This window comes from Mobula hypostoma, chromosome 10 (genome assembly GCF_963921235.1).
Source record: "Mobula hypostoma chromosome 10, sMobHyp1.1, whole genome shotgun sequence".
NCBI classification, from domain to species: domain Eukaryota; kingdom Metazoa; phylum Chordata; class Chondrichthyes; order Myliobatiformes; family Myliobatidae; genus Mobula; species Mobula hypostoma.
In genome coordinates, this window is record NC_086106.1 from 19,074,017 (window position 1) to 19,218,195 (window position 144,179).

The following is a 144,179-nucleotide window of genomic DNA, read 5'->3' on the forward strand; positions in this document are numbered from 1 at the left end:
GGAAATGTTGGTCTTGTCACAGACAAACTCATCCATTTGGGAATTTTGAAATAATAATTGTGACGTTTCTCCCAGTTGACTGTTCAGATACCCCCCTCTCAGTCACTTTAAGCAAACCTCCCTTCGAAGAGATCTGGACAAAGAGGACAGCGACCATTCTGTGTGAGGTGGTTCACAGTGATTTTCAGGGATTCAGTGTAACCTGGCAGGTGGACGGAAGGAAGAGGGAAGATGGGGTGAGGACTCTGGGTCCAGACAGCAATGGAGGTGAAGACGTGATCACCAGCAGACTGACAGTCCCTGCTGCAGAGTGGAACAGTGGGGCTGAGTACTCGTGTGTGATAGAGGACAAGAGTTTGCCAACACCAGTGAAGAAATCCATCAGGAAGGACACAGGTACGTGTGGACAGAATTCAGTGTGAGTCTGATCTTAGCAATTTGACAGATTAATCACCATCCAGCACTGCTCAACCATTCAATCTGGTCTCAGCTGATCATCCAAATTCAATTCCCGTTCCTGTTTTCTCCAGATATCCTTTGACACTTTCACCCGAAGAAGTATATTCAACCCATTCTTGAATATGTTAGATGATAATTCTTCAAGTGCATTCTGTGGGAGAGAGATCCACAGGTTCTCACTCCCTCTCACACGTACACAGCTTAGACTGCCACCCCTGCTCCAGGGGAGATGGAACAAACAGCACAGGATGATGCAAGTCCAGGGGCTGAGTTCCACTTTCTGTCGAGTTGCTGTGTTCAGCGACTCCCATTGATTAACCTGAATAGACCAACCTCACTGGAAGCTGTAAAATGCAGCAGGTCCAAGATTTCCACTCCACAAATCCCAACGATGAGCAGAAAGGGAAAAGCCTTCAGTTTCAAATCAAGTGAAGCCTCTCAGATTTAGAAATTGTTCATGTTGATGCAAGACCAGAATGTGTCGGGTAGGTAGGGAATTATTGGAAGATTCATTCTAACTGAGATTCTCTCTGTTCCAGATGCTGTTGTGACTCGTCCTCATGTCTACCTCCTCCCTCCTTCATCGGATGAGATAGACACCGATCAGACTGTGACCTTGATGTGTCTGATCACCAAGTTCTTTCCCGCAGACATCTATGTGGCCTGGATGGCCAATGACACCCTTCTGAACACAGGGTTTGTGAACCAGCCGGTGACCAAGGACCCCAGAAAAGGCTGGAACACAATGACCAGTCAGCTGAAGGTTTCTCCTGAGGAGTGGAATAGCGGCACCACTTTCTCCTGTGTGGTGGGTCATGAGTCGCTCACAACCAACCTGTTCCGAAGCATCAATAAATCTCACAGCAAACCCACCCTGGTCAATGTCTCACTCGTTCTGACTGATAGTTTTAAATCTTGTGTGTAATACTGTGTGATTCAATCCATGAAACCCCAGTTTTGTTAGTTTTATGACTATTAATTATCACAGAGGATTATTTAGCTGATTAAAACATGATTAAAATCTGGACCTTTTAACATAATTAAGAATGAAATTAAGATCAAGAACCAAATTAAACTACAAACATGATTCACCACAAATCTCTGAGTTTGTGTGTACATTCTTAGACCTTCTTCTGCCACGTTTGAATGGATTTCAACCCTGTGTGGGACTGCACAATGTATTAAATCCTTGTATGTGTCAATGTACCGATCCAAGTTCAATAAATATCACAAGAAAATGTCTTAATTGTGATTTTTGGTGATGGGAAAAAAGGAACTTTCAACATGAGCCATGGCACGTGACACACAGTCAAGGAGAAATAGTAATCTTTGTTTCTCTGGTGTCTGAACCCTTCCTGCATCGGGTATCCCACAGATCAGCTGTCAACTGATGGTCAGAGAGATTAGAATGTACGGCAATCTGACAAAGAGTTGAGAGTTGAAACCAGTGACCGCACGTCATATCGATGTCAAAGATGTCGGATCACTGTTTGAGGGCTCCTTGTCCCCACTAACATTGCTGCTCCTCATCTGGTGCCTGTGTGTCACTAACTAAATGAAACGCATCATTGTTGGGAACTGTTCTGTTGCAATGGTGCAGTTAAACATCTGTCTGTCAGGGCTGATGGTTTGCATCTGGACTGAAGGGGGACTAATATCCCAGTGAGAAGGTTTGCTTGTGCTGCATGGTGGGGGTGGCGGGGGATGCTGGTTTAACTAGAGTTGCAGGGGATGGGAACCAGAGTGTCAGAACAGATTGTGGAGAGGTTGTGGAGACAGAGGTTGTTTAGACATTAGGCAAAGTCAGGAATCAAGATGTTGAGCATGGTGTGAGTAATGTTCTGAGCTGCGTATATCTCAAAGCAAGTATTATTGTAAAGAAAGGCAGATGAACTCAGGGCAGAGATCAATACATGGAATTATGATATGGTGACCATTAGTGAGACTTGGTTGCAGGAGAGGCAGGACTGGTAGCTCAGTGTTCTGTGGTTCCATTTTTTAGATGCACAGAATGGGAGGGATTAAAGTGCAAATGTCACAGCAGTGTTCAGTCAGGAGAGACTGGAGAACTCCTCTCCTGAGACTTTACAGGTGGAAATGGGGAATAAGAAAAGTATGGCTATGTTAATGGGGCTATATTGTAGATCGCCCTGCAGGACCGAGAGGCACAAATTGTCGAGACATCACAGGCTATTGCAAGAAACACAAGGTTGCGATAGGAGGTGATTTCAACTTTCCACAAATTGACTTGGACACCCAGACTACAAAAGGGATGGAGTTTGTCAAATGTATTCAAGAAAGTTTCCTTAATCAGTACATAGAAATCCCAAGAGAGTGTGTGCAATACTTGATATCTTATTCAGGAATGAGACAGGGCAGGCGACAGAAGATTGTGTACGGAAACACTTTGCATCTACTGATCATAATGTCATTAGTTTCAAAATAAATTTGGAAAAAAATAGATCTCGTTCCCAGGTTCAGAATCTAAATTGGAGAAAGGCCAGTTTTGATGATATCAGAAAGGATCTGGTAAGTGCGAATTGGGACAGGCTGTTTTCTGGCAAAGGTGTACTTGGTAAGTGAGAAGCCTTCAAAAGTGAAACTTTGAGAGCACATTGCTTGTATGTGCATGTCAGAAGAAAAGGCAAGGATGATATTTGATATTGAGGCCCTGGTTAAGAAGTACAAGGAAGTGAACAGCAGGTATAGGCAGGTAGGGACAAATGAGGTACTTATGGAGTGTAAGAAATATGAAGAAAACACCTAAGAAAGAAATAAGAAGGGCTAAAAGAATGAACGAATGTAAACAACAGGAATTCTGCAGATGCTGTAAATTTAAGCAACACAGATCAAAGTTGCTGGTGAACACAGCAGGCCAGGCAGCATCTCTAGGAAGAGGTGCAGTCGACGCTTCAGGCCGAGACCCTTCGTCAGGACTAACTGAAGGAAGAGTGATGCTGGACAGCAAGTGTTGTGGACAGCAAGAAAGACTATCAGAGCTTGTAGTGGGATCTGGACCAGTTGGTAAAATAGTCTGAAAAATGGTTGATGGAATTTAATGCAGACAAGTGCAAGGTGTTGCACTTAGGTAGGACCAGCTGAGGTAGGTCTTACACAGTGAACGATGGGACACTGAGGAGTGCAGTAGAACAAAGAGATGTGGGAACACAGGTTCATAATTAATTGAAAATGGAGGCACAGGTAGATAGGATCATAATGAAATCTTTTGGCACACTGGCCTTCATAAATCAAAGTACTGAGTACAGGAGATGGGGTGTTATGTTAAAGTTGTATAAGACATTCTTGAGGCCTAATTTGAATTGAATTGAATTGAATTGACTTTATTACCTACATCCTTCATATACATGAGGAGGAAAAATCTTTACCTGTTCAGCTTTGGTCACTTACCTGCAGGAAAGGTGTAAATAAGCTTGAAAGAGTACAGGGAAAGTTTAAAAGGATGCAGCCAGGACTGAGAAACTGAGTTATAAGGAAAGATTACATAGGTTAGGACTTTATTCCTTGCAACGTAGAAGGTTGAGGGGAGATTTGATGGCGGTATAGAAAATTATCAGGGGTATAGATAGGGTAAATGCAAGCAGGCTTTTTCCACTGAGGTTGGCTGGAACTACAACTAGAGATCATGGGTTAAGGGTGAAAGGTGAAATATTTAAGGGAAACCTGAGGGGAAACTTCTTCACTCAGAGTTTTGTGAGAGTGTGGAATGAACTGCCAGAGCAAGTGGTGCTTGCAAGCTCGATTTCAATGTTTAAGACAAGTTTGGATGGTTACATGGATGGGAGGGGTATGAAGGGCAATGGTTTGGGTGCAAGTCAATGGGACTTGGCAGCTCAAATGGCTCGGCACAGAACAGATGGGCCAAAGGGCCTGTTTCTGTGCTGTACTTTTCTGTGACTCTGTGACTGTCAGACAATGACCAAGACCAGACAGTCTGTGTCTGCATTGCTTGCAGTTGAGAAGAATCCAGATTTCTGGACAAACATATCAGATGTAAAAGGGGCACGAGAGGGTAGATGTTGAGAGAATTTCACCTGTCATAGAGCAACGAACAAGGGGACAGAGTTACAAAGTAAGGAGCAGGACATTTGAAACTGTGGTGCAGAGAAATTTCTTCCCTCAGATGGAATGAATTCCCAGAAATCTCAGCCCAGAGGATGGAATCTGGTGGTCTGCACTTCCTCCTGTTTTCTTCTTGTGAGTTCAGTGGAGACAGAGACAGAGAGGATTAGAAGAAGAGACAAAGGATGAGATCAGAACTAGGCAAATAAAGAAATAGGTGTGTTGGACCCAGGATTGATCTTCAAAGATTTTGACACCCAGGAACTTGAAACTGCTCAACCTTTCCACTGCTGATCCCTCAATGAAGACTGATGTGTGTTCCCATGACTCCCCCTTCCTGAAGTCTGCAATCAATTGCTTCGTCTTACCGACGTTGAAAGTAAGGTTGTTGTTGAAACACCATGAACCCAACTGATCTATCCTGCTCTTGTATGCCTCCTCATCACCCTGAAACTCAGCCTACAATTGCTCAACAGTAAATTTATAAATGCCACTTGAGTTCTACCTAGCCGCACAGTCGTGGGTGCAGAGAGAGTAGAGCAGTGGGTTAAGCACACATCCTTGAGGTGCTCCAGTGCTGATTGTCAGTGAGGAGGAGATGCTCATTCAGATTCACACTGACTGTGATCTCCCGGTGAGGATGTCAAGGATCCAGTTGTGGAGGGAGGTCTGGAGGCCCAGGTTTTGGAGTTTGTTGATTTGAACTGAGGTTATGATTGTGTTGAACACTGAGCTGTAATCAGTAAACAACATCCTGACGTTCAGCAGGTATTGTTATTGTCCAGGTGATCCAAGGCCGAGTGGAGAGCCAGTCAGATTCCATCTGCTGTAGACCTATTGTGGCAACAGGCAAATTGCAGGAGTCCAGGTCCTTGCTTAAGCAGGAGTTGATTCTGGCCGTGACCAACCTCTCAAAGCATTTCCTCACAGTAGATGTGGGTGCAACTGAGCGATAGTCATTGAGGCAGCTCACCCTGCTCTTCTTGGGCGCTGGTATGATTCTCACTCTTTTGAAACGGATGGGAACCTCTGACTGCAGCAGTGAGATATTGAAGATGTTCCTGAACACTCCCACCAGTTGGTTGGCACAGGTTTTCAATTCCATACCAGGCACAGCATCAGGGCCTGATTCAGTGTGAGGATTCACCCTCTTGAAAGCTGCTCTGACGTTGGCATCCGAGACAGAGATGACAGGGTCACCAGACACTGCAGGGATTTACCCACATGTAGTTTCATTCTCCCTTTCAAAGTGTGCTTAAATGGCGTTGAGCTCATCTGGGAATGAAGCATCACTGCCATTCATGTTGTTTGGTTTCACCTTGTAGGAAGTAATGGCCTGAAAAGTCTGCCAGAGCTGAAGGGGATCTGATTCCTTCTCTAAGTTCAATTGGAATTGTTCAAAGGTTCATTTATTATCAAAGCCTGTATCCACATACAACTTGAAATTTGTGTTCTCCAGATAGCCACGAAAACAAGAATATGAAAGTCGTTCAGAGAGAAACATCAAACCCATCCCTTCACCACCACCCCCACCGACAAAAACAGCATCCCGATCATCAATTGCCCCCAATAACCCCCTCTCCCTTCAGAAAACGGAGCAGGAACATTGACCCCCCCAAAAAACAAACCCTCCCCCACACAAAAAACTAACAGAACATCAAACCCCGAACACCCTCCCCTTGCACAACAAAACGGAAAAGGAACGGGCAATAAAAAACACAGAATATAAAAACGATAGGTCTGAAAATGTCCACAATCCATAAACACAACTGTCCAATCCATAAACACAGAAACACAACACCATCTCCAATATCACCAACATTCATCGAAAGAGAGGAGAGGGACACCACACGAGGCAGAGAGGCCGACCCGCCTGTCACAGCGAGACACACAGCAATAGGCCGCTCACAGAATCCATCTCCAGCAGTGATCAAAACACAGGCATCGGCACTGAAACTCTCTCTCACTTAATGGATGCTTCAAATGGAGAAATGGAGTCAATCATCGGCTCACACGCTGTCTTGAAGTTTCATTGCAACAAAGCCGTCTGAGAATGAACTCGGAATCTTTTTGGAGACAGCAAAGCGCTGGATCACTGAAACAATCTCCAATCTAAATCACAGTCTCGAACTGTAACAGTCTGAGAAACATATTTAAGGAGAAAAACAGACGCTAAGGATCAAAAAAGGATATTTTTGTGAGCCATCTGGAAGACGTTGTCTGAGGGAGCATTGCACTCTGGCATCATCTTAACCAATAGCCTACCGCAGTTCATATCTGGGCTTCTTGTCTCATGTTGGGTCACCAGCCTAGACTGCCATAAATGGAGCCCTCAGCAGAGTACAAATCTCCAGGTCCATCCACAGCTTTTGATTTGGTATATCCGGGATGTTCTCGAAGGGACACACTCATCCACACAGGTCTTGATGAAGTTGGTGACAACTGTGGCATATTCATTCAGATTTGAAGAAAGGTCTCTGAATATTGTCCAGTTCACCAGCTCAAATTCCTGTAAGCGCACTTGTGACTTCCTTGACCATATCTTCTTGGTCCTCACTACCAGCACTGTGGTCTTTAGTCTCTGCCTATATGCCGGGAGTTGAAGTACAGCCAGGTGATCGGCCTTACCAAAGTGTGGCCATGTGCTGGCACGGTAACCGTTGTTGCTGGTGGTATCACAGTGGTCAAGTGTTGGCTCCTCTGGTTCCACAGGAGATATGTTAGTGGTCATTGTTCAGAGACTTCCTCAAGATGTCCTGGTTCAAATCCGGGTGTGCTATTTCGTGTTTACTGATCATGGTGCTCGGCCCTTCCAGTGACTGTCCGATGTTGGCCTGAGGTGGCTGTCCCCACACCATGCCTGGATCTGCTGTGGACTAATGGACTGAAATTGCTTGCAATCATTCATCAACAACTCCATTATCACTGTGTCATGTGACAGGGGACTGAACCCAGCAGGATTTAATCGTGAGCAGTGTCCTGCAATGATCTTTGTCGGCCCTGCAACTATTCACTGATATTACTAATGATGTGGATGATGGGACATAAAGCCATGTCTATGAGTGTCCAGCAAATGAAAAGCAGACTCCACAGGAAATAGAACGGCAGGGAGGTTTAAAGTGTGGAGATGGAAATAGATGAAGTGAACAGGACAACTGAAACAAAGCGAGATCATTGACTGGGGCAGGCAAGTTGCAGAGATGAAAAGAGAGATTTTTCATGGGAGATTCGAAAGTCAGCATCAGAATTTTCAATCTGGAGGAATCCCAGGATCAGTCTGAACAGATATGAGGCAGTCATTGATTCAGCTCAATGTCACAAATGGATCTACAGACTCTCATGTGCACCGAGACAAGAAGATTGCAGGAAATGCTGTCTTTGATGAGAAACTGCACCTCTCATTGCAATTCACAGCTCCGATAGTGCATTCTATTGGCATTCCAACAGCTAAATGTCACGTAGCTGGGCAACTGTCCTGCAGTCCCTGCTGTGAGCCAAATGGGTCCTGAGGAAATAAGCTCCTTGATGTTTGATTTTATTTTCTCAGTCAGAGGTTGTAAGCAGAGATGAGCAACCCACTCTGTAAACAAACCTGATTTCATTCCGTTGTACAATTCTGCACAGGATAAGTCTGAGCTGAAGTTGTCAAGCCAGCTGACAGCAGATATTGTCCAGTTTGTAAATTTTCTATTTCTAATCTACAGACTTGTTTGTCTTTATCCAAAATCCCTCCATTGAAGAGATGTGGATCAACCAGACCGCTACTCTGGTGTGTATGATTATGGGTGCTGATCTGAGCCAGGTCCAAATCCACTGGAAGGTGAACGAGAGGGAGAAAATCAAAGCAAATGTGACCAAAAAACCGAGAGAGGAAGAAACCCAAGACACAGTGATCAGCCAACTCCAGACCAGTGTGGAGGAGTGGACCAGTGGGGTGGAGTACACTTGCTCTGCCCAACAACCTTCTGCAACCTCACCAGTATCAGCACGGACAAAATGTACCAAAGGTGGGCAAGAGGTCAGCGATTAAAATGGACAACGTTGGTTACCTCAGTGAAAATGTTTGACATTTCCATTGTTTGCCCATCAGTTCCACTGGAGACAAAAGGTCCCAAAGTCAGACTGCTGCCACCGCCAGAGGGAGAGACCAAGAGTGGGAACACGGTCACCCTCGAGTGTGTTGCCTCTGGATTCTACCCGGACCAAATAACCGTCACCTGGGAGAAAGGGGACTCTCTGATCTCTTCCAACACCAGTGTGAGACAAACTGCTCTGGAACAGGCAGGGACTTTCATTGCCAGCTACGTCCTGACCGTGAGCACAGAGGAGTGGAAGGAAGGCTCAGTTTTCAGATGCACAGTGTCTCATCCCCCCTCCAACACCAGTGTCAGGCAGGATGTGAAAAACATTCAAGGTATGATTCTGAGATTCACTCCACCATTGACATCCTCTGCCACAGTCACAACCCAGGGACAAGCAAGGTCAATAGGTAACGGCAAGTCTGGCATTGTTGTAGTTGTGTGAGTGGATTAATAATGCAGAGGCAGAGAGGGGGAAAGAAGCAGAGTTTATCCGATGCTTTCAAAACTTAACTCTCTTCTAAACTACCAACACAAGGTCTGTCTGTCCATCAGTAAATATCCATCTGCGCCCCTCTGTCACATTTCAGACAGATGTGCTGCGAGAGTGCAGCACTCCCTCAGTACTAGTACCAGGATCATTGACCTACAGTCTGTTCCCAAGCCTCAGGACAATGGCTTAAACACATGACCAGAGATGACTGTGAAAAATTGTAGCTTTAGATTACAAACTATTTCACTGATGTTCTTTGGTGAAGGACACTGGCCTTCCTACCCTGTTTACCCGTATCCATCAGTCCCACATCATACTCTTCATTTCTCTCTGACGGACCTGCTGGAGCAGAGCAAGGAATGCCGGCCTTGTCAGTGAGGGAATGATGAAATAATGACTGCAGGGTCAATGTTTACATACCAACGTCTCAGAGACATGAAGCAAGTCTATCTGTCAGCGGAACTGGAGGAACTCAGTTCCACTGGAGCAGGCATTGTGGAATGTAACTGGACATCAGACAGTTGTTGAGTTCCAGTAAACCAGAGAGATGCACAGTACTCAGCCAGGCACAGAACTAGTGCTGAAGCAATGGTACAGAGTACACTTGTGATGCTATCTCAATGTTATCCCTTTCTCTGTTCACAAGTATTCTCTAATCCACTGAACACTTTCCACAATTTATCTTTCATTTCCAAAAGTAAAAACTTTTACATTTTAGATGTGGAGAGATCACTAGTGGTGTAAACATTGGCCTCGATGGTGTAAGAACAGAATATTCCAGGAAAACATCATGCAAATGAAAAAGCCCATTCCCAATAGAAACCCTCTAAAGTTACCCTTCCCCACCAGATGAGATGGAAAGAAGTTGGGTCACTGGGTTCTCTGCAGCAGAGATTCCCATGGACAGAGTGGCCAACAACTCCAATTGTCAACCTTCAACTGATGGTTGATCCTCCAACAGTGTGGTTTACGTCACTGAAACAAGCAAGGCTACCTGCAAGTCCTTTCTCATTGGCTCAAAGTGGAAATATATATTCCATGACTAAGTACATCAAAATAAATTACCAACATTTCTGAGATCCTGCAGATTTTGTTAAAACTTCCTTGTGTCAGGTCTGATCCTGTTGGAAACTTGTGTAGACTACTTGACAGGTTAAAAGTCAGCCTGTGTTTGTGTAATCTAAGTTCAATAACGAAGGTATGGAAAGCATTCGGCTGCCAGTGTTCCGTGCCGGTATGTTTTGGGTTACAATTGTGTGACTTAAACATGAGGGGCTGGAAGTGTTGGCTGGTTGGTTCTGTCCTTCATTGTATAGACAGACAGACAGACATTCAAGTAGATTTTGGTAAATGTGTACTATAGTTTCCACTGTGCAAATGATAGAAAATTTTGGATTGGTCCACAATTTCAAAGTTTAATAGACAGGGAAAGGTATTTCATCAACTGTGTGAAGACAATTGGTGAACTCATTCAGAAAGTGGAGAGTTACAGAAAGAAGGGACAATATGTAGACAGTGATGTCCTCTGACCTGCAGCAATGTGTTCAGTGATGACACTATTCACTAGATTTATTCATGGTTTAGATATTGGGTAGAAACACAGATGACTAATTTTTGCCACTCACACAAGGCTGGCAGATCTGTCAGCATCTGGAAAGCTTTAACTACAGAGATAATAATCGATGAAATGAATAGGCAGGAACCAACTCCAGGTCTTTGGACAAACTGTCTTGGAGGGACTGCTGAACATACATGCACTCCCCAGAGTAAATTACAAGTTGGGATGATGGTTAATGAACACTAAGTGAAGATCTGGTCAATATTTTTAGCGGAGTGAACATAGTTGATTCAGAGAAACTAGTTCATTTAGTTCTGTCCAGGGACTCACAGGTTACAAATGACATGCTGTGAAGAAACAAGTCATCAAGTTTACTCAACTTTATTGCCATGTTGATCTTCAAGAAACAATGACAAGAAACTAACCTTCTCACTTTCTCAATTGTTTCAGAAACCTGCACAGACATGACAGGAGAGGAGGGGAAGGAAGAACAGGGACACGTGGATGGAGATGACAATGTGCTTACAGTTGTTGCCTTTGTCATTCTGTTCATCATCAGTTTCCTCTACAGCACCTTAGTCACCGTTGTCAAGGTAACTAATTGACTAACAGAGACATCCCATGAAACACAAACTTTCAACTTCCTTATCTCACATTGCATTCTCTGACACTGCAATCCCAACGACAGCACAATCAACGGACAATACAGTCTAAGGCCTTCACAACCCCTGGGACTTTACACCTTTCCTCTTTACTCCGAGCCTCTGGGCCTTGATAAGCAGAAGTTATGACCTGTACAAAAGGGATAGGTTACACCTGAATCCACAGGGGACAAATATCCTTGCAGACAGGTTTGCTGGAGCTGTTCAGAAGAGATTAAACAAATCTGGCAGGGGGATGGGAAATGAAGTGATAGGGATAAGGATCAAATCATTATGTTTACAAACAGGGGCAGTGTGTAGTGAGACTGCTACTAAGAAGAAGCTGATGACCAGGTAAAATTACAGTTAATGGGATGAGTTGCAATGTAAAACAGGACACAAATTTAAAATGTGATGAATACAGGACTGAAGGTGTTATATTTGAATGCACGCAGGGTATGGAATACACTCAATGAACTTGAAGCCCAGCTACATATTGGCATGTATGACTTTCTGGGCATCACTGAATTGTGGCTGAAAGATTATAGCTGTGAGCTTAATTTCAAAGGATATACATTGTATCGAAAGGACAGGGAGATAGGCAGAAGGCGTGGTGTGGCTGTGTTGGTAAAAAATTAAATTAAATCATTAGAAAGAGGTGACATAGGATCGGAAGGTGTAGAATCGTTCTGGGAAGAGCTCAGAATCTGGAAGAGTGAAAGATCCTGATGGGAGTTATATACAGACCTGCAAACAGTATAGCAAAGATGTGGTCTACAAATTACAACCGAGGACAGAAAGTGCATGTCAAAAGTGCAATGTTAAGATAGTCATTGTGAATTTCAATATGCACGTTGATTGAACTGGAGTGGAACCAATATCCTGGCTTTGCTGATGCTACTTGGGAGAGTTTAAGCTCGTTTTGTGGGGGCTGAGAGCCAGAGCCCCAGGTCAGTAGGGGAAGGCCCTGACCAGAAGTTAGATGTCAGGAAAGGTATTGAAAGGCTACTTCCTTCAGAACCCGAGGGTACATTCCATCAGGTCCAGGAGATTTATCCAACCTCAGACCATTCAGCTTCCTGAGCACCTTCTCAGTCGTAATTTTCACTGCACCTACTTGTCCAATATACTGCATATGTCTTTTCTTTCTCCTGCTGTAATTTTTAATCCACATCCTGGCTGCTGTTTGGAGGCCTGTATACAACTGCCATTGAGTTCCTTTTACCCTTGCCATTCCTTAACTCAACCCGTAGAGACTCTACACCTTCCGATTCTATGTCACCCCTTTCTAATGACTTAATATTATTTCTTATGAACAGGGCCACACCATCCCTTCTGCCTACTAACCTATCTTTCCGATACACCATATATCCTTGGACATTCAGCTCCCAATGGCAGCCATCCTTTAGCCAAATTAGAGCATGGATCAGTTTGTGGAAATACAATCTTATAGACATTTCAGAAACCTGGTCAAGAGAGGGGCAGGAATGGGTGATTAATGTACCAGGTTCTTTAAGGAGGGTGCAATCACACTAATGGGATTGTACTACAGACCCCTTAAAAGCCACCAGGACATTGAGGAATGGATATGTAATTAGGTTCACCAGAAGTATAAAAATAATATTTTTGTTGTCGTCATGGAGGGTTTCAACTTCCCTAATATCAACTGGGACTATCTTAGTGTATGTGCATCCAGGAAGGTTTCTTAAATCAGTATGTGCACAGTCCAATGAAAGGAGGGGGCCATTCTGTGACAGGTGTTGGGGAATGAGCCTGGCCAGGTGACTGACCTTTCAGTGGGTGAACAGTAAGGGAACAAGGGCATTCAGCAGGAACTAAGAAGAGTTAATTGGAAACACCTTTTCTCTGGCAAGTCCACATCAGACATGTGGAGTGTGTTTAAAGAGCAATTGCGCAGAATGCAGGAAAGGTATGTTCCTGTCAGAAGGAAGGATGGGCATGGAAAGATAAGGGAACCCTGCATGTCCAGAGAAGTGATGAATTTAGTCAAGGAAAAAAGATAGAAGTTTGTAAGGCTTCAGAAGGTTGAATCAAACAAAGCACATGAGGGGTATAAAGAAGCCAGAAAGGAACTAAAGGGAATTAGGGAATTAGGAAAGCCAGGAGAGGCCATGAAAAGTCCTTGATAAGTTGGATTAAGGAGAATCCCAAGGCGTTTTATACATACATCAAGACCAAGAGGATAACTCGGGTGATGGTGGGACAACTCAATGATAAAGGGGGGAACATTTGCTTGGATGCAGAGAATGTGAGTGAGGAACTTAATAAGTTCTTAGCTTCAGTATTTACAAAGGAAAAAGATGTGGAGGACCAGAAGAACAGTGCTGAGTGTACAAATAAATTAGGGAATTTAGAGGTAAAGGCAGAGGAAGTGTTGGGCTTCCAAAAAAGGATTAAGATGGATAAGTCCTCAGGACTAATGTTACATAGAAACTTAGAAAACTTACAGCACAATACAGGCCCTGTGGCCACAATGCTGTGCCGAACATGTTCTTACTTTAGAAATTACGTAGGTTACCCAGAGCCCTCTATTTTTCTAAGCTCCATGGACCTATCCAGCAGCTTCTTAAAAGACCCTATTGTATCCGCCTTCACCTCCATCACCAGCAGCCTATTCCACACACTCACCACTCTCTGTGTAAAAACTTACCCCTGACATCTCCTTTGACCTTAAAACTGTGCCCTCTCTTGTTAACCATTTCAGTTCTGGGGAAAAGCCTCTGACTATCCACACAATTAATGCCTCTCATCATCTTGTACACCTCTCATCCTTCGTCACTCCAAGGAGAAAAGGCTAAATTTGCTCAACCTATTCTCGTAAGGCATGCTCCCCAATCCAGGCAACATCCTTGTAAATTACCTCTGCACCCTTTCTATATTTTCCACATCCTTCCTCTAGTGAGGTGACCAGAACTGAGCACAGTACTCTGTGGGGTCTGAGCACGGTCCTATACAGCTGCAACATTATCTCTCAGCTCTTGAACTCAATCCCACAGTTGATGAAGGCCAATGTACCATATGCCTTCTTAACCACACTGTCAACCTGTGTCACAGCTTTGAGTGTCCTATGGACATGGAGCCCAAGATCCCTCTGATCCTCCACACTGCCAAGAGTCTTACTATTAATACTATATTCTGCCATGATACTTGACCTACCAAAATAAACCAGCTCACACTTACCGGGGTTTAACTCCAACTGCCACTTCTCAGCCCAGTTTTACATCCTATTGATGTCCTGCTGTAAACTCTGACAGCCCTCCACACTATCCACAACACCCCCAACCTTTGTGTCATCATCAAATTTACTAACCCATCCCTCATCCAAGTCATTTATAAAAATCACAAAGAGATGGGGTCCCAGATGAGGCACACCACTGGTCACCAACCTCCATACAGAATATGACCTGTCTAAACAACTCTCTGCCATCTGTGGGCAAGCCAGTTCTAGATCCACAAAGCAAGGTCCTCTTGGATCCCATGCCACCTTACCTTCTCAATAAGCTTTGCGTGGGGTACTTTATCAAATGCCTCGCTGAAATCCATAGAGTCTAATGTTGTACCTCTACTTAAGAAGGGAACAAGGCAAAATCCTGTGAACTATAGACTGGTGAGTCTCACGTAAGTTGAAGGGAAATTGCTAAAGAAAAATCTTGGAGATAGATTATCTGAGTATTTGGAAACCCAAGGCCTAAGAAGGGAGAGCTAGCACGACTTTCTGTGGCACAAATTGTGCCTTACCAACTTGATTGGGTTTTTTGACAAGGTGCCAATACAGACTGATGAAGGCAAGACAGTGGATACTGTCCACATGGATTTTAGCAAGGCATTTGATGAAGTCCCCCATGGGAGGCTAATCCAGAAGATTAAGATGCATGGGATACGTGGCAAATTATAAAAATAAAAGAGAGGAAGTATAACATAGCAAGGATGAGTGGGAAGCCAGAGGATTGGGAGACTTTTAAGGAGCAACAGAAGATAACTAAAAAGGCAATACGGGGGGAAAAGATGAGATACCAAGGTAAACTGGCCAAAAATATAAAGGAGGATAGTCATAGCTTCTTCAGGTACGTGAAGAGGAAAAAAATAGTTAAGACCAAAATTGAGCCCTTGAAGGCAGAAACGGGGAAATTATTATGGGGAACAAGGAAATGGCAGACGAGCTGAACAGGTGGTTTGGATCTGTCTTCACTAGGGAAGATACAAACAATCTCCCAGATGTAATAGTGGCCAGAGGACCTAGGGTAACAGAGGAACCGAAGGAAATTCATATCAGGCACAAAATGGTGTTGAGTAAACTGATCGGACTGAAGGTTGATAAATCCCCAGGGTCTGATGGTCTGCATCCCAGGGTACTTAAGGAGGTGGCTCTCGAAATCGTGGACGCATTGGTAATTATTTTCCAATGTTCTATAGATTCAGGATCAGTTCTTACAGATTGGAGGGTAGCTAATGTTATCCCACTTTTTAAAAAAGGAGAGAGAGCGAAAACAAGCAATTGTAGACCAGTTAGTCTGACATCAGTGGTGGGGAAGATACTGGAATCAATTATAAAAGATGTAATAGTGACATATTTGGATAGCAGTGGCAGGATGGGTCCGAGTCAGCATAGATTTATGAAGAGGAAATCATGCTTGAGAACGTGACTATGAAAATGGACATGGGAAAGCCAGTGGATGTAGTGTACCTGGACTTTCAGAAAGCCTTTGATAAGGTCCCACATAGGAGGTTAGTGTGCAAAATTAGAGCAAATGGTATTGGGGGTAGGGTACTGACATGGATAGAAAATTGGTTAGCAGACAGGAAACAAAGAGCAGGGATTAATAGGTCCTTTTCAGAATGTCAGGCAGTGACAAGTGGGGTACCGCAAGGCTCGGTGCTGGGACCGCAGCTATTTACAATATACATTAATGATTTAGATGAAGGGATTAAAAGTAACATTAGCAAATTTGCAGATGACACAAAGCTGGCTAGCAGTGTGAAATGTGCGGAGGGTGTTATGAGAATGTAGGGTAACTTGGACAGCTTGGGTGAGTGGGCAGATGCATGGCAGGTGCAGTTTAATGTGGATAAATGTGAGGTTATCCACTTTGGTGGCAAGAACAGGAAGGCAGCTTACTATCTGAATGGTGTCAAGTTAGGAAAAGGGGAAGCACAACGAGATCTAGGTGTCCTTGTTCATCAGTCACTGAAAGTAAGCGTGCAGGCACAGCAGGCAGTGAAGAAAGCTAATGGCATGCTGGCCTTCATAACAAGGGGAATTGAGTATAGGAGCAAGGAGATCCTTCTGCAGTTGTGCAGGGCCCTGGCGAGATCACACCTGGAGTACTGTGTGCAGTTTTCCTCTCCAAATTTGAGGAAGGACATTCTAGCTATTGAGGGGGTGCAGCGTAGGTTCACGAGGTTAATTCCTGGGATGGCGGTACTGTCATATGTTGAAAGACTGGAGCGACTGGGGTTGTATACACTGGAATTTAGAAGGATGAGGGGGGATCTGATTGAAACATGTAAGATTATTAAGGGATTGGACATGCTAGAGGCGGGAAACATGTTCCTCATGTTGGGGGAGTCCAGAACCAGAGGCCACAGTTTAAGAATAAGGGGTAGACAATTTAGAATGGAGTTGAGGAAAAACTTCTTCACACAGGGTTGTGGTTCTGTGGAATGCTCTGCCTCAGAAGACAATGGAGGCCAATTCTCTGGATTCTTTCAAAAAAGAGTTATATAGAGCTCTTAAAGATAGTGGAGTGAAGGGATATGGGGAGAAGGCAGGAAAAGGGTACTGATTGTGGATGATCAGCCATGATCACAGTGAATGGTGATGCTGGCTCGAAGGACTGAATGGCCTACTCCTGCACTTGTTGTCTGTTGTCTATTGTCTAATTATCTTTTTGGATTCAGAACTGGCTTACACATAAAAGAGAGTGGCTAGTGGTTGAAGGGACATGTTCAACCTGGAGGTCTGTGATTAGTGGAGTTCCACACGTGTCTGTACTGGGACAATCGTTGTTTGTAATGTATATAAATGATCTGGATGAAAGTGTAGATGGGTTGGTTGGTAAATTTGTGCATGATTCTAAGACTGGTGGAGTTGTGGATAGGGCAGAAGACACTGAGAGGAGCAGGCCAAAATTGACTGGAAGGGGACACTAGCAGGGATGATGGCAGGGCTGCAATGGCTGGTGATTCTGAGTGCAATTCAGAAGGCGCAAGATAGATGCATCCCAAAGAAGAAATATTCTAAAGGTGGGATGATGCCAGGCGGTAACTATGGAAAAGTGTAAATAAACAATGTTTTGGGCCAAGAGCCTTCATCAGACTGAAACATTGATGATTGACTCTTTTACAGAGATGCTGCCAGGCCTGCAGAGCTCCTTCAGCATTTTATGTGTGTTGCCTTAGAACCCATGGTATTCCAGGAAAGATACTGGCATGGATGGAACACTGGCCGATTGGCAGGAGGCAAAGAGTAGGCAAAGAAAAGAGGCCTTTTCTGGTTGGCTGCCAGTGAATAGTGGTGTTCCACAAGGGTCTGTGTTGCAACTGCTTCTTTTAATGTCAATTGTCAATAATTTGGATAATGGCATTGATGGCTTTTATGTCCAAGTCTGCAGATGATACAAAGAGAGGTGGAGGGGAAGGCAGAGTTGAGGAAGCAGAGAGGGTACAGAAATACTAAGAAATATCAGAAGAATGGTCGAAGAAGTGGCAGATATGAGGAGGTGATAGACAGGGGCTACAGGGAGGAGATTACCACAAGGCTGCAGGAGACAGGTGTCTGGGTGACTGTCAGGAGACGGAGGGTAAATGTACAAGAAGTGCAGAGAACACCTGCGGCTGTTCCCCTCAATAATAAATCTATAACTTTAGATACTATTGAAGGGGAGCCAGAGTGACCGGGTCTCTGGCACTGAGTCTGGTGATGTGGCTCAGAAGAGGAGAGAGGCGAAGAGGAATGCAGTGATGATAGGAGATTCCTCAGACAGAGGAACAGGACGAGGTTCTATGGGCGCGATAGAGACACACAGATGGTATGTTGCATCCCTGCTGTCAGGATCAGGGATATCACAGATTGTGTCCATGGTATTCCCAATGGCGAGCATGAACAGCCAGAATTCTTTGTTATGAGACACTCCCAACTGCACCAGATTCCGGGAGTACGGATAGCTGGCACGGCCCCTTGAAGGGATCAGGACGGTCCTGCTAATTGATAATCATGTTTGTGTGCCAAGAATTGAGTATTGAAGGAACAACTGAACAGAAGTTCAGCGCTCAATCGTAAGCTGCTTTGTGCTATCATCCAGCATTAGTATTGTGCTCAGCTCTAATTTGATACCGTGACTAGAACCTTGCTTCATTTACCCCGGCAATTAGGTCCAAACCATCCTCATCAAGGACTCTTGTCTCAGTATGATTGAGCCAACATGGACCCAGTGGGATATCAAAATCTTTCCTCCACTGTGGTGAGCCACAGTGAAAGGATTTCCAGACAAGGCCTGGAGATTAACCACCTCCTGGTATCCGTTCATCAACTTTCTCAGGGAGGAATCCAAGCTCACTCGGGAGAGCCAGTTGGTGCTTCTGTGGAGCCAGCACGTCTTCCAACCCCGAAGAGATTCGACGGTGACTCGGGTTCTTACCATGGCTTCCTCAGCCAATGCTCACTCGTGTTTGAACTACAGCTGTCCCAGTTCCTTTCAGAGCAAGGAAAGGTGGCCTTCATTTTCTCTCCTGGACTGGAAAAGTCCTGGCCTCGGCCACTGCGCATTGGGAACATCGGTCTGAGATCTGCTCGGATTCAGAGGAATTCATGGCTGCCATGAGGAAGGTGTTTAATCACCTCACTGGAGCCAGCTGAGACTCAGACCGGCTGATGAAGATTCGACAGGGGGGATGGTCCACGGCCGACAACGCAATCGAATTTTAGACCTTGTCCCAGAAGAGTGGTTGGAATGGAGAGGCCATGGCCATGTTCTACCACCACAGAAGAACTAAAGGATGCCTCATCTTGGGAGAGCCAGCTGAGATCTTCGAGGCTTTGAGTGACCAGTCCATCCGTCTCAACAATCGTCTGGCAGAGCAAAAGTGGGACCACCTCAGGAAATCAAAGTGAGCCAGTTTGAGCCCAGTCCCCATGCAACACAGTTCCACCCCACAACCTCGGACCATAATCAGCCCTTTGACTGCTCAAGATCCAGTCGAACTCATGCAGATCGGTTGTGCTGGGCTCTCCACTGATGAAAGGTCCCGGCGTCAGAGTCGCTGCTTTTACTGTGGGGAAGTATGTCACTGGTGAGCCGAGTATCCCAGGCTCCAACCGTCGAGACTGCTAAGATTATCCAGTATCAGGAGGACTGTGACGGTAGCAGTCACTACTCCCAATACCACTGACTCTGGGTTCATGCTGAAGGCGGAGTTCACCCGGGGTAAAAACTTAAGGCAGGTGAGAGCTGCCTGGACTCTGGGACAGCGGGTTATTTTCTGGATTTAAGAACCACCCATCGGTTCGACATACCGCTGTGAGTGTTGAGCCAACACATGCCTGCAACTGTCTTGGACTGTTGCCCACTAGATTCTGGGAAGATACAGCAACAGACTGTGGATTTGCAGATGAGGATAGAGGTCATGTGGAAGACACTAGCTTCCACATTATTGACTCTTCACTCATATCACTGATCGTCAGCTACCCTGGGCTGTCCCAGTATAACCCATCCGTGGACTGGAGGTAGGGCAGAATTATTGCTTGGTCCATTCATCGTAAGAGGTTTTATTTGCACCATGGTATTCCGAGACACAAACACTCCTGTGACCAAGAACTAATTAGAGGGCAGCCTTCAGTGTGAGGTAACCTGAGACCTCCTAGAGACCAAGTCCTGCCCTCAAGGACAAACAAGCCATTTCCAGTCAATAGGACTCTGTGAGTCCAAACACTATCGAGTCATGTCCGCTCGATCAGGACAGGACCAAGCAAATACCTGAACAGTCTGGGGAACTCGCAGCCAAGCTTATGGAATCCAGCTGCCAGTTCCAAAGGAAGGGATAAGACTCCTTTACGCTGACCCTTGAAGTCTTTTTCCAAGAGGGAAATAACCCTCTGTAATGCCTTATTGCTGTTGCCTGAGGATTCAGACGGGGATTTGAAGAGGAAGAAGTGTTCAAAAGGCAAGATGACACAATTATGGTATCAAGGGAACTCAAAGGCAACATAACAGCCAAAGTGAGGGCATATAATTGAGCTGGAATTGGTGGGAATTTAGAGGATTGGTAAGCATTTAAAATCAACAGAAGGCAACTAAAAAAGTCAATAAGGAGAATCAGATGGAATGCTAAAGTAAGCCACTCAATAATATTAAAGAAACACCAAAAGTTGCTTCAGACATATGAAGTGTAGAAGAGAGGCAAGAGTGGAAATCAATGCTGGAAAAGTAGTAATAGGGGACAAGGAAATGCAGGAGGAACTGAATATATATTTTGCATCAGTCTTCGCTGAGGAAGACATGAGCAGTCTGGTAGAACATCCGGGCATCGAGGTCATGACGTGTCTGAAGCTACCATTACTACGGAGAAGACTTTTGAGAAATAGAAAGGTCTGAAGGTAGATAAATCACCTGGACCTGATGGTGTACACACAAGGGTTCAGAAGGAGGTAGCTTAAGAGATTATAGAGGCATTAACTGTGATTTTTCAAGAATCCCTAGATTCTGGAATAGTTCCGGAATTCTGGAAAATTACAGATGCCATTCTGCTCTTCAAGAAGGGAGAGGGACAGAAGAATGGAAAGTATAGGCCAGTTAGTCTGACTTAAGTGGTTGAGAAGATGTTGGAATTGACTGTTAAGGTGTGGTTTCGGGGTACTTGAAGGCACATGGTAAGATAGGCAGAAGTCAGCATGGTTTCCTCAAAGGAAAATCTTTCATGACAAATCTGTTGGAATTCATTGTAGAAATAAAAAGCAAGATAGACAAAGGAGAATCAGTTGATGTTGTGTGCTTGGATTTTCAGAAAGCCTTCAACAAGCTGCCACACATGAGGCTACTTAACAAGCTACGAGCCCATGGTACGACAGGAAAATTTCCAGGATGTTTAAAGCAGTGACTGATTGGTTGGAGGCAAAGAGTGGGAATAAAAGGAGACTTTTATGGTTGGCTGCAGGTGACTAGTGGTGTTCCACAGGGGTCTTTGTTCGGAATGATTCTTTTTACATTATATGTCAACGATTTGGATGTTGGACTTGATGGCTTTGTTGCAAAGTTTGCAGACGATATGAAGACAGGTCGAGAGGCAGGTCATTTTGAGGAAGTAGAGAGGCTACAGAAGGATAGGCAGATTAGAAGAATGGGCAAAGAAGAGGCAGATGAAATACAATGTCGGGAAGTGTATGGTCATGCTCTTTGGCAGAAGAAATGAAAGGGTTGACTATTTTCAAAATAGACAGAGAATATGAAACACTGAGACGCAAAGTGTTTTGCAAGTCCTGTGCAGGATACCCGAAAGGTTAATTTGCAGTTGGTGGTGAGGAAGGCAAATGTGATGTAGAGGACTAGAATATAAAATCAAGGATGTAATGTTGATAATTTAAATGGCAACGAACAGTAAACATCGCCGTTCAGTGCAGGCGTAAAGCTGCTGCGCTTTTGTTCCCAAAGTTTTCTGTGTTCAATCACAAGTCTTGTCCTTTTCACAATTTTACAGCTTTGCTGAAACATCCACTTTAATTTTATGAACCAAATGGACCTTTCTGAAAAATTTTCTTGCCATTCAACCCCTGCCACGATTTAAAAAAAAATGTCACCAATGGTGAGGCAAGCTGTATGTCGGATCTGCAGGCAAACCGATGGAGATAAAAAGCGAGGGTGGAAACATGCAGACCTCCAACCAATAGAGACAGGCGGTCTGCATGTTTCTCTAATCAGATAAAAGACAGGTGGGAGGACCAACAGACCTTTTGATCAATGGCGGCAGGGATAGAAACAGGCAGGTGGGAGGTCTGGTTCACTGTGTCTACCTGACATTTTCTCTGACATTTCCCTTCTCTGTCTTCCCTCCGCAAACAGCCTCTAGTGGGAACGGTTTGTGTATACTTACATCCCGACACTCTCGCAGACATCCTCTCTGCATCAACCCCATCTGGGCCTTTCAATGGTCAATAGGTTTCTGAGTTTTTTATGGCGGTTGGCCATACTGTTCCTGGTTTTGGGGAATGACCCTGGCCAGGTGATTGACCTTTCAGTGGGTTAACAGTTCGGGAATCATGACCACAACTTGTTAACTTTCAGGATAGTTATCGACAAGAATAGGTATGGTCCTTGTGGAAGAGATTTAAATTGACACAGGGCAATTTACAAGGGCATTAGGCAGGAACGAAGAAGCGTTAATTGGGAACACCTTTTTTCTGGCAAGTCCACATCAGACAAAAGACCGTGAGACAGGAGCAGTATTAGGCCATTCAGCCCATCAAGGCTGCCCTGCCATTCCATCATGGCTCATCCTGGATTCCACTCAACCCCATACAGCTGCCTTCTCACCATATCCTCAGATGCCCTGACTGATCAGGAAAATATCAACTTGTGCCTTAAATATGCCCACAGAATTGGCCTCCACTGCAGTCTGTGGCAGACCATTCCACAGGTTCACTTTAGGCATCTGTAGTCTCGTGAAACCATGGATTTATGCCTTGGAAGTTTTCCAGGGCGCAGGCCTGGGCAAGGTTGTATCGAAGACCGGCAGTTGCCCCTGCTGCAAGTCTCCCCTCTCCACGCCACTGATGTTGTCCAAAGGAAGGGACTCGGGCCAATACAGATTGGCACCAGTGTCGTCGTAGAGCAATGTGTGGTTAAGTGCCTTGCTCAAGGACACAACACACTGCCTTAGCTGAGGCTCAAACCAGTGATCTTCAGATCACTAGACAGATGCCTTCACCATTTGGCCACACGCCAACACACAAATTCACTACTCTCAGGCTAAAAAAAAATCCTCCTTACCTCTGTTCTGAAAGATCCCCCTCAATTTTGAGACTGTGCACTCTTGTTCTGCATATTCCCACCATAGGAATCATCCTCTCTACATCCACCCTATCTCGTCCTTTCAACATTCGCTAGGTTTCCATGAGATCTGCCTGCATTCTTCTAAATTCCAGTGAGAACAGGCCCAACACTGCCAAACTCTCCTCATATGTTAACCCCTTCATTTCTGGAATTATCCTCGTGACTCTCTCCAATGAAAACACATCCTTTCTGAGATAAGGGGCCCAAAACTGTTGACAATACTCCAAGTGCGGCCTGATTAGTGTCTTTTAAAGCCTCAGCATTATCTCCTTGCCTTTATATTTTATTCCCATGAAATAAATGCTAATATTGCATTTGCCTTCTTCACCACAGACTCAACCTGTAAATTAAACTTCTGAGAGTCTTACACGAGGACTCCTAAGTCCCCTTGCACCTTTGTTGTTTGAACCTTCTCCCCATTTAGATTGTAGTCTGCACTATAGTTTCATTTACCAAAATGCATTATCTTGTATTTCCCAAGATTGTAATCCATCTGCCACTTTTTGCCCATTCTTCCAATTTATCTAAGTCCTACTGCAATTGCATTGCTTCCTCAGAACTACCTACCCCTCCACCTATCTTCATATCATCCACAAACTTTGCTACAGAGCCATTAATTCCATTATCTGAATCATAACCAAACAATGTGAAAAGTAGCGGTCTCAATACTGACCCCTGAGGAACATCACTAGTCAATGGCAAACAACCAGAAAAGGACCTTTTTATATCCACTTGTTGCCTCCTACCTGTCAGCCATTCCTCTATCCATGCCAATATCTTTCCTGTAATGCCATTCAATTTTATCTTGTGAAAAACAGCCTCATGTGTTGTTCCTTATCAAATGACTTTTGAAAATCCAAGTAAATACCATTCACTGCCTCTCCTTTGTCCACCCTGCTTGTTATTTCCTCGAAGAACTCTAACAGATTTGTCAGGTAAGATTTCCCTATTGCAGAAACTACGCTGACTTTGACTTATGTTATCATTAGTCTCCAAATACACCAAAACTTCATCCTAAAGGAAGAGACTCCAACACTTTCTGAACAATTGAGTTTTGACTAACTTGCCTATAATTTCCTTTATTTGGCCTTCTTCCCTTCTTAAAGAGTGGAGGGTGTTTAAAGAGCAGTTGCACGGATTATGGGAAAGGTATGTACCTGTTAGAAGGCAAGATGGGGATGGAAATATAAGAGAACCTTGGATATCCAGAGAGGTGATGAATTTAGTCAAGAAGAAAAAGAAAAAGTATGTAAAATTTCAGATGTTCAGATCAAAGGAAGCACATGAGGAGTGTAAAGAAACGAGAAAGGAACTAAAGGGAATGAGGAAAGCCAGCGGGGGCCATGAAAAGTCCTTGGCAAGTGGGATTAAGGTGAATCTCAAGGCATTTTATACAGACACCGAGAGGAAGATGATAACTTCGAAGAGGGTGGGACCACTCAAGAATGGGGAGAGGGGACATTTTCTTGAATGCAGAGCATGTGAGTGAGGTGCCAAGTGAGTACTTTGGTTCAGTACTTACCAAGGAAAAGGATATGGAGGACCAGGAGATCAGTGCTGAGTATATAAATACATTCGGGCATTTAGAGGTCAAGGAGAAAGAAGTGTTGGGCCTCCTGATCAGGATTAAGATGGATAAGTCATCAGGGCCAGATGTAATTTACTCCAGGTTATTGAAGGATGCAAGAGGTGAGCTTGTTGCGCCCTTGACCAGCATCTTTGTGTCCTCTCTCGCCACAGGTGAGGTCCCTGAAGACTGGCGAGTGGCTAATGTTGTACCTCGATTTAAGAAGGGAAAAAGGGAGAATTGTGGGAACTATGGACCAGTAAATCTCACTTCAACTGAAGGGAAATTGTCCAATAAAAATCATAAGGATAGGATATCTGAGCATTTGGAAACCCATGGCCTAATTAGGGCGAGTCAGCATGGCTTTAAGCGTGGTAGGTTGTACCTTACCAACTTGATTGAGTGTTTTGACAAGGTGACAAGACAGATTGATAAGGGTAAGGCAGTGGTTGTTGTCTGCATGGATTTTAGGAGGGCATTTGACAAAGTCCCCCATGGGAGGATAATCCAGAAGATTAACATACATGGGATCCATAGCAAATTTGCTGTTTGGGTTCAGAACTGGCTTGTGAATAGAAGACAGAGGGTAATGGTTTAGGGGACTTGTTCAAGCTGGAGGTCTGTAATTAGTGGAGTTCCGTAGGTATCTGTGCTGGGACTTCTGCTGTCTGTAATGTATATAAATGATCCAGATGAAAAAGCGGATGGGTGGGTTAGTAAATTTGTGAATGATACCAAGAATGGTGGAGTTGTTGGCAGTGTAGAAGACTGGCAAAGAATACAGCACAACATTGAGCAGCTGCAGATGTGGACTGAGAAATGGCAGAATGGAGTCTAATCCAGATAAATGTGGGGTGTTACACCTCAGGAGGGCAAATGAAATGAGACAGTACACTTTTAAGAGCAAGGTCTTTTACAGAGAAATCTTGGGGTCCAAGTTCATACTCCTTGAAAGTGGCTACAGAGGTCAATAAGATGGTTAACAAGGTTTAAGGAATGCTTGCTTTTAATATTCGAGGCATTGAGTTCGAAAGTCAGGAGGTTATGTTGCAACTTTTATAAAAATCAGGTTAGACCACACTGAAGTACTGCATACAGTTCTGGTTGCCCCACCGTTGGAAGGAAGTTGAGGCTTTGGAGAGGGTGTAGGAGAGGTTTGCCAGGATGCTGCCTGGTTTCGAGGGAACATTCAAGCAGGAGAGGCCACATAAACTTGGGTTGTTTTCTCTGGAGCGTTGGCGGCTGAGGGGGGGCGGAATCTGATAGAGGTTAGCAAGATTATGAGAGACAACGATAAAGTGGACAGAGAGTTTGGATCTACTGATGTCTACTATAAGCCCACGTCTCTCACAGCTACCTGGACTATTCCTCTTCCCACACTGTTACTTGTAAAAGTGTCATCCCCTTCTCTCAATTTCTCCGTCTCCACCGCATCTGCTCTCAGAATGAGGCTTTCCATTCCAGGACGAAGGAGATGTCTTCCTTTTTAAAAGAAAGGGGCTTCCCTTTCTCCACCACCGACTCGACCCTCAAATGCATCTCGCTCATTTCATGCACACCTGCTCTCACCCCATCCTCCCGCCATCCCACTAGGGATAGGGTTCCTCTTGTCCTCATCTACCACCCCACCAGCCTCCGTGTCCAACATATAATTCTCCATAACTTCCGCCATCTACAATGGGACCCCAGCATCAAGCACATTTTTCCCTATCCCGCCACTTTCTGCTTTCCACAGGGATCGCTCCCTACATGACTCCTTTGTCCATTCATCACCCTTATCCCTTCCCACTGATCTCCCTCCTGGCACTTATCTTGGCAAGCGGAACAAGTTCTACACCTGCCCTTACACTTCCTCCCTCACCACCATTCAGGGCCCCAGACAGTCCTTCCAGGTGAGGTGACTCTTCATCTGTGAGTCTGCTGGTGTGTTATACTGTATTCGGTGCTCCCAGTGTGGCCTTCTATATATTGGTGAGACCCGACGCAGATTGGGAGACTGCTTCGGCGAACACCTACACTCTGTCCGCCAGAGGAAGCAGGATCTCCCTGTGGCCACACATTTTAATCCTACGTCCCATTCCCATTCCGATATGTCAATCTATGGCCTCTTCTACTCTCGAGATGAAGCCACACTTAGGTTGGAGGAACAACACATTATATTCCGTCTGGGTAGCCTCCAACCTGATGGCATGAACATTGATTTCTCTAACTTCTGTTAACACCCCTCCTCCCCTTCTTACTCCATCCCTTATTATTTATTATCATTATTATAATTTTTTTCTCTCTTTCCCTCTCACAACAACTCCTTCCCTGTTCTCCATCTTGCTCTGGTGCTCCCCTCCCCTCTTCTTTCTTCCAAGGCCTTCTGTCTCATGATACTCCCCCTTCCCCAGCCTTGTATCCCTTTTTCCAATCAACTTCCCAGCTCTTGACTTCATCCCTCCCCCTCCTGTCCTGACGAAGAGTCTTGACCTGAAATGTTGACTGTACTTCTTCCTTTAGATGCTGCCTGGCCTGCTGCGTTCCACCAGCATTTTGTGTGTGTTGTGTGGACAGAGAGTATCTCTTTCCCTGAGTTGAAACATGTAATACCAGAGGGAATGAATTTTAAGTAAAGGGGTGTAGGTCGAAGGAGATATGAGGGGTGAATTTTATACGCAGAGAGTGGAGGATGGCTGGAATGCGCTGCCTAGTGTGGTGGTAGATGCAAGTACATTAGAGATGTTTGGATAGGCAAGTGGATGTAGGGAAGAAGGCGGGATATGGACATGGTGTAGGTGGTAGGGATTGGTGCTTGGGTGTTTTTGATTTACTTTGTAGCTGGTTCGGCTCACCAGTGCAGCCAAAATGGCCCAAGGTGTAGTAAATTATTTTGGTGCCGCATCCCAAGGGAAAGAATTTGTCAAATGCCTACGAGTTTTTTTTTTAGATTAGGTGGTGAATGAGCCCACTTGGCAATTATTCTGGATTGGGCGTTCTGCAATGAACCAGAATAGAGTGGGCAGTTTTAGGTAAGGGAACGCTTGGGAGCCAGTGATCATAATATGATGTAATTGACCCTGCAATTAATTTGAAAAGGAGAATCTAAAGTCAGTATTACAGTGGAGTGAAGGGAATTACAGAGGTATGAGGGAGCAGTGGGCCAAAATTGATTGGAAGGGGACACTAGAAGGGATGACGGCAGAGCAGAAATGGCTGGAGAATCTGGGAGCAATTTGAAAGGCACAATACAGATGGACCCCAAAGAAGAAATATTCTAAAGGCAGGATCATGCCAGGCAACATCTATGGAAAAGAGTTAACAAACAATGATTCAGGCCAAGACCCTTCATCAGTCTGAAACTTTGATGGTTTACTCTTTATTGTAGGTGCTACCAGGCCTGCTGAACTCTTCCAGCATAGTGTGTGTGTTGCCAAATGACCCATGGTTCTACAGGAGAGATACGAACCTGGTAGAACATTCTCTGATTGGTAGGAGGCAAAGAGTAGGAATAAAGGGAGCCTTTTCTGGTTAGCTGCTGGTGACTGGTGGTGTTCCACAAGGGTCTGTGTTGGGACTGCATCTTTTCATGTAAAATGTCAGTGAATTGGATTACAAAATTGATGGCTTTTATGGCCAAGTTTGTGGATGATACTGAGAGAGGTGGAAAGGCAGATAGTGTTGAGAAAGCAGAGAGGCTACAGAAATACTTAGACAGATTTTAAGAATGGGCAAAGAAGTGGCAGATATGATAAAGTGTAGACTACTTTCTAAGCAAGAAGGCTGCGAGTGGAACGGCTGAGGATTTCTGGAGCGAAGGCGTTTTACTACTCAGGGTAGAGAGAGGCAAGACTGCGCAGGCGCGTGATGTCTGCCAGTAGAGCAGGAAATGTTTAAAGACTGCCATATCCAGCGGGCAGCGGAGTGAGAGGGCTTAAGCTCAACGGGCTTAGGCAGTAACGGGACGAGGTGAGGTAGGTTTACCTGTGTTAATTGTAGAAAGGAGGTATGTGTGTGAGGCCGGTGTCCTGGGCTCGGTGTCAGATGTGGGAGGTCCTGGAGTCTGCCAGCCTCCCGGACGGCCGTATCTGCACCCAGTGTATCAAGCTGCAGCTCCTAAGGGACCGCGTTAGGGAACTGGAGTTGCAGCTTGATGACCTTCGTCTGGTCAGGGAGAGCGAGGAGGTGATAGAAAGGAGTTATAGGCAGGTGATCACACCGAGGCCACAGGAGCCAGACAAGTGGGTCACAGTCAGGAGAGGGAAGGGGAAGAGTCAGGTACTCGAGAGTACCCCTGTGGCTGTCCCCCTGAACAATAAGTACTCCTGTTTGATTACTGTTGGGGGGGGGACAGCCTACCTGGGGGAAGCAACAGTGACCGTGCCTCTGGCACAGAGTCTGGCCCTGTGGCTCAGAAGGGTAGGGAAAGGAAGAGAAAGGCAGTAGTGATAGGGGACTCTATAATTAGGGGTTCAGACAGGGGATTCTGTGGATGCAGGGAAGAAACCGAGATGGTAGTTTGCCTCCTAGGTGCCAAGGTCCGGGATGTTTCAGATCACGTCCACGATATCCTGCAGTGGGAGGGAGAACAGCCAGAGGTCGTGGTACATATTGGTACCAATGACATAGGTAGGAACAGGGAAGAGGTCCTGAAAGCAAATTCCAGGGAGTTAGGAAGGAAGTTGAGAAGCAGGACCGTAAAGTTAGAGGTGGTACACTTTGGAAGGACAAACTCTAAGGCAGAGTACAAAGTAAATGGCAGGATACTTGGTAGTGTGGAGGAGCAGAGGGATCTGGGGGTACATGTCCACAGATCCCTGAAAGTTGCCTCACAGGTAGAGAGGGTAATTAAGAAAGCTTATGGGTGTTCGCTTTCATAAGTCAAGGGATAGAGTTTAAGAGTCGCGATGTAATGATGCAGCTCTATAAAACTCTGGTTAGGCCACACGTGGAGTACTGTGTCCAGTTCTGGTCGCCTCACTATAGGAAGGATGTGGAAGCACTGGAAAGGGTACAGAGGAGATTTACCAGGATGCTGCCTGGTTTAGAAAGTATGGATTATGATCAGAGATTAAGGGAGCTAGGGCTTTACTCTTTGGAGAGAAGGAGGATGAGAGGAGACATGATAGAGGTGTACAAGATATTAAGAGGAATAGATAGAGTGGATAGCCAGCACCCCTTCCCCAGGGCACCACTGCTCAATACAAGAGGGCATGGCATTAAGGTAAGGGGTGGGAAGTTCAAGGGGGATATTAGAGGAAGGTTTTTTACTCACAGAGTGGTTGGTGTGTGGAATGCACTGCCTGAGTCAGTGGTGGAGGCAGGTATACTCGTGAAGTTTAAGAGACTACTGGACAGGTATATGGAGGAATTTAAGGTAGGGGATTATATGGGAGGCAGGGTTTGAAGGTCGGCACAACATTGTGGGCCGAAGGGCCTGTAATGTGCTGTACTACTCTATGTTCTATGTAATCTCAGGATTACTGCCTGTGCCATGTGACAGTGAGTATAGGAATAGAATGAGGTGGAGGAAAAATGCGTGGCTGAGGGATTGGAGCAGGGGCAGGAATTCAGATTTCTGGATCATTGGGACCTCTTTTGGGGCAGGTGTGACCTGTACAAAAACGACGGGTTGCACTTGAATCCCAGGGGACTAATACCCTGGCGGGGAGGTTTGCTAAGGCTACTGGGGAGAGTTTAAACTAGAATTGTTAGGGGGTGGGAACCGAACTGAAGAGACTGGGGAAGAGGCGATTGGCTCACAAATAGAGAAAGCTTGGAGACAGTGTGTGAGGGAGGATAGGCAGGTGATAGAGAAGGGACGCGCTCAGACCGACAGTTTGAGATGTGTCTATTTTAACGAAAGAAGTACTGTGAACAAAGCGGATGAGCTTAGAGCATGGATCAGTACTTCGAGCTATGATGTGTTGGCCATTACAAAGACTTGGATGGTTCAGGGACAGGAATGGTTACTTCAAGTGCCGAGTTTTAGATGTTTCAGAAAGGACAGGGAGGGAGGCAAAAGAGGTGGGGGCGTGGCACTGTTGATCAGAGATAGTGTCACGGTTGCAAAAAAGGTGGATGTCATGGAGGGATTGTCTACGGAGTCTCTGTGGGTGGAAGTTAGGAACAGGAAGGGGTCAATAACTCTATTGGGTGTTTTTTTCGGTCACCCAATAGTAACAGGGATATCGACGAGCAGGTAGGGAAACAGATCCTGGAAAGGTGTAATCGTAACATAGTTGTCGTGGTGGTTGATTTTAATTTCCCAAATATCGATCGGCATCTCCCCAGAGCAAAGGGTTTAAATGGGGTGTAGTTTGTTAGGTGTGTTCAGGAGGGTTTCTAGACACAATATGTAGATGAGCCTACAAGATGAGAGACTACTTGATTTGGTATTGGGAAATGAACCTGGTCGGGTGTCAGATCTCTCAGTGGGAGAGCATTTTGGAGATAGTGATCATTATTCTATCTCCTTTACAATAGCATTGGCGAGAAAAAGGAACAAGTTAGAAAAGTGTTTAATTGGAGTAAGGAGAATTATGAGGTTATCAGGCAGGAACTTGGAAGCTTAAATTGGGAACAGATGTTCTCGGGAAAGGTATGGAAGAAATGTGGCAAATGTTCAGGGGATATTTGTGTAGAGTTCTGCATAGGTACGTTCCAATGGGACAGGGAAGTTATGGTAGGGTACAGGAACCGCGGTGTACAAAGGCTGCAGTAAATCTAGTCAAGAAGAAAAGAAAAGCTTATGAAAGGTTCCGAGAGCTAGGTAATGTTAGAGATCTAGAAGATTAGAAGGCTAACAGGAAAGAGCTTAAGAAGGAAATTAGGAGAGCCAGAAGGGTCTATGAGAAGGCCTTGGCAGACAGGATTAAGGAAAACCCCAAGGCATTCTACAAGTATGTGAAGAGCAAGAGGATAAGATGTGAATGAATAGGACCTATCAAGTGTGACAGTGGGAAAGTGTGTATGGAACCGGAGGAAATAGCACAGGTACTTAATGAATACTTAGTTTCAGTATTCACTATGGAAAAGAATCTTGGTGATTATAGGCGCAGACAACAGGAATTCTGCAGATGCTGGAAATTCAAGCAACACACACCAAAGTTGCTGGTGAACGCAGCAGGCCAGGCAGCATCTCTAGGAAGAGGTGCAGTCGAAGTTTCAGGCCGAGACCCTTCGTCAGGACTAACTGAAGGAAGAGTGAGTAAGAGATTTGAAAGTTGGAGGGGGAGGGGGAGATCCAAAATGATAGGAGAAGACAGGAGGGGGAGGGATGGAGCCAAGAGCTGGACAGGTGATTGGCAAAAGGGATACGAGAGGATCATGGGACAGGAGGTCCGGGAAGAAAGACAGTGAGGGGGGAACCCAGAGCATGGGCAAGGGGTATATTCAGAGGGACAGAGGGAGAAAAAGGAGAGTGAGAGAAAGAATGTGTGTATAAAAATAAGTAACAGGTGGGGTACGAGGGGGTGGTGGGGCATTAGCGGAAGTTAGAGAAGTCGATGTTCATGCCATCAGGTTGGAGGCTACCCAGACGGAATATAAGGTGTTGTTCCTCCAACCTGAGTGTGACTTCATCTTTACAGTAGAGGAGGCCGTGGATAGACATGTCAGAATGGGAATGGGATGTGGAATTAAAATGTATGGCCACTGGGAGATCCTGCTTTCTCTGGCGGACAGAGCGTAGATGTTCAGCAAAGCGGTCTCCCAGTCTGCGTCGGGTCTCGCCAATATATAAAAGGCCACATCGGGAGCACTGGACGCAGTATATCACCCCAGCCGACTCACAGGTGAAGTGTCGCCTCATCTGGAAGGACTGTTTGGGGCCCTGAATGGTGGTAAGGGAGGAAGTGTAAGGGCATGTGTAGCACTTGTTCCGCTTACACGGATAAGTGCCAGGAGGGAGATCAGTGGGGAGGGATTGGGGGGACGAATGGACAAGGGAGTCACATAGGGAGCGAACCCTGCGGAAAGCAGGGGGGCGGGGAGGGAAAGATGTGCTTAGTGGTGGGATCCCGTTGGAGGTGGCGGAAGTTACGGAGAATAATATGTTGGACCCGGAGGCTGGTGGGGTGGTAGGTGAGGACCAGGGGAACCCTATTCCTAGTGGGGTGGCGGGAGGGTGGAGTGAGAGCAGATGTACGTGAAATGGGGGAGATGCGTTTAAGAGCAGAGTTGATAGTGGAGGAAGGGAAGCCCCTTTGTTTAAAAACGGACATCTCCCTCATCCTAGAATGAAAAGCCTCATCCTGAGAGCAGATGATTATAGGGATGACTTGCAGTGGACTGAAAAGCTTGAGAATGTAGATATTAAGAAAGAGGATGTGCTGGAGCTTTTGGAAAGCATCAAGTTGGATAAGTCGCTGGGACCGGATGAGATGTACCCCAGACTACTGTGGGAGGCGAGGCAGGAGATTGCTGAGCCTCTGCAATGACCTGTACATCATCAATGGGGATGAGAGAGGTTCAGAGGACTGGAGGGTGGTGGATGTTGTTCCCTTATTCAAGAAAGGGAGTAGGGATAGCCCAGGAAATTATAGACCAGTGAGTCTTACTTCAGTCATTGGTAAGTTGATGGAGAAGATCCTGAGAGACAGGATTTATGAACATTTGGATAGGTATAATATGATTAGGAATAGTCAGCATGGCTTTGTCAAGGGCACATCGTGCCTTACAAGCCTGATTGAATTTTTTGAGGATGTGACTAAACACATTGATGAAGGAAGAGCGGTAGATGTAGTGTATATGGATTTCAGCAAGGCATTTGATAAGGTACCCCATGTAAGGCTTATTGAGAAAGTAAGGAGGCATGGAATCCAAGGGGACATTGCCTTGTGGATCCAGAACTGGCTTGCCCACAGAAGGCAAAGAGTGGTTAGAGACAGGTCATATTCTGCATGGAGGTCGGTGACCAGTGGTATGCCTCAGGGATCTGTTCTGGGACCCCTACTCTTTGTGATTTTTATAAATGACCTGGATGAGGAATGGAGGGATGGGTTACTAAGTTTGCTGATGACACAAAGTTTGGGGGTGTTCTGGCTAGAGTCGAGGACTGTCAGAGGTTACAGCGTGTCATCAATAAGATGCAAAACTGGGCTGAGAAGTGGCAGATGGAGTTCAATCCAGATAAGAGTGAGGTGGTTCATTTTGGTAGGTCAAATATGATGGCAGAATATCGTATTAATTGTAAGACTCTTGGCAGTGTGGAGGATCAGAAGGCTCTTGGGGTCCGAGTCCATCAGACGCTCAAAGCAGCTGCGCAGGTTGAGTCTGTGGTTTAGAAGGCATACATTGTATTGGCCTTCATCAATTGTGAAATTGAATTTCAGAGCCAAGAGGTAATGTTGCTGCTATATACGACCCTGGTCAGACCCCACTTAGAGTACTGTGCTCAGTTCTGTTCACTTCACTACAGGAAGGATGTGGAAACCATAGAAAGGGGGCAGAGGATATTTACAAGGAAATTGCCTGGATTGGGGAGCATGCCTTATGAAAACAGGTTGAGTGAACTTGTCCTTTTCTCCTTGGAGCAACGGAGGATGATAGGTGACCTGATAGAGGTACATAAAATGATGAGAAGCATTGGTCGTGTGGATAGTCAGAGGCTTTTTCCCAGGGCTGAAATGGCTGCCGCAAGAGGGCACAGGTTTAAGGTGCTTGGGAGTAGGTACAGAGGAGATGTCAGTTTTATACGCAGAGAGTGGTGAGTGCGTGGAATGGGCTGTCAGCAACGGTGGTGGAGGCGGACACGATAGGGTCTTTTAAGAGACTTTTGGATAGGTAAATAGAGCTTAGAAAAATAGAGGGCTATGGTAAACCCAGTAATTTCTAAGGTAGGGACATGTTTGGCACAACTTTGTGGGCCGAAAGGCCAGTATTGCGCTGTAGGTTTTCTATGTTACTATGCTTCTATATTGAGAAAATTCAGAAATATGAGGTGCAAAGGGCCTTGGGGGTCCTTGTGCAGGATTCCATTCAGGTTAATTTGCAAGTTGAGTCTGTAGTGCGGAAGGCAAATGTGATGTTTGAATTCATTTTGAAAGGACTAAAAAATGAAAGCAAGGATGTAATGTTGAGTATTTATGAGAAACTGGTGAGGTCCCAATTGTAGTACGGTGAACAGTTTGGGCACCTTATCTAAGAAAAGACGTGCTGACATTGATGAGTGTTCAAAGGAGTTTAACAAAATGGTTCTGGGATTGATAGGCTTATCATATGAGAAATGTTTGATGACTCAGGTCTGTATTCACTGGATTTCACAAGAATGAGGGGGGTATCTCACTGAAACCTATTGAATGTTGAAATGCCTCAACAGGGTGGATGTGGAGAGAATGTTTCCTCTGGTGGGAGAGTCCAGGACCAGAGGACACAGCCTCAGACTAGAGGGTCATCCATTTAGAACGGAGATGAGGAGAAATTTCTTTTGCCAGAGAGTGGTGAATCTGTGTAATTTGTTGCCACGGGCAACTGTGGTGCCCAAGTCATTGGATATATTTAACCCTGACATACTGTTCGGGTCAATTTTGACCCTTTTTGACAGCGGTGAAAACTCCCTAAACACCCTTTTTTTTCAGCCGAAATTTTATGACTTTTCCTAAAGTGACCCAAAATGCGCAAAAATGAAAAGATTTTTAAAAATTAAACTTTTGTACAGGTGCTACAATTTTTGCAACACTGAAGCTGTTCCGGGTCAAATTTTACCCGTACTGATTCAAGCCAGGGAAATATGGGATAAAGATATGGGCAGCCTGTGATGCGTGTTCCAGTTATGCTTGGAATATGCAAGTGTATACTGGGAAGGCAGCTGTGGGAAGCCCGGAGAGAAAGCAAGGCATGTGTGTCGTGTTGGACATGACAGAAGGGCTGAAGGGACACAACGTGACCTGTGACAACTTCTTCACGTCTCATGAACTTGGTCAGGCGCTCCTGAAGCAGAAAATCAGAATGGTGGGTACTGTGAGGCGGAACAAGCCAGAGCTGCCACCTGCCCTGACTGAAAGAAGGGGGAGAGACGTCTTGTCTTCTAAGTTTGTGTTCACCCATGACACCACAGCTGTCTCGTGTACGGCAAAGAAGAACAAGAATGTGATCCTCATGAGCACTTTACACAAGGCTGCAGAGGGAAGCGATCAGGGGGACAGAAAACCAGCCATCATCCTGGACTACAATGCTAACAAAGCGGGGGGTTGATCACCTTGACGAAGTCACAAACACACACAGCTGCAAGAGAACAGCCCGCTGGCCTCTCGCGATATTTCATAACAACATTGACATTTCCACACACAATGCCTTTGTCATCTGGAGTGACCTGAGCCCTGCCTGGAGGGCAAGCAAGAGGAACTGGAGGAGGTTCTTTTTCGAGGAGCTTGGAAAGGCCTTTGTGACTCCCTCTATGCAAAGGCGAGAACACCTTCCCCACGCAGCATTCTCAGCGGCAGTGGGAAGGGCAGTGCAGCAATCTGAACCTGGCCCTGCTCAACAAGTCCCACAAGAGGCCAAAACAGGGGAACAAAAGAGAAGGAGATGCAACTTCTGCCCGGCAAAACAGGACGGCAAAACATCGACGACTTGCAGCAAATGTGGTAGACTCGTATGCAAGGGCCACACACGCAGGGTTTCCCACTACTGCTTTGAATGCAAAGACTAGTTTGCAAATAGCAACTACTTCTTTGTTTAGTTTGTTGGTTAAATGGTATTTAATGTTGAATTAATAGTTAATAGTTATAATTAGATAGCAGTTAGTAGGATTTTTTTTAAATGATATAGCAGTAAGGACAGTGCTTGCTGATTGTAATGGATACAAATGGTTATATAATAAACCGCATAGTTCCGGAATGTTCTTGCCATTTTCAGTTTCAATAAAATATATTTAATTCTTTATGGCTGTTAGGTTTTCATGTCTCAGGTAAAATAGGATATTATATTGTGTGACAGTGTATGTTTTTTCTCCAACAACGAGTGGTGTAAAACCTAAAAAATACACTGTCCCTCATCTCTGATACATTAATTAAGGATTAATCATACTTTTATTAATGTCAGATCAGCTATTTTGATATTGTAAATAGATCAGTGGCTCAACATTTGGTATAGACACTTATTAGGGATTCTTGGGCCAGGGTCAAAATTGACCCTGAACATACTGGGAAGGTACAAAATCTGAACAGTATGTAAGGGTTATGGAAGGGTTGGTAAATTCTGGATTAGTCAGGATATGAAGGGATACTGGGAAAAGGCAGGTGATTGAGGCTGAGAGGGAAATTGAGTCAGTCATGATGAAATGCTGGAGCAGACTCAATGGGCGAAATGGCATAATTCTACTCCAATCTCTTATCTTATGGTTTTACTCAGGAACTAAAACATTTGCCCAACTGTGGATCACCCTGACGTTCTGAACTGGTATTCAGATTCTTGATTCAGGTTGATCTTGGAGATACTGACAGACACCTCTTCACAGGGTTCCATCTCCTGGAATGAGGACACACCGTCTGTTATTTAGTTCACCTGTCCTCACAGGTTAATGTCTGTGCTGCACCTTGTCACACAATATCATACTCTCCTGTCTATATTTCAGGTTCAGCAGTGACCAGCAGATACACACCCCACATTCAATCAGGAGATCCCCATGTGGCTGCGATGTTTGGAAATGGAGTCTCCATCTCACTCACTCGGCAATCCGAGGCTACTGCACTGCAACTGCTCATTTCAGGAAATAAACCTCTAAATGTACCGGGAATGCCAGATGGGAAATGGGGGCACAGAGCCGGTTCAGTGGGTGGAGGGACAGCGGTGGATGATACATTGGGAAAATGGCAGGATATGTGACACTGGAGGGGGTATACAGGAGGGGAGAGGAAGGCAGAGTTAAGGCTTGGGAATGGGAGCAGGGGAATGGGGGTGTGTTTAGTGATGGAGAAGAGGGAGTTGAGGAAGTGGTTATTATTGTTATGGAGCAAGAAGTTGACATGGGGAGGGGGAGTGTGGTGGAGGATGTTCTGTCAAATTTTGTAAATCAAATTTTGTGGAAATCATTGCCTGTAGCTTTTCTTCCAGTTTTCCACTGGAGTTTATGTCATGATTTGAAATTTTATTCATTAAAAATAAAGAAAAAGAGAAAATGAAGTGACTGGAGTTGATAAAACTGAGGGAAGCCATTCAGCCCATCTTAGTTCCCTCATCACTGCAGAGATTCCATCTGCCTCCACGTACGAGTGGGTAATGCATCCCGGGACAAATATCGGAGAGATTCCCAGCCAGTGATATATGAGTGTAGCCCCACACGTACTGCTCATGTTCATAATGGATTTCCCACAATGGGAACACTGGGGTGCTGCACCCCGAGAAAGATATTCAGGAAAACACAGAGGCTCATTGGAAGGGTTTCTCAGATCCCCATTACACATCCCAGAGCCAGATATTGATGGAATGTTTCATAATGAGTGTCTCAATCCATATTTCAACACAGTATCCGAATTCTCCCCACTCCATATCGTAGAAAAATGTGGGTACAGGAGCTTCTCCATTACACCCACAATCTCCCTTCAATGTCTCAGCTGAAAGGCAGCAGCTCTGTCCCTCTGTACGACAGTGAACAGCCAAGTCAGCCTGAATTTCTGTTCTCACATCACTGAAAAGTGACTCAACAGCATCAGTGCCCTGGAACAGAACTCACTGTGGGGACCAAAGCCTTTGGCCTGCTCAGTGTTTATCTGAAGGAAACTTTGTGCATCCTGCAGCATCCCCCATCAGAGAGTGTGGAGCTGTTGGTACAAGTACATGTGACACAGAACTGGAGATCGACCATGTACATATTTTAATGTGATGTCAGCAGGAGAGAGCTTTTTGAAAAAATATGTCAGTGCAGGAAAATACAACAGATACTGGGGTAAACACATTCGGAGCAGAAAACATAAACGGTTACTAATTAATGCAAACCAAGAATAGAAGAGAATACAACAGCTGTCTGAGTGATGAACACCAATATTTATTTGAGCAGAGTAAGTCCAAGGGACAGACATTGGAGGAAGGCACAAAGGACCAGATATTGAAGGAATGTACTCCAGGAATAGACAATGGGCAGGTATTCAGATTTCTGGATCATTGGGACCTCTTCTGGGGCAGGTGTGATCTGTACAAAAAGCAAGGGTTACACTTGAATCCAAGGGGGTCCAATATTCTGGCGGGAAGATTTGCTGAGGGTATTGGGGAGAATTTAAACCAGAATTGCTGGGGGGTGGGAACCGAACTGAAGTGACAGAGGAAAGAGAGGTTGGGTCACAAATAGAGAAAGTTTGGAGACAGTGAGAAAGAGAGAATAGGCAGGTGATAGAGAAGGGATGCACTCACTCTGATGGTTTGAGATGTGTCTATTTTAATGAGAGGAGTATTATGAATAAAGTGGAAGAGCTTAAAGCACGGATCAGCACTTGAAGCTAAGATGTTGTGGCCATTACAGAGACTTGGATGACGCAGGGGCAGGAATGGCTACTTCAAGTGCCAGGCTTTAGATGTTTCAGAAAGGATAGGCAGGGTGGCAAAAGAGGTGGGGGTGTGGCACTGTTGATCAGAGATAGAGTCATGGCTGCAGAAAAGGAGGAAGTCATGGAGGCTTTGTCTACGGAGTCTCTGTGGGTGGAAATTAGGAATAGGAAGGGGTCAATAACTCAACTGGGTGTTTTTACAGACCACCCAATAGCAACAGCGACATCAAGGAACAGATAGGGAGACAGATTCTGGGAAGGAGTAATAATAACAGGATTGTTGTGGCGGGAGATTATAATTTCCCAAATATTGATTGGCATCTCCCTCGAGTGAGGGGTTTAGACGGGGTGGAGTTTGTTAGGTGTGTTCAAGAAGGTTTCTTGACACAATATGTAGACAACACTACAAGAGGAGAGGCTGTACTTGATCTGGTATTGGAAAATGAACCTGGTCAGGTGTCAGGTCTCTCAGTGGGTGTCACAGTTGGTAATGGACCCAAATGCAAGACACAGACAAGGAACAGGACTTGACTAGATTAGGGATGTGACAGGGTACAGACAAGGAGCAGGGATAAGAACATAGACCTGGGCTTGGGCCCCGAGCTAGAGACTGGACAAGGACCCAGAACCTGGGTCTTGCCTCGGGCTCGGGCTCCAGAACCAGGCAAGAACATGACATGGCTACGGACAGGACGTGGCTGGGATCTAGAGGCTTGGGACTACAGGCTGGGGTCTTGGTCTTCAAGCATGGAGGCTGGGGTCGACAGGCGTGGGTTCTAAGAGCTTGGCTTGGGATCTTCGAGGCTTGGGTTCACTATTCAGTATTCACTACGGAAAAGGATCTTGGTGATTGTAGGGATGACTTGCAGTGGATTGAAAAGCTTGAGAATGTAGATATTAAGAAAGAGGATGTGCTGGAGCTTTTGGAAAGCATCAAGTTGGATAAGTCGCTGGGACCAGATGAGATGTACCCCAGACTACTTTGGGAGGCGAGGAAGGAGATTGCTGAGCCTCTGCGATGATCTTTGCATCATCAATGAGGACGAGAGAGGTTCCAGAGGACTGGAGGGTGGCAGTTGTTGTTCCCTTGTTCAAGAAAGGGAGTAGAGATAGCCCAGGAAATTATAGACCAGTGAGTCTTACTTCAGTGGTTGGTAAGTTGATGAAGATCCTGAGAGGCAGGATTTATGAACATTTGGAGAGGTAGAATATGATTAGGAATAGTCAGCATGGCTTTGTCAAGGGCAGGTCGTGCCTTACAAGCCTAATTGAATTTTTTGAGGATGTGACTAAACACATTGATGTAGGAAGAGCAGTAGATGTAGTGCATATGGATTTCAGCAAGGCATTTGATAAGGTACTCCATACAAGGCTTATTGAGAAAGTAAGGAGGCATGGGATCCAAGGGGACATTGCTTTGTGGATCCAGAACTGGCTTGCCCACAGAAGGCAAAGAGTGGTTAGAGACAGGTCACATTCTGCATGGAGGTCGATGACCAGTGGTTTGCTTCAGGGATCTGATCTGGGACCCTTACTCCGTGATTTTTAAAAATGACCTGGATGAGGAATGGAGGGATGGGTTACGAAGTTTGCTGATGACACAAAGTTTGGGGGTGTTCTGGATAGTGTGGAGGTCTGTCAGAGTTTACAACGGGACATTGATAGGATGCAAAACTGGGCTGAGAAGTAGCAGATGGAGTTCAACCCAGATAAGTGTGAGGTGGTTCATTTTGGTAAGTCAAATATCATGGCAGAATATAGTATTAATTGTAAGACTCTTGGCAGTGTGGAGGATCAGAGGGCTCTTGGGGTCCGAGTCCAGAGGACACTCAAAGCTTACGCAGGTTGACTCTGTGGATAAGAAGGCATACAGTGCATTGGCCTTTATCAATCGTGGGACTGAGTTTAAGAGCCGACAGGTAATGTTGCAGCTATATACGACCCTGGTCAGACCCCACTTGGAGAACTTTGCTCAATTCTGGTCGCCTCACTACAGGAAGGACGTGGAAACCATAGAAAGGGCGCAGAGGAAATTTACAAGGATGTTGCCTGGATCAGGGTGCATGCCTTATGAGAATAGCTTGAGTGAACTCGGCCTTTTCTCCTTGGAATGATGGTGGATGAGAAGTGACTTGATAGAGGTGTACAAGATACTGAGAGGCATTGATTGTGTGGATGGTCAGAGGCTTTTCCCCAGGGCTGAAATGGCAAGCATGAGAGGGGACAGTTGTAAGGTGCTTGGAAACAGGTATAGAGAGATGTTAGGGGTAAGTTTTTTACGCAGAGAGTGGTGAGTGTGTGGAATGGGCTGCCAGCGGCAGTGGTGGAGGCGGAAACGATAGGGTCTTTTAAGAGACTCTTGGATGGCTAAATGGAGCTTATAAAAATAGAGGACTATGGGTAAGCCTAGGTAGTTCTTAGGTGGGGACATGTTCAGTAGAGCTTTGTGGGCCGAAGGGCCTGTATTGTGCTGCATGTTTCGATGTTGCTGTAAAACTATGAACAAGAAGACATTGGGGAAAATACCCCTCCACAGAACCAGAAATTGTGCTTAATTCTCAACTTCGTTCATGAGGGAATACGACAGAGATTGGGAATGCACGATTGATCTTAGGGAAGGTTGTGATTCCCACGTGTGAGAAATAATTTAAAATCAATTATGTGGAAGAATCCGAGAATCAGATTCCAAACCCCACATCTCAGGGATGCACCATGTTCAGTCATATGGGAAAATATATACGGAGCAGATTTTAGAAACTGCACCCAAAATCACAGATTGTAGGAGTTTCCCTGTGCCCATAACCTGGAGTGCAGAGCAGGTCATGAGGGTGCATGGCACTGAATCAGATACTGGGGACATTATTGCAGGAAAAGGAGATGACTTGGGACCAGCTCCAAATTTAATTAAAAATTAATTAAGAATTAAGTCACAGTTACATGTTTAATCAACTGACTTTAAAGATCCCCGCGGCCGTGATGTGACCTGAACTCAGCTGTCTACGTCACAAACTCAGCTTCTTGATTCCATACGTTTTGCTCAGCAACCAGTCTCCCTCCCAGTCTCACACTCCAGCCAACTAGAAAGCCAGGATGTGCAACAACTGAGGACCTTACCTTGTCACTGGCCTCTGCTCCCCTCTGGGAATATCAGCTCCCGACACTGACCTGCCCACTCCTTCTTTCCCTCCCTGATTTCGTGCTGCCAGTCCTCCAGCATATCTTACACCCTTCACTGCTCACAGTAACAGCATTGCCTTCTGCTTCCTGTTTGTGTCTCTGCCTCTCTCTCTCTCTCAGCTAATGGCTCTGACAGTCTGTTTGTACAAAGTGCAGGCAGCTTGTCAGAGCCAGCATCTGACCCTGTGCTCTGTGGGGTGGGAGGGAGAAATGAGGCAGCAGATTGGAGGTTTGAAAAGTTTCAAATGAGCTGAGGGAAGGTGGAAGGAGGGAGAGAGAAGCAGGAAGGACAAGGAGAGAGAGGTCCCAGGGTTAGAGGGAGAGACTCTCCAAGGCCTGGATACCAAACTAATATCCAAATCTGTGCCATGTTCCTCACTTCCTGCTCTGCACCCTGTGTTCCAGACACTGGGAATCTCCCCGACTTTGTGAATGTGTGGCTCTCCAAAATCTGATCCAAGTATATTTTAGCACAATACTGCATTTGGGGGGATTCCCACAGAGACGGACTGAGAATTATTCCTTTCAATCTCATCCAAATGACTGCTGTTACCTGGATGAAGGAAGCCTCTCACTGATGGGAATCAATCCCATATTCCTGAGTATTAGATGACAGGTGACACTAAGATAGATGGTATTGTGGGGAGAGAAGAAGGTTAGCAACAATTACAGTGGGATCTTGATCAGCTGGGTAGGTGAGATGAGGAATTACAAATAGAGTATTATTCAGATGAGGATGTCTCAGAGCGATTGCAGAACATTCTCAGTGAGGAGGGTGAGTAAACAGAAGTGGTTACACACATTGGCTCAAATGACAATTGGAAGCAAAAATGGATGTACTGCTGTGCAGTGAATATAGGGAGAAAGAAAAGATGTTAAAATGTAAGACCCCAACAGTGGTCATCTCTAGATTATTCCCAATGCCATGTGCAGGTGAAGTTGAAAATTGAACATATCATAGATTAATACATTGCTGAAACCTTGCACAGGGAGCAGGAATTCAGTTCAGTTCAGCAATTCAAGAAGGGTTACAATTAAAAATAAAATGTTGGGAACTATAGATGAGCAAAGCCAATATTTATGGTCAGAAGTTGATATAATAGAGCAAAAGTTGGTGAGAAATTAGAATGGGAAGATTTTAAAAACATTAGAAGACAATTTACAAAAACAAAGAGGCAGAACATCGAATACAAAAGTAAGTTAGCCAATAATATTGAAGAGGATACCAAAAGATTCTACAGATACATAACGTGTAAAAGAGAGGCGAGAATGGATATCAGACCACAGGAAAACGATGATGGAGAGGTAGTCATAGGGGACAAGGAAATGATGGACAAACTGAACAAGTATTTTCCATCAGTCTTCACTGTGGAAGGCACGAGCTGTATGGTGGAACTTCGAGAGTGTCGGGGGCAGGAGTGGGTAATGCGCCCATTACTAGGCTGAAGAGACTGTGGAGGCATTAGTAATGATCTTTCATGTGTTACGTACCCCGTAACTGGGTTGCCAAACCAGCAGAAATGGATCACTCAGTTGGAGTCTGGAGTACTAGAACTAAGAAAGTTTTATTAAAGAAACAAGCAACACAGTAATCGAAAGGATAATAAATGCAACAATTCAACAATGATAACCACACATGTGCACAGAATTAAGATAACAGCATCAATCAAGCTCTATCGTTGTCTAGGGGTAAATGACCAATTTCAAAATGACTCAAAGTTCAGTCCAGTTTGTAGTTCAGTTCGCAGTAATCGTTGCCATGGCGGTGGACAACGTGGGGGAAGAGAGACATAGAATAGGAACAGCTGATCATTCAGAACGGCTTCACTCACAGACCAGCGGGATGGCTCACAAACAGCATTTGGGCGGGTCCTTGGTGATGTCACCTGAGGTCACCGACTGTGACCCCTCCTCCAGATGCGGTCGATCCTCTGCAGTGAACCCGGCACCCAGGCAAGGGCGGACACACACCGGGTTCCCGCTGATCGTACCTTTCCACCCTTGTCGTTGTCTGGTACTTCTCACCCACTCGTGAGAAGCGCACCGCTTCCAGGGTCTCGTTACCTCGGGTGGCGTGTGTCTGTCTTAGCGAACCTGTCCCTTTTTATCCCCCTGCTGGGGTATCGCCTGTCCATCACTTCAAACAGTTCAGGGTTCAAAGGGGGGAGCCGCTCCAGACAGCTCTCTCTCCCACATCCCTTCATTACACATCTCCAGACGCTGCTCCATTGTTCCTTATCTCTCCTTCCCCTGAGGGCAGGTGGCAGAACAACTGCTGATGCCACTGATGCTAGCCCAGGCCAGCAAACATCTTAATTTTATGTGTATTCTCGTAACACTTCCCCCCTTTAAGGATTTTTACCGGGAGGTAAAAATTACAAACATGACTACATTATCGGATACACACACAAATATGCATCTTTATCAGTTATTTGGCTAATACAAAGAATTTGAAGCTGTCAACACCTTGACAGACAGTCATCACATTTTCTGTTCCTTTTACACGTGTTATTAATAATCCCTTACACCAGGCTCCAACTCAGCAAACTTTATAGTGGCCAAAAACACTGATGAATTGCGACCAATGTAACCTCTCATTTGGTTTTGTCCCGGACCACAATAACAAGGGTCGTCCCATTCCGACTCAATTTTCTCTCGCAAGGGCTTAGTAGGAGGGGGACGGGTATTGACCGCAGAGTTATTGCAAAACTTCCTGCAGTACCCCACCATCTCCAAGAGCCTTCTGAGGGCCCTCTTGTCTGTCGGGGTTGGGAGGTCAGCGATAGCCTGCACTGTAGCTTGCATCACTGCCAGCTGCCCCTGTGTCACCACAATTCCCAGGTAAGTGCCCTTCGTGTGGCCGAATTCATTTTTTTCAAGGTTCACTATCAAGCTGGCTTCAGACAGCCGTGTTAAATTGCCAATACACACCTCTGTGTTCATCAGCCCTTTAGTCACTGAATTACTCAAAAAATATGGGTGTTGTTTACTTGGCTGCCCTATTGTAACCACATTCACCCAACGTCCCAGTTCTTTGCATTTCCTCGGGACAATCAAACACATGGGTGCGAGTCGTTTAATTACTCCTTCGGGGATTAAGGGAGAGACCTTATCAGTAGACCTGGCCAAAACAATAGCCTTCTCCCATCTGACCGATCCCATCCTAATCTTTTCAAAATGGTTTTTTCCTCTTAGCAGGGGGCCCCTAGCTTCATTGAGTTCCACGCTAACACCGACCAGGTTTGTTAGCATATCAAAAACCGGTGACCGTCTCAGTTCGCGTCGGTCATGATCAATAACATTTTTCCCCCTGGGCAGCCGGTAAATCTCTTTCATGATTCCACCAACTGTTTCCTCCAGCACCGCAAAATGTCCACCGGGGGGTACCTCGTGGGCCATGTTAAAAACCTCATCCCCATAACTCTTTTGCACCACCCCCCACTCCTCATCTGCGGATGCTGTACTTGATTTCCCTTTCTTCCTTAGCACCTCCTTATCCGCACAATAGCTTGTCAAGGCTGTGTCAGAGAGAGCGGTCTCGGCAAAAACCATCAGCCCCTCGTCTCGCTCCTGCGTCTGCACAAATTCTTTCCTGGCTACTGCTACGTCCGTCCCAGCTCCCTCACTACCTCTTATCTCACTACACCCTGTCTCATACAAGGTTGGCAGAAACGTTTCAGCCAAATTTACCACCACAGCTAAATTCACTACCGCAGCCCTATGATAAACCTGTGAGTCCATGGGCGGGGCCTCAATGCTGGCAGGCTGACCTGTCAATCTCACTGCTGGGAACACGATTCCCCCGGCGATGTCATTACCGAGCAAGACTTCCACGTCTTTCATCGGTAATTCGGACCTCACCCCGATCGTGACTAGTCCAGAGACCAGGTTGCTCTGTAAATGTATCTGGTGCAAAGGGACTGACTCTGTCCCTTCCCCAACACCTTTGACCTCTACCTCCCCAGTCTGGGTCTCTGAGCTAAACTCTAATACACTCTTCAGTATTAGTGACTGACACGCTCCCGTGTCTCTCCAGATCCGCACTGGAACTGGTTTTAACCTCTTTTTCACTGACACCAGTCCGGCCGAGATAAACCTCTCGCGCCCTTCCTGGACTTTTTCAGACCTGTCCTTCCCTAGCGGTTCGCTTAACAGCTCAATACAGCCATTCAAAATTTCCGCTTTTCCTTTCCCCGTCTCCTTTCTTGGGGCAAAGCACCTGGACGCAAAGTGTCCGACTTTCCCACAATTATAACAGACGACCCCAGGAGACTTCCTACCAGGCTGCTCCCGGTCTACCTTATCCTTTTCACTAGTCCCCGGCTTACTTTCTGACTTTTCCGGCGGACTCTCCCCGCCGTCCTGACTACCCTTCTGGTAGCCTTTACTCGGGGCAAACTTCATTTTATGCGTCAACGCATACTCATCCGCTAACTTAGCAGTTGCGGCTAACGTGGCTGCCTCTTTCTCATCGAGGTAGGGTCTCATACCCTCAGGGACACAACCTTTAAACTGCTCAATCAAAATCAGCTGCAGCAGTCTGTCATAATCCCCCTCTACCCCTTTCGAGGCGCACCAACGCTCACAATATGTTTGCATCTCGCGAGCAAACTCCAAATACGTGCGGTCCCACCGCTTCCTCGCATTCCGGAACCTCTGCCGGTATGCCTCCGGGACCAACTCATAAATCCTGAGGATGGCCTCCTTCACCACCTCATACTTCTGGGCATCTTCCGCGGATAAAGCGGAGTAAGCTTGTTGGGCTTTCCCTTTCAGTACACTCTGAAGTAAAACAACCCACTTATCCCTTGGCCAGTCCTGACTTATAGCTACTTTTTCGAAGTGGAGAAAGTACCGATCCACATCGGTATCGTCAAATGGGGGAACCAGCCTAACCTCCTGGGTCGCCCGGAACCCTCCACCTTGGTTCGGCACGAGCCCCTGCTCGTCCCTTATCTTTAACTTCTCCAGCTCAAATTCCCTTTCCCTCTGTTTCTCCTCTCTCTCCAACTGTCTTTCTCTCTCTTGCCTTTCTACCTCTTTCTCTCTCTCTTGCCTTTCTAACTCTTTCTCTCTCTCCCGCCTTTCTAACTCTCTCTCTTTCTCCTGCCTTTCTAACTCTCTCTCCTGCCTTTGTAACTGCTTCTCTTCGTGTTCTAACTGCCGTACCCGGAACTCGTGCTCGAGTCTCAGTTTTTCAAGCTGTACCTGTACTGCGTCTCCAGCAGGTTTTTCAACAGACACCTCCCCCAGCTCACCTTGGGGAAACACACCTTTAGATACATAGTGCTCTGTGTATCTCCTCTCTCCTCATTGTCGACTTCACCTTAGCAAGATTCACCCGTTTGGCCACAGCTATCAATTCCGATTTCCTGGCATCCTCTAATGCCTCCAAGGTCGGCGCCTTTATAAATTCCTCAACCTCCATTTCTGCTGTTTGTCTTTTCTTTCTTTCGGGAATTTTAACCCAATCAATTTACTCCGTCCCAAATTTAGCGTTCAAAATCGCGGACGAGAACCCCACTTATGTTACGTACCCCGTAACTGGGTTGCCAAACCAGCAGAAATGGATCACTCAGTTGGAGTCTGGAGTACTAGAACTAAGAAAGTTTTATTAAAGAAACAAGCAACACAGTAATCGAAAGGATAATAAATGCAACAGTTCAGTGATGATAAACACACATGTGCACAGAAGTAAGATAACAGCATCAATCAAGCTCTATCGTTGTCTAGGGGTAAATGACCAATTTCAAAATGACTCAAAGTTCAGTCCAGTTTGTAGTTCAGTTCGCAGTAATCGTTGCCATGGCGGTGGACAACGTGGGGGAAGAGAGACATAGAATAGGAACAACTGATCATTCAGAACGGCTTCACTCACAGACCAGCGGGATGGCTCACAAACAGCATTTGGGCGGGTCCTTGGTGATGTCACCTGAGGTCACCGACTGTGACCCCTCCTCCAGATGCGGTCGATCCTCTGCAGTGAACCCGGCACCCAGGCAAGGGCGGACACACACCGGGTTCCCGCTGATCGTACCTTTCCACCCTTGTCGTTGTCTGGTACTTCTCACCCACTCGTGAGAAGCGCACCGCTTCCAGGGTCTCGTTACCTCGGGTGGCGTGTGTCTGTCTTAGCGAACCTGTCCCTTTTTATCCCCCTGCTGGGGTATCGCCTGTCCATCACTTCAAACAGTTCAGGGTTCAAAGGGGGGAGCCGCTCCAGACAGCTCTCTCTCCCACATCCCTTCATTACACATCTCCAGACGCTGCTCCATTGTTCCTTATCTCTCCTTCCCCTGAGGACAGGTGGCAGAACAACTGCTGATGCCACTGATGCTAGCCCAGGCCAGCAAACATCTTAATTTTATGTGTATTCTCGTAACACATGAAACACTAGATTCTGGAATGGTTCTGGAAGACTGGAAAATTCCAAATGTCACGCCGCTTTTCAAGAAGGAAAGAGGCAGAAGAAAGGAAATTGTAGGCCAGTTATTCTGACCTCAGGGGTTGGGAAGAAGTTGTAGTCGATTGCTAAGGTTGTGGTTTCCGGATACTTGGAGGCACATGATAAAATAGGCTGTAGTCAGCATGGTTTTCTCAAGGAACACCTTGCCATAGAAATCTGTTGGAATTCTTTGAAGAAATATCAAGTAGAATAGACAAAGAAGAATTGGTGGATATTGTGTACTTGGATTTTCAGAAGGGCTTTGACAAGTTGCTGCACACGAGGCTGCTTAACAAGTTAAGCGATCAAGATATTACAGCAAAGACACTAGCATGGATAAAGTGGCTGATTGACATGAGGCAAAGAATGGGAATAAAGGGAGCCTTTTCTGTTTGGCTGCCGATGACCAGTGGTGGGACTGCTCCCTTTAACATAAAACGTCAAAGTCTTGGATGACAGGATTGATGGCTTTGTTGCAATGTTTGCACATGATACAAGATGGGTGGAGGGGCAGGTAGTTTTGAGGAAGTAGAGAGGCTACAGAAGGACGAAGCCAGATTGGTAGAATGGGCAATGAACTGGCAGATGGAATACAATGTTCGGAATTGTACGGTCATGCACTTTGGTAGAAGAACTAAAAGGGCAGACAATTTTCTAAATGGGCAGAAAATTCAAAAATCTGAGGTGCAAATGAACTTGGGAGTCATTGTGTGGGCTTCACGAAAGGTTAATTTGCAGGTTGAGTGGGTGGTGAGGAAGGCAAAAGTGATGTCAGCATTCATTTGAAGAGGACTACAAGATAAAAGCAAGGATGTAATGTTGAGGCTTTACAAAGCACTGGTGAGGCCTAATGGAGTACTGTGAGCAATTTTGGGCCCTTTATCTGAGAAAAAATGTGCTGACATAGTGGGGAGTGCAAAGGAGATTCTCAAAAATGATTCTGGGATTGAAAGGCTTATCACATGGAGAGCATTTCACATGCTCACTGGAATTCAGAAGAATGAAGGGTGACCTTATTGAAACTGATCAAATGTTGAAAAGCCATGTTAAGAGTGGATGTGGAGAGAATGTTTCCCATGACTGGAGAGTCTAAGACCAGATGGCACAGCCTCAGAATAGAGGGGTTTAATTTAGAAGATGAATTCACTGCCACAGGTGGCTGTGGAGGCCAAGTCTCGGCATATTCAAGTTAGAGGTTGATAGATTCTTGATTAATCAGGGTATGAAGCAATATGCGTAGTAGACAGACAATTGGGGCTGAGAGGGAAAATGGATCAGCCATGATAAAATCGTGGAACAGACTCGATGGGCCAAATGGCCTTGGGGTAGATTAGGATTAGTGAGCAAGGCTATGTGTGTGAGAGATTATGTCTCATGGATTTCCTCTGTTTAGTCCTGCTCCACCTTCCATAAGACCATAAGGTTTCTCTCTTTCTGTTCCCATTAGTTCATTCCTCATCTATTAGGGCATAGTAGCTTAGTAGGAATGGCTCCAGGGGCAGTGTTTTGCACTCTGTGTGGGATGTGGGAAGTCTGGGAGACTCCAGTCTCCCAGGTGAACACATCTGCTCCAGGTGCACCGAGTTGCAGCAACTGAGAGAATGTATTCAGGAACTGGAATGCAGTGATGATAGGAGATTCCTCAGACAGCGGGACAGAGACAAGGTTTGTGGGCACGATTGAATGTCCCAGGCTGTAACTATCAGGACTACTAAGACCGTCCAGTATCGGGAGGACTGTGACGGTAGCAGTCACTACTCCCAATCCCATTGATTCATCGGTCAGTTCAACATCCAGAATCAGAAATAGAATCAGGTTTATTATCATCGGCATGTGTCGTGAAATTTGTTGACTTAGCAGCAGCAGTTCAATGCAATACATAATATAAAAGAAAAAATAATTACTTTATACTTTATTGTCACCAAATAATTGATACTAGAACACACAAGCATCACAGCGATATTTGATTCTGCACTTCCCGCTCCCTGGAGTACAAATTGATAGTAAATATTAAAATTGAAATTGTAAATCATGAATAGAAAATAGAAATGGAAAGTAAGGTAGTGGAAAAAAACCGAGAGGCAGGACCGGATATTTGGAGGGTACGGCCCAGATCCGGGTCGTAATAAATAAATAAATTTCAGTATGTGTATATTGAATACATTAAAAATCATGCATGAACAGAAATAATATATATTAACCAAGTGAGGGAGTGCTCGAGGGTTCAATGTCCATTTAGGAATCGGATGGCAGAGGGGAAGAAGCTGTTCCTGAATCGCTGAGTGTGAGCCTTCAGGCTTCTGTACGTCCCACTGATGGTAAAAGTGAGAAAAGGGAATGGTCTGGGTGCTGGGTGTCCTTAATAATGGACGCTGTCTCTCTGAGACACCGCTCATTGAAGATGTCCTGGGTACTTTGTAGGCTCGTACCCAGGTTGGAGCCGACTAAATTTATGACCCTTCTTTCGGTCCGGTGCAGTAGTCCCCCCAATACCAGACAGTGATACAGTCAGTCAGACTGCTCTCCACAGTACATCAATAGAAGTTTCTGAGTGTTTTTGTTGACAGACCAAATCTCTTCGAACTCTTCAAGTAAATCTCTTCAGACAAAATCTCTTCAAGTATATTCACTGTCTTGCCTTCATTGTAACTGAACCGATATGATGGGACCAGGTTAGATCCTCAGAGATCTTGACACCCAGGAACTTGAAACTGCTCGTTCTCTCCACTTCTGATCCCTCTATGAGGATTGGTATGTGTTCCTACGTCTTACCCTTCCTGAAGTCCACAATCAGCTTTTTCATCTTACTGATGTTGAGTGCAAGGTTGTTGCTGTGACACCACTCCCCTGGTTGGTGTATCTCGCTCCTGTACGCCCCCTCACCTCCATCTGAGATTCCACCAACAATACAATGGTTGTATCATCAGCAAATTTATGGATGGTATTTGAGCAATGCTGAGCCACGGTCATGGGTATAGAGAGGGTAGAACAGTGAGCTAAGCACACACCCGTGAGGTGCCCCAGTGTTGATCATCAGCGAGGAGGAGACATTATTGTCAATCTGCACATATTGGTCTTCCAGTTAAGAAGTTGAGCATCTAATTGCAGAGGGAGGTACACAGGCCCAGGTTCTGGAACTTATCTCTCGCTGCAAAAGTTGAGCCAACCCATACCTGCAACTGTCTTGTACGGTTGCCCACTCAGTTCCGGGTGGATCCAGCAACAGACTGTGGATTTACAGATGAGGATATGGGATCATGTGTAAAAGAGGACCAAAGAGATTCCTGCATATTCTGGGGAACTTGCAGCCAAGCTTAAGAACACAGCTACCAGGTCTCACGTAATGGAACAGACTCCATTATGCCGAGCTTTGAAGCCTATTGGCTGGAGGGAACGTACCCCCTGTAAAGTCTTGCTGCCGTTGCCTGAGGATTCCGATTGGGATTTGGACTCTGATTTGGCTTGTTTCCACAAATGAGCTTCGTGAGCCTTGGGAGCCGACTCTGAGGTTGGGTGAAGCACCCTGTCACCTAAAAAAACAAAGGGGTCATCCTCGAAAGAAGGTCCCAAGGGGTTAGCACACCCAAACCCGTTGAAAGTGCTTCCATCTACAAGGACATGGAGGAGGTCTTCAGCAAGGGAAAGGCATCAACTCTTCCACCACACCAACCCCACAACTGTGCGATAGACCTGCAGCCCGGAACCTGTCCCCCAAGGGGTTGATTGTCTGTGCTCTTGGGCCCAGAGAGAAGTGTAATGGAAGATTATATCAAGGAGGCTCTTGCCACAGGCTTCATTCAGCCCTCCACCACACCTGCTGGCACAGGCTTCTTCCTTGCACAAAAGAAGGATGGGAGCCTGCAATGATGCATTAATTATAGGGAATTCAACTGCAAGATGGCCAAAAATCACTATCCCCTACCACTCATGAATATAGACCATTGATGTGGGTTGTTACAACACCTTACAGCATTCAGCGCATGGGTTATCACTGTTAAAGTGAGTTTGGTTATCCTCTGCCTCTCTTTACATACAAGGAGGCAGAGGTTGGGGTCCCTGAGGCCGAAGATTTCATCCAACGCTGCAAGCAGAAATGGATTAGGACAAGAGAAACTTTGCAGCTCCCCAAAACTCCAAAGATCAATCCCACCTTCCACATCTCTAAGGAAAAAGTATTCGAAAGGCAAGATGACTCAGCCATGCCGAAGAAGGAAAGTCAAGGCCAACATAAAACCAAAGAGAGGGCATATAACTGAGCAGAAATTATTGAGAAGTTAGTGTTATAAACTGGGCATGGATGGCGGACCCAAAAGCAAGACAGAGACGAGGTTTATCGAGATAGGAAGGTGAGTAAGGAAGAAACAATGCTGGACATTGATACGGGCCCTGGATGAGACTAGGATTCAGGGCCTAGGCTAGGACTTGGACTAGAAACACAGGACCCGGACAGGGAACTAGGAACGAGCAGCCTGGACTAGGAACATGGAACTCTGGAACGAGAACCTGGACAAGGACCCGGAACCTGGGTCTTGGTTTGGACTCGGACTCAGAACCGGAACCCGGGTCTGGGCTAGGACTCGGGACTAAGATCTTGGCAAGGACAGGACATGGCTACAGGACAGGACGAGGAAGCCCTGGGCTAGCCGAGGAACCGGAACTAGATGAGGACACGAAGCTCAGATTTGGACCAGGCTTGGTCTTGGAACACAGAGCCTTGGACTTGAGATACTCCAGGGCAGGACGTGGCTCTTGGACTAGGTCTGGCTCAGCTCATGGACTCGGCTTTGTTAGGCTCTGGGACGCGGGGCCGGGACCCTTTCTGGGACGCGGGGCCGGGACCCTTTCTGGGACGCGGGGTCGGGACCCTTTCTGCTGAGGACACTTGCTGAGGGAACTGCCGAGGTAAACTGCCAAGGGACTCCTGGACTGGATGAGAACACAAAGCCTTGACTTGGACAGGACTGGAACACAGCGCCTGGAACACAGAACACAGAACACAGAGCCAGGGATCCTCCTTGAGAACAGGACTTAGGGCCGGGACTTTACACAGAGTCAGGACCCCTCCTTGGGAACAATACCTAGGGCCGGGACTCTTCTTTGACACAGACACTAAACACGGGGACACAAAGAGATAGTTCCAAACTCAACAATAAATAGTTCCTTATCTTGGCATGGCAAGGCTCCGGTCTCACTCTGGCAGTTGAACTTGACAGGGATGCAGGCAGGGCTTCAGAAGGAAGGGGAAGGGAACAGTCCAGCAGGGAATTCTTGGTTTGACAGGTATTTATGTGCCAGCCCAAAATGAGAATCAGGTGCCTCAATTAAGGCACCCAATAGAACCTGGGAAAACAGGGAAAACCCGGAATATGGATCGAAGGACCGGACAATGAACCGGAATGCAGACTTCACGGACAAGACCATGACAGTTGGAGGACTGGGAAGCTTTTGAGAACCAGCATAAGTTAACTGAAAAAGTCTGTAAGAAGGTAAAGGTGGAATACGAAAGTAAGCTAGCCAATAATATTAATGAGGATACCAACAGTCTCTTCAGATATATGAAGTGTAAAAGAGAGGTGAGAGGTCATATTGGCCCACTGGAAAACGATGCTGGGAGGGTGGTAATGAGGGACAAGGAAATGGCCGAAGAACTGAATAAATACATTTCATCAGTCTTCACTGTGGAAGACACAAGCAGTATGGTAGAAGTTCCAGATGTCAGGGGTCATGAAGTGTGCTACCATTACCATGGAGAAGATTCTTGAGAAACTGAGGTAGATGAGTCACCTGGAGCAGATGGTGTACACCACAACATTCAGAAAGAGGTGGCTGAAGACAATATAGAGGCATTAGTAATGATCTTTCAAGAAGCACTGGATTCTGGAATGGAGGACTGGAAAATTGCAAATGTCACTCCACTCTTCAAGAAGGGAGAGAGAGAGAAGAAAGGAAATTATTGGCCAGTTTGTCATAGGGGAGGGGCAGGTAGTTTTTAGGGAGGCTACAGAAAGACTTAAGCAGATTAGCAGACTGGGCAAAGAAGTGACAGATGGAATACAATGTCAGCAATTGCATGCTCATGCTCTTTGGTAGAAGAAATTAAAGCTTTAACTTTTGACCAGGTGGACAGAAAATACAAAATTCTGAGGCACAAAGGAATTTGAGAGCCCTTGAGCGGGATTCTCTGAAGGTTAATTTGCAGGTTGAGTCTGTGGTGAGGAAGGCAAATGAGATGTTAGCATTCATTTCCAGAGGACTGGAATATGAAAACAAGGATATAATGTTGAGACTTTATAAAACACTGTTGAGGCTTCACTTCATCTTCCATCAGATTTTATTATCTTCAGCCTTTTGTCACTCCCACCCATCACCTACCAAGGGGAACAGTTTTCAGGACATCGGAGTCTCTCTTCCCGCCAATACAGATATTTACACCACATGCTGCATCCGTAAAGCAAACAGCATTATGAAGGACCACATGCACCCCTCATACAAACTCTTCTCCCTTCTGTAATCTGGCAAAAGGCACCGAAGCGATCAGGCTCTCACGACCAGACTATGTAACAGTTTCTTCCCCCAAGCCATCAGACTCCTCAATACCCAGAGCCTGGACTGGCACCAACCTACTGCCCTCTACTGTGCCTATTGTCTTGTTTATTAGTTATTGTAATGCCTGCACTGTTTTGTGCACTTTATGCAGTCCTGGGTAGATCTGTAGTCTAGTGTAGTTTTTGTGTTGTTTTACGTAGTTCAGTGTCGTTTTTGTATTGTTTCATGTAGCACCATGGTCCTGAAAAACGTTGTCTTGTTTTTACTGTGTAGTGTACCAGCAGTTATGGTCGAAATGACAATAAAAAGTGACGACTTGACTTGCTTGAAAGTTAACCTTTATATTTTGGTAGGACTAATCAAAATAGGGCATACATGGTAAATGGTACGGCATTGAAGAATGCAGTAGAACAGAGTGATCCAGGAATAATGGTGCATAGTTCCCTGAAGGTAGAATCTCATGTGGATAGGGTGGTGAAGAAAGCTTTTGGTATGCTGACCTTCATAAATCAGAGCACTGAGTAGAGTACAGAGAAGATTTACTAGAATGTTACCTGGGTTTCAGCACCTGATTTACAAAGAAAGGTTGAACAAGTTAGGTCTTTATTCTTTGGAGCGTAGAAGGTTGAGGGGGGACTTGATAGAGGTATTTAAAATTATGAGTGGGACAGATAGAGTTAACATGGATAAGCTTTTTCCATTGAGAGTAGGGGAGATTCAAACAAGAGGACATGAGTTGAGAGTTAGGGGGCAAAAGTTTAGGGGTAACACGAAGGGGAACTTCTTTACTCAGAGAGTGGTGGCTGTGTGGAATGAGCTTCCAGTAGAAGTGGTAAAGGCAGGTTCGATATTGTCATTTAAAGCAAAATTGGATAGGTATATGGACAGGAAAGGAATGGAGGGTTATGGGCTGAGTGCAGGTCGGTGGGACTAGGTGAGAGTAAGCGTTTGGCACGGACTAGAAGGACCGAGATGGCCTGTTTCCGTGCTGTAATTGTTATATGGTTATAGGGTGTTCTGCAAAAGGCCTTTCAAGTCCCTTTTATCTCAGATTTTTGGATTTTCTCCATTTAGAAAATACTCCACACATTTATTTCTACTACCAAAGTACATGATCATTCATTTTCCAGTATTATATTTCATTTGCCATTTTCTCGCCCATTCTCCAAATCCATCTGTCCTTCTGCATCATACCCGTTTCCTCAACACTACCTGTTCCTCCACCAGTATTTGTGTCCTCTGAAAACTTGGCAAAATAGCCATCTGTTTCATTATCTAAATCATTTATATACAGCATAAAAAAATGTGGGCCCAACACTGACCCCTGCGGAACACCACTAGTCACTGGCAGCCAACCAGCCCAGGCCACTTTTATTCCCAGTCGCTGACTTCTTCCAATCAGCTAATGCTCGAACCATCCTAGTAACGTTCCTGAAATACCATGGGCTCTTAACTTGCTAAGCAGCCTCATGTGTGGCACCTTGTAAAAGGCCTTCTGAAAGTCCACATATACGAAATCCAATACATCCCGTTTATCCATCCTACTTGTAATCTCCTCAAAGAATTCCAACAGGTTTGTCAGGCAGGGTTTTCCCTGATGGAAACCGCGCTGACTTTGTCCTATCTTGTCCTGGGTCACCGAGTACTCCGTCACCTCGTCCTTAACAATTGACTCGAACATCTTCCCAACCATTGAGGTCAGGCTAACTTGTCTATAATTTCCTTTCTGCTGCCTTCCTCCTTTCTTAAAGAGTGGAATGACATTTGCAATTTTCCAGTCCTCTGGCACCATGCCAGAGTCCAATGATTTTCAAAGGATCATTTCCACTGTCACCACAATCTCTAATGCTCCCTCTTTCAGAACGCTAGGGTGCAGTTTCTCTGGTCTGGGTGACTTATGATCTTTTAGGTCTTCAGCCTTCTCCCTTGTAATAGTAACAGCACCCACTTCTCTTCCTTCCCACACTACAACATCAGGCATGCTGCTAGTGTCTTCCACAGTGAAGACTGATGCAAAATTTTCATTTAATTCACCTGCCATCTCCTTGCTCCCCATTATTATTTCTCCTGCCTCATTTTGTAGCGGTCCTATATCCACTCTCATTTCTCTTTTAATTTCTACATACTAGAAAAAGCTTTTGCTATCCACTTTGATATTACTGCTAGCTTGCTTTTATATTTCATCTTTTCCCTTCTAATGACTCTTTTCATTATTCTCTGTAGGTTTTTAAAAACTTCTCAATCCTCTGTCTTCCCAATAATTTCACTTTGTTGTATGCCCTCTCTTTTGTTTTTACATCAGCTTTGAATTCCCTCGTCAGCCACAGTTGTACTATTTTACCATTTGAGTATTTCTTCATATTTGGAATATACATGTCCTGCACCTTCCTCATTTTTCCCAGAAACACATGGCATTGCTGCTCTGCTGACATCCCTGCTCACAGATCCTTCCAATTTACTTTGGTGAACTCCTCATACCACTGTAATTTCCCTTACTCCACTGAAATATTGCTATGTCAAACTTTACTTTCTCCCTATCCAATTTCAAGTTGATCTCAATCACATTGTTATCACTAGTTCCTAAGGGTTCTTTACCTTAAACTCCCTGATCACCTCCGGTTCAGAATCAGAATCAGAATCGGGTTTGTTATCACCAGCATGTGACGTGAAACTTGTTATCTTCACAGCAGCAGTTCAATGCAATACATAATCTAGCAGAGAGAGAGAAAAATATAATAATAAATAAAATAAAACATAATAAACAAACAAGTAAATCAATTACGTATATTGAATAGATTATTAAAATATGCTCAAAAACAGAAATACTGTATATGAAAAAGTGAGGTAGCATCCAAAGCTTCAGTGTCCATTTAGGAATCGGATGGCAGAGTGGAAGAAACTGTTCCTGAATCGCTGAGTGTGCGCCTTCAGGCTTCTGTATCTCCTACCTGATGATAACAGTGAGAAAAGTGCAAGCCCTGGGTGCTGGAGGTCTTTAGTAATGGACACTGCCTTCCTGAGAAACCACGAAAACACGAGGAAACCTGCAGATGCTGGAAATTCAAGCAACACACACAAAAAGTGCTGGTGTACGCAGGAGACCAGGCAGCATCTATAGGAAGAGGTACAGTCGACGTTTTGGGCTGAGACCCTTCGTCAGGGCAAACTGAAAGAAGAGATAGTGAGAGATTTGAAAGTGGGAGGGGCAGGAGGAGATCCGAAATGATAGGAGAAGACAGGAGGGGGAGGGATTGAGCTAAGAGCTGGAAAGTTGATTGGCAAAAGGGATACGAGGCTGGAGAAGGGAGAGGATCAGGGGACGGGAGGCCTAGGGAGAAAGAAAGGGGGAGGGGAGCCCAGAGGATGGGCAAGGCTGTCCACCAGAGAAAGCAGGATCTCCCAGTGGCCACACATTTTAATTCCACGTCCCATTCTCATTCTGATATGTCTACCCACGGCCTCCTTTACTGTCAAGATGAAGCCACACTCAGGTTGGAGGAACATCACCTTATATTCCATCTGGGTAGCCTCCAACCTGATGGCATGAACATTGACTTCTCTAACTTCTGTTAATGCCCCACCTCCCATCCCTTATTTGTTTGTTTGTTTATTTATTACTTACTTATTTTTTCCTCTCTTTTTTTCTCCCTCTGTCCCTCTCACTATAACTGCTTGCCCTCAGATAAATTCGACCTCAGATACCTGCTTGTCCATGAATGTGGTCCACAGTCAGTGGGAATTAACATTCATTTTATGTGCATGGAGTGTGGATGTGAAGATGGAGGTATTTGAAAATTATATGTCATTCAAAGGGAGCATTCTAAATAACATTGTAACTACAGCATTGTCCTGCTGTTACGTTTCATATTTAGCATATAAAAATGTCATGTAATATTGGGTCAGGCAGTCCTCTTTTTCCAAGAGTGTCTGGAGTATGATCTCTGCTGCTTGTTTTGCTGAATAAAGACTTCTATCACCACCAGCTTCAGTGTCTCTCTGGTGACTTCGTTCACAGTCACAACAAGGGCTTTACCTGTGATGGAGTGGTCTGTATCCATGCATTTTTGTAGGCTTTTCTATTCAAGGGTGTTTCCATACCAGTCCGTGACACAACCCACACACTCATCCCACTGGTTCCTGTCCCCACTACTCCCCTCTGCCCTCCGCACCTCCCTCCCTTTAGTTCATGCTCCACCTTCCTCTCCCATCAGATTCCATTATCTTCAGCCTTTTGCCACAATTCCATTCCCCATCCGCCTGTCCACCCGCTCACCTGGCGGCCCCTATCACCTGACAGCACCTGCTCTACCCCTTCCCTCGCCTCTTTCCACCGGTCACCTCCCCTCTGTCTTTCAGTCCACATGAAAGGTCTCAACCCTACTTCGTCTCCAGTTCCACTCGAGATAGAGCTTATTCTACGCGCAAGGGCGTTTGGGTATCTAAAGTCTCCATTTCATTATTTGGAAGACGATCGCAACTGCCATGAAACATCGTTTTCTTTTTTCAAAACATCACAACATGTGACCATCAAAATGGAAGTTCGCTCCCAATGTTCACCAAGGCTTCAGAGATACCGTACGGAAATAATAATTTATACGGCAATGACCGGTAAACATCACCATTCAGCGCAGGCTGCCACGCTTTTGTTCCAAAAGTTTTCAGTGTTTAATCATAAAATTTATAACCTCCAAAATTTTACAGCTTTGATGAACCATCCACTTTAAATTTGTGAACCAAATGGAGTTTTCCGAAAATTTTTCATGCGATTCAATCTCCGCACGTTTAAAAAAACTTGACCAATGGTAGAGCAAGTGGTATGACGGCTCTGCGCGCAAACCAATGGGTGGGAACATGCGGACCTCCAAGCAACCAATAGCGACAGGTGGTCTGCATGTTTCTCCAATCCCGCGAAAGATGGGTGGGAAGACCGTCGGTCCTTTTAACCAATGGCGGCAAGGATAGAAACAGGAAGGTGGAACATCTGCTTCACCAAATCTTCCTGATATTTAAACGCAAACAACAGGAATTCTGCAGATGCTGGAAATTCAAGCAACATACATCAAAGTTGCTGGTGAACGCAGCAGGCCAAGCAGCATCTATAGGAAGAGGTGCAGTCGACGTTTCAGGCCGAGACCCTTCGTCAGGACTAACTGAAGGAAGAGTGAGTAAGAGATTTGAAAGTTGGAGGGGGAGGGGGAGATCCAAAATGATAGGAGAAGACAGGAGGGGGAGGGATGGAGCCAGGAGCTGGACAGGAGGTCAGGGAAAAGGGTTACGAGAGGATCATGGGACAGGTACCCTGTGTGCTCAAACCTCAGTCTCGATATTATCATCTCCTCCCTCCTACTCTTTCCTGCATTCCTAAACTACCCCACTTCTCTCTGGATACAATTTTCAGTTGAAATAAGGTTTGTATTATCCCACATACAACCTCTGGTTTTCCCACTGAATGTAAATCTTTTAGACTCCAGATTGTTGTGCTTGAATCAGACAATATTACAACTCACATGGTCTCACTTTCTCCACCCACTGCAAAGCCAATAGTCCAGCTGTCATTTCACCTGTATACACTGAGAAATCATCATTTATCCTCACCTGCTTTTTCATGTTAAAATCAGGCACTACCAATCCTACCCCTAATCTGCAACAGTATTACTGTTTTTGAAACGTCTGTGTAAATTTGTAAATTCCCATAATTAATATTATTTACATAACATTCAACTATATCTTGATTTGAGTTGACTTTCTACTTTTCCATCTCTTTCTGAATAATTTAGGATCCACCTCTGGTGCTTCACACAGTCATGGAGTCAGCCCAGGAAAAGACACTGTATCACTTCGGGCCTCATTACTAATTCCTGTCTTTTCTGCTTTCCCTTCAATAGTCCGTGCAAAATTTCTGAATTTCCTTCTTTCCTTTTCTCAGCATCGACCTAAAAGCTGTTTACTTGGATGATGTTCTCCAGGTCCTTGTAGGTTTACCCAATATGTTAACACAAGCTGTGATCTTCTCAGTTCCAGAGGTGTCTCTCCCAACTCCACCTGCATTGCCACCATTGGTGTTGTGCTTATTGCCCCACTGATTAACCTTACTTTCTTACTTTGGGTTTTTATTTCTTTAATACATGTTGACCATGTGAGTTTTTTATCAAACCAAATTCCTAAAAATTTAAAAGGATCTGCAGTTTCTAATTTTAATTGATAATCAATTAAATGGAGAGATAAAGCTGAGGATTGATTTGTTGATTTAAAAGCAAAGGCAGTGTTTAGTGAGACTGCTGGCAAGCAGAGGCTGATGACAGGGCAAAACTACAGTCAAAACTGCAATGCAAAAGGGGGGCAAAAATCAAAAAAAGGTGATGAAAGTGTTATCTTTGAATTCAGACAGTATACAGAATGAGATAGATTAACTTGTAGCACAGCTACAGATTGGCATGTATGACAGTGTGGGCATCACTGAATTGTGGCTGAAAGAAGATTATAGTTGGGAGCTTGATATCCAGGGATACACATTGTATCGAAAGGACAGGCAGGTTGGCAGAAGGCATGATATGGCTGTGTTGGCAAAAAATTAAATGAAATCATTAGAAAGAGGTGACAGAGGATGGGAAGGTGTAGAATAATTCTGGGTATAGCTAGGAGTATTATAGTTAAGGGTGATGAAATGAGAGCATGGATCAGTACATGGAACTACAATGTTGTAGCCGTTACTGAAATTTGGTTGAGAGAGGGGCAGGAATGGGTGATTAATGTACCAGGTTTTTGAAGTTTTAGAAAAGATAGAGGAGGAGATAAAGAGGGGGTGTGTTGCATTACCAGTCAGGGACAATATCACAGCTGCACTCAGAGGAGACATAATGGCGAGGTCAGAAACTGAGTCCATTTGAGTGAAACTCAGGAACAGGCAGGGTACAATCACACTGATGGGATTGAACTTGGGGACACAGCCTCAAGATTTGGGGGAGTAGATTTAGGATGGAAATGAGGAGGAACTGTTTATCCCAGAGAGTGGTGAATCTGTGTGAATTCAATGCCTAATGAAGCAGTGGAGGCTACCTCAGTAGATATATTTAAGACAAGGTTGGATAGATTTTTGCATAGTAGTGGAATTAAGGGTCATGGGGAAAAGGCAGGTAGGTGGAGATGAGTCCATGGCCAGATCAGCCATGATCTTATTGAATGGCAGAGCAGGCTCGACGGGCCAGATGGCCGACTCCCATATATTTCTAATCCTGGGAAATCCATTCCCGCTATTTTATCTTTGTTGGCTCAGTTTAGAAATTTTTCTGGTTATAAATTGAACCCTAATAAGAGTGAATTATTTCCCCTAAATATGCAGGTTCCTATTTATGGATGTTTACCAATTAAATTGGTGACCGACTTTTTTTTTACATATTTAGGGGTTAAAATTATGAAAGAAGTATAAGGATTTATTTAAGGCTAATTTTTTACCTTTAATTGATCAGATTTAACTTTTGTTTACTAAATGGTCACCAATGTCTCAGTCATTGATCGGTCGGATCAATGCTATCAAGATGATTATTTTGCCTAAACTTTTATATTTATTTCAAGCGGTGCCAATTTTTATTCCCAAATCCTTTTTTGATAATGTTGATTCCAAAATTTCTTCATATATATGGCAGAACAAAAATCCTAGTCTAGGTAAAAGACATTTAGAGAAATCTAAAAGGGAGGGGGGTTTAGCTTTGCCGAATTTTAGATTTTACTATTGAGCAATTAATATTCGATATTTAAAATTTTGGTTAGCGGACTTGGACGTAACTTCAAGTCCACATTGGGTAAATCTTGAACGTAATTCTTTGCAAGGGTTTTCACTTGGTTCTATTTGAGGGACTTTGCTTCCCTTTACTCTTTTTAAATTGTATTAACAAATGAATAAGCCAGTAGTAAAACATACTTGACGTATATGGTTTCAATTTCGAATATATTTTGGGTTGAATCAATTTATTTTAGCAAGTCCTATTATCTCTCGTTTCTTCTTTCAACCCTCTATTATCGATCAAGCATATCTGGCTTGGAAAACTCAAGTTATGGTATGATTTTGTGATCGACCGTTGGATAATTATTTCATGTCCTTTGAACAATTATCTAGTAAATATAACTTGCCTAGATCTCATTTTTTTTTTAGATATTTACAGATTAGAAACTTTTTAAATACAGTTTCTCCTACCTTCCCGAATTTATATTCAACGGATATTTTGGGAAAATTTTTAGATTTAAATCCTTTTCAGAAAGGTGTAATAGCAATTATTTCTAATATAATTAAGAAAACATGTCCAGATGTATCTAATAAAGTTTAGACTGATTGGGAAAGGGAACTTAAGATTAAAAAAATAGAAAAAATTCTTCAATTAGTTAACTCATCCTCTATATGTGCTAAACATGCTTTGATACAGTTTAAAGTAGTGCATAGCGCTCATATGTCTCAGGATAAATTAGCTCGTTAGTATTCTCATAAAAATGCAGTATGTGATAGATATCACTTTGAGGTAGCTTCTTTAATTCATATGTTTTGGTCATGGTCTTTTTTGAAAAAATATTGGAAAGATATTTTGATACTGCTTCAACTGTTCTTTTTTTATCAATAATAATCAAAAACAAAGTGTTAAAGCTTTTTTTATGGAAAAAAGAAAGAAAAAAAGGACCCCTACTAACTAAAACAGAGAAAAACCCCTAATAACTTAAAAAAAAGGGAAAAAAATACCCATTTGGAGCACAAACCCGGAGCTATAAGCCGTACAAGCATCCACAAAAAAAAGACATCAAACCGCCAACCAAATCCAAATACCCAAGAATCAGAAAAGGACCCTCTTTATTAACTCAAGTCAAATGATAATAACGGGCAAAAGAACCCCACCTTTTCTCGAAGTCAAATCTCGGATCAAAAGTTCGACTTCTAATTTTTTCCAAACTAAGACATAACCTCACCTGAGAGAACCATTGTATCAGAGTGGGAGCAGAGGCATCTTATCATTTTAATAAAATAGCCCTTCCAGCCAGTAATGTGACAAATGCAATTACGTATTGGTCAGATATAGAAATACTGTGAATATGTTGAGGAATTATACCAAACAAAACTGTCAATTTATTAGGTTGTAAATTGATTTTCAAAGCTTTAGAAATTGTAGAAAAAATTGATTTCCAAAATTGTTTCAGTACAGAACACGACCAAAACATATGTGGCAATGTAGCTATCTCAGTTTTGCATCTATCATCTCCTTTGTCAAATAATAACTGTGTACAATTTTAAATTGAATTAGAGAATGACTGGCACAAAACGAAGAAGAGTTAACCAGCTTCAAAATTCGCAACCAATCCTCTGTTATTAAGGTCATATTAAGCTCTCTTTCCCAATCTTGCTTAGTAAAGTAAAGGATAATTATCCTGTTGTAATAGTAAATTATAAATTTTCCCAATAAAACCTTTCAGTAAAGGGTTCATTTTTAAAATAATGTCTAACAGGTCAGAGTCTTGTATATATGGAAAATTACTTAAATATTCTTGTAAGAAATGTCTGACCTGAAGATATTGCAAAAAATGTGAATATGAGAGAGAGTATTTAGTTACTAATTTCTCAAAGGACATCAATCGACCTTCTTGAAACAAGTCCATAAAGGAAAAAATTCCTTTATTCCTCCAAAGAGAAAAGGTAGGATCACTAAGTGAAGGTTTAAATAAATAGTTTTGATAAATTAAACTAAGAAGGTTAATTTTTTTAAGATCAAAAAACTTACAAAACTGGTACCAGATTTGTAATGATTGATTAATCATAGGATTTATATTTAGAATAGAAATTTTGGCTAATTGTACAGGTAAAGGAGCTCCTAATAACAAAGTTAATAAAATTGTTTCACAATTTTCAATTCCAAATCAACCCAAGATGATCGTTCCTTTTTATCCGTCCAATATAACCAAGAACGCGCATAACGTATATTAACCACCCAATAATACCTTCTTAAATTAGGCAAAGTAAGACCCCCATCCTTTTTTAATTTTTATGAATGACATTTTCCAATTCTTGGTCTTTTATTATTCCAAACAAAAGATGAAATAATAGAGTCAACCTGATCAAAAAACTTCTTAGTTAAAAAATAGGAATATTTTGAAATACATACAAAAATTTTGGTAAAATCATCATTTTAACTGTATGAATTCGACCTGCTACCGAAAGTGTAAGTGGATTCCATCTAGAAAAAAATTGCTTCATAAAATCCACTAAGGGAACTAAATTAGCTCTATAAAGGTCTCCATCATTTTTAGTGATGATAATACCTAAATATTTAAAAAAATCTGTAACTTTTAGAGAAATGTCATCATATATAGAAGCAGAATCATTTAAAGGAAATAATTCACTTTTATGCAGGTTTAATTTATATCCTCTAAACAATCCAAATTCATATAATAATTTCAATAAGCTAGGAATAGATACTTCGGGATTCAAAACATAAACCAAAAGATCATCCGCATAAAGGGAGATCTTATGAACAGTCCCATTTATAGAAATTCCTTGAATATTTTTAGCTTCACGAAATGCAATAGCCAAAGGTTCCAACATCAAATGAAAGAACAGAGGACTTAACGGACATCCTTGTCTCGTCCCATGGGAAAGATGGAAAAAGGGGGATCTACTGTTATTAGTAATAACAGTGGCAATAGGGCTTTTATATATCAATCTAATCCATTTATTAAAATTGGTACCAAAGCTAAATTTCTCTAAAACTTTAAATAGATATTTCCATTCAACTCTATCAAATGCCTTTTCAGCATCTAGAGAAACAACACATTGGGAGTCTTAGAGAGGGTTGAGAATATAATATTTAACAATCTCCGAGTGTTAGAAAAAGAATAACTGCCTTGTAAAAAACTACATTGATCCTGAGAAATAATTTTAGCTGGTATATTCTCCATCCGATTAGCCAGTATTTTTGAAAGAATTTTGGCATCCACATTTAATAATGAAATAGGTCTATATGAAGCACAATCAGTAGGGTCTTCATCTTTCTTAAGAATTAAAGAAATAGAAGCTTCATAAAATGGGGAAGGTAACTCTCCTAACAGAAAAGAATCTTTAAGCATTTCGAACATATAAGGAGTAAGCAAATGTTCAATTTCTTTAATAAAATCCTGCAGTAAAACCATCCAATTCAGCAGCTTTACCAGACTGCATTGAAAGAATAGCTTTCTGAATTTCTCTTTCAGTAAAAGGAGCATCAAGAATTTGCTGATCTTCAACAGATATTCTAGGAAAATCAATCTTTTGCAAAAAAGCATACATATTAGAAGGGTCAGCTTGAAACTGAGATTTATAGAGCTCACCGTAATAGTCTTAAAAATTTTATTAATATCTTCATAATTACAAGCTAAACTACCATCTCCCTTACGAATTTTTAAAATGTGTCTTTTTGCTCTAACTGCTTTAAGTTCAGATGCTAATAGCCTGTTACTTTTATCTCCAAACATATAAAATTAACTTTTTAATTTAAGCAAATTTCTTTCAATAGGGTAAGTTAATAGTAAATTATATTGTGATTGAAGTTCAACCCTTTATTTATGTCCTCGTTGTTCACGGGAATGGTACTGGAGGATTGGAGGAAGGCAAATGTTGTCCCCTTGTTCAAAAAAGGTTGTAGGGATAGTCCAGGTAATTATAGACCAGCGAGCCTCACGCCTGTGGTGGGAAAGCTGTTGGAAAAGATTCTTAGAGATAGGATCTCTGGGCATTTAGAGAATCATGGTCTGATCAGGGACAGTCAGCATGGCCTTGTGAAGGGCAGATCGTTTCCAACAAGCCTGATAGCGTTCTTTGAGGAGGTGACCAGGCATATAGATGAGGGTAGTGCAGTGGATATGATCTACATGGATATTAATAAGGCATTTGACAAGGTTCCACATGGTAGGCTTATTCAGAAAGTCAGAAGGCATGAGATCCAGGGAAGTTTGGCCAGGTGGGTTCAGAATTGGCTTGCCTGCAGAAGGCCGACAGTCGTGGTGGAGGGAGTACATTCAGATTGGAGGATTGTGACGAGTGGTGTCCCACAGGGATCTGTTCTGGGACCTCTACTTTTCGTGACTTTTATTAACGACCTGGATGTGGGGGTAGAAGGGTGGGTTGGCAAGTTTTCATACGACACAAAGGTTGGTGGTGTTGTAGATAGTGTAGAGGATTGTCAAAGATTGCAGAGAGAAATTGATAGGATGCAGAAGTGGGCTGAGAAGTGGCAGATGGAATTCAACCCAGAGAAGTGTGAGGTGGTACACTTTGGAAGGACAAACTCCAAGGCAGAGTACAAAGTAAATGGCAGGATACTTGGTAGTGTGGAGGAGCAGAGGGATCTCGGGGTACATGTCCACAGATCCCTGAAAGTTGCCTCACGGGTAGATAGCGTAGTTAAGAAAGCTTATGGGGTGTTAGCTTTCACAAGTCGAGGGATAGAGTTTAAGAGTCACGATGTAATGATGCAGCTCTATTAAACTCTGGTTAGGCCACACTTGGAGTACTGTGTCCCGTTCTGGTCGCCTCACTATAGGAAGGATGTGGAAGCATTGGAAAGGGTACAGAGCAGATTTACCAGGATGCTGCCTGGTTTAGAGAGTATGCATTATGATCAGAGATTAAGGGCGCTAGGGCTTTACTCTTTGGTGAGAAGGAAGATGAGAGGAGACATGATAGAGGTATACAAGATAATAAGAGGAATAGATAGAGCGGATAGCCAGCGCCTCTTCCCCAGGGCACCACTGCTCAATACAAGAGGACATGGCTTTAAGGTAAGGGGTGGGAATCTCTGTCATTAGGATGTAAATTTCTCCAGATTTCTATCAAACCATAATCAATTAAAAAGCATTTAATAAGTGTTGCCGAATGACTCGGAAGCTGCTGATTGGTTGAACTCTTGTCAATCAAAGGGTTTAAACAACAGTTGAAGTCACCTCCCATCAGCAGCATATATTTATTTAAGTCTGGTAATAAACCAAATATATTTTTAAAAAAAGGATCATCTACATTAGGTCCGTATAGATTAACCAGGACAATTTTTCTATTACAAATTGTTCCTTTAATAATTAACAGTCTACCATTGATATCTGAGACGATATCTTCTTGGATAAATAAAATATTAGATTTAAAAAAAAGATACTTCCTTAATCTTATTTTGACAGGCAGCATGATATTGAAGGCCCTTCCATGTTTTAAAAAATCTATTTTGATAGCCCGTTCTGAATGCGTTTCTTGAGCAAAATTTATATCGGGCTGGAATTGATTAAAAACTTTAAATGTCTTCTTTCGCTTAATAGGGTGATTCCAGCCACGTACATTCGAACAAATAACGTTTATCTGTTTAAGTACCATTGGATATTATTGTTAAACACAATACACGCATCCCACCGCGGGCTAATCAAAGATGGCGGGGATGAATAGAACCAAATAGAAAATGCGCATGCACCGGAACTCCGTAATGGGAAAAAATACAGAAAGTGTGTGAAAAAAAATCCCACAATAAATTGTTCTGAATATTGATTTACAACCTCGCCCTATTACTGCAGTTTTTTGGGTTACCAATCATAGAATCAAGTCATTTAACCTCTTCAGCTCGTCGGATGATTGCATTTCTTACATTGATGGCTAGAAGATCCATTTTGCTGAATTGGAAAGAGATTAATTCTCCCACCACATTTCATTGATTCTCTCAAACTATGTTGTGTTTAAACTTAGAAAAAGTTAGCAGTGTTATTTATCATCTCTCTACTAAATTCGAAAAGACTTGGAGGCCATTTATTCAACATTTCCATATTTTGTAATTTGACCTTTTCCAAACTTATTCCATTTCTTTTTAATATATGTCGAGAGGAGCGGAGTCAACGACACTAATGGTTCCTTTTTTTGATGTTACATAACAACCCATGTCTTTTTTTTCTTAGATTAGTTGATTAACACTGTTTAGGTTAGTTTTTCTTTTGGGGTATATTTTTATATTTTTTTCCTTCTTCATGATTATATTTCTATATTTTTGTATATTATATTTGTATCCTGTATGATTGGGAGATTTAATACCCATGTGTCAACTGGGTTTATATTTAACTATGTTAATTATAACAATGTAATCCCAATAACTTTGTATCAATACTATGTTATGTTTATCATTATGAAACCAATAAAAAGATTGAAAAAGAAAGATGGCCTACTCCTGCTCCTGTGTGTTATGTACGACAGACCACCTAATAGCCACCAGGACATTGAGGAACAGATACGTAATCTGATTAAGTAAATGTGTAAAAATAATAGGGTTGTTCTCATGGGCATTTTAAAATTTCCTCATATAAACTAGGACCTTCTTCGTGTAAGGGTTTCAGATGGGGCTGAATTTATTCGGTGCATCCAGGAAGGTTTCTTAAATCAATATGTGCATGGTCCAATGAAAGTAGGGGCCATACTGTACCTGGTGTTGGGTAATGAGCCCGACCAGGGAACTGATCTTTCAGTGGATGAAGAGTGACCACAACTCCTAATCTTTCAGGAAGTTTCAGACTACTGTGCTATTCCATGCCCTCACTTTGGGAAGTCAGATCATCTGGTTGTACTTCTACTCCCTGAATATAGGCAGAGACTGAAGACTGCAGCACCAGTAGTGAGGACCAAGAAGGTATGGACCAGGGAAGTACAGGAGTGCTTACAGGACTGCTTTGAATTGGTGGTCTGGACCGTATTCAGGGATTCATATTTGAATCTGGACTAGTATGCCGCAGTTGTTACGGACCTCATTCAAACCTGTGTGGATTTTTCAAGATTTTTATACTGAACTTTATAAATCTCTATGTCCAGTAGATTCTTCCAAAGTGAATGCTTTCTTACAAAAGATTGCTTTTCCTAAAATTTCTGTTGAGGATCAAAAAACTCTTGATGTCCAAATTACTGAAGCCGAAATTTATAAAGCTATTTTCTCAATGCAATCTGGTAAGGCCCCTGGACGTGATGGCTATCCTGTAGAATTTTATAAAAAATTTGGAAAATTGCATGCTCCATATATGTTGGAATTGTTTAAGGATTCACTTGTGAAAGGTGATTTACCCTCTACTTTTTATGAGGCTTCTATTTCTTTAATTATTAAAAGGGATAAAGATCTTGCTGATTGTGCCTCATACAAACCTATTTCATTATTGAATGTCAATGCTAAGATTCTGTCAAAGATAATGGCCAATCGGTTGGAGAATATTTTATGTAAAATTATTTTTAAAGATCAAACAGGCATTATAAAGGGTCTTTATTCTTTTTCGAATGTTTGGTGATTATTTAACATCATATATTTGTCCTCTTTTAAAACCCCACAATGCGTTGTCTCTTTGGATGCTGAAAAAGCATTTGAGCGAGTTGAATGGAAATATTTATTTAACGTTTCAGAGAAATTTGGCTTTGGTATTAATTTTAATTATTGGATTAGAATGATATATAAAACTATTGCTACTGTTATGACTAATAACTGTAGATCCCCTTTTTTCAGCTTTCACGGGACAAGACAAGGTTGTCCATTAAGTCCTTTGTTATTTAATTTAATACTAGAACCCCTTGCTATTGCTCTTCGTGAAGCTAAAGATATTTTTGGGATTTTTGTGAATGAGACCATTCATAAGATTTCTCTTTACGCTGACGATTTACTGGTTTACATATCCAATCCCCAAAAATCTATTCCTGCCTTGCGAAAATTATTTAATGAATTTGGAGATTTTTCAAGATATAAAATAAAATTTAGTAAAAGTGAACTGTTTCCTTTAAATGAAACTGTGTCTATATATGATAATTCTCCTTTCAAAGTCACAGATTCCTTTAGATATTTAGGTGTTATAATCACTTAAAAATGTAAGGATCATTATAAAGCTAATTTTGTTCCCTTGGTGGATTCTATGAAGTATTTATTTAGTAGATGGAACCCACATACCTTTTCACTAGTTGGTCGCATCCATATGGTCAAAGTGATGATTTTACCAAAATTTTTATATTTATTTCAGAATATCGCAGTTTTTCTGACTAAGAAGTTTTTTTGATCGGATTGATTTTATTATTTTATCTTTTATTTGGAATAATAAAAGACCAAGAATTAGTAAATGTCACTTACAAAAGTTGAAAAAGGATGGAGGTCTCGCTTCGCCTAATTTAAGCATGTATTACTGGGCCATTAATGTGCGATATATGTCCTTTCGGTTTCACTGGGTTGATAAGAATGATCGGGCAATTTGGGTAGACTTGGAATTGAAAGCTGTGAAACAGTTTTATTTAACCTCGTTATTGGGAGCTGCTTTACCTATACAATTAGCTAAAGTTGCTAATTTAAATTTATACCCTGTGATTAAGCATTCTTTACAAACTTGGCTCCAGTTCTGCAATTTTTTTAATCTTAAAAAATTTAAACTTTGTAGTTTAATTTTTCGAAATTAATTTTTTAAGCTTTCTTTGAGTGATCCAATTTTTTTACTTTGGAAAAATAAAGGTATTAATTCTTTTTTTGGATTTATTTAAAGAAGATAGACTGATGTCTTTTGAACAATTAGTTGATAAATATTCTCTTTCATACTCAGTTTTTACAATACCTTCAAGTTAGACATTTCTTACAAAAATATTTCAGTAATTTTCCTTACATATTGGATGCCGACCTGTTGGATACTATTACGAGTATGAACCCTTTGATGAAGGGTTCCATTGGAAGAATTTATAATTTATTATTACAATGGGATAAGCGTCCTTTATTTAAGATTAAACAAAATTGGGAAAAGGAACTTAATTTGACTTCTATGACGGAGGACTGGACGCGGATTCTGAAATTGGTTAACTCTTCTTCGACCTGTACTAGTCATTCACTGATTCAATTTAAAATTGTACATCGTTACTATTTGACGTAGGAGATACTATCTAAAGAGTTTCCTAATGTTGATAGTTATTGCGATAAATGTAAAACTGAGACAGCTACACTGACACACATGTTTTGTTCCTGTTCTATACTAGAATACTTCTGGAAGTCAGTTTTTTCTACAATTTCTAAAGCACTTAAAATTAATTTACAACCTAACAAATTAACTGCACTTTCTGGAATAATTCCTCAAAATATTCACGGTATCTCTTTGTCTGACCAACACGTTACTGCATTTGTTACATTAATAGTTAGGAGGGCCATTTTGTCGAAGTGGAAGGATACATCGGCTCCCATTCCGTCACAATGGTTCTCTCAAGTGATGCTATGTCTTAGTTCGGAGAAAATTAGAAGCCGAACCTTTGAACCTATGTTTGATTTTGAGAAAAGATGGGGTTCATTTGCTCGCTACTATCATTTGAATTAATTGATAGATTTTCTCCACGATCGAATTGTAAATTTTTGGTACATTTTTTTTTCTTGCTGGCAGTTTGATGTTTATCTTTAGAAGCTTTCTGTATGACGCATGGCTCCGGTGTTGAACAGCAGCTGGGTTTTTTTCCTCACTTTTCCTTGCTGAGGGGTTTTTTTCCTCTTTCTTTGTCACCAAATTTTTTTCAATCTTTAAAACAATGTTTTCTTTTTCTTAAGACATTGTAAGTGTTGCCTACTTCCATGTACTCTTGTTAGTTTTGGATAATAATAATAAAAAGTTTTGAAAAGAAAGAATTGCTGTTCATTCCCAAGCATAAAGCCATGGATGAACCAGGAGGTATGTTGTCTGCTGAAGGCTGGATCTGTGGCATTCAAGGCTGTCGACCCAGATCTGTAGCAGAAAACCCGTTATGACTTATAGAGGCTACCTCACGGGCAAAGAGACAATTTCGAGCGAGGTTGGTGGCAACATCGGATGTACAACTCTGGCAGGGTTTGCAAGACATTACTTTCTACAAAGCAAAACCCAAAAGCATGAATGGCAGCGATGCTTCACTACCAGATGAACTTAACGTCTTCTATGCCCACTTTGAAAGGGAGAATATAACTACAGCTGCAAAGATCCCCGCGACCTCTGTCTCAGAGGCCGATGTTAAACTGTTTTTAAAGAACGTGAACCCTCTCAAGGCATAAGGCCCTGATGATCTACCAGGTAAGGCTCTGAAAACTTGTGCCATCCAACTGGTGAGAGTATTCAAGGACATTTTCAACCTCTCACTGCTATGGGAGAAGTTCCCACTTGCTTCAAAAAGGCAACAATTATACCAGTGCCTAAGAAGAATAATGTGAGCTGCCTTTATGACTATCGCCTAGTTACACTCATATCTGCAGTGATGAAATGCTTTGAGAGGTCAGTCATGATGAGATTGAACTCCTGCCTCAGCAAGGACCTGGATCCACTACAGTTTGCCTATTGCCACAAGAGATCAACGGCAGACGCAATCTCAATGGCTCTTCACACGGTCTTGGACCACCTGGACAATACAAACACCTATTTCAGGATGCTGTTCATCGACTGTAGCTCAGCATTTAACACCATCATTCCCACAATCCTGACTGATATGTTCCAGCACCTGGCCCTCTGTACCTCCCTCTGCAATTAGATCCTTGACTTCCTAACCAGAAGACCACAATTGGTGATAATATCTCACCTGCGGCCTCTTTAAGTCATATGTTTTGGTCTTGTATAAAGCGAGATAACTTTTAGAGAGATGTTTTTAAAACGCTATCAAAAGTCTTGGATCAGGACCTACAACCTAACTTACTTACGGCAATCTTTGGGATTATCCCATCGGAAGCAGGAACTATTCATGTTTCCGCTCAATGTATGATAGCCTTTTCAACTTTATTGGCTAGGAGAGCCATTTTAATGAAGTGGAAGGATTCTAATCCACATACTGTCTTTTTTGGCCTTCCTCCATTATGTCCTGTTTTAGTTTAGAGCAAATCTGGTGACCTTTTATTCAATATTTTCATTTGATTTGATTTCTTACGCTCCCAATTTTTTTTTTTTGAAGTTTTAGATTTGATCAGAAAGTCTTCCCTTTTTTTTGTCATATCCTCAGAATGGACTGCCCAGTCCCTTTTTTCTCCCTTTTTTCTTATAGTTTAGTGTTTTTTACCTTCATTTTGAAAATATAAAGTTTTTTTTCTCTATGAATTGTTAAAAGGAGAATTAGTTGTCTTTTTTAATTATATATTACATATTTGCTTAATACTACGTATGATTTTGATAATGTCTATTTCACTTTCTGTTTGTATTGTTATTGATAGATATATTTCAGATAAATCTCCTCTTGTTTGCATATAGGCTCTTTTTAAATCAATAAAAAGATTAATAAATAATGAAAGAATATCTCACCTTTGCTGACGATCAGCACTGGTGCAGTTCAGGGGTGTGTGCTTTGCCCACTGCTCTACCTTCTCGATACCCATGACTGTGTGGCTGGGCATAGCTAAAACAGCATCTATAAATTTGCCAGTGACACGACCTTTGTTGGTGGAATATCAGGTGGAGACAAGAGAGTGGACTGGAGTGAGATATGCCAACTACTGGAGTGGTGTCGCAGTAACAACCTTGCACTCAACGTCAGTACGACCAAAGAGCTGATTGTGGACTTCAGGAAGGGTAAGACGAAGCAACACATCCCAATCCTCATAGAGGGATCAGAAGTGGGAGAGTGAGTCGTTTCAAGTCCCTGGGTGTCAAGATCTCTGAGAACCTAATCTGGTGCCAACATATCGATGCAGTTATACAGAAGGCAAGACAGTGACTGTACTTCATCAGCAGTTTGAAGTGAATTGGTTTGTCAACAAAAACATTCAAAAACCTCGACAGATGTACGGTGGAGAGCATTCTGACAGGCTGCATCACTGTCTGGTATGGGGAGCTACTGCACTGGACTGAAAGAAGCTGCAGTGGGTCGTAAATCTCCAGCTTGCATACTAGCCTACAAAGTACCCAGGACTTCTTCAAGGAGCAGAGTCTCAGAAAGAAAGTGTCCATTACTAGGACCCCCAGCACCCAGGGCAAGCCGTTTTCTCACTGTTACCATCAGAAGCCTGAAGGTACACACTCAGCGATTCAGGAACAGCTTCTTCCCCTCTGCCATCCGATTCCTAAATGGACATTGAACGCATGAACACGACATCACTCTTTCAATATATATTATTTCTGTTTTTGCACGATTTTTAATCTCTTCAATACACATATACTGTAATTGATTGATTTTTTTCTTCTTCTTTTATATTATGTATTGCTTTGAACTGCTGCTGCTAAGTTAACAAATTTCACGACACATGCCGGTGATAATAATCCTGGTTCTGATTCTGATTGTGATTTTATTTGCAGACAGGGATAGATGTGGTCCTTGTGGAAGAGTTTTAAATTGAGGTCAAGGTATTTACAAGGGCATTTGGCAGGAATTAATAAGTGTTGGTTGGGAACATCTTTTCTCTGGCTGACCACATCAGACATGTGGAGGGTGTTTAAAGAGCAATTGCACAGAGGGCAGGAAAGGTATGTTCCTGTCAGAAGGAAGGATGGGGATGGAAATACAAGAGAACATTGGATGTCTCGGGAGGTGATGAATTTAGTCAAGAAGAAAAAGAAAATGTATGTAGAGCTTCAGAAATTAGCACATGAGGAGTATAAAGAAGCCAAAAAGGAACAAAAGAGAATGAAGAAAGCCAGGAGAGGCCACAAAATGTCCTTGTCAAGTAGGATTAAGGTGAGTCCCAAGGCATTCTTGTGGTAAACCATATATATATGTTGTAACTGGGTTACCTGTCTGGACACACCCCGCTGCTGACTGTCCCTGTGGCTCCTCCCACAGACCCTGAATAAAGGCGATTTCGCCATTGCTCCTCCTCCTCAGTCCAGGGGGCAGACACTCAGCATGGAGGTCACATTTTACTGCGAATAAAAGCCTTTCAGTATTTACCCTACTTCCAGTCTTTTGGAGTAATTGAAGGTGCATCAACTTTACTCACAGTAATTTTAAAGCATCAAACATACCTGAGACCTGACAAGTTAGACCTCGAACCACAAACACCTGAAGCTGGAAACGCTTTCGAACTCTGGCTGGCTTGCTTCGAATCACACCTAGAGGCGATTAAAGCAACCGACTCCACAGCGAATCGCAGAGTTCCACTCTCCAGGGTCAGTCCACGGGTCTACTCGATGATCAGAGACCAGCTGAGCTACGACGGCGCGATGAGCGCACTCAAAGGACAATACCTGTGTCCGGTAAACACCGTCTACGTGCGGCATCGCTCAGCGACTCGGCACCAGCGGCCCGGGGAATCAAGTGCTGAGTTTGTCCGGGCTCTACAGACGCCCGTGCAGGCCTGCGATTGCCAGGGACTGACGGCAGGACAGCATGCAGAGCTCCGAGTGAGAGACGCCTTCGTCATGGGGACCAGGTCAGTGTATGTGCGCCAGTGGCTATTTGAAAAAGCTGATCTTACCCTACGTTTGGCGATCAAGCTGGCCGACACGCTGGAGGCCGCTCTGCACAACTCTGAGGCTCTCCAGGCACGCGATCCCCCGATGGCCTCGTGGGCGCTGCAGACCCCACAACCCGCCGGCGAATCGACATCGGCTGCTGCCAGTCGCGAGTCCGTGAAGTGCTACTTCTGCAGACTCCAGAAGCACCCCCGGAAACGCTGCCCGGCCCGAGAAACTCCAGCTGCGGAAAGAAGGGCCACTTAGCCAAGGTCTGTAAGTCCAAACTGTGAGCGGGATCGAGCAGCACCGCGTGCGAGACATGGGGATTGCCATCTTACCTGCTGCCATCTTCCCTGCACGCCGCCACCACATGCGAGACATGGGGGCGGCCATCTTACCTGCCGCTATCTTCCCTGCACGCCGCCACCACGTGTGAGACATGGGGGCGGCCATCTTGGTCGGCGCCACCCCCCCCCCACCGCCTACGACCAGCGGGTGCTCACGTGGCACCGCACCGCGCCGGACCAAGACAGCGACTCAACGCTGGCCTCCGTGACCCTCGACCAAAGCGCTCCCCACCAGTTCGCAAAGTCAATGATGGACATCCTGGTGGAGGGGCGCAGGACAAGCTGCCTGTTTGACACGGGCAGCACGGAGAGTTTTATCCACCCGGACACGGTGCAGCATTGCAGACTTGTGATACGGCCGGTAAGTCAGACAGTCGCCATGGCTTCCAGGTCGCAAAAACAGACATCCGGGGGGTTGTGTAGCGACGCTAGTTGTGCAGGGCACAGGATATCGATACTTTACGTTACTGGTCTTGCCTCAACTGTGTGCCCCTGTGCTATTGGGGCTCGACTTCCAGAGCCACCTGAAAAGCGTGACAATGGAGTATGATGGGCCCCTCCCACCAATCACTGTCGTAAATCCCCAATTTTATAGGGATACGTCACATACCCCGCTACTGACCACCCCCACACACCAACCCGCACATCCCACCCAACACCATGCCAACTGCCGCACTACCAACACCACTTGCGGCCTCTCCACCCTCAAGATCCCTCCCCCACCGCTGTTTGCCAACCTGACCCCCAACTGTAAACCTGTGGCAACTAAAAGCAGGAGGTCCAGCGCGGGGGACAGAGCCTTCATTAAGTCGGAGGTGCAGCAGCTGCTCGGGGGGGGGGGGGTCATTGAGACAAGCACAAGTCCTTGGAGGGCGCAGGTGGTGGTTGTTCAGAACGGGGAGAAGAATAGGATGGTCGTGGACTATAGCCAGACCATCAATAGGTTCACGCAGCTTGATACGTACCCTCTACCCCGCATCGCGGATATGGTCAATCAGATAGCACAATACGAAGTGTACTCGACCATAGACCTAAAATCCGCTTACCACCAGCTCCCCATCCACCAGGAGATCCGCCCTTACACCGCCTTCGAGGCAGACGGCAGGCTTTATCACTTCCTGCGCATCCCCTTCGGTGTCACAAATGGTGTATCTGTCTTCCAGAGGGCAATGGACCGGATGGTGGACCAGTGCCAACTGAAGGCCACATTCCCATATCTGGATAACATCACCATCTGCGGTCACGACCGGCAGGATCACGACAACAACCTCCAAAAATTTCTCCAAGCAGCCAAAGCTTTCAATCTCACCTACAACAAGGACAAGTGTGGGTTTGGGACCACCCGACTTGCTATCCTTGGGTGTGTCGTGGAGAATGGAGTCATTGGCCCTGACTCTGACTGTATGCACCCCCTGTTGGAACTCCCCCTTCCCAACACCCTCAGAGCCCTCAAAAGGTGCCTGGGCTTCTTTTCATATTACGCCCAATGGGTCTCTAACTACGCAGACAAGGCCCGCCCCCTGGTCAAGTCCACCACATTCCCCCTCTCAGCCGAGGCCCCCGCGGCCTTCAGCCGCATAAAAGCGGACATTGCCAAAGCAGCAATGCATGAGGTGGATGAGGCCATTCCCTTCCAAGTAGAGAGTGACGCCTCCGACCTTGCACTGCCTGCTACCCTCAATCAGGCAGGAAGACCGGTGGCATTCTTCTCCTGTACCCTTCAAGGCCCTGAAAATCAGCACTCCGCGGTGGAGAAAGAGGCCCAGGCCATAGTGGAAGCTATTAGGCACTGGAGGCACCATCTCGCCGGCAAGAAGTTCACCCTGCTGACTGAACGCGCTCAGTCGCATTCATGTTTAATAACCAACAGCGGGGCAAAATCAAAAATGATGAAATTCTGAGGTGGAGAATCGAACTCTCCACCTTCAACTATGACATCATGTACAGGCCTGGGAAGCTCAATGAGCCCTCCGATACCCTATCCCGGGGAACGTGCACCAGCGCGCCTATCGACCGGCTATACGCCCTGCATGTAGATCATTGCCACACGGGGTCACCCAGCTTTTCCACTTCGTGAAAGCCCAGAACCTGCCTTACTTCCTTGGGGAGATCAGGACGATGACCAGGGACCGCCAAGTCTGTGCAGAGTGCAAACCGCACTTCTACCGAACCGAAAAGGCACAACTCATCAAGGTCAACCGCCCTTTGAGTGACTGAGTATTGACTTTAAGGGCCCCCTTCCCTCCACCGACCACAATGTGTACTTTCTTAACGTTATCGACGAGCACTCACGGTTCCCCTTCACCATACCCTGCCCCGACACCACTACCAAGTCAGTTATAAAAGCCCTGTGCAAGCTCTTCACTCTGTTCGGATACCCGTGCTATATCCACAGTGACAGGGGGTCCTCACTCGTAGCCCTCAGGTCAAAGGGACTGCCGGTCTCCCACTGGCAGGAGGTCCTTCCCGAGGCACTCCACTCCATCCACTCCCTGTTATGCACGTCCACCAATGCCACCCCTCATGAGCGGCTCTTTTCTTTTCCCAGAAAGTCGACCACTGGGACCACCCTACCAACTTAGCTGACATCCCTGGGGTCAGTGCTGCTCCAGAAACATGCGAGGAGCAATAAATACTCCCAGATGGTCGAGAGGGCTCACTTACTTCATGCGAACCCCCAGTATGCAATGTGGTTTTACCTGATGGGCGGGAGGACACGGTCTCCATCAGCGACCTGGTGCCCGCAGGAGCACCGGGCCCCGACCCTGAACACTCCGTGGTGACTATTAACCCCGTATCCACCGATATCTGTACCCACCGGACACCGCGCACTCCAAGCCCCACACAGACACCACAGGACACTCCCATACCGGGCCCGACGCACACGCACGAGGGATGACCAACACCTAACGTGCTGACACCTCAAGTCAGGCCGGAGCCAGCACAACCGCCGTTGCCAGTGCAATCACCACCGGTGCTACGTAGATCACAGCGACGGACTCGACCGCCTGACAGACTTGACCTGTAAATATGCTTTTTAAAATATTGTCAGTCACTTCACCTCGTGGAACTCTTTTTTAAAATAAAAAGGAGGGATGAATGTGGTAAAACATATATATGTTGGAACTGGGTTAACAGTCTGGAAACGCCCCTCTGCTGACTGCCCCTGTGGCTCCTCCCGCAGACCCCTGAATAAAGGTGATTTCACCTTGCTCCTCCCCCTCAGTCCAGGGGCAGACACTCAGCATGGAAGTCGTATTTTACTGCGAATAAAAGCCTTTCAGTATTTACCCTACTTCAGTCTTTTGGAGTTATTGAAGGTGCTTCATTATCCTAATTCTCCGCACCCCATGTCCAATCAAACTGTGGGGACAGGAGCTTCTCCATTCCATGCACGATCTCCCTTTAATCTCTCAGCTGAAAGCAGTACCTCTGTCCCTCTGTACTACAGTGAACAGCCAAGTCAGCCTGAATTTCTGTTCTCACATCACTAAAAAGTGACTTAACAGCATCAGTGCCCTGGAACAGAACTCACTGTGGGGACCAAAGCCTTTGGCCTGCTCGGTGTTCAGCTGAAGGAAACTTTGTGCATCCTGCAGCATCCCCCATCAGAGAGTGTGGAGCTGTTGGTACAAGTACAGGTGACACAGAACTGGAGATCGACCATGAACATGTTTTAATGTGATGACAGCAGGAGAGAGCATTTTGAAAAAGTATGTCAATGCAGGAAAATACAACAGATACTGGGATAAACACATTAGGAGTAGAAAACATTAAACAGTTACTAATCAATGCAAACCAAGAATAGAACAGAACAGCTGTTTAGATGATGGGCACCAGCACCTGATTTGAGCAGAGTAAGTCCAAGAAACAGACATTGCAGGAAGGCACACAGGAGCAGATATTGAAGGAATATACTCCAGGAATAGACATTGGGGAAAACTATGAAGGACCAGACAATGGGAAAAATACCCCTCCACAGAACCAGAAATTGTGGTTAATTGTCAACTTTGTTCATGAGGGAATATGACAGAGATTGGGAATACACGATTGATCTTCAGGAAGGTTGTGATTCCCATGTATGAGACAATTTTAAAATCAGTTATTTGGAAGAATCTGGGAATCAGATTCCAAACCCCACATCTCAGGGATGCACCATGTCAGTCATATGGGAAAATATATGTGGAGCAGATTTTAGAAACTGCACCCAAAATCACAGGTTGTAGGAGTTTCCCTGTGCCCATAACCTGGAGTGCAGAGCAGGTCATGAGGGTGCATGGCACTGAATCAGATACTGGGGACGTTATTGCAGGAAAAGGAGATGACTTGGGACCAGCTCCAAATTTAATTAAAAATTAATTAAGAATTAAGTCACAGTTACATGTTTAATCAACTGACTTTAAACATCCCCGCGGCCATGACGTGATCTGAACTCAGCTGTCTACGTCACAAACTCAGCTTCTTGGTTCCATATGTTTTGCTCAGCAACCAGTCTCCCTCCCAGTCTCACGCTCCAGCCAACTAGAAAGCCAGGATGTGCAACTGAGAACCTTACCTTGTCACTGGCCTCTGCTCCCCTCTGGGAATGTCGGCTCCCGACACTGACCTGCCCACTCCTTCTTTCCCTCCCTGATTTCGTGCTGCCAGTCCTCCAGCATATCTTACACCCTTCACTGCTCACAGTAACAGCATTGCCTTCTGCTTCCTGTTTGTGTCTCTGCCTCTCTCTCTCTCAGCTAATGGCTCTGACAGTCTGTTTGTACAAAGTGCAGGCAGCTTGTCAGAGCCAGCATCTGACCCTGTGCTCTGTGGGGTGGGAGGGAGAAATGAGGCAGCAGATTGGAAGTTTGAAAAGTTTGAAATGAGCTGAGGGAAGGTGGAAGGAGAGAGAGAGAAGCAGGAAGGACAAGGTGAGAGAGGTCACAGGGTTAGAGGGAGAAACTCTCCAAGGCCAGGATACCAGACTAATATCCAAATCTGTGCCATCTTCCTCACTGCCTCCTCTGCACCCTGTGTTCCAGACACTGGGAATCTCCCCGACTTTGTGAATGTGTGGCTCTCCAAAATCTGATCCAAGTATATTTTAGCACAATACTGCATTTGGGGGCATTCCCACAGAGACGGACTGAGAATTATTCCTTTCAATCTCATCCAAATGACTGCTGTTACCTGGATGAAGGAAGCCTCTCATTGATGGGAATCGATCCCATATTCCTGAGTATTAGATGACAGCTGACACTAAGATAGATGGTATTGTGGGGAGTGAAGAAGGTTAGCAACAATTACAGTGGGATCTTGATCAGCTGGGTGGGTGAGATGAGGAATTACAAATAGAGTATTATTCAGATGAGGATGTCTCAGAGCGATTGCAGAACATTCTCAGTGTGGAGGGTGAGCAAACAGAAGTGGTTGCACACATTGGCTCAAATGACAATTGGAAGAAAAAATGGATGTACTGCTGTGCAGTGAATATAGGGAGAAAGAAAAGATGTTAAAATGGAAGACCCCAACAGTGGTAATCTCTGGATTATTCCCAGTACCATGTGCAGGTGAGGTTAAAAATTGAACTGATCGTAGATTAGTACATTGCTGAAACCTTGCACAGGGAGCAGGAATTCAGTTCAGTTGAGCAATTCAAGAAGGATTACAATTAAAAATAAAATGTTGGGAACTATAGATGAGTAAATCCAATATCTCTGGTAGGAAGCTAATATAACGGAGCAAAAACTGGTGAGAAATTAGAATGGGAAGATTTTAAAAACATCAGAAGGCAATTTACAAAAACAAGGAGGCAAAACATCGAATACAAAAGTAAGTTAGCCAATAATATTGAAGAGGTTACCAAAAGATTCTGCAGATACATAAAGTGTAAAAGAGAGGCGAGATGGATATCAGACCACTGGAAAACGAGGCTGGAGAGGTAGTAATCGGGGACAAGGAAATGATGGACAAACTGAACAAGTATTTTTCAAACAAACAACAGGAATTCTGCAGATGCTGGAAATTCAAGCAACACACATAAAAGTTGCTGGTGAACGCAGCAGGCCAGGCAGCATCTCCAGGAAGAGGTGCAGTCGACGTTTCAGGCCGAGACCCTTCGTCAGGACTAACTGAAGGAAGAGTGAGCAAGTGATTTGAAAGTTGGAGGGGGAGGGGGAGATCCAAAATGATAGGAGAAGACAGGAGGGGGAGGGATGGAGCCAAGAGCTGGACAGGTGATTGGCAAAAGGGATACGAGAGGATCATGGAACAGGAGGTCCCGGAAGAAAGACAAGAGGCGGGGGAACCCAGAGGATGGGCAAGGGGTATATTCAGAGGGACAGAGGGAGAAAAAGGAGAGTGCGAGAAAGAATGTGTGTATAAAAATAAGTAACAGATGGGGTACAAGGGGGAGGTGGGGCATTAGTGGAAGTTAGAGAAGTCAATGTTCATGCTATCAGGTTGGAGGCTACCCAGACGGAATATAAAGTGTTGTTCCTCCAACCTGAGTGTGGCTTCATCTTTAGAGTAGAGGTGGCCGTGGATAGGCATGTCAGAATGGGAATGGGATGTGGAATTAAAATGTGTGGCCACTGGGAGATCCTGCTTTCTCTGGCGGACAGAGCGTAGGTGTTCAGCAAAGCGGTCTCCCAGTCTGCGTTGGGTCTCGCCAATATAGAAAAGGCCACATCGGGAGAACCGGACGCAGTATATCACCCCAGTCGACTCACAGGTGAAGTCACAGAGGACCTCATCCGTTTCCTCCGTCCAACGCGACACTACTTTTGACACCGTGACCTCCCGCTTCACTTTCTCTTTGTAAGGCGGGAGGAGGAGTATGGGCTGATGATCCGATTTTCTGAAGTGAGGTCCTGGGACGGAACGGTAGGCATCCTTGACCGCTGTGTAGCAGTGGTCAAGTATATTCGGGCCTCTAGTGGGGCAGGAGACATGCTGGGATAACTTTGGCAGCGCCTTTCTGAGGTTGGCCTGGTTAAAGTCCCCGGCTGTAATGAGCAAAGCTGCAGGAGCTTGTCAGTGCCACTGTGTCCGATCACCACCCAGTGTTGATCAGTAGGCAGACACCACCTCCCCTCGTCTTGCCTGAAGACGCCGTGCGGTCCATCCGATGGACCGAAAATCCCTCCGGTCGGATGGCACAGTCGGGCCTGGCAGGGGAGAGCCAGGTCTCAGTGAAACAGAATACACAGCAGTTCCTCATCTCCCTGCAGTAGGTGAATCTCCCTTTAAGATCATCCACCTTGTTCTCTATGGCTTGCACATTAGCTAGCACGATGGTGGGCATAGAGACCCAGAAGCCCCTCAGCTTCAATCTGACCAGCAGCCCAGCTCTTTTCCCACGCTTCCTCGGTAAATAGTGCATCTTTCCAGGTTTCCATCGATATCAGTGTGTTGTTGTCAGCTCTTTGAGATAGGTGGACGCATCCCGTGGGGATCGATCGGCTGGTCGCGTCGTTGGACAGTCCGGGTCGGGCCGAGTGGGGGAGTCTTCGCTGCCACTTCCAGCTGCCGAGGGCTGGGCTGTCGATTGGGTCGGACCCCGAAGCCGACACTAAATCCCGGATGGCCGGGCTCCTGGCTGAAACAAGTCTGCAAACCGAGTCACCGTTGCGGAGGCCTCCACTCCAGCCGAGCCTCGCGCTCGATTTCCGAGTTTGGCGGTGGAGGTCTCATCTTCCAGCAGCTGTGGATGGCCACCAATGGGGATTTACGGTGGTCGCTCCGGGGAAGCGTCTGGGGCACCTTGAGGTCTCCGCCGTCACTTCTGTGTGGTCGTCTGCTCCGGAGAGGTGCTGGTCGGAATGGGCCGTGTCTCCAAGCGCTCCGGCACGGTAGCAGACCGCGGGTCTCCGGGAACGTGGTCGGGTCCAGGTGCGGTCAGGAGTTTAAGAAGCAGTTCTGGCGCGGTGGTCTCCAGCTGGGTCAGTAGCTTCGCCAGAGTGATGTTGAACTTTATCTTTCTAAACTGGAGTTTTAGAAGGGTTTCTCAGGTACAGGACAGTGGAGAGGGCAGTTTGCTCGGGACGGCTCACGCAAAGTCGCCGGTTACCGGCGTCATCTTCGACAAACTGCACAGGACCAAAAGTAGGGTCGTAAATTTAGTTGGCTCCAACTTGGGTATCAGCCTACAACGTACCCAGGACATCTTCAAGGTGTTGTGTCTCAGAAAGACAGCGTCCATTATTAAGGACACCCAGCACCCAGACCCTTCCCTTTTCTCACTTTTACCATCAGGTGGGAGGTGCAGAAGCCTGAAGGCTCACACTCAGCGATTCAGGAACAGCTTCTTCCCCTCTGCCATCCGATTCCTAAATGGACATTGAACCTTCGAACACTCCCTCACTTGTTTAATATATATTATTTCTGTTTTTGCATGATTTTTAATCTATTCAAGATACATAAACTGAAATTTATTTATTCATTACAACCCGGATCTGGACCATACCCTCCAAATATCCGGTCCTGCCTCTCGGTTTTTTTGCACTACCTTACTTTCCATTTTCTATTTTCTATTTATGATTTATAATTTAAATTTTTAATATTTACTATCAATTTGTACTCCAGGGAGTGGGAAGTGCAGAATCAAATATCACTGTGATGATTGTGTGTTCGAGTATCAATTATTTGGTGACAATAAAGTATAAAGTATTTATTTTTTCTTTTATATTATGTATTGCATTGAACTGCTGCTGCTAAGTCAATAAATTTCACGACACATGCCGGTGATAATAAACCTGATTCTAATCCTGATTCTGGATGTCAAACTGACCGATGGGAGTAGTGACTGCTACCGTCACAGTCCTCCCGATACTGGACGGTCTTAGCAGTCCTGATAGTTGCAGTCTGGGACATTCAATCGTGCCCACAGAACCTCGTCTCTGTCCTGCTGTCTGAGGAATCTCCTATCATCACTGCATTCCTCTTCACCTCTCTGCTTTTCTGCGCCACATCACCAGATCAGTGCCAGAGACCCGGTCCCTCTGGCTCCCCACTGGCAGGTCAGCCCCCCAATATTATCTGAAGTTAAATACTTATTATTGAGGGGAACAGCCACGGGTGTTCTCTGCAGAAGCTGTCTATTTCCCCTTCTTCGCCTGACATTCACCCAGTCATTTGTCTTCCCCAACCTAAGGGTAACTAGCTCCTTGTACCTCCTGTCGATCACCTCCTCATTCTCCTGTATGAGTTGAAGGTCATCGAGCTGCAGCTCTAATTCCTTAATACATTCTCTCAGTTGCTGCAACTCGCTGCACCTGGAGCAGATGTGTTCACCTGGGAGACTGGAGTCTCCCAGACTTCCCACATCCCACACAGAGTGCAAAACACTGCCCCTGGAGCCATTCCTGCTAAACTTCTATGCCCTAATAGATGAGGAATGAACTAATGGGAACAGAAAGCTAGAAACCTTATGGTCTTATGGAAGGTGGAGCAGGACTAAACAGAGGAAATCCATGAGACATAATCTCTCACACACAGACCCTTGCTCACTAATCCTAATCTACCCCAAGGCCATTTGGCCCATCGAGTCTGTTTCGCCATTTTATCATGGCTGATCCATTTTCCCTCTCAGCCCCAATTGTCTGTCTGCTACCCATATCTCTTCATACCCTGATTAATCAAGAATCTATCAACCTCTACCTTGAATATGCCGAGACTTGGCCTCCACAGCCACCTCTGGCAGTGAATTCATCTTCTAAATTAAACCCCTATTTTCTGAGGCTGTATCATCTGGTCTTAGACTCTCCAGTCATGGGAAACATCCTCTCCACATCCACTCTTAACATGGCTTTTCAACATTTGATCGATTTCAATAAGGTCATCCTTCATTCTTCTGAATTCCAGTGAGCACATGAAATGCTCGACATGTGACAAGCCTTTCAATCCCAGAATCATTTTTGAGAATCTCCTTTGAACTCTGCACAATGTCAGCACATTTTTTCTCAGATATGGGGCCCAAAATTGCTCACAGTACTCCATTAGGCCTCACCAGTGCTTTGTAAAGCCTCAACATTACATCCTTGCTTTTATCTTGTAGTCCTCTTCAAATGAATGCTGACATCACTTTTGCCTTCCTCACCACCCACTCAACCTGCAAATTCCTTGAGGGAAGCCCACACAATGACTCCCAAGTTCATTTGCACCTCAGATTATTGAATTTTCTGTCCATTTAGAAAATTGTCTGTCCTTTTATTTCTTCTACCAAAGCGCATGACCGTTCAATTCCGAACGTTGTATTCCATCTGCCTTAACTTGTTAAGCAGCCTCATGGGCAGTGACTTGTCAGAGGCCTTCTGAAAATCCAAGTACACAATATCCACCAATTCTTCTTTGTCTATTCTACTTGATATTTCTTCAAAGAATTCCAACAAATTTCTAAGGCAAGGTGTTCCTTGAGAAAACCATGCTGACTACAGCCTACTTTATCAAGTGCTTCCAAGTATCTGGAAACCACAACCTTAGCAATCGACTCCAACTTCTTCCCAACCCCTGAGGTCAGAATAACTGGCCTACAATTTCCTTTCTTCTGCCTCTTTCCTTCTTGAAAACTGGAGTGACTTTTGGAAATTTCCAGTCTTCCAGAATTATTCCAGAATCTATTGATTCGTGAAAGATCATTACTAATGCCTCCACAGTCTCTTCAGCCAAGTAATGGGAGCATCACCCACTCCTGCTCCCGACACTCTCGAAGTTCCACCATACTGCTCATGCCTTCCACAGTGAAGACTGATGGAAAATATTTGCAACACACATCAAAGTTGCTGGTGAACGCAGCAGGCCAGGCAGTATCTCCAGGAAGAGGTGCAGTCGACGTTTCAGGCCGAGACCCTTCGTCAGGACTAACTGAAGGAAGAGTGAGTAAGAGATTTGAAAGTGGGAGGGGGAGGGGGAGATCCAAAATGATAGGAGAAGACAGGAGGGGGAGGGATGGAGCCAGGAGCTGGACAGGTGATTGGCAAAAGGGATACGAGAGGATCATGGGATAGGAGGTCAGGGAAGAAAGACAGGTCGGGGGGGGGGAACCCAGAGGATGGGCAAGGGGTATATTCAGAGGGACAGAGGGAGAAAAAGGAGAGTGAGAGAAAGAATATGTGTATAAAAATAAGTAACAGAATGGGTACGAGGGGGAGGTGGGGCATTAGCGGAAGTTAGAGAAGTCGATGTTCGTGACATCAGAACAACAGGAATTCTGCAGATGATGTAAATTTAAGCAACACACATCAAAGTTGCTGGTAACAACAGGAATTCTGCAGATGCTGTAAATGTAAGCAACGCATATCAAAGTTGCTGCGTCCGGTGCTCCCGATGTGGCCTCTTATATATTGGCGAGACCCGACGCGGACAGGGAGACCGCTTCGCTGAACACCTGCGCTCTGTCCGCCAGAGAAAGCAGGATCTCCCAGTGGCCACACATTTTAATTCCACATCCCATTCCCATTCTGACATGTCTATCCACAGCCTCCTCTACTGTAAAGATGAAGCCACACTCAGGTTGGAGGAACAACACCTTATATTCCGTCTGGGTAGCCTCCAACCTGATGGCATGAACATTGACTTCTCTAACTTCCCTTTCTGGGACGCGGGGCTTGGTCTTGGAACACAGAGCGTTGGACTTGAACTGGACACTCAGAGCCTTGGACTTCAGGTACCCAAGGGCAGGACGTGGCTCTTGGACTCGGTCTGGCTCGGCTCTTAGACTCGGCTTTGTTAGGCTCTGGGACACAGGGCCCGGACCCTTTCTGCTGAGGATACTTGCCAAGGGAACTGCCCGGGTAAACTGCCAAGGGACTCCTGGACTGGACGAGAACACGAAGCCTTGACTGGACAGGACTGGAAAACAGCGCCTGGAACTTGGAACACAGAACACAGGGCCGGGACCCCTCCTTGGGAACAGTACCTAGGGCCGGGACTCTTCTTTGACACAGACATTAAACACGGGGACACAAAGAGATAGTTCCAAACTCAACAATAAATAGTTCCTTATCTTGGCATGGAAAGGCTCCGGTCTCACTCTGGCAGTTGAACGTGACGGGGATGCAGGCAGGGCTTCAGAAGGAAGGGGAAGGGAACAGTCCAGCAGGGAATTCTTGGTTTGAGAGATATTTATGTGCCAGCCCAAAACGAGAATCAGGTGCCTCAATTAAGGCACCCAATAGAACCTGGGAAAACAGGGAAAACCTGGAATATGGATCGAAGGACCGGACAATGAACCGGAATGTGGACTTCACGGACAAGACCATGACAGTTGGAGGACTGGGAAGCTTTTGAGAACCAGCATAAGTTAACTGAAAAAGTCTGTAAGAAGGTAAAGGTGGAATACGAAAGTAAACTAGCCAATAATATTAATGAGGATACCAACAGTCTCTTCAGATATATGAAGTGTCAAAGAGAGGTGAGAGGTCATATCGGCCCACTGGAAAACGATGCTGGGAGGGTGGTAATGAGGGACAAGGAAATGGCCGAAGAACTGAATAAATACATTTCATCAGTCTTCACTGTGGAAGACACAAGCAGTATGGTAGAAGTTCCAAGTGTCAGGGGTCATGAAGTGTGCTACCATTACCATGGAGAAGATTCTTGAGAAACTGAGGTAGGTGAGTCACCTGGAGCAGATGGTGCACACCACAACATTCAGAAAGAGGTGAATGAAGACAATATAGAGGCATTGGTAATGATCTTTCAAGAAGCACTGGATTCTGGAATGGAGGACTGGAAAATTGCAAATGTCACTCCACTCTTCAAGAAGGGAGAGAGACAGAAGAAATGAAATTATTGGCGAGTTTGTCATGGGGGAGGGGCAGGTAGTTTTTAGGGAGGCTACAGAAAGACTTAAGCAGATTAGCAGACTGGGCAAAGAAGTGACAGATGGAATACAGTGTCAGCAATTGCATGGTCATGCTCTTTGGTAGAAGAAATTAAAGCTTTAACTATAGACTGAGTGGACAGAAAATACAAAACTCTGAGGCACAAAGGAACTGAGAGCAAATGAGCAGTATTCTCTGAAGGTTAATTTGCAAGTTCAGTCCGTGGTGAGGAAGGCAAATGAGATGTTAGCATTTATTTCCAAAGAATTGGAATATTAAAACCAGGATGTAACGTTGAGACTTTATAAAACACTGTTGAGGCCTCACTTCATCTTCCATCAGATTTTATTATCTTCAGCCTTTTGTCACTCCCACCCATCACCTACCAAGGGGGAACAGTTTTCAGGACAGAGTTAAAAGATTTAATGGGAACAGACGGCACAAGATTTCAACCAGAGGATGGTCTGCATATGGAATCAGCTGCCTGATGAAGTGGGTGAGGCAGATACAAGAACAACACTAAAAAAACACTTGGACAAGTACATGGATTGATAGGATTCAGAGCAGGGGTTCCTAACCTTCGGTACATGGACCCCTTGCTTAATGATATTGGTCAATGGCATAAAACGGTTGGGAACACTTGTTTTAGAGGGATGTGGGGTACGCACTGGCAACTGGGCAACTTTGATGCGAAACTTGGTCCACATTGACCAGTTGGGCCAAGAGTCCTATTTCCATGCTCTGTGACTCTGCATGAGATGTTCCAGTTTGTGAAGTCAAACCAGGCAAAGTTTTTCACAGTAAACGGTCAGGTCCTGGGGGTGCTGATATTCTCCAGGGGAGCCAATACCTTGACAGCTTTAAAATTGATTTCTTCAGCATCCAATAACTGCTCCCCTCCTCTGTCCCTTACCTCCCGCCTCCTAATCTCCCTGACCCACAACACTGTCTCTTTCTCATCCTCCACCCTCTGTATCATTCTGGTAATACCATGGGCTCTTAAGTTGGTAAGCAGCCTCATGTGTGGCACCTTGTCAAAGGCCTTCTGAAAGTCTAAAGTTCAAAGTAAATTTATTACCAGAGTACATAGATGCCGCCATATACTACCCTGAGATTTATTTTAGACCATAAGACATAGGAGCAGAATTAGGCCATTTGGCCCATCTACTCTGCTCCACCGTTCAACCATGGCTGATCCCTTTTTTATCTCCTCCTCAACCTCACTTCCCAGCCTTCTCCCCACAACCTTTGATATCATGTCCAGTCAAGAACCTATCAATCTCTGCCTTAAATACACACAAAGTTCTGGCCTCCACAGCTGCATGTGGGAACAACTTCCACAGATTCATCACCCTCTGGCTTAAGAAATTTTTCCACATCTCTATTTTGAATGGACGCTCTTCTATCCTGAAGCTGTGCCCTCTTGTCCTAGACTCTCCCATAATGGGAAACAGCCCTTCCACATCTACTCTGTCCAGGCCTTTCAATTTTCAACAGGTTTCAATGGGATTCCCCCTCATCCTTCTGAATTCCAGCGAGTACAGACACAGAAGCATCAAATGTTCCTCATATTACGACACTTTCATTCCTGGAATCATCCTTGTGAACCTCCTCTGGACCCTCTCCAATGCCAGCACATCTCTTCTAAGATGAGGAGCCCAAAACTGTGCACAATATTCAAGGTGAGGCCTCACCAGTGCCTTATAATGCCTCAGCATCACATCCCTGCTCTTGTACTCTGGACCTCTTGAAATGAATGTTAACATTGCATTTGCCTTCCTCACCATCGAATCATCCTGGCGGAGAAACACACCTGGTCCCTCAACACCAACTCCATAGCAAAGAAAGCCCAGCAGCGTCTCTACTTGCTGCGAAGGCTGAGAAAAGTCCATCTCTCAACCCCCATCCTCACCACATTCTACAGAGGTTGTATTGAGAGCATCCTGAGCAGCTGCATCACTGCCTGGTTCGAAAATTGCACCATCTCTGATCGCAAGACCCTGCAGCGGATAGTGAGGTCAGCTAAGATCATCAGGGTCTCCCTTCCCACCAATACAGACATTTACACCACACGCTGCATCTGTAAAGCAAACACCATTATGAAGGACCACATGCACCCCTCATACAAACTCTTCTCCCTTCTGTAATCTGGCAAAAGGCACCAAAACGTTCAGGATCTCATGACCAGACTATGTAACAGTTTCTTCCCACAAGCCATCAGACTCCTCAATACCCAGAGCCTGGACTGACACCAACCTACTGCCCTCTACTGTGCCTATTGTCTTGTTTATTATTTATTGTAATGCCTGCACTGTTTTGTGCACTTTACGCAGTCCTGGGTAGGTCTGTACTCTAATGTAGTTTTTGCATTCTTTTACGTAGTTCAGTGTAGTTTTTGTATTGTTTCATGTAGCACTATTGTCCTGAAAAAGGTTGTCTTGTTTTAACTGTGTACTGTACCAGCAGTTATGGTCGAAATGACAATAAAAAGTGACGATTTGACTTGAAAGTTTACCTTTATATTTTGGAAGGACTAATCAAAATAGGACATACATGGTAAATGCGAGGGCATTGAAGAATGCAGTAGAACAGAGGGATCCAGGAATAATGGTGCATAGTTCCCTGAAGGTAGAATCTCATGTGGATAGGGTGGTGAAGAAAGCTTTTGGTATGCTGGCCTTTATAAATCAGAGCATTGAGTATAGGAGATGGGATGAAATGTTAAATTGTACAAGGCATTGGTAAGGCCAAATTTAGAGTCTTGTGTACAGTTCTGGTCACCGAATTACAGAAAAGATGTCAACAAAATGGAGAGGGTACAGAGAAGAGTTAGTGGAATGTTACCTGGATTTCAGCACCTGAGTTACAGAGAAAGGTTGAACAAGTTCGGTCTTTATTCTTTGGAGCGTAGAAGGTTGAGGGTGGACTTGATAGAGGAATTTAAAATCATGAGTGGGACAGATAGAGTTGACGTGGTTAAGCTTTTTCCATTGAGACAAGGGGAGATTCAAACAAGAGGACATGAGTTGAGAGTTGGGGGCAAAAGTTCAGCGGTAACACGAAGGGGAACTTCTTTACTCAGAGAGTGGTGGCCGTGTGGAATGAGCTTCCAGTAGAAGTGGTAGAGGCAGGTTCGATATTGTCATTTAAAGAAAAATTGGATAGGTACATGGACAGGAAAGGAAAGGTTTATGGGCTGAGTGCAGGTCGGTGGGACTAGGTGAGAGTAAGCGTTCGGCACGGACTAGAAGGGCCGAGATGGCCTGTTTCAGTGCTGTAATTGTTATATGGTTATAGGGTCTTCTGCAAAAGGCCTCACAAGTCCCTTTCATCTCAGATTTTTGGATTTTCTCCCTGTTTAGAAAATACTCCACACATTTATTTCTCCTACCATGATCATTCATTTTCCAACATTATATTTCATTGGCCACTTTCTCGCCCATTCTCCAAATCCGTCTGTCCATCTGCATCATACCAGTTTCCTCAACACTACCTGTTCCTCCACCAGTCTTTGTATCATCTGCAAACTTGGCAACAAAGCCATCTGTTTCATTATCTAAATCATTTATATACAGCATAAAAAATGTGGGTCCAACACTGCCCCTGCGGAACACCACTAGTCACTGGCAGCCAACCAGCCAAGGATCCTTCTATTCCCACTCGCTGACTTCTTCCAATCAGCCAATGCTCTACCCATCCCAGTAACATTCCTGAAATACCATCGGCTCTTAACTTGCTAAGCAGCCTTATGTGTGGCACCTTGTCAAAGGCCTTCTGAAAGTCCAAATATACAACATCCACTACATCCCCTTTATCAATCCTACCTGTAATCTCCTCAAAGAATTCCAACAGGTTTGTCAGGCAGGGTTTTCCCTGATGGAAACCGCGCTGACTTTGTCCTATCTTGTCCTGGGTCACCGAGTACTCCGTCACCTCATCCTTGAAAATTGACTCGAACATCTTCCCAACCATTGAGGTCAGGCTAACTTGTCTATAATTTCCTTTCTGCTGCCTTCCTCCTTTCTTAAAGAGTGGAATGACATTTGCAATTTTCCAGTCCTCTGGCACCATGCCAGAGTCCAATGATTTTCAAAGGATCATTTCCACTGTCACCACAATCTCTAATGCTCCCTCTTTCAGAACGCTAGGGTGCAGTTTCTCTGGTCTGGGTGACTTATGATCTTTTAGGTCTTCAGCCTTCTCCCTTGTAATAGTAACAGCACCCACTTCTCTTCCTTCCCACACTACAACATCAGGCATGCTGCTTGTGTCTTCCACAGTGAAGACTGATGCAAAATATTCATTTAATTCATCTGCCATCTCCTTGTTCCCCATTTATTATTTCTCCTGCCTCATTTGGTAGCGGTCCTATATCCACTCTCATTTCTCTTTTAATTTCTACATACTACAAAAACCTTTTGCTATCCACTTCGATATTATTGTTAGCTTGCTTTTATATTTTATCTTTTCCCTTCCAATGATTGTTTTCATTGTTCTCGGTAGGTTTTTAAAAACTTCTCAATCCTCTGTCTTCCCAATAATTTCGCTTTGTTGTATGCCCTCTCTTTTGTTTTTACATCAGCTTTGAATTCCCTCATCAGCCACAGTTGTACTATTTTACCATTTGAGTATTTCTTCATATTTGGAATACACATGTCCTGCACCTTCCTCATTTTTCCCAGAAACACATGGCATTGCTGCTCTGCTGACATCCCTGCTCGCAGATCCTTCCAATTTACTTTGGTGAACTCCTCATACCACTGTAATTTCCCTTACTCCACTGAAATATTGCTATGTCAAACTTTACTTTCTCCCCATCCAATTTCAAGTTGATCTCAATCACATTGTTATCACTAGTTCCTAAGGGTTCTTTACCTTAAACTCCCTGATCACCTCCGGTTCAGAATCAGAATCAGAATCGGGTTTGTTATCACCAGCATGTGACGTGAAACTTGTCATCTTCACAGCAGCAGTTCAATGCAATACATAATCTAGCAGAGAGAGAAAAAATATAATAATAAATAAAATAAAACATAATAAACAAACAAGTAAATCAATTACGTATATTGAATAGATTATCAAAAAATGCACAAAAACAAAAATACTGTATATGAAAAACGTGAGGTAGTGTCAAAAGCTTCAACGTCCATTTAGGAATCGGATGGCAGAGTGGAAGAAGCTGTTCCTGATCGCTGAGTGTGCGCCTTCAGGCTTCTGTATCTCCTACCTGATGATAGCTGCTCCGGCCTATGGTCAGGCCACACTTAGATCCCCTCCAGTTCGCCTACCAGCCCTGACTAGGAGTTGAGGATGCCATCGTCTACCTGCTGAACCGTGTCTACGCCCACCTGGACAAGCCAGCGAGCACTGTGAGGGTCATGCTTTTTGAATTCTCCAGTGCGTTCAACACCATCCGCCCTGCTCTGCTGGGGGAGAAGCTGACAGCGATGCAGGTGGATGCTTCCCTGGTATCATGGATTCTTGATTACCTGACTGGCAGACCACAGTACGTGTGATTACAACCACATGTGTCCAACAGAGTGATCAGCAGCACTGGGGCTCCACAGCGGACTGTCTTGTCTCCCTTTCTCTTCACCATTTACACCTCGGACTTCAACTACTGCACAGTCTTGTCATCTTCAAAAGTTTTCAGATGACTCTGCCATAGTTGGATGCATCAGCAAGGGAGATGAGGTTGAGTACAGGTCTACGGTAGGAAACTTTGGCACAAGATGTGAGCAGAATTATCTGCAGCTTAATGTGAAGAAGACTAAGGAGCTGGTGGTAGACCTGAGGAGAGCTAAGGTACCGGTGACCCCTGTTTCCATCCGGGGGTCAGACTGAACATGGTAGAGGATTACAAATACCTGGGGATACGAATTGACAATAAACTGGACCGGTCTAAGAACACTGAGGCTGTCTACAAGAAGGGTCAGAGCCATCTCTATTTCCTGAGGAGACTGAGGTCCTTTAACATCTGTCGGACGATGCTGAGGATGTTCTATGAGTCTGTGGCGGCCAGTGCTATCATGTTTGCTGTTGTGTGCTGGGGCAGCAGGCTGAGGGTAGCAGGCACCAACAGAATCAACAGACTCATTCGTAAGGCCAGTGATGTTGTGGGGATGGAACTGGACTCTCTCACAGTGGTGTCTGAAAAGAGGATGCTGTCTAAGTTGCATGCCATCTTGGTCAATGTCTCCCATCCACTACATAATGCACTGGGTGGGCACAGGAGTACATTCAGCCAGAGACTCATTCCTCCGAGATGCAGCACAGAGCATCATAGGAAGTCATTCCTGCCTGTGGCCATCAAACTTTACTGCTCCTCCCTTGGAGGCTCAGACACCCTGAGCCGATAGGCTGGTCCTGGACATTTATAATATTTACTGGCATAATTTACATATTACTATTTAACTATTTATGGTTCTATTACTATTTATTATTTATGGTGCATCTGTAATGAAAACCAATTTCCCCCGGGATCATTAAAGTATGACTATGACTATGACTCTGATAACAGTGAGAAAACTGCAAGCCCTGGGTGCTGAAGGTCTTTAATAATGGACGCTGCCTTCCTGAGACACCACGGAAGAACTATAGAAGTTTTTGCAAACACGAGGAAATCTGCAGATGCTGGAAATTCAAGCAACACACACAAAAAATGCTGGTGAACGCAGCAGACCAGGCAGCATCTATAGGAAGAGGTACAGTCGACGTTTTGGGCTGAGACCCTTCATCAGGGCTAACTGAAAGAAGAGATAGTGAGAGATTTGAAAGTAGGAGGGGGAGGGGGAGACCCAAAATGATAGGAGAAGACAGGAGGGGGAGGGATTGAGCTAAGAGCTGGAAAGTTGATTGGGAAAAGGGATACGAGGCTGGAGAAGGGAGAGGATCAGGGGACGGGAGGCCAAGGGATAAAGAAAGGGGGAGGGGAGTCCAGAGGATGGGCAAGGCTGTCCACCAGAGAAAGCAGGATCTCCCAGTGGCCACACATTTCAATTCCACGTCCCATTCTCATTCTGACATGTCTATCCACGGCCTCCTTTACTGTCAAGATGAAGCCACACTCAGGTTGGAGGAATAACACCTTGTATTCCATCTGGGTAGCTTCCAACCTGATGGCATGAACATCGACTTCTCTAACTTCCGTTAATGCCCCACCTCCCATCCCTTATTTATTTGTTAGTTTATTTATTACATTTTTTTCCTCTCTCTTTTTTCTCCCTCTGTCCCTCTCACTATAACTGCTTGCCCTCAGATAAATTCGACCTCAGATACCTGCTTGTGCATGAATGTGGTCCAGAGTCAGTGGGAATTAACATTCATTTTATGTGTATGGAGTGTGGATGTGAAGATGGAGGTATTTGAAAATTATATGTAATTCAAAGGGAGCATTCCAAATAACATTGTAACTACAGAATTGTCCTGCTGTTACGTTTCATATTTAGCATATAAAAATGTCACGTAATATTGGGTCAGGCAGGCCTCTTCTTCCAACAGTGTCTGGAGTATGATCTCTGCTGCTTGTTTTGCTGAATAAAGACTTCTATCTCCACCAGCTTCACTGTCTCTCTGGTGACTTCGTTCACAGTCACAACAAGGGCTTTACCTGTGATGGAGTGGACTGTTTCCATGCATTTTTGTAGGCTTTTCTATTCAAGGGTGTTTCCATACCAGTCCGTGACACAACCCACACACTCATCCCACGGGTTCCCGTCCCCACTACTCCCCTCTGCCCTCCGCACCTCCCTCCCTTTAGTTCATGATCCACCTTCCTCTCCCATCAGATTCCATTATCTTCAGCCTTTTGCCACTATTCCATTCCCCATCCGCCTGTCCACCCGCTCACCTGGCGGCACCTACTCTAACCCTTCCCTCGCCTCTTTACCCCGGTCACCTCCCCTCTGTCTTTCAGTCCACAAGAAAGGTCTCAACCCTACTTCGTCTCCAGTTCCACTCGAGATAGAGCTTATTCTACGCGCAAGGGCGTTTGGGTATCTAAAGTCTCCATTTCATTATTTGGAAGACGATCGCAACTGCCATGAAACATTGTTTTCCTTTTTCAAAACATCACAACATGTGACCATCAAATGGGAAGTTCGCTCCCAATGTTCAGCGAGGCTTCAGAGATACCGTACGGAAATAATAATTTATACGGCAATGACCGGGAAACATCACCATTCAGCGCAGGCGTAAAGCTGCTACGCTTTTATTCCAAAACTTTTCAGTGTTTAATCATAAAATTTATAACCTCCAAAATTTTCCTGCTTTGATGAACCATCCACTCTAATTTTGTGAACCAAATGGACCTTTCCGAATTTTTTTAGGCGATTCGATCTCCGCACGTTTTAAAAAAAACCTGACCAATGGTAGAGCAAGTGGTATGACGGAGCTGCGCACAAACCAATGGGTGGGAACATGCGGACCTCCAAACAACCAATAGCGACAGGCGGTCTGCATGTTTCTCCAATCCCGTGGAAGATGGGTGGGAACACCGTCGGTCCTTTTAACCAATGGCGGCAAGGATAGAAACAGGAAGGTGGGACGTCTGCTTCACTAAATCTTCCTGATATTTACTTTGTTTATTCCCTTCTCGTAATTCTTCTTTCGGCAAATAGCCTATGGTGGGAATGGCCTGTGTATGTTTACATCCCGACACTCTCGCAAACATCCTTTTTAAGGTGCATTACCGCCCCTTCTGAACTGGAGTGTGGGTCAACGTGTCATGACCCACATATTTATATTTGACCCCATATTTATATATCATTTTATATAAAAAGATCTGTGCTCTGAAGTAACAGAATTATAATTTTAAGCAATAATCCTCTGATCCTTTCTGCAAAATGCTGTTAATATTAAATCGTATTGAGATAACTTTTAAATCGTCCATCCCCTTGATTGTCTTGTTGATTACAATATTCACACCTCCCATTGTTGTGTTTCTTTATGAAAAACAATGTACTTTAACCCTGTGTGCCCAAACTTCAGTCTCGATATTATCACCTCCTCCCTCCTACTCTTTCCTGCATTCCTAAACTACCCCACTTCTCTCTGGATGCTATTTTAAGTTGAAATAAGGTTTGTATTATCCCACATACAACCTCTGGTTTTCCCACTGAATGTACATCTTTTAGACTCCGGATTGTTGTGCTTGAATCAGACAATATTACAACTCGCATGGTCTCACTTTCTCCACCCACTGCAAAGCCAATAGTCCAGCTGTCATTTCACCTGCATACACTGCAAACATCGTTTATCCTCACCTGCTTTTTCATGTTAAAATCAGGCACTACCAATCCTACCCCTAATCTACAACAGTATTACCGTTTTTGAAACATCTGTGTAAATTTGTAAATATCCATAATTAATATTATTTACATAACATTCAACTATATCTTGATTTAAGTTAACTTCTCTACTTTTCCATCTCTTTCTGAATAATTTAGGATCCACCTCTGGTGCTTCACACAGTCATGGAGTCAGCCCAGGAAAAGACACTGTATCACTCGGGGCCTTGTTACTAATTCCTGTCCTTTCTGCTTTCCCTTCAATGGTCCGTGCAAAATTTCTGAATTTCCTTCTTTCCTTTTCCCAGCATCGATCTAAAAGCTGTTTACTTGGATGATTTTCTCCAGGCCCTTGTACGTTTACCCAATATGTTAACACAAGCTGTGATCTTCTCAGTTGCAGAGGTGTCTCTCCCAACTCCACCTGCATTGCCACCACTGGTGTTGTCCTCATTGCCCCACTGATTAACCTTACTTTCTTACTTTTGGTTATTATTTCTTTAATAAATATTGACCAGTTTTTTTATCAAACCAAATTCCTAAAAATTTAAAAGGATCTATCTGCAGTTTCTAATTTTAATCGATAATCAATTAAATGGAGAGATAAGGCTGAGGACTGAGTTGTTGGTTTACAAGCAAAGGCAGTGTTTGTGAGACTGCCAGCAAGCTGAGACTGATGACAGGGCAAAACTGCAGTCAATGGGATGAGTTGCAATGCAAAAGGGGGACAAAAATCAAAAACAGGTGATGAATGCTGGATTGAAAGTGTTATCTTTGAATTCAGACAGTATACAGAATGAGATAGATTAACTTGTAGCACAGCTACAGATTGGCATGTATGACAGTGTGGGCATCACTGAATTGTGGCTGAAAGAAGATTATAGTTGGGAGCTTGATATCCAGGGATACACATTGTATCGAAAGGACAGGCAGGTTGGCAGAAGGCATGATATGGCTGTGTTGGCAAAAAATTAAATGAAATCATTAGAAAGAGGTGACATAGGATGGGAAGGTGTAGAATAGATGTATTTAAGACAAGGTTGGATAGATTTTTGCATAGTAGTGGAATTAAGGGTCATGGGGAAAAGGCAGGTTAGGTGGAGATGAGTCCATGGCCAGATCAACCATGATCTTATTGAATGGCAGAGCAGGCTCGACGGGCCAGATGGCCGACTCCCACATATTTCTAATCCTGGGAAATCCATTCCCGCTATTTTATCTTTGTTGGCTCAGTTTAGAAATATTTCTGGTTATAATTTGTACCTTAATAAGAGCGAACTATTTCCCCTAAATATGCAGGTTCCTATTTATGGATGTTTACCATTTAAATTGGTGACCGACTTTTTTTTTAATATATTCAGGGGTTAAAATTATGAAAAAAGTATAAGGATTTATTTAAGGCTAATTATTTACCTTTAATTGATCAGATTAAGCTTTTGTTTACTAAATGGTCACCAATGTCTCTGTCATTGATCGGTCGGATGAATGCTATAAAGATGATTATTTTGCCTAAATTTTTATATTTATTTCAAGCGGTGCCAATTTTTATTCCGAAATCCTTTTTTAATAATGTTGATTCCAAACTTTCTTCGTATATATGGCAGAACAAAAATCCTAGGCTAGGTAATGGACATTTTCAGAAATCTAGAAAGGAGGGGGGTTTAGCTTTGCCAAATTTTAGATGTTACTGTTGGGCAATTAATATTTGATATTTAAAATTTTGGTTAGCGAACTTGGATGTAACTTCAAGTCCACGGTGGGTAAATCTTGAACGGAATTCTTTACAAGGGTTTTCACTGGGTTCTATTTTAGGGACTTTGTTTCCCTTTACTCTTCTTAAATTGTATTAACAAATGAATAACCCAATAGTAAAACAAAGATGAAGCCACACTCAGGTTGGAGGAACAACACCTTATATTCCGTCTGGGTAGCCTCCAACCTGATGGCATGAACATCGACTTCTCTAACTTCCGCTAATGCCCCACCTCCCCCACGTACCCCATCCGTTATTTATTTTTATACACACATTCTTTCTCTCAATCTCCTTTTTCTCCCTCTGTCCCTCTGACTATACCCCTTGCCCATCCTCTGGTTCCCACCCCTCACTTGCCTTTCTCCCGGGACCTCCTGTCCCATGATCCTCTCACATTCCCTTTGCCAATCACCTGTCCAGCTCTTGGCTCCATCCCTCCCCCTCCTGTCTTCTCCTATCATTTTGGATCTCCCCCTCCCCCTCCCACTTTCAAATCTCTTACTAACTCTTCCTTCAGTTAGTCCTGACGAAGAGTCTCGGCCTGAAACATCGACTGTACCTCTTCCTAGAGATGCTGCCTGGCCTGATGCGTTCACCAGCAACTTTGAGGAGTGTTGCTTGAGTAAAACATACTTGATGTATATGGTTTCAATTTCAAATATTTTTTGGGTTGAATCAATTTATTTTAGCAGGTCCTATTATCTCTAATTTCTTCTTTCAACCCTCTATTGTGGATCAAGCATATCTGGCTTGGAAAACTAAAGGTATAGTATGATTTTGTGATCTACCTTTGGATAATTGTTTCATGTCCTTTGAACAATTATCTAATAAATATAAATTGCCTAGATCCCATTTTTTTTAGATATTTACAGATTAGAAGCTTTATAAATACTGTTTCTCCTAACTTCCCGAATTTATATTCAACGGATATTTTGGAAAAAATTTTAGATTTAAATCCTTTTCAGAAAGGTGTAATAGCAATTATTTATAATATAATTAAGAAAATATGTCCAGATGTATCTAATAAAGTTAAGACCGTTTGGGAAAGGGAACTTAAGATTAAAAAATGGGGAAAAATTCTTCCATTGGTTAACTCATCCTCTATATGTGCTAAACATGCTTTGATACAGTTTAAAGTAGTGCATAGCGCTCATATGTCTCAGGATAAATTAGGTCGTTATTATTCTCATAAAAATGCAGTATGTGATAGATATCACTTTGAGGTAGCTTCTTTAATTCATATGTTTTGGTCATGTCCTTTCTTGAAAAAATATTGGAAAGATATTTTGATACTGTTTCAACTGCTCTTTTTTTATCAATAATAATCAAAAACAAAGTGTTAAAGTTTTTGTTTTATGGAAAAAAGAAAAAGTAAAAAAGAACCACTACTAACTAAAACAGAGAAAAACCCCTAATAACTAAAAAAAATACCCATTTGGAGCACAGGTCCGGAGTTATACGCCGTACAAGCTCCCATAAAAAAAAGACATCAAACCGCCAACCAAATCCCAAGCATCAGAAAAGGACCATCTTTATTAACTCAACTCAAATGATAATAATGGGCAAAATAACCCCACCTTTTCTCGAAGTCCAATCTAGGATCAAAAGTTCGACTTCTAATTTTTTCCAAACTAGGACATAACATCACCTGAGAGAACCATTGTATCAAAGTGGGAGCAGAGGCATCTTTCCATTTTAATAAAATAGCCCTTCCAGCCAGTAATGTGACCAATGCAATTACGTATTGGTCAGATATAGAAATACTGTGAATATGTTGAGGAATTATACCAAACAAAACTGTCAATTTATTAAGTGTAAATTGATTTTCAAAGCTTTAGAAATTGTAGAAAAAATAGATTTCCAAAATTGTTTCAATACAGAACATGACCAAAACATATGTGTCAATGTAGCTATCTCAGTTTTGCATCTAGCATCTCCTTTGTCAAATAATAACTGTGGACAATTTTAAATTGAATTAGAGAATGACTGGCACAAATCGAAGAAGAGTTAACCAGCTTCAAAATTCGCAACCAATGCTCTATTATTAAGGTCATATTAAGCGCTCTTTTCCAATCTTGCTTAATCTTAAATAAAGGATAATTATCCTGTTGTAATAGTAAATTATAAATTTTCCCTATAAAACCTTTCACTAAAGGGTTCATTTTTAAAATAATGTCTAACAGGTCAGAGTCTTGTATATATGGAAAAATACTTAAATATTCTTGTAAGAAATGTCTGACCTGAAGATATTGCAAAAAATGTGAATATGAGAGAGAGTATTTAGTTACTAATTTCTCAAACAACATCAATCGACCTTTTTGAAACAAGTCCCTAAAGGAAAAAATTCCTTTATTCCTCCAAAAAGAAAAGGTTGGATCACTAAGTGAAGGTTTAAATAAATCGTTTTGATAAATTAAACTAAGAAGGTTATTTTTTTTAAGATTAAAAAACTTTCAAAACTGGTACCAAATTCGTAATGATTGATTAATCATAGGATTTATATTTAGAATAGAAAATTTGGCTAATTGTACAGGTAAAGGAGCTCCTAATAACAAAGTTAAATAAAATTGTTTCACAATTTTCAATTCCGAATCAACCCAAGATGGTCGTTCCTTTTTATCCGTCCAATATAACCAAAAACACGCATAACGTATATTAATCGCCCAATAATACCTTCTTAAATTAGGCAAAGTAAGACCTCCATCCTTTTTTAATTTTTGTAAATGACATTTTCCAATTCTTGGTCTTTTATTATTCCAAACAAAAGATGAAATAACAGAGTCAACCTGATCAAAAGACTTCTTCGTTAAAAAAATAGGAATATTTTGAAATACATACAAAAATTTTGGTAAAATCATCACTTTCACTGCATGAATTCGACCTGCTAACAAAAGTGTAAGTGGATTCCATCTAGAAAAAAATTGTTTCATAAAATCCACTGAGGGAACTAAATTAGCCCTATAAAGGTCTCCATCATTTTTAGTGATGATAATACACAAATATTTAAAAGAATCCGTAACTTTTAGAGAAATGTTATCATATATAGAAGCTGAATCATTTAAAGGAAATAATTCACTTTTATGCAGGTTTAATTTATATCCTCCAGACAATCCAAATTCATATAATAATTTCAATAAGGTAGGAATAGATTCTTCGGGATTCGAAACATAAACCAAAAGATCATCCGCATAAAGGGAGATCTTATGAACAGTCCCATTTATAGAAATTCCTTGAATATTTTTAGCTTCACCAAGTGCAATAGCCAAAGGTTCCAACATCAAATTAAATAACAGAGGACTTAACGGACATCCTTGTCTCATCCCCCGGGAAAGTTGGAAAAAAGGGGATCTACAGTTATTACTAATAACAGTGGCAATAGGGCTTTTATATATCAATCTAATCCATTTATTAAAATTAGTACCAAAGCTAAATTTCACTAAAACTTTAAACAGATATTTCCATTCAACTCTATCAAATGCCTTTTCAGCATCTTGAGAAACAACACATTGGGAGTCTTAGAGAGGGATGAGTATATAATATTTAACAATCTCCAAGTGTTAGAAAAAGAATAACGGCCTTGTATAAAGCTACTTTGATCCTGAGAAATAATTTTAGCTGGTATATTCTCCATCCGATTAGCCAGTATTTTTGAAAGAATTTTGGCATCCACATTTAATAATGAAATAGGTCTACATGAAGCACAATCAGTAGGGTCTTTATATTTCATAACAATTAAAGAAATAGAAGCTTCATACAATGTGTAAGGTAACTCTCCTAACAGAAAAGAATCTTTAAGCATTTCTAACATATAAGGAGTAAGCAAATGTTCAATTTTTTAAATAAAACCCTGCAGTAAAACCATCCAATTCGGGAGCTTTAACAGATTGCATTGAAAGAATAGCTTTCTGAATTTCTCTTTCAGTAAAAGGAGCATCAAGAATTTGCTGATCTTTAACAGATATTCTAGGAAAATCAATCTTTTGTAAAAAGGCATACATATTAGAAGGGTCAGCTTGAAACTGAGATTTATAGAGCTCACCGTAATAGTCTTAAAAATTTTATTAATATCTTAATAATTCCAAGCTAAACTACCATCTCCCTTACGAATTTTTAAAATTTGTCTTTTTGCTCTAACTGCTTTAAGTTCAGATGCTAATAGCTTGTTACTTTTATCTCCAAACATATAAAATTAACTTTCTAATTTAAGCAAATTTCTTTCAATAGGATAAGTTAATAGTCAATTATATTGTGATTGAAGTTCAACCCTTTGTTTATGCCCTCGTTGTTCACGGGAATGGTACCGGAGGATTGGAGCGAGGCAAATGTTGTCCCCTTGTTCAAAAAATGTAGCAGGGATAGTGCAGGTAATTATAGACCAGCGAGCCTTACGTCTGTGGTGGGAAAGCTGTTGGAAAAGATTCTTAGAGATAGGATCTCTGGGCATTTAGAGAATCATGGTCTGATCAGGGACAGTCAGCTTGGCCTTGTGAAGGGCAGATCGTGTCCAACAAGCCTGATAGCGTTCTTTGAGGAGGTGACCAGGCATATAGATGAGGGTAGTGCAGTGGATATGATCTACATGGATTTTAATAAGGCATTTGACAAGGTTCCACGTGGTAGGCTTATTCAGAAAGTCAGAAGGCATGGGATCCAGGGAAGTTTGGCCAGGTGGATTCAGAATTGACTTGCCTGCAGAAGGCAGAGAGTTGTGGTGGAGGGAGTACATTCAGATTGGAGGATTGTGACTAGTGGTGTCCCACAAGGATCTGTTCTGGGACCTCTATTTTTTGTGATTTTTATTAACGACCTGGATGTGGGGGTAGAAGGGTGGGTTGGCAAGTTTGCAGATGACACAAAGGTTGGTGGTGTTGTAGATCGTGTAGAGGATTGTCAAAGATTGCAGAGAGAAATTGATAGGATGCAGAAGTGGGCTGAGAAGTGGCAGATGGAATTCAACCCGGAGAAGTGTGAGGTGGTACACTTTGGAAGGACAAGCTCCAAGGCAGAGTACAAAGTAAATGGCAGGATACTTGGTAAGTGTGGAGGAGCAGAGGGATCTTGGGGTACATGTCCACAGATCCCTGAAGGTTGCCTCACAGGTGGATAGGGTAGTTAAGAAAGCTTATGGGGTGTTAGCTTTCATAAGTCGAGGGATAGAGTTTAAGAGTCGCGATGTAATGATGCAGCTCGATAAAACTCTGGTTAGGCCATACTTGGAGTACTGTGTCCAGTTCTGGTCGCCTCACTATGGGAAGGATGTGGAAGCATTGGAAAGGGTACAGAGGAGATTTACCAGGATGCTGCCTGGTTTAGAGAGTATGCATTATGATCAGAGATTAAGGGAGCTAGGGCTTTACTCTTTGGAGAGGAGGAGGATGAGAGGAGACATGATAGAGGTGTACAAGATAATAAGAGGAATAGATAGAGCGGATAGCCAGCGCCTCTTCCCCAGGGCACCACTGCTCAATACAAGAGGACATGGCTTTAAGGTAAGGGGTGGGAAGTTCAAGGGGGATATTAGAGGAAGGTTTTTTACTCAGAGTGGTTGGTGTATGGAATGCACTGCCTGAGGCAGTGGTGGAGGCAGATTCACTAGTGAAGTTTAAGAGACTACTAGACAGGTATATGGAGGAATTTAAGGTGGGGGCTTATATGGGAGGCAGGGTTTGAGGGTCGGCACAACATTGTGGGCCGAAGGGCCTGTTCTGTGCTGAACTGTTCTATGTTCTATGTTAAATCAATATTAGGAGAAACTGCATAAGAATTATCCAGATCTTTAATTAGTTTAGAAATTCTATCTAACTCTATTTTTGTCTGTTTCTTGAGTTTAGCCAAATAAGATATTATCCGACCTCGCAAATATGCTTTGAGTGTATCCCATATAATCAATTTTGAGACATATCCCGTATTATTAAAAAGGAAGAAATCTTTTATCTGAACCTCTATAAATTTAACAAAGTCCGAACTTTGTAATAAATTTTCTGGAAAGCGGCAAGGCAAGTTTACATAACTAACATCATTTCACTCAAAAGTTAAGCTTAAAGGCATATGATCTGAGACTGAAATAGCATCATATTCACATTTCTGGACTTTGGACAAAAATCGGAAATCAGCTATAAAATAATCAATTCTCAAATATTTATAATGAACATGCGAATAAAAAGAAAAATCTCTTGTCATTAGGATATAAATTTCTCCAGATTTCTATCAAACCATAATCAATTAAAAAGGAATTAATAAGTGTTACGGAACAACTTGGAAGCTGCTGATTGGTTGAACTATTGTCAATCAAAGGGTTTAAACAACAGTTGAAGTCACCTCCCATCAGCAGCATATATTCATTTAAGTCTGGTAATAAACCAAATACATTTTTAAAAAAAGGATCATCTACATTAGGTCCGTATAGATTAACCAGGACAATTTTTCTATTACAAATTGTTCCTTTAATAATTAAAAATCTACCATTGATATCTGAGGCGATATCTTTTTGGATAAATAAAATATTAGATTTTTAAAAAATAGATACTCCCTGAAGCACCTTCAATTTCTCCAAAAGACTGAGGTTTGGTAAAATACTGAAAAGCTTTTATTCGCTGTACAATATGACCTCCACAGTGAGTGTCTGCCCCCGGACTGAGGGGGAGGGGCAAGGCAAACACCTTTATACAGGACTCTGTGGGAGGAGCCACAGGGGCAGTCAGCAGAGGAGTGTGTCCAGACAGGTAACCCAGTTACAACGTAGATACATGGTTTACCACACTCCCTTTGTCTCATTTTGACAGGCAGCATGATATTGAAGGCCCTTTCATGTTTTAAAAAATCTATTTCGATCGCTCGTTCTGATATGCGTTTCTTAAGCAAAAATTATATCGGGCTGGAATCGATTAAAAACTTTAAATGACCTCTTTCTCTTAATAGGGTGATTCCAGCCACGTACATTCCAACTAATAACGTTTATATGTTTAAGTACTATTGGATATTATTCTTAAACACAATACATGCATCCCACCGCGGGCTAATCAAAGATAGCGGTGATGAATATAACCAAATAGAAAACGCGCATGCTCTGGAACTCCATACTGGGAAAAAATACAGAAAGTGTGTGAAAAAAATCCCACAATAAACTGTTCTGAATATTGATTTACAACCTCACCCTATTACTGCAATTTTTTGGGTTACCAATCATAGAATCAAGTCATTTAACCTCTTCAGCTCGTCGGATGATTTCATTTCTAACATTGATGGCTAGAAGATCCATTTTGCTGAATTGGAAAGAGATTAATTCTTCCACCACGTTTCATTGGTTCTCTCAAACTATGTTGTGTTTAAACTTAGAAAAAATTAGCAGTGTTATTTATGATCCCTCTACTAAATTCGAAAAGACTTGGAGGCCACTTATTCAACATTTCCATATGTTGTAATTTGACCTTTTCCAAACTTATTCCATTTCTTTTTAATATATGTCGAGAGGAGCGGAGTCGACGACACTAATGGTTCCTTTTTTTGATGTTACATAACAGCCCATGTCTTTTTTTTCTTAGTTTAGTTGATTAACACTGTTTAGGTAAGTTTTTCTTTTGCGGTATATTTTTACATATTTTTTTTCCTTTTCCATGATTTTATTTCTATATTTCTTTTGAATATTATATTTGTATCCTGTATGATTGGGAGGTTTAATACCCATGTGTCAACTGGGTTTATATTTAACTATGTTAATTATAACAATGTAATCCCAATAACTTTGTATCAATACAATGGTATGTTTATCATTATGAAACCAATAAAAAGATTGAAAAAGAAAGATGGCCTACTCCTGCCCCTATGTGTTATGTACTACAGATCCCCTAATAGCCACCAGGACATTGAGGAACAGGTATGTAATCTGATTAAGGAAATGTGTAAAAATAATAGGGTTGTTCTCATGGGCAATTTAAAATTTCCGCATATAAACTGGGACCTTCTTAGTGTAAGGGTTTCAGATGGGGCTGAATTTACTCGGTGCTTCCAGGAAGGTTTCTTAAATCAATATGTGCATGGTCCAATGAAAGGAGGGGCCATACTGTACCTGGTGTTGGGTAATGAGCCTGACCAGGGAACTGATCTTTCAGTGGATGAAGAATGACCACAGTTGTTACGGACCTCATTCAAACCTGTGTGAATTTTTCAAGATTTTTATACTGAACTTTATAGATCTCTATGTCCAGTAGATTCTTCTAAAGTGAATGCTTTCTTACAAACGATTGCTTTTCCTAAACTTTCTGTTCAGGATCAAAAAACTCTTGATGTCCAAATTACTGAAGCCGAAATTTATAAGGCTATTTTCTCAATGCAGTCTGGTAAGGCCCCTGGACATGATGGCTATCCTGTAGAATTTTATAAAAGATTTGGAAAATTGCTTTCTCCGTATAAGTTGGAATTGTTTAAGGATTCATTTGTTAAAGGTGATTTACCCTTTACTTTCTATGAGGCTTCTATTTCTTTAATTATTAAAAGGGGAAAAGATCCTAATGATTGTGCCTCATGTAGACCTATTTCATTATTGAATGCCAATGCTAAGATTCTGTCAAAGATAATGGCCAATCGGTTGGAGAATATTTTATGTAATTTTTAAAGATCAAACAGGCTTTATAAAGGGTCGTTATTCTTTTTCAAATGTTTGCAGATTATTGAACATTATATATTTGTCCTCTTTTAAAACTCCACAATGCGTCGTCTCTTTGAATGCTGAAAAAGCGTTCGATCGAGTCGAATAGACATATTTATTTAAAGTTTTAGAGAAATTTGGCTTTGGTATTAATTTTAATTATTGGATTAGAATGATATACAAGACTATTGCTACTGTTATTACTAATAACTGTAGATCCCCTTTTTTCAGCTTTCACGGGGGACAAGACAAGGTTGTCCATTAAGTCCTTGCTTATTAAATTTAATACTAGAATCCCTTGCTATTGCTCTTCATGAAGCTAAAGATATTTTTGGGATTTTTGTGAATGAGACCATTCATAAGATTTCACTTTACGCTGACGATTTACTGGTTTATATATCTAATCCCGAGGATTCTATTCCTGCCTTGCTAAAATTATTTAACAAATTTGGAGATTTTTCAGGATATAAAATAAATTTTAGTAAAAGTGAACTGTATTCTTTAAATGAAACTGTTTCTATATATGATAATACTCCTTTCACAGTCACCGATTCCTTTAGATATTTAGGTGTTATAATCATTAAAAAATATAAGGATCTTTATAAAGCTAATTTTGTTCCCTTGGTGGATACTATGAAGTATTTATTTAGTAGATGGAACCCACTTACCTTTTCACTTGTTGGTCGCATCCATATAGTGAAAATGATGACTTTATTGGATGCCGACCTGTTGGATACTATTACGAGTATGAAACCTTTGATGAAGGAGTTCCATTGGAAGAATTTATAATTTATTATTACAATGGGATAAGCATCCTTTATTTAAGATTAAACAAGATTGGGAAAAGGAACTTAATTTGACTTCTATGACGGAGGATTGGACGCGGATTCTGAAATTGGTTAACTCTTCGATCTGTGCGAGTCATTCACTGATTCAATTTAAAATTGTACATTGTTACTATTTGACATAGGAGAGATTGTCTAAAATGTTTCCTAATGTTGATAGTTATTGCGATAGGTGTAAAACTAAGACAGCTACACTGACACACATGTTTTGGTCTTGTTCTATACTGGAACAGTTCTTGAAGTTTTTTTCTACAATTTCTAAAACACTTAAAATTAATTTACAACCTAACAAATTAACTGTGCTTTTTGGAATAATCCCTCAAAATATCCACGGTATCTTTTTGTCTGACCAACATGTAACTGCATTTGTTACATTAATAGCTAGGAGGGCCATTATTTCGAAGTGGAAGGATACATCGGCTCTCATTTTGTCACAATGGTTCTCTCAAGTGATGCTATGTCTTAGTTTGGAGAAAATTAGAAGTCGAACCTTTGAACCTGTGTTTGATTTTGAGAAAAGATGGGGTTCATTTGCTCGCTACTATCATTTGAATTAATTGATTGATTTTCTCCATGATCTAATTGTAAATTTTTGGTACATTTTTTTTCTTGCTGGCAGTTTGATGTTTATCTTTAGAAGCTTTCTGTATGACACATGGCTCCAGGATTGAACACCTAATGGTTTTTCCCTCACTTTTCCTTGCTTAGGGGTTTTATTCTCTTTTCTCATCACCAAAATTTTTTCAATCTTTAAAACAATTTTTTTTTGTTAGACGTTGTAAGTGTTGCCTACTTCGATGTACACTTGTTAATTTTGGATAATAGTAAGAGTTGAAAAGAAAGAATTGCTGTTCATTCCCAAACATAAAGCCATGGATGAACCAGGAGGTATGTTGTCTGCTGAAGGCTGGATCTGTGGCATTCAAGGCTGGCGACCCAGATCTGTAGCAGAAAACCCGTTATGACCTATGGAGGCTATTTCAAGGACAAAGAGACAATATCGAGCGAGGTTGGTGGCAACATCGGATGTACAACAACTCTGGCAGGGTTTGCAAGACATTACTTTCCACAAAGCAAAACCCAAAAGCATGAATGGCAGCGATGCTTCACTACCAGATGAACTTAACGTCTTCTATGCCCACTTTGAAAGGGAGAATATAACTACAGCTGCAAAGATCACCGAGATCTCTGTCTCAGAGGCCGATGTTAAACTGTTTTTAAAGAGCGTGAACCCTCTCAAGGCGTATGGCCCTGATGATCTACCAGGTAAGGCTCTGAAAACTTGTGCCATCCAATTGGTGAGAGTATTCAGGGACATTTTCAACCTTTCACTGCTATGGGAGAAGTTCCCACTTGCTTCAAAAAGGCAACAATTATACCAGTGCCTAAGAAGAATAATGTGAGCTGCCTTTATGACTATCACCCAGTTACACTCATATCTACAGTGATGAAATGCTTTAAGAGGTCAGTCATGACGAGATTGAACTCCTGCCTCAGCAAGGACCTGAATCCACTGCAGTTTGCCTATTGCCACAAGAGATCAACGGCACACGCAATCTCAATGGCTCTTCACACGGTCTTGGACCACCTGGACAATACAAACACCTATTTCAGGATGCTGTTCATCGACTGTAGCTCAGCATTTAACACCATCATTCCCACAATCCTGATTGATATGTTACACCACCTGGCCCTCTGTACCTCCCTCTGCAATTAGATCCTTGACTTCCTGACCAGAAGACCACAATTGGTGATAATATCTCACCTGTGGCCCCTTTAAGTCATATGTTTTGGTCTTGTATAAAGCTAGATAACTTTTAGAGAAATGTTTTTAAAACGCTATCCAAAGTCTTGGATCTGGACCTACAACCTAATTTATTTACGGCAATCTTTGGGATTATCCCACTGGAGGCAGGAACTATTCATGTTTCCGCTCAACGTACGATAGCCTTTTCAACTTTATTGGCCAGGAGAGCCATTTTATTGAAGTGGAGGGATTCTAATCCACCTACTGTCTTTTTTTGGCCTTCTTCCATTATGTCCTGTTTTAGTTTAGAGAAAATAAGTAGTCAGACATTTGATACATCCTTTAAATTTGAGCATATCTGGTGACCTTTTATTCAATATTTTCATTTGATTTGATTTCTTACTCGCCCAATTTTTTTTTGAAGTTTTAGATTTGATCAGAAAGTCTTTCCTTTTTTTTGGTCATATCCTCAGAATGGACTGCCCAGTCCCTTGTCCCTTTCCCCCCCTTTTTTTCTTATAGTTCAGTGGGTTTTTTCCTTCATTTTGAAAATTTAAAGTTTTTTTTCCTCTCTATGAATTGATAAGAGGAGAATTAGTTGTCTTTTTTAAATTATATATTACATATTTGCTTATTACTATGTATGATTTTGAAAATGTCTATTTCATTTTCTGTTTGTATTGTTATTGATATATATATCAGATAAATCTCCTCTTGTTTGTATATAGGCTCTTTTTAAATCAATAAAAAAGATTAATAAATAATGAAAGAATATCTCACCTTCGCTGACGATCAGCACTGGTGCAGTTCAGGGGTGTGTGCTTTGCCCACTGCTCTACCTTCTCGATACCCATGACTGTGTGGCTGGGCATAGCTAAAACAGCATCTATAAATTTGCCAGTGACACGACCTTTGTTGGTGGAATATCAGGTGGAGACAAGAGAGTGGACTGGAGTGAGATATGCCAACTACTGGAGTGGTGTCGCAGTAACAACCTTGCACTCAACGTCAGTACGACCAAAGAGCTGATTGTGGACTTCAGGAAGGGTAAGACGAAGCAACACATCCCAATCCTCATAGAGGGATCAGAAGTGGGAGAGTGAGTTGTTTCAAGTCCCTGGGTGTCAAGATCTCTGAGAACCTAAGCTGGTCGCAACATATCAATGCAGTTATACAGAAGGCAAGACAGTGACTGTACTTCATCAGCAGTTTGAAGTGATTTGGTTTGTCAACAAAAACATTCAAAAACCTCGACAGATGTACGGTGGAGAGCATTCTGACAGGCTGCATCACTGTCTGGTATGGGGAGCTACTGCACTGGACTGAAAGAAGCTGCAGTGGGTCGTAAATCTCCAGCTTGCATACTAGCCTACAAAGTACCCAGGACTTCTTCAAGGAGCGGTGTCTCAGAAAGACAGCATCCATTACTAGGACCCCCAGCACCCAGGGCAAGCCCTTTTCTCACTGTTACCATCAGAAGCCTGAAGGTACACACTCAGCGATTCAGGAACAGCTTCTTCCCCTCTGCCATCCGATTCCTAAATGGACATTGAACGCATGAACCCGACATCACTCTTTTAATATATATTATTTCTGTTTTTGCACGATTTTTAATCTCTTCAATACACATGTACTGTAATTGATTGATTTTTTTTCTTCTTTTATATTATGTATTGCTTTGAACTGCTGCTGCTAAGTTAACAAATTTCACGACACATGCTGGTGATAATAAACTGGATTCTGATTCTGATTATGATTCTATTTGCAGACAAGCATAGGTATGGTCCTTGTGGAAGAGTTTTAAATTGAGGTCAAGGTATTTACAAGGGGATTTGGCAGGAACTAATAAGTGTTATTTGGGAACATCTTTTCTCTGGCTGACCACATCAGACATGTGGAGGGTGTTTAAAGAGCAATTACACAGAGTGCAGGGAAGGTATATTCCTGTCTGAAGGAAGGATGAGGATGGAAAGACAAGAAAACATTGGATGTCTCGGGAGGTGATGAATTTAGTCAAGAAGAAAAAGAAAATGTACGTAGAGCTTCAGAAATCAGCACATGAGGAGTATAAAGAAGCCAGAAAGGAACTAAAGAGAATGAAGAAAGCCAAGAGAGGCCACAAAATGTCCTTGTCAAGTAGGATTAAGCTGAGTCCCAAGGCATTCTTGTAGTAAACCATATATATATGTTGTAACAGGGTTACCTGTCTGGACACACCCCGCTGCTGACTGTCCCTGTGGCTCCTCCCACAGAACCCTGAATAAAGGTGATTTCACCATTGCTCCTCCTCCTCAGTCCGGGGACAGACACTCAGCATGGAGGTGACATTTTACTGCGAATAAACGCCTTTCAGTATTTACCCTACTTCCAGTCTTTTGGAGTAATTGAAGGTGCATCAACTTTACTCACAGTAATTTTAAAGCATCAAACATACCTGAGACCCGACAAGTTAGACCTCGAACCACAAACACCTGAAGCTGGAAACGCTTTCGAACTCTGGCTGGCTTGCTTCGAATCACACCTAGAGGCGATTAAAGCAACCGACTCCACAGCGAATCGCAGAGTTCCACTCTCCAGGGTCAGTCCACGGGTCTACTCGATGATCAGAGACCAGCTGAGCTACGACGGCGCGATGAGCGCACTCAAAGGACAATACCTGTGTCCGGTAAACACCGTCTACGTGCGGCATCGCTTAGCGACTCGGCACCAGCGGCCCGGGGAATCAAGTGCTGAGTTTGTCCGGGCTCTACAGACGCCCGTGCAGGCCTGCGATTGCCAGGGACTGACGGCAGGACAGCATGCAGAGCTCCGAGTGAGAGACGCCTTCATCATGGGGACCAGGTCAGTGTATGTGCACCAGTGGCTATTGGAAAAAGCTGATCTTACCTTAGGTTCAGCGATCAAGCTGGCCGATACGCTGGAGGCCGCTCTGCACAACTCTGAGGCTCTCCAGGCACACGATCCCCTGATGGCCTCGTGGGCGCCGCAGACCCCACAACCCGCCGGCGAATCGACCTCGGCTGCTGCCAGTCGCGAGTCCGTGAAGTGCTACTTCTGCAGACTCCAGAAGCACCCCCGGAAACTCTGCCCGGCCCGAGAAACTCCAGCTGCGGAAAGAAGGGCCACTTAGCCAAGGTCTGTAAGTCCAAACTGTGAGCGGGATTGAGCAGCGCCGCGTACGAGACATGGGGATTGCCATCTTACCTGCTGCCATCTTCCCTGTACGCCGCCACCACGTGTGAGACATGGGGGCGGCCATCGACCAAAGCGCTCCCCACCAGCTCGCAAAGTCAATGATGGACATCCTGGTGGAGGGGCGCAGGACAAGCTGCCTGTTTGACACGGGCAGCACGGAGAGTTTTATACGGCCGGTAAGTCAGAGGGTCGCCATGGCTTCCGGGTCGCATATAACAGACATCCGGGGGGGTTGTGTAGCGACGCTAGTGGTGCAGGGCACAGAATATGGAGACTGTACGTTACTGGTCATGCCTCAACTGTGTGCCCCTGTGCTATTGGGGCTCGACTTCCAGAGCCACCTGAAAAGCGTGACAATGGAGTATGATGGGCCCCTCCCACCAATCACTGTCGTAAATCCCCAATTTTGTAGGGATACGTCACATACCCCGCTACTGACCACACACACACACCGACCCACACATCCCACCCAACACCATGCCAACTGCCACACTACCAACACCACTTGCGGCCTCTCCACCGTCAAGAACCCTCCCCCACCGCTGTTCGCCAACCTGACCCCCGACTGTAAACCTGTGGCAACTAAAAGCAGGAGGTACAGCGCGGGGGACAGAGCCTTCATTAAGTCGGAGGTGCAGCGGCTGCTCAGGGAGGGGGTCATTGATGCAAGCACAAGTCCTTGGAGGGAGCAGGTGGTCGTTGTTCACAACGGGGAGAAAAATAGGATGGTCGTGGACTATAGCCAGACCATCAATAGGTTCACGCAGCTTGATACGTACCCTCTAACCCGCATCACAGATATGGTTAATCAGATAGCACAGTACAAGATGTACTCGACCATAGGCCTAAAATCCGCTTACCATCAGCTCCCCATCCACCGGCAGATCCGCCCTTACACCGCCTTCGAGGCAGACGGCAGGCTTTATCACTTCCTGCGCGTCCCCTTCAGTGTCACAAATGGTGTATCTGTCTTCCAGAGGGAAATGGACCAAATGGTGGACCAGTGCCAACTGAAGGCCACATTCCCATATCTGGATAACATCACCATCTGCGGTCACGACCAGCAGGATCACGACAACAACCTCCGAAAATTTCTCCAAGCAGCCAAAGCTTTCAATCTCACCTATAAGAAGGACAAGTGTGTGTTCGGGACCATCCAACTTGCTATCCTTGGGTGTGTCGTGGAGAACGGAGTCATTGGCCCTGACTCTGACCGTATGCACCCCCTGTTGGAACTCCCTCTTCCCAACACCCTCAGAGCCCTCAAAAGGTGCCTGGGCTCCTTTTCATATTACGCCCAATGGGTCTCTAACTACGCAGACAAGGCCCGCCCCCGGTCAAGTCCACCACATTCCCCCTCTCATCTGAGGCCCACACGGCCTTCAGCCGCATAAAAGGGGACATTGCCAAAGCAGCAATGAATGCGGTGGATGAGGCCATTCCCTTCCAAGTAGAGAGTCACGCCTCTGACTTCGCACTGGCTGCTATCCTCAACCAGGCGGGAAGACCAGTGCCATTCTTCTCCTGTACCCTTCAAGGCCCTGAAATTCAGCACTCCGCGGTGGAGAAAGAGGCCCAGGCCATCGTGGAAACTATTAGGCACTGGAGGCACTATATCGCTGGCAAAATGTTCACCCTGCGAACTGACCAGCGCTCAGTCAGATTCATGTTTAATAACCAACAGCGGGGCAAAATCAAAAATGATAAAATTCTGAGGTGGAGAATCGAACTCTCCATCTTCAACTATGACATCATGTACAGGCCTGGGAAGCTCAACGAGCCTTCCGATGCCCTATCCTGGGGAACGTCCGCCAGCGTGCAGATCGACCGGCTATACGCCCTACATGTAGATCTTTGCCACCCGGGGGTCTCCCGGCTTTTCCACTTCGTGAAAGCCCGGAACCTGCCTTACTTCCTTGGGGAGATCAGGATGATGACCGGGGACTGCCAAGTCTGCACAGAGTGCAAACCACACTTCCACCAACCCGAAAAGGCACCACTCATCAAGGCCACCCACCCTTTCAGTGACTGAGTGTTGACTTTAAGGGCCCCCTTCCCTCCACTGACCACAATGTGTACTTTCTTAACATAATCGATGAGCACTCGCGGTTCCCCTTCGCCATCCCCTGCCCCAACACCACAACCATGTCAGTCATAAAAGCCCTGCGCAAGCTCTTCACTCTGTACGGATACCCATGCTATATCCACATTGACAGTCGTTTATGAGTGACGAGCTGCGCCAATACCTGCTGGCTAGGGGAATTGCAACCAGTAGGACCACGAGCTGTAATCCCCGGGGGGAATGGACAGGTGGAGAAGATGAATGCCGCGGTGTGGAAGGCCACACTCGTAGCCCTCAGGTCAAAGGGACTGCCGGTCTCCCGCTGGCAGGAGGTCCTTCCCGAGGCACTCCACTCCATCCGCTCCCTGTTATGCACGTCCACCAATGCCACCCCTCATGAGCGGCTCTTTTCTTTTCCCAGAAAGTCGACCACTGGGACCACCATACCAACTTGGCTGACATCCCTGGGGCCAGTGCTGCTCTGGAAACATGCGAGGAGCAATAAATACTCCCCGATCGTTGAGAGGGCTCACTTACTTCATGCGAACCCCCAGCATGCCTATGTGGTTTTACCTGATGGGCGGGAAGACACGGTCTCCATCCATGACCTGGCGCCCGCAGGAATCGATATTTCTTATGGTGGGGGAGCTTAAGAACACAGGTCACAGCCTCAGAATAGAGGAACATCCATTTAGAACAGATATGTGCAGGAATCTCTTTCACCAGAGAGTGGTGAATCTGTGGAATTCATTGCCACAGACAGCTGTGGCAGCCAAGTTATTGGCTTTATTTAAGGAAGAGAATCATAGACTCTTAATTACTCAGAGCATGATGGGATACTGGGAGAAGGCAGGTGACTGGGACTCACGGGAAATGGATCATCCATGAAGAAATGCTGGAATAGACTCGATGGGCCAAATAGTCTGCTTCTGTTCCTATATCTTAACTTATGGTCTTACACAGGACCTAAAACATTCACCTAACTATAGATCACCTGAAAGGTCTGAACTGGTATTCGGATTCTTGTTTTGGGGTGACCTTGGAGAATACTGACAGACACCTCTGAATGGGGTTCCATCTCCAAGAATGAGGACAGATCATCTGTTATTTAATTCTCCTGTCCTTTCAAGTTAAGGTCAGTGTTTCAACTTGTCACACCGAATATCATACTGTCTTGTCTATATCTCAAGTTCAAAAGTGACCAGCAGATACACTGAACAGAGAACATAGAAATCTACAGCACGTTACAGGCCCTTCAGTCCACAATGTTGTGTTGACCATTTAACCTACTCTCGAACCTGCCTAAAGTTTCCTGACCGCATAGCCCTCCATTTTTCTATGCTCTATGTACCTATCGAAAAGTCTCTGAAAAGACCCTATTGTATCCGCCTCAGCCACCATCACCGGCAGTGTATTCCGCGCACTCACCACTCTCTGTGTGAAAAACTTACCTCTGACATCCCCTCTGTACCTACTTCCGAGCACCTTAAAACTCTGCCTCCTCATGTTAGCCATTTCAGCACTGGGAAAAAGCCTCTGGCTATCCACACAAGTAATGCCTGTCATCATCTTATACACCTCTATCAGGTCACCTCTCATCCTCCGTTGCTCCAAGGAGAAAAGGCCAAGTTCACTCAACCTATTCTCATAAGGAACGCTGTCCAGTCCAGGCAATCCTTGTAAATCTCCTCTGCACTCTTTCTATAGTTTCCACATCCTTCCTATAGTAAGGTGACCAGAATTGAACACTGTAATCCAAGTGGGGTCTGACCAAGGCCTTGTATAGTTGTAACATTTCCTCACGGCTCTTGAACTCAATCCCACAGTTGATGAATGCCAAAACACCTTTTGATTTCTTAACTGTCAACCTGAGCCGCATCTTTGAGCGTCCTACGGACACGGACCCAATGATCTCTCTGATCCTCCACACTGCCAAGAGTCTTACCATTAATACTATATTCTGTCTTCAAATTTGACCTACCAAAGTGAACCACTTTACACTGATCTGGGTTGAACTCCATCTATCACTTCTCAGCGCAGCTCTGCATCCTATTGTTGTCATGCTGTAACCTCTGACAGCCCTCCAGACTATCGACAACACCTCCAACCATTTGTCATCAGCAAACTTACTAACCTACCCTTCATTTATAAAAATCACAAAGAGGAGGGTTCCCAGAACAGATCCCTGCAGAACACCACTGGTCACCATCCTCCATGCAGAATATCAACCATTGATAACCACCCTTCTGTGGGCAAGCCAATTCTGGATCCACAAAGCAAGGTCTCCTTGGATCCCATGTCTCTTTACGTTCTGAAGGAGGCTCGCATGGGAAAACTTATCAAATGCCTTACTGAAATCCATAAAAACTACATCCACTGCTCTACCTTCATCTCTGTGTTTTGTTATATCCTCAAAGAACACAATCAGGCTCATAAGGCACGACTTCCCCCTTGACAAGCCATGCTGACTCTCCCTAATCAGATTATGTCTCTCCAAATGCTCATAAATGCTGTCTCTCAGGATGTTCTCCAACAACTTACCCAACACTGTAGAAAGACCCACTGGTCTATGATTTCCTGGATTATTTCTACTCCATTTCTTGAACACGGAAACAACATTCATAATCCTCCAATCCTCCAGTACGACTCCTGTCCATATTGATGATGCAAAGTTTGTCACCAGAGACTCAGCAATCATCTCCCTCGCTTCCCACAGTCGCTATGGGTATATTTCATCTGGTGCCAGTGACTTATCTAACTTAATGCTTTTCAAAAGCTCCAGCACATCCTCTTTCTTAATGTCTATATTCGCAAGCATTTCAGTCCGATGTAAGTCATCCCTACAATTACCAAGTTCCATTTCCATGGTGAATACTCAACCAGAGTATTCATTAACTACCTCCGCTACCTCCTCCAATGATGATTGCACCTGATTGGTCCTATTCTCACATGGCTCATCCTCTTGTTCCTCACACATTTGTCAAATACCTTGGGATTTCCTTCATCCTGCTCACCGAGGCCTTCTCATGGGCTCTTCTAGCTCTCTTAATTTCATTCTGAAGCTCCTTCCTGGCAACTTTGCAATTTTCTCAAACTCTATCGGTACCAAGTTTCTTGAATCTTTCATAAGCTTTTCTTTTCTTCTTTACTACATTTTCCACATCCTTTGCTTCTTTTACACGAACATCCTTTCCCTGCCTCAATGGAACAAACCTATACAGAACACCACGCAAATTTTCCCAAAACATTTTCCACATTTTTGCCATGTATTTCCCTGAGAACATCTGCCCCTATTATGCCCTTAAGTTCCTGCCTAATAGCATCATACTTCCCCCTACCCCAATTAAATGTTTTCCCAAGTTGTCTGCTCCTATCCCTCTCCAGCACTATGGTAAAGGAGATAAAGTTGTGATCACTACCTCCAAAATGCTCTCCCTCCAAGAGATCTGACATGTGACCAGGTTCATTTCCAAATACCAGATCAAGTACAGCATCTCCTCTAGTTATCTTATCTGCATATTCATTATTCAATCAAGAGATCCCCATGTGGCTGCGATGTTTGGAAATGGAGTCTCCATCTCACTCACTCGGCAATCCGAGGCTACTGCACTGCAACTGCTCATTTCAGGAAATAAACCTCTAAATGTACCGGGGATGCCAGATGGGAAATGGGGGCACAGAGCCGGTTCAGTGGGTGGAGGGACAGCGGTGGATGATACATTGGGAAAATGGCAGGATATGTGACACTGGAGGGGGTATACAGGAGGGGAGAGGAAGGCAGGGTTAAGGCTTGGGAATGGGGAGCAGGGGAATGGGGGTGTGTTTAGTGATGGAGAAGGGGAGTTGAGGAAGTGGTTATTATTGTTATGGAGCAAGAAGTTGACATGGGGAGGGGGAGTGTGGTGGAGGATGTTCTGTCAAATTTTGTAAATCAGATGTTGTAGAAATCATTGCCTGTAGCTTTTCTTCCAGTTTTCCACTGGAGTTTATGTCATGTCATGATTTGAAATTTTATTCATTAAAAACAAAGAAAAGGAGAACATGAAGTGACTGGAGTTGATAAAACTGAGGGAAGCCATTCAGCCCATCTTCGTTCCCTCATCACTGCAGAGATTCCATCTGCCTCCACGTACGAGTGGGTAATGCATCCCGGGACAAATATCGGAGAGATTCCCAGCCAGTAATATATGAGTGTAGCCCCACACATACTGCTCATGTTCATAATGGATTTCCCGCAGTGGGAACACTGGGGTGCTGCACCCCGAGAAAGACATTCAGGGAAACACAGAGGCTCATTGGAAGAGTTTCTCAGAACCCCATTACACATCCCAGAGCAAGATATTGATGGAATGTTTCATAATGAGTGCCTCAATCCATATTTCAACACATTATCCTAATTTCCACACTCCATGTCCTATAAAACCGTAGGTACAGCAGTTTCTCCATTGCACACACAATCTTCCTTCAATGTCTCAGCTGAAAGGCAGCAGCTCTGTCCCTCTGTACGACAGTGAACAGCCAAGTCAGCCTGAATTTCTGTTCTCACATCACTAAAAAGTGACTTAACAGCATCAGTGCCCTGGAACAGAACTCACTGTGGGGACCAAAGCCTTTGGCCTGCTCGGTGTTTAGCTGAAGGAAACTTTGTGCATCCTGTAGCATCCCCCATCAGAGAGTGTGGAGCTGTTGGTACAAGTACAGGTGACTCAGAACTGGATACCGACCATGTACATGTTTTAATGTGATGTTAGCAGGAGACAGCATTCTGAAAAAATATGTCAATGCAGGAAAATACAACAGATACTGGGGTAAACACATGAGGAGTAGAAAACATAAACAGTTACTGATCAATGCAAACCAAGAATAGAACAGAACAGCTATTTAGATGATGGGCACCAGCACCTGATTTGAGCAGAGTAAGTCCAAGAAACAGGCAATGGAGGAAGGCACACAGGACCAGATATTGAAGGAATACACTCCAGGAATAGACATTGGGGAAAACTATGAAGGACCAGACAATGGGAAAAATACCCCTCCACAGAACCAGAAATTGTGGTTAATTCTCAACTTTGTTCTTGAGGGAATACGACAGAGATTGGGAATACACGATTGATCTTCAGGAAGGTTGTGATTCCCATGTATGAGAAACAATTTTAAAATCAGTTATTTGGAAGAATCTGGGAATCAGATTCAAAACCCCACATCTCAGGGATGCACCATGTCAGTCATATGGGAAAATATATGCGGAGCAGATTTTAGAAACTGCACCCAAAATCACAGTTTGTAGGAGTTTCCCTGTGCCCATAACCTGGAGTGCAGAGCAGGTCATGAGGGTGCATGGCACTGAATCAGATACTGGGGACGTTATTGCAGGAAAACGAGATGACTTGGGACCAGCTCCAAATTTAATTAAAATTAATTAAGAATTAAGTCACAGTTACATGTTTAATCAACTGATTTTAAACATCCCCGTGGCCGTGACGTGATCTGAACTCAGCTGTCTACGTCACAAACTCAGCTTCTTGGTTCCATATGTTTTGCTCAGCAACCAGTCTCCCTCCCAGTCTCACGCTCCAGCCAACTAGAAAGCCAGGATGTGCAACAACTGAGGACCTTACCTTGTCACTGGCCTCTGCTCCCCTCTGGGAATGTCGGCTCCCGACACTGACCTGCCCACTCCTTCTTTCCCTCCCTGATTTCGTGCTGCCAGTCCTCCAGCATATCTTACACCCTTCACTGCTCACAGTAACAGCATTGCCTTCTGCTTCCTGTTTGTGTCTCTGCCTCTCTCTCTCTCAGCTAATGGCTCTGACAGTCTGTTTGTACAAAGTGCAGGCAGCTTGTCAGAGCCAGCATCTGACCCTGTGCTCTGTGGGGTGGGAGGGAGAAATGAGGCAGCAGATTGGAAGTTTGAAAAGTTTGAAATGAGCTGAGGGAAGGTGGAAGGAGAGAGAGAGAAGCAGGAAGGACAAGGAGAGAGAGGTCACAGGGTTAGAGGGAGAGACTCTCCAAGGCCAGGATACCAGACTAATATCCAAATCTGTGCCATGTTCCTCACTTCCTGCTCTGCACCCTGTGTTCCAGACACTGGGAATCTCCTCGACTTTGTGAATGTGTGGCTCTCCAAAATCTGATCCAAGTATATCTTTGCACAATACTGCATTTGGGGGCATTCCCACAGAGACGGACTGAGAATTATTCCTTTCAATCTCATCCAAATGACTGCTGTTACCTGGATGAAGGAAGCCTCTCATTGATGGGAATCGATCCCATATTCCTGAGTATTAGATGACAGGTGACACTATGATAGATGGTATTGTGGGGAGTGAAGAAGGTTAGCAACAATTACAGTGGGATCTTGATCAGCTGGGTGGGTGAGATGAGGAATTACAAATAGAGTATTATTCAGATGAGGATGTCTCAGAGCGATTGCAGAATATTCTCAGTGAGGAGGGTGAGCAAACAGAAGTGGTTGCACACATTGGTTCAAATGAGAATTGGAAGAAAAAATGGATGTACTGCTGTGCAGTGAATATAGGGAGAAAGAAAAGATGTTAAAATGGAAGACCCCAACAGTGGTAATCTCTGGATTATTCCCAGTACCATGTGCAGGTGAGGTTAAAAATTGAACTGATCATAGATTAGTACATTGCTGAAACCTTGCACAGGGAGCAGGAATTCAGTTCAGTTGAGCAATTCAAGAAGGATTACAATTAAAAATAAAATGTTGGGAACTATAGATGAGCAAATCTAATATCTGTGGTAGGAAGCTAATATAACGGAGCAAAAACTGGTGAGAAATTAGAATGGGAAGATTTTAAAAACATCAGAAGGCAATTTACAAAAACAAGGAGGCAAAACATCGAATACAAAAGTAAGTTAGCCAATAATATTGAAGAGGTTACCAAAAGATTCTGCAGATACATAAAGTGTAAAAGAGAGGTGAGAATGGATATCAGACCACTGGAAAACGATGCTGGAGAGGTAGTAATCGGGGACAAGGAAATGATGGACAAACTGAACAAGTATTTTCCAAACAAACAACAGGAATTCTGCAGATGCTGGAAATTCAAGCAACACATTTCAAAGTTGCTGGTGAACGCAGCAGGCCAGGCAGCATATGTAGGAAGAGGTGCAGTCGACGTTTCAGGCCGAGACCCTTCGTCAGGACTAACTGAAGGGTTAAGTAAGAGATTTGAAAGTTGGAGGGGGAGGGGGAGATCCAAAATGATAGGAGAAGACAGGAGGGGGAGGGATGGAGCCAAGAGCTGGACAGGTGATTGGCAAAAGGGATACGAAAGGATCATGGGACAGGAGGTCAGGGAAGAAAGACAGGTCGGTGGGGGAACCCAGAGGATGGGCAAGGGGTATATTCAGAGGGACAGAGGGAGAAAAATGAGAGTGAGAGAATGAATGTGTGTATAAAAATAAGTAACAGATGGGGTACAAGGGGGAGGTGGGGCATTAGCGGAAGTTAGAGAAGTCAATGTTCATGCTATCAGGTTGGAGGCCACCCAGACGGAATATAAGGTGTTGTTCTTCCGACCTGAGTGTGGCTTCATCTTTAGAGTAGAGGAGGCCGTGGATAGACATGTCAGAATGGGAATGGGATGTGGAATTAAAATGTGTGGCCACTGGGAGATCCTGCTTTCTCTGGCGGACAGAGCGCAGGTGTTCAGCAAAGCGGTCTCCCAGTCTGCGTTGGGTCTCGCCAATATATAAAAGGCCACATCGGGAGCAATGGACGCAGTATATCACCCCAGTCGACTCACAGGTGAAGTCACAGAGGACCTCATCCGTTTCCTCCGTCCAACGCGACACTACTTTTGACACCGTGACCTCCCGCTTCAGTTTCTCTTTGTAAGCCGGGAGGAGGAGTATGGCCTGATGGTCCGATTTTCTGAAGTGAGGTTCTGGGACGGAACGGTAGGCATCCTTGACCGCTGTGTAGCAGTGGTCAAGTATATTCGGGCCTCTAGGGGGGCAGGATACATGCTGGGATAACTTTGGCAGCGCCTTTCTGAGGTTGGCCTGGTTAAAGTCCCCAGCTGTAATGAGCAAAGCCTCCGGATACCTGGTCTCAAGTTCACTGATGTTGGCATACAGTATGTTCAGAGCACACTCCACGACCGCCTGGGGGGGAATGTAGACCGCTGTCAGTATGACCGAGGTGAATTCCTGTGGCAGATAGTAGGGACAACAGTTCACCGACAGGTGTTCCAGGTCCGGGCTGCAGGAGCTTGTCAGTGCCACTGTGTCCGATCACCACCCAGTATTGATCAGTAGGCAGACACCACCTCCCTTCGTTTTGCCCGAAGACGCCGTGCGGTCCATCCGATGGACCGAAAATCCCTCCGGTCGGATGGCACAGTTGGGGGTGGCAGGGGAGAGGCAGGTCTCAGTGAAACAGAATACACAGCAGTTCCTCATCTTTCTGCAGTAGGTCAACCTCCCTTTAAGATCATCCACCTTGTTCTCTATAGCTTGCACATTAGCTAGTAGGATGGTGGGCATAGGGACCCAGAAGCCCCTCAACTTCAATCTGACCAGCAGCCCAGCTCTTTTCCCACGCTTCCTCTGGAAATAGTGCATCTTTCCAGGTTTCCATCAATATCAGTGTGTTGCTGTCAGCTCTTTGAGATAGGTGGATGCATCCCGCGGGGATCGATCGGCTGGTCGCGTCGTTGGACACTCCAGTTCGGGCCGAGTGGGGGAGTCTTCGCTGCCACTTCCAGCTGCCGGGGGCCCGGGCTGTCGATTCGGTCGGACCCCGAAGCCGACACTAAATCCCGGATGGCTGGGCTCCTGGCTAAAACAAGTCTGTAAACCGAGTCACGGTTGCGGAGGCCTCCACTCCAGCCGAGCCTCGGGCTCGATTTCCGAGGTTGGCGGTGGAGGTCTCATCTTCCAGCAGCTGTGGATGGCCACCAATGGGGTTTTATGGTGGTCGCTCCGGGGAAGCGTCTGCGGCACCTTGAGGTCTCCGTCGTCACTTCTGTGTGGTCGTCTGCTCCGGAGAGGTGCTGGTCAGAATGGGCCGTGTCTCCAAGCGCTCCGGCCCGGTAGCAGACCGCGGGTTTCCGGGAACGTGGTCGGGTCCAAGTGCGGTCCGGAGTTTAAGAAGCAGGTCTGGCGCGGTGGTCTCCATCTGGGTCAGTAGCTTCGCCAGAGTGTTGTTGATCTTTATCTTTCTAAATTGGGGGGTTTCTCGGTTACAGGACAGTGGAGAGGGCAGTTTGCTCGGGACAGCTCGCGCAAAGTCGCCAGTTACCGGTGCCATCTTCACAGGACCGAAAGAAGGGTCATAAATTTAGTTGGCTCCAACTTGTGTATAAGCCTACAAAGTACCCAGGACATCTTCAAGGTGTGGTGTCTCAGAAAGACGGCGTCCATTATTAAGGACATCCAGAACCCAGACCATTCCCTTTTCTCACTTTTACCATCAGTGGGACGTACAGAAGCCTGAAGGCTCACACTCAGCGATTCAGGAACAGCTTCTTCCCCTCTGCCATCCGATTCCTAAATGGACATTGAAACCTCGAACACTCCCTCACTTGTTTAATATATATTATTTCTGTTTTTGCATGATTTTTAATCTATTCAATATACATAAACTGAAATTTATTTATTTATTACGACCCGGATCTGGGCCGTACCCTCCAAATATCCGGTCCTGCCTCTCGGTTTTTTTGCACTACCGTACTTTCCATTTTCTATTTTCTATTTATGATTTATAATTTAAATGTTTAATATTTACTATCAATTTGTACTCCAGGGAGTGAGAAGTGCAGAATCAAATATCGCTGTGATGATTGTGTGTTCTAGTATCAATTATTTGGTGACAATAAAGTATAAAGTATTTATTTTTTCTTTTATATTATGTATTGCATTGAACTGCTGCTGCTAAGTCAATAAATTTCATGACACATGCCGGTGATAATAAACCTGATTCTATTTCTGATCCTGGATGTCAAACTGACAGATGAATCAATGGGATTGGGAGCAGTGACTGCTACCATCACAGTCCTCCCGATACTGGATGGTCTTAGTAGTCCTGATAGTTGCAGCCTGGGACATTCAATCGTGCCCACAGAACCTCGTCTCTGTCCCGCTGTCTGAGGAATCTCCTATCATCACTGCATTCCTCTTCACCTCTCTGCTTTTCTGCGTCCCATCACCAGATCAGTGCCAGAGACCCGGTCCCTCTGGCTCCCCACTGGCAGGTCAGCCCCCCAATATTATCTGAAGTTAAATACTTATTATTGAGGGGAACAGCCACGGGTGTTCTCTGCAGAAGCTGTCCATTTCCCCTTCTTCGCCTGACATTCACCCAGTTATTTGTCTTCCCCATACTGAAGGTAACTACTTAATTGTACCTCCTGTCGATCACCTCCTCATTCTCCCGTATGAGTTGAAGGTCATCGAGCTGCAGCTCTAATTCCTTAATACATTCTCTCAGTTGCTGCAACTCGGTGCACCTGGAGCAGATGTGTTCACCTGGGAGACTGGAGTCTCCCAGACTTCCCACATCCCACACAGAGTGCAAAACACTGCCCCTGGAGCCATTCCTACTAAACTACTATGCCCTAATAGATGAGGAATGAACTAATGGGAACAGAAAGAGAGAAACCTTATGGTCTTATGGAAGGTGGAGCAGGACTAAACAGAGGAAATCCATGAGACATAATCTCTCACACACAGAGCCTTGTTCACTAATCCTAATCTACCCCAAGGCCATTTGGCCCATTGAGTCTGTTTCGCCATTTTATCATGGCTGATCCATTTTCCCTCTCAGCCCCAATTATCTGTCTCAACGCAGACTGGGAGACCGCTTTGCTGAACACCTACGCTCCGTCCGCCAGAGAAGGCAGGATCTCCCAGTGGCCACACATTTTAATTCCACATCCCATTCCCATTCTGACATGTCTATCCACGGCCTCCTCTACTGTAAAGATGAAGCCACACTCAGGTTGGAGGAACAACACCTTATATTCCGTCTGGGTAGCCTCCAACCTGATGGCATGAACATCGACTTCTCTAACTTCCGCTACTGCCCCACCTCCCACTCGTACCCCATCTGTTACTTATTATTATACACACATTCTTTCTCTCACTCTCCTTTTTCTCCCTCTGTCCCTCTGAATATACCCCTTGCCCATCCTCTGGGTTCCCCCCAACCTTGTCTTTCTTCCCGGACCTCCTGTCCCATGATCCTCTCGTATCCCTTTTGCCAATCAACTGTCCAGCTCCTGGCTCCATCCCTCCCCCTACTGTCTTCTCCTATCATTTTGGATCTCCCCCTCCCCCTCCCACTTTCAAATCTCTTACTCACTCTTCCCTCAGTTAGTCCTGACGAAGGGTCTCGGCCTGAAACGTCGACTACACCTCTTCCTAGAGATGCTGCTTGGCCTGCTGCGTTCACCAGCAACTTCGAAAAGTATTCTAAAGGCAAGGTGACTCAGCCATGCCAACAAGGAAAGTCAAGGCCAACATAAAGCCAAAGAGAGGGCATATAACTGAGCAGAAATTATTGGGAAGTTAGTGTTATAAGCTGGGCATGGATGGCAGACCCAAAAGCAAGACAGAGACAAGGTTTATTGAGATAGGAAGGTGAGTAAGGAAGAGACAATGCTTGAAATTGACACAGGCCTTGGATGAGACTAGGAATCATGGCCAGGCCTAGGACTTGGACAAGAAACACAGGACCCGGACAGGGAACTAGGAACGAGGAGCCTGGACTAGGGACACGGAACTCCGGAACCAGAACCTGGACAAGGACCCGGAACCTGGGTCTTGGTTTGGACTCGGACTCAGAACTGGAACCCGGGTCTGGGCTAGGACTCGGGACTAGGATCTTGGCAAGGACAGGACGTGGCTACAGGAGAGGACGAGGTACCCCAATGCTGGGTGAGGAACCCCTGGGCTGGCTGAGGAACGAGAACTAGTTGAGGACACAAAGCTCAGATTTGGACCGGGCTTGGTCTTGGAACACAGAGCCTTGGACTTGAGGTAGTCCAGGGCAGGACGTGGCTGTTGGACTAGGTTTGGCTTGGCTCTTGGACTCGACTTTGTTAGGCTCTGGGACACGGGGCCGGGACCCTTTCTGGGACGCAGGGCCGGGATCCTTTCTGCTGAGGATACTTGCCAAGGGAACTGCCGAGGTAAACTGCCAAGGGACTCCTGGACTGGACGAGAACACGAAGCCTTGACTGGACAGGACTGGAAAACAGCGCCTGGAACTTGGAACACAGAACACAGAGCCGGGACCCCTCCTTGGGAACAGTACCTAGGGCCGGGACTCTTCTTTGACACAGACACTAAACACGGAGACACAAAGAGATAGTTCCAAACTCAACAATAAATAGTTCCTTACCTTGGCATGGCAAGGCTCCGGTCTCACTCTGGCAGTTGAACTTGACGGGGATGCAGGCAGGGCTTCAGAAGGATTCTTGGTTTGACAGGTATATATGTGCCAGCCCAAAAGGAGAATCAGGTGCCTCAATTAAGGCACCCAATAGAACTGGGGAAAACAGGGAAAACCCGGAATATGGGTCGATTGACCAGACTGTGAACCGGAATGCAGACTTCACGGACAAAGGCCATGACAGCTGGAGGAATGGGAAGCTTTTCAGAACCAGCATAAAGGAACTAAAAAAGTCTGTAAGAAGGTAAAGGTGGAATACGAAAGTTAGATTGCCAATAATATTAATGAGGATACCAACAGTCTCTTCAGATATATGAAGTGTAAAAGAGAGGTGAGAGGTCATATCGGCCCACTGGAAAACGATGCTGGGAGGGTGGTAATGAGGGACAAGGAAATGGCGGAAGAACTGAATAAATACATTTCATCAGTCTTCACTGTGGAAGACACAAGCAGTGTGGTTGAAGTTCCAGGTGTCAGGGGTCATGAAGTGTGCTACCATTACCATGGAGAAGATTCTTGAGAAACTGGGGTAGCTGAGTCACCTGGAGCAGATGGTGTACACCACAACATTCAGAAAGAGGTGGCTGAAGACAATATAGAGGCATTAGTAATGATCTTTCAAGAAGCACTGGATTCTGGAACGGAGGACTGGAAAATTGCAAATGTCACTCCACTCTTGAAGAAGGGTGAGAGACAGAAGAAAGGAAATTATTGGCGAGTTTGTCATAGGCGGAGGGGCAAGTAGTTTTTAGGGAGGCAAAGAAAGACTGAAGCAGATTAGCAGAATGGGCAAAGAAGTGGCAGATGGAATACAATGTCAGCAATTGCATGGTCATGCTCTTTGGTAGAAGAAATTAAAGCTTTAACTATTGACTGAGTGGACAGAAAATACAAAACTCCGAGGCACAAAGGAATTGAGAACCCTTGAGCAGGATTCTCTAAAGGTTAATTTGCAGGTTGAATCTGTGGTGAGGAAGGCAAATGAGATGTTAGCATTCACTTCCAGAGAACTGGAATATTAAAACAAGGATATAATGTTGAGATTTTATAAAACACTGTTGAGGCCTCACTTCATCTTCCATCAGATTTTATTATCTTCAGCCTTTTGTCACTCCCACCCATCACCTACCAAGGGGGAACAGTTTTCAGGACAGAGTTAAAAGATTTAATGGGAACAGACGGAACAAGATTTCAACCAGAGGATGGTCTGCATATGAAATCAGCTGCCTGATGAAGTGGATCAGGCAGATGCAAGAACAACACTAAAAAAACACTTGGACAAGTACATGGATTGATAGGATTCAGAGCAGGGGTTCCTAACCTTCGGTACATGGACCCCTTGCTTAATGATATTGGTCAATGGCATAAAAGGGTTGGGAACACTTGTTTTAGAGGGATGTGAGGTACGCACTGGCAACTGGGCAACTTTGATGCGAAACTTGGACCACATTGACCAGTTGGGCCAAAAGTCCTATTTCCATGCTCTATGACACTGTATGAGATGTTCCAGTTTGTGAAGTCAAACCAGGCAAAGTCTTTCACAGTAAACGGTCAGGTCCTGGGGGTGCTGATATTCTCCAGGGGAGCCAATACCTTGACAGCATTAAAATTGATTTCTTCAGCATCCAATAACTGCTCTCCCCACCTCTGTCCCTTACCTCCCGCCTCCTAATCTCCCTGACCCACAACACCGTCTCTTTCTCATCCTCCACCCTCTGTATCGTTCTGGTAATACCATGGGCTCTTAAGTTGGTAAGGAGCCTCATGTGTGGCAACTTGTCAAAGGCCTTCTGAAAGTCCAAAGTTCAAAGTAAATTTATTATCAGAGTACATAGATGCCGCCATATACTACCCTGAGATTTATTTTAGACCATAAGACATAGGAGCAGAATTAGGCCAATTGGCCCACCTAGACTGCTCCACCGTTCAATCATGGCTGATCCTTTTTTTTATCTCCTCCTCAACCTCACTTCCCAGCCTTCTCCCCACAACCTTTGATATCATGTCCAGTCAAGAACCTATCAATCTCTGCCTTAAATACACACAAAGTTCTGGCCTCCACAGCTGCATGTGGCAACAAATTCCACACATTCATCACCATCTGGCTTAAGAAATTTTTTCGCATCTCCTATGTTGAATTGGCGCTCTTTTATCCTGAAGCTGTGCCCGCTTGTCCTAGACCCTCCCACCATGGGAAACAGCCCTTCCACCTCTACTCTGTCTAGGCCTTTCAATTTTGAACAGGTTTCAATAAGATTCCCCCTCATCCTTCTGAATTCCAGCGAGTGCAGACACAGGAGCATCAAGTGTTCCTCATATTATGACACTTTCATTCCTGGAATCATCCTTGTGAACCTCCTCTGGACCCTCTCCAATGCCAGCACATCTCTTCTAAGATGAGGAGCCCAAAACTGTACACAATATTCAAGGTGAGGCCTCACCAGTGCCTTATAATGCCTCAGCATCACATCCCTGCTCTTGTATTCTGGATCTCTTGAAATGAATGTTAACATTGCATTTGCCTTCCTCACCACCGAATCATCCTGGCGGAGAAACTCACCTGGTCCCTCAACACCGGCTCCATAGCAAAGAAAGCCCAGCAGCGTCTCTACTTTCTGCGAAGGTTGAGGAAAGTCCATCTCCCAACCCCCATCCTCACCACATTCTACATAGGTTGTATTGAGAGCATCCTGAGCAGCTGCATCACTGCCTGGTTCGGAATTTGCACCATCTCAGATCGCAAGACCCTGCAGCGGATAGTGAGGTCAGCTGAGAAGATCATCAGGGTCTCTCTTCCCACCATTACAGACATTTACACCACACGCTGCATCTGTAAAGCAAACAGCATTATGAAGGACCACACGCACCCCTAATACAAACTCTTCTCTCTTCTGTAATCTGGCAAAAGGCACCGAAGTGATCAGGCTCTCACGACCAGACTATGTAACAGTTTCTTCCCCGAAGCCATCAGACTCCTCAATACCCAGAGCCTGGACTGACACAAACCTACTGCCCTCGACTGTGCCTATTGTCTTGTTTATTATTTATTGTAATGCCTGCACGGTTTTGTGCACTTTATGCAGACCTGGGTAGGTCTGTAGTCTCGTGTAGTTTTTGTGTTGTTTTACGTAGTTTTTGTATTGTTTCATGTAGCAATATGGTCCTGAAAAACGTTGTCTTGTTTTAACTGTGTACTGTACCAGCAGTTATGGTTGAAATGACAATAAAAAGTGACGACTTGACTTGAAAGTTCACCTTTATATTTTGGAAGGACTAATCAAAATGGACATACATGGTAAATGGTACGGCACTGAAGAATGCAGTAGAACAGAGTGATCGAGGAATAATGGTGCATAGTTCCCTGAAGGTAGAATCTCATGTGGATAAGGTGGTGAAGAAAGCTGGCCTTCATAAATCAGAGCATTGAGTATAGGAGATGGGATGAAATGTTAAATTGTACAAGGCATTGGTAAGGCCAAATTTGGAGCCTTGTGTACAGTTCTGGTCACCAAATTACAGAAAAGATGTCAACAAAATGGAGAGGGTACAGAGAAGAGTTAGTAGAATGTTACCTGGATTTCAGCACCTGAGTTACAGAGAAAGGTTGAACAAGTTAGGTCTTTATTCTTTGGAGCGTAGAAGGTTGAGGGGGGACTTGATAGAGGTATTTAAAATTATGAGTGGGACAGATAGAGTTGACGTGGATAAGCTTTTTCCATTGACAGTAGGGGAGATTCAAACAAGAGGACATGAGCTGAGAGTTGGGGGCAAAAGTTTAGGGGTAACACGAAGGGGAACTTCTTTACTCAGAGAGTGGTGGCCGTGTGGAATGAGCTTCCAGTAGAAGTGGTAGAGGCAGGTTCGATACTGTCATTTAAAGAAAAATTGGATAGGTAGATGGACAGGAAAGGAAAGGTTTATGGGCTGAGTGCAGGTCGGTGGGACGAGGTGAGAGTAAGCGTTCGGCACGGACTAGAAGGGCCGAGATGGCCTGTTTCAGTGCTGTAATTGTTATATGGTTATAGGGTCTTCTGCAAAAGGCCTCACAAGTCCCTTTCATCTCAGATTTTTGGATTTTCTCCCTGTTTAGAAAATACTCCACACATTTATTTCTCCTACCAAAGTGCATGATCATTCATTTTCCAACATTATATTTCATTGGCCACTTTCTCGCCCATTCTCCAAATCCGTCTGTCCTTCTGCATCATACCAGTTTCTTCAACACTACCTGTTCCCCCACCAGTCTTTGTATCATCTGCAAACTTGGCAACAAAGCCATCTGTTTCATTATCTAAATCATTTATATACAGCATAAAAAATGTGGGTCCAACACTGCCCCTGCAGAACACCACTCGTCACTGGCAGCCAACCAGCCAAGGATCCTTCTATTCCCACTCGCTGACTTCTTCCAATCAGCCAATGCTCTACCCATCCTAGTAACGTTCCTGAAATACCATGGGCTCTTAACTTGCTAAGCAGCCTCATGTGTGGCATCTTGTCAAAGGCCTTCTGAAAGTCCAAATATACAACATCCACTACATCCCCTTTATCGATCCTACTTGTAATCTCCTCAAAGAATTCCAACAGGTTTGTCAGGCAGGGTTTTCCCTGATGGAAACTGCGCCGACTTTGTCCTATCTTGTCCTGGGTCACCGAGTACTCCGTCACCTCGTCCTTAACAATTGACTCGAACATCTTCCCAATCATTGAGGTCAGTCTAACTTGTCTATAATTTCCTTTCAGCTGCCTTCCTCCTTTCTTAAAGAGTGGAAAGACATTTGCAATTTTCCAGTCATCTGGCACCATGCCAGAGTCCAATGATTTTCAAAGGATCATTTTCACTGTCACCACAATCTCTAATGCTCCCTCTTTCAGAATGCTAGGGTGCAGTTTCTCTGGTCTGGGTGACTTATGATCTTTTAGGTCTTCAGCCTTCTCCCTTGTAATAGTAACAGCACCCACTTCTCTTCCTTCCCACACTACAACATCAGGCATGCTGCTAGTGTCTTCCACAGTGAAGACTGATGCAAAATATTCATTTAATTCATCTGCCATCTCCTTGTTCCCCATTTATTATTTCTCCTGCCTCAGTTGGTAGCGGTCCTATATCCACTCTCATTTCTCTTTTAATTTCTACATACTGCAAAAAGCTTTTGCTATCCACTTTGATATTACTGCCAGCTTGCTTTTATATTTCATCTTTTCCCTTCTAATGATTCTTTTCGTTGTTCTCTGCAGGTTTTTAAAAACTTCTCAATCCTCTGTCTTCCCAATAATTTCGCTTTGTTGTATGCCCTCTCTTTTGTTTTTACATCAGCTTTGAATCCCTCATCAGCCACAGTTGTACTATTTTACAATTTGAGTATTTCTTCATATTTGGAATACACATGTCCTGCACCTTCCTCATTTTTCCCAGAAACACATGGCATTGCTGCTCTGCTGGCATCTCTGCTCGCAGATCCTTCCAATTTACTTTGGTGAACTCCTCATACCACTGTAATTTCCCTTACTGCACTGAAATATTGCTCTGTCAAACTTTACTTTCTCCCCGTCCAATTTCAAGTTGATCTCAATCACATTGTTATCACTAGTTCCTAAGGCGTCTTTACCTTAAACTCCCTGATCACCTCCGGTTCAGAATCAGAATCAGAATCGGGTTTGTTATCACCAGCATGTGACATGAAACTTGTTATCTTCACAGCAGCAGTTCAATGCAATACATAATCTACCAGAGAGAGAAAAATATATAATAATAAATAAAATAAAACATAATAAACAAACAAGTAAATCAATTACGTATATTGAATAGATTATTAAAAAATGCGCAAAAACAAAAATACTGTATATGAAAAACGTGAGGTAGTGTCCAAACCTTCAATGTCCATTTAGGAATCGGATGGCAGAGTGGAAGAAGCTGTTCCTGATCGCTGAGTGTGTGCCTTCAGGCTTCTGTATCTCCTACCTGATGATAGCTGCTCCGGCCTATGGTCAGTCCACACTTAGATCCCCTCCAGTTCGCCTACCAGCCCTGACTGGGAGTTGAGGATGCCATCGTCTGCCTGCTGAACCGTGTCTTCGCCCACCTGGACAAGCCAGCGAGCACTGTGAGGGTCATGTTTTTTGACTTCTCCAGTGCGTTCAACACCATCCGCCCTGCTCTGCTGGGGGAGAAGCTGACAGTGATGCAGGTGGATGCTTCCCTGGTATCATGGATTCTTGATTACCTGACTGGCAGACCACAGTACGTGTCCTTGCAACAACGTGTGTCCGACAGAGTGATCAGCAGCACTGGGGCTCCACAGGGGACTGTCTTGTCTACCTTTCTCTTCACCATTTACACCTCGGACTTCAACTACTGCACAGAGTCTTGTCATCTTCAGAAGTTTTCAGATGACTCTGCCATAGTTGGATGCATCAGCAAGGGAGATGAGGTTGAGTACAGGTCTACGGTAGGAAACGTTGTCACAAGGTGTGAGCAGAATTATCTGCAGCTTAATGTGAAAAAGACTAAGGAGCTGGTGGTAGACCTGAGGACAGCTAAGGTACCGGTGACCCCTGTTTCCATCCAGGGGGTCAGAGTGGACATGGTAGAGGATTACAAATACCTGGGGATACGATTGACAATAAACTGGACCGGTCTAAGAACACTGAGGCTGTCTACAAGAAGGGTCAGAGCCGTCTCTATTTCCTGAGGAGACTGAGGTCCTTTAACATCTGCCTGACGATGCTGAGGATGTTCTACGAGTCTGTGGCGGCCAGTGCTATCATGTTTGCTGTTTTGTGCTGGGGCAGCAGGCTGAGGGTAGCAGGCACCAACAGAATCAACAAACTCATTCGTAAGGCCAGTGATGTTGTAGGGATGGAACTGGACTCTCTCACGGTGGTGTCTGAAAAGAGGATGCTGTCTAAGTTGCATGCCATCTCGGTCAATGTCTCCCATCCACTACATAATGTACTGGGTGGGCACAGGAGTACATTCAGCCAGAGACTCATTCCTCCGAGATGCAGCACAGAGCATCATAGGAAGTCATTCCTGCCCGTGGCCATCAAACTTTACTACTCCTCCCTTGGAGGCTCAGACACCCTGAGCCGATAGGCTGGTCCTGGACATTTAATAATTTACTGGCATAATTTACATATTACTATTTAACTATTTATGGTTCTATTACTATTTATTATTTATGGTGCATCTGTAATGAAAACTAATTTCCCCCGGGGATCAATAAGGTATGACTATGACTATGACAATGACTATGACACTGATAACAATGAGAAAATTGCAAGCCCTGGGTGTTGAAGATCTTTAATAATGGACGCTGCCTTCCTGAGACACCACGGAAGAACTATAGAAGTTTTTGCAAACACGAAGAAATCTGCAGATGCTGGAACTTCAAGCAACACACACAAAAACTGCTGGTGAACGCAGCAGACCAGGCAGCATCAATAGGAAGAGGTACAGTCGACGTTTCGGGCTGAGACCCTTCGTCAGGGCTAACTGAAAGAAGAGATTGTGAGAGAATTGAAAGTGGGACGGGGAGGGGGAGATCCGAAATGATAGGAGAAGACAGGAGGGGGAGGGATTGAGCTAAGAGCTGGAAAGTTGATTGGGAAAAGGGATACGAGGCTGGAGAGGGGTGAGGATCAGGGGACGGGAGGTCTTGGGAGAAAGAAAGGGGGAGGGGAGCCCAGAGGATGGGCAAGGCTGTCCACCAGAGAAAGCAGGATCTCCCAGTGGCCACACATTTTAATTCCACGTCCCATTCTCATTCTGATATGTCTACCACGGCCTCCTTTACTGTCAAGATGAAGCCACATTCAGGTTGGAGGAATAACACCTTGTATTCCATCTGGGTAGCTTCCAACTTGATGGCATGAACATTGACTTCTCTAACTTCCGTTAATGCCCCACCTCCCATCCCTTATTTGTTTGTTTGTTTATTTATTACATTTTTTTCCTCTCTCTCTTTTTTCTCCCTCTGTCCCTCTCACTATAACTGCTTGCCCTCAGATAAATTCGACCTCAGATACCTGCTTGTGCATGAATGTGGCCCAGAGTCAGTGGGAATTAACATTCGTTTTATGTGCATGGAGTGTGGATGTGAAGATGGAGGTATTTGAAAATTATATGTCATTCAAAGGGAGCATTCTAAATAACATTGTAACTACAGAATTGTCCTGCTGTTACGTTTCATATTCAGCATATAAAAATGTCATGTAATATTGGGTCAGGCAGGCCTCTTCTTCCAACAGTGTCTGAGTATGATGCCTGCTGCTTGTTTTGCTGAATAAAGACTTCTATCACCACCAGCTTCACTGTCTCTCTGGTGATTTTGTTCACAGTCACAACAAGGGCTTTACCTGTGATGGACTGGTCTCTATCCATGAATTTTCGTAGGCTTTTCTATTCAAGGGTGTTTCCATACCAGTCCGTGACACAAACCACACACTCATCCCACTGGTTCCCATCCCCACTACTCCCCTCTGCCCTCCGCACCTCCCTCCCTTGAGTTCATGCTCCACCTTCCTCTCCCATCAGATTCCATTATCTTCAGCCTTTTGCCACTGTTCCATTCCCCATCCGCCTGTCCACCCGCTCACCTGGCGGCCCCTATCACCTGACAGCAGCTGCTCTACCCCTTCCCTCGCCTCTTTACACCGGTCACCTCCCCTCTGTCTTTCAGTCCACATGAAAGGTCTCAACCTGTTACCTCACGGCTCCATTTCCACTCGAGATAGAGCTTATTCTACGCGCAAGGGCGTTTGGGTATCTAAAGTCTCCATTTCATTATTTGGAAGACGATCGCAACTGCCATGAAACATCGTTTTCTTTTTTCAAAACATCACAACATGTGACCATCAAATGGGAAGTTCGCTCCCAATGTTCACCGAGGCTTCAGAGATACCGTACGGAAATAATAATTTATACGGAAATGACCGGTAAACATCACCATTCAGCGCAGGCGTAAAGCTGATGCTGCTTGGCCTGCTGCGTTCACCAGCAACTTTGATGTATGTTGCTTGAATTTCCAGCATCTGCAGAATTCCTGTTGTTTACGTTTAAATTCACTACTGCGAAGCCTCTTCCGGTGATGCCTACACCGAAGAAGTTTAGATCCTCTCTTCGACGGGAGTTCAGTGAAACCATCTCTCACTGCTCCCCATCTGTAATTTCTTCGGCTCTTCAACTTTTCGACCACATTTTGACTCAGACTCGCTATCACTGCCATGTATCCTTTCTTGGAACGTGCCTCCATCGCCAACTTACTCCAGTTGGCTTTAGGATTCGTTTCCAAGCCTCTCAATTTGGACCTTCTGAGGATCCCAGGTACTCACATTTTATTGACTCTGCCTCTCGCCGCTTCTCCCGTCAAGCTCTGAAGGCGACGCTCTCCACCATGAGGAGGTATTTGGTGTCCCTATCCCAGACCCTTCCACACCTTCGGGACACTTTCTTCGCCGTCTGTAATGGTCCTACCCGCTATTTCATCCTCCGTCGGATCCACGCCTGCAATCGCCGTTTTTTTGACTTTGTCATGTTAGGCAAAGATCGTAAGATCTTACATCTACGGACTCCAGAGCCTGCCGGCCCCGACGCTAGCAGGCATGAACTTTCAATTGCGGCGCCTGCCATTGATCTCGGCGGCTCCAACACCTCAGGACATATTCAAAACCCGGACTCCAGCAACGACCATGGACACCTTCACAGCGAGTACGCAACCACCAACTGCGACTCCAGCCTTGAACTCCAGGCCGGGTCTTTATGTGCTGCTGTTGTGACTCCCGTCTCCCCTTCCCCCACCACCACTCCGCAGCCCCGTCTTCCTCAGATCCCACCGTCAGCTCCTGGGCCCTCAGAGGCTCCATCTTCCTCTCACCCCAACCCTCCCCTCTCCATTGACACCCCCAGCCTCCCCCCTCCCCCCTCTGATCCCAGCTCTCATCCGTGCCGGGTCTTTACCATCCCCTCCGACCTTCAACTGTCGGAGACAGAGCGCTCTGTTCTCAGTAAGGGCCTCACGTTTGTCCCCCTTCGCCCACACCTCAGCGAATTCCGTGTTCGCCACGATGCGGAACTTTTCTTCCGCCGTCTCCGTCTCCGAGCCTACTTCTTTGGCAAGGACTCTTCCACCCCCACCGATGACCCCTTCTCCCGTCTTCAACCCTCCTCTTCTTCATGGACACCCCGCTCTGGTCTTCTGCCTGCTCTGGATCTCTTTATTGCCAACTGCCGACGGGACATCAACCGTCTCGACTTCACCGCACCTTGTCCCCATTCCAACCTCACTCCTTCGGAACGCTCTGCTCTCCACTCCCTCCGCACTAATCCTAACCTTATTATTAAACCCGCTGATAAGGGGGGTGCTGTTGTAGTCTGGCGTACTGACCTCTACCTTGCCGAGGCACAGCGACAACTCGCGGATACCTCCTCTTATTTACCCCTCGATCGTGACCCCACCAAGGAGCACCAGGCCATTGTCTCCCACACTATCAACGATTTTATCCGCTCAGGGGATCTCCCATCCACTGCTACCAACCTTATAGTTCCCACACCCCGCACTTCCCGTTTCTACCTCCTACCCAAGATCCACAAACCTGCCTGTCCTGGCCGACCTATTGTCTCAGCTTGCTCCTGCCCCACCGAACTCGTTTCTGCATACCTCGACACTGTTTTATCACCCCTTGTTCAATCCCTTCCGACCTATGTTCGTGACACTTCTCACGCTCTTAAACTTTTCGATGATTTTAAGTTCCCTGGCCCCCACCGCTTTATTTTCACCATGGATGTCCAGTCCTTATATACTTCCATCCCCCATCAGGAAGGTCTCAAAGCTCTACGCTTCTTTTTGGATTCCAGACCTAATCAGTTCCCCTCTACCACCACTCTGCTCCGTCTAGCGGAATTAGTCCTTACTCTTAATAATTTCTCCTTTTGCTCCTCCCATTTCCTCCAAACTAAAGGTGTAGCTATGGGCACCCGTATGGGTCCTAGCTATGCCTGCCTTTTTGTTGGGTTTGTGGAACAATCTATGTTCCGTGCCTATTCTGGTATCGTTCCCCCACTTTTCCTTCGCTATATCGACGACTGCATTGGCGCTGCTTCCTGCACGCATGCAGAACTCGTTGACTTTATTAACTTTGCCTCCAACTTTCACCCTGCCCTCAAGTTTACCTGGTCTATTTCCGACACCTCCCTCCCCTTTCTAGATCTTTCTGTCTCTGTCTCTGGAGACAGCTTATCCACTGATATCTACTATAAGCCTACTGACTCTCACAGCTATCTGGACTATTCCTCTTCTCACCCTGTCTCTTGCAAAAACGCCATCCCCTTCTCGCAATTCCTCCGTCTCCGCCGCATCTGCTCTCAGGATGAGGCTTTTCATTCTAGGACGAGGGAGATGTCTTCATTTTTTAAAGAAAGGGGCTTCCCTTCCTCCACTATCAACTCTGCTCTTAAACGCATCTCCTCCATTTCACGTACATCTGCTCTCACTCCATCCTCCCACCACCCCACTAGGAATAGGGTTCCCCTGGTCCTCACCTACCACCCCACCAGCCTCCGGGTCCAACATATTATTCTCCGTAACTTCCGCCACCTCCAATGGGATCCCACCACTAAGCACATCTTTCCCTCCCCCCGTCTCTCTGCATTCCGCAGGGATCGCTCCCTACACAACTCCCTTGTCCATTCGTCCCCCCCATCCCTCCCCACTGATCTCCCTCCTGGCACTTATCCGTGTAAGCGGAACAAGTGCTACACATGCCCTTACACTTCCTCCCTTACCACCATTCAGGGCCCCAAACAGTCCTTCCAGGTGAGGCATCACTTCACCTGTGAGTCGACTGGGGTGATATACTGCGTCCGGTGCTCCCGATGTGGCCTTTTATATATTGGTGAGACCCGACGCAGACTGGGAGACCGCTTTGCTGAACATCTACGCTCTGTCCGCCAGAGAAAGCAGGATCTCCCAGTGGCCACACATTTTAATTCCACATCCCATTCCCATTCTGACATGTCTATCCACGGCCTCCTCTACTGTAAAGATGAAGCCACACTCAGGTTGGAGGAACAACACCTTATATTCCGTCTGGGTAGCCTCCAACCTGATGGCATGAACATTGACTTCTCTAACTTCCGCTAGGCCCCACCTCCCCCTCGTACCCCAGCTGTTACTCCTTTTTATGCACACATTCTTTCTCTCACTCTCCTTTTTCTCCCTCTGTCCCTCTGAATATACCTCTTGCCCATCCTCTGGGTCACCCCCCCCCCGTCTTTCTCCCTAGGCCTCCTGTCCCATGATCCTCTCGTATCCCCTTTTGCCTATCACCTGTCCAGCTCTCGGCTCTATCCCTCCCCCTCCTGTCTTCTCCTATCATTTTGCATCTCCCCCTCCCCCTCCAGCTTTCAAATCCCTTACTCACTCTTCCTTCAGTTAGTCCTGACGAAGGGTCTCGGCCTGAAACGTCGACTGCGCCTCTTCCTATAGATGCTGCTTGGCCTGCTGCGTTCACCAGCAACTTTGATGTATGTTGCTTGAATTTCCAGCATCTGCAGAATTCCTGTTGTTTACGCTTTTGTTCCAAAAGTTTTCAGTGTTTAATCATAAAATTTATAACCTCCAAAATTTTCCTGCTTTGATGATCCATCCACTCTAATTTTGTGAACCAAATGGACCTTTCCGAAATTTTTTTATGCGATTCAATCTCCGCACGTTTAAAAAAAACTTGACCAATGGTAGAGCAAGTGGTATGACGGCCATGCGCGCAAACCAATGGGTGGGAACATGCGGACCTCCAAACAACCAATAGCGACAGGTGGTCTGCATGTTTCTCCAATCCCGCGAAAGATGGGTGGGAAAACCGTCGGTCCTTTTAACCAATGGCGGCAAGGATAGAAACAGGAAGGTGGGACGTCTGCTTCACTAAATCTTCCTGATATTTACTTTGTTTATTCCCTTCTCGTAATTCTTCTTTCGGCAAGTAGCCTATGGTGGGAATGGCCTGTGTATGTTTACATCCCGACACTCTCGCAAACATCCTTTTTAAGGTGCATTACCGCCCCTTCTGAACTGGAGTGTGGGTCAACGTGTCATGACCCACATATTTATATTTGACCCCATATTTATATATCATTTTATGTAAAAAGATCTGTGCTCTGAAGTAACAGAACTATTATTTTAAGCAATAATCCTCTTATCCTTTCTGCAAAATGCTGTTAATGTTAAATCGTATTGAGATAACTTTTAAATCGTCCATCCCCTCTTGATTATGTCTTGTTGATTACAATATTCACACCTCCCATTGTTGTGTTTCTTTATGAAAAACAATGTACTTTAACCCTGTGTGCTCAAACCTCAGTCTCGATATTATCACCTCCTCCCTCCTACTCTTTCCTGCATTCCTAAACTACCCCACTTCTCTCTGGATACTATTTTAAGTTGAAATAAGGTTTGTATTATCCCACATACAACCTCTGGTTTTCCCACTGAATGTACATCTTTTAGACTCCGGATTGTTGTGCTTGAATCAGACAATATTACAACTCGCATGGTCTCACTTTCTCCACCCACTGCAAAGCGAATACTCCAGCTGTCATTTCACCTGTATACACTGAGAAATCATCGTTTAGCCTCTCCTGCTTTCTCATGTTAAAATCAGGCACTACCAATCCTACCCCTAATCTACAACAGTATTACCGTTTTTGAAACATCTGTGTAAATTTGTAAATATCCTTAATTATTATTATTTACATAACATTCAACTATATCTTGATTTGAGTTGACTTCTCTACTTTTCCATCTCTTTCTGAATAATTTAGGATCCACCTCTGGTGCTTCACACAGTCATGGAGTCAGCCCAGGAAAAGGTACTGTATCACTCGGGGCCTTGTTACTAATTCCTGTCCTTTTTGCTTTCCCTTCAATAGTCCACGCAAAATTTCTGAATTTCCTTCTTTCCTTTTCCCAGCATCGATCTAAAAGCTGTTTACTTGGATGATTTTCTCCAGGCCCTTGTACGTTTACCCAATATGTTAACGCAAGCTGTGATCTTCTCAGTTGCAGAGGTGTCTCTCCCAACTCCACCTGCATTGCCACCACTGGTGTTGTCCTCATTGCCCCACATATTAACCTTACTTTCTTACTTTTGG

General features: G+C 44.3%; 1 protein-coding gene and 2 gene segments (V, D, J or C); 2 read left to right on the forward strand and 1 right to left on the reverse strand.

The window, feature by feature from the left end:
• The window catches only part of LOC134352733 (Ig heavy chain C region-like), a 17,862-nt gene extending 16,157 nt beyond the window's left edge, over positions 1-1,705 (forward strand). The window contains 2 exon segments of the C gene segment in view: positions 76-396; positions 999-1,705. Coding sequence covers positions 76-396; positions 999-1,384 — 707 coding nt within the window.
• Positions 1,706-8,593: 6,888 nt separating this feature from the next.
• On the forward strand, positions 8,594-38,069 carry LOC134352731 (Ig lambda chain C region-like). The segment is given in 3 exon segments: positions 8,594-8,953; positions 11,120-11,262; positions 37,496-38,069. Coding segments are annotated over 3 exon segments (510 nt in total).
• A 6,117-nt stretch (positions 38,070-44,186) lies between these two features.
• On the reverse strand, positions 44,187-115,369 carry LOC134352729 (uncharacterized). Of its 3 annotated transcripts, none has more exons than XM_063060129.1 (5): positions 115,239-115,369; positions 94,952-95,067; positions 76,947-77,167; positions 58,165-58,280; positions 44,187-52,553 (listed from the first exon to the last, which is right to left on the reverse strand). In XM_063060129.1, the coding sequence occupies exon 5, from the start codon at positions 47,175-47,177 to the stop codon at positions 45,090-45,092; it is 2,088 nt and encodes a 695-aa protein (XP_062916199.1). In that variant the 5' UTR covers positions 47,178-52,553; positions 58,165-58,280; positions 76,947-77,167; positions 94,952-95,067; positions 115,239-115,369; the 3' UTR covers positions 44,187-45,089. The 3 variants fall into 3 exon arrangements, with proteins under 3 accessions (XP_062916199.1, XP_062916198.1, XP_062916200.1); XM_063060128.1 differs by having other exon boundaries at positions 44,187-56,086; XM_063060130.1 differs by lacking the exons at positions 58,165-58,280; positions 76,947-77,167; positions 94,952-95,067; positions 115,239-115,369 and adding an exon at positions 91,890-91,908.
• Positions 115,370-144,179: the final 28,810 nt, after the last annotated feature.

What these genes read in the sequence shown, in the direction of transcription:
- LOC134352729 (XM_063060129.1), bottom strand. Translation starts at nt 47,177, where the DNA reads ATGCAAACATATTGTGAGCGTTGGTGCGCCTCGAAAGGGGTAGAGGGG.